This window comes from Mesoplodon densirostris, chromosome 16 (assembly GCF_025265405.1).
Source record: "Mesoplodon densirostris isolate mMesDen1 chromosome 16, mMesDen1 primary haplotype, whole genome shotgun sequence".
NCBI classification, from domain to species: domain Eukaryota; kingdom Metazoa; phylum Chordata; class Mammalia; order Artiodactyla; family Ziphiidae; genus Mesoplodon; species Mesoplodon densirostris.
The window spans coordinates 68,358,056-68,477,682 of record NC_082676.1 but is presented as its reverse complement, the minus strand read 5'-3'; the positions used below and the strand labels follow the sequence as shown (position 1 = coordinate 68,477,682).

The following is a 119,627-nucleotide window of genomic DNA, read 5'->3' as shown; positions in this document are numbered from 1 at the left end:
TAAGAACTAGTGTTTGAGTCCTAATTTTCTTTTTGTTTTTTGTTTTGTTTTTTGCCATGCCGCGCTGGTATTGACTGTTATTGGCTGATATTGACTATTCTATTAAGAACTATTTTGAAATCAGGAGTCCTCAACAAAGAAAACGGCTTGTGTTCTGCTTTGAAACTAAAACATACTTTTCTATACAAATATCAGTTAGTCTAGGTAAGAGATAACACATTCTGGGCATGTCACAGTCTGTCCCAAATAAGGGGGGGAAATGGAAGCGCCAGTAAGAGGCAAGTGAAAGGTGACTTACAGCTGCTGGAAACCCGCAAGGTTTGTCTGCGGCTGCCCTGTGCAGTAGGGAACCAGAAGCTCGGTGGGTGCGCTCTTGGCGCCCCGAAACTACAATTCCCAGAATGCCACGGGCAGGCTCCCCGGTCGCGCACGTGCTCTGAGCCCCTCAGGTCGGCAGCATTCATGGCGGCGCCCTGCAAAGCGGTGATCGTCCCCGGGAACGGGGGCGGGGATGTGACCACCCACGGCTGGTACGGCTGGGTGAAGAGGGGGCTGGAGCAGGTAGGAAACGCGCCTCGCTGCACTGGGAGGTCGGGCTGGCGCGGGAGAGACCGGAAGGACCGGAGAGACCGGCTCCCCGCTCCCACCCCCTTGTGCAGAGCCCTGCTGGGAACCCCGTCTTAGACTCTACAAGTAGTGGAGGAAGTTCGGCTGGTGAAACAGCCAGGAGGGCTCCTCTCAGGGCTCAGAGTACAAGCTCCACCTCTAGAAACTGGAGACCGAGCCCGCTCCCCGTATCTCCTGCGGGTTCAGATATGGGACTCCCAGATAATTCTACACCTGTCTTCTCTTCTCTGCTCTCTGTCTCGGATTTTTTTTTTTTTTTTTTTTTGCGGTACGCGGGCCTCTGACCGTTGCGGCCTCTCCTGTTGCGGAGCACAGGCTCCGGACGCGCAGGCTCAGCGGCCATGGCTCACGGGCCCAGCCGCTCCGCGGCATGCGGGATCCTCCCGGACTGGGGCATGAACCCGCGCCCTCTGCATAGGCAGGCGGACTCTCAACCACTGCGCCACCAGGGAAGCCCTGTCTCGGATTTTTAAACATTTTAATATGTAATATTGATATTAACAAAGGATGTATGTATAACACGTACGTACATTATGAAGCATAATGTAACCAGTACTTGAGGGTCCCTCACCAAACTAAAATCTAGAACATTATCAGTACCTTCAGAGCCACCTGTATGTCCCTCCACCCCGTTTCCCTGCCATATGAAATTTAAAAAATTTTGTTTCGCTTTTAAAAATTAATTTAAAAAGTAAATTAATGTACTTTTCAACCTATGTATGTATCCTTTAAGCAATATATTGTTAAATTTGGCCTCTTTGTGAACTTTATAAAAATGGCATCTAACTGCAGGCTGTCTTGTGCATCTTGATTTTTTTTTAAACCTTCTTCCATAACTAGGCAATAAGACTGTTTCCTGAGTTGCCAACCTCTAGAGCTCTAGAGTGGGTCTCTAGAATAAAATTCCAGGCTTGTGGCTGAGAGCCGTGGCTAGAGCTACAAACCAGAAGGTCACGGCTGCAGCTGTCCAAGAGGATTGGATCTCCAACTTTCTGTACCACGTTTATGTACCACATTTTACCTACTCCCTGGAGCATAGTCTCATTGGCTCCAGGTCAGTTTGTCTAGAATATATTATGCCCTCTCTATATGTATATGCCAGCGGTGATAAATGTACATGTGCAGTTGCACATATGAAGAGATCTGCAGAGCTGGCTAGATAGAGAACTACAGACAGGTGGAGTTTATGAGGAGGGATTGTATATTCACATGTAATCCTGTAGCACTTACCCTGCTTCATTTCATGATATAAACAACTGCTTATTGAATTGACAAAGCTCATATCAGGTGTCTCATTTCTTATTAGCAAAGTATTAGTTGTAATTAAGCTCTTTATTATAGCTTTTTTCTCCCCCTCATATCGTAGATACCTGGCTTCCAGTGCTTGGCTAAAAACATGCCTGACCCAAGTAAGTTTTTTAAATGTGTCTTTAAAAAGCCTCCTCTTGTTGGGTTTTGATCTTGTCATTTTCCGGTAGAGAAGAGGAATAGCCTAGCAGAGAAGCGTAAGGGAATACGTACCTCAGAGTGAATGATGGCAAGTATTTGGGGGAGGAGGGTGCAAACCAAAAAACATGATAGAAAATTCTAGTAAGGATCAAGAAGAGCACCTGGGCTCGGAAGAATTTAATTTTCAACTTTGTAAGCAACGGATCTTCCCTTCTATAAGTCAAAATATTTTCAGACAAAATTTATGGGTGTTTCATTTGAGGCAGAGGTATGACAAAACTTACAGCATCTCTATGAGATCCTAATATTAGAAAATGTAACGTGGCCACTTTTGTTCTGAGTGCCTATGACTTGTCTCAGGAATTTCCTTTTTGGAAAGAAAGAATATATATGGACATGAACTTGAGAGACAATATTGTCAAGAGGATTTTTGTTTTTAAGTTGGAAAGTTTACATTTAACTTCAGAGTTTTATTTCCTTAGTATTTCCTTTCAAGAAAATGCTAAAAATAAAAACAAAACTATTTACCAAAAGTACAGATTTGAGTCTTTCAGACAGCAACACATAAAACTTTGGCCCTGTTAAAATAGCCCCATCCCCCATTGTGGTCCTGTGGTTTGCTGAATGGTCCTCTGTTAGAAAGGTGGGCAGCGTTGGAATGTCCCTGTTGAGTGACGGGCTCTTTCTTTCCCCTGAACCTTAGTCACAGCTCGAGAGAGCATCTGGCTGCCCTTCATGGAGACGGAGCTGCACTGTGACGAGGAGACCATCATCATAGGCCACAGTTCTGGCGCCATTGCAGCCATGAGGTGTGGTCCTTATTGAATTGTCACCATCCCCCCTACCCCTGTGGGCTCCAGTCAAGCTTGCTTGGGAAATACTTCATGCACATCTTAAGTTTACACTGCAGAGGAGACAGTGAGTGGTAACAGGATCTGTCCTAATTCCTTCCTGTTTTGGTTAGTGGATTAAAAAGATACTTTGCTTTTACTGGGATACAGTGACCCTTTTAAAACACAAGTGCCTCCAAACCCCAGCAGCTCCCGTCACCCTCAGAAGAGCTTCTCGGCCTTCAAGCCCCTCGCCCGCCGTGTCGTCTCTGCCGTCTCCCCTTCGCTGCCCCCAGCCTGGTCTACAGACCTCAGCGCAGTTCCTTGAACACGCCGAGCATGTGCCTTCCTTAGGCCTGTGCCTCCCTCTGTTCCACCTGGACTCTCTGTCCCCAGACACCTGCATGGGCTTCTCCTCTCTAGGTCTCTGCTCCACGTCCCCTTTCAGCGAGGCCTTCTGTAATCACTCCACGTGAAACAGCAGCCTCACCCCACTGAATCCTACCCCCTTTATATCTTATGACCCCCTTATTATCTGTAGCACTTTTCACCACCTGACATCCTATTCGTTTCTTGTCTGTCTCCTGCCAGTCGAATGTAAGCTCCGTGAGGGTGGGGCTTTGTTGACTCTGACACGAAACCCTGGTGCCTGGCAGAGTGTCTGGTATATGGTAGGTGCTGATAACTCCCCGTTGGAGGGTGGAGGCTGTTACCTGCACCGCCCCCCACCACCCTCCCCCCCAGCCAGCCCCTGCCCCCAGAGGTCATGGGCGCCTCCCTGCTGCTCCCCATTAAAACGTCACCCTGCAGGCTTATAAGGCCTGGAGTGTAAGGATGGAGCTGGCTGAATAGCCTGTTAGGGTTGGGTTTCCTCTGTACTTGCGAGGCTAGATGACAAAGGATTATGGGTTTTTTTTAAAATTAATTTGTGGCTGCATTGGGTCTTCGTAGTGGTACACGGGCTTCTCATTTCAGTGACTTCTCGTTGCAGAGCACGGGCTCTGGGCACGCGGGCTCCAGTAGTTGTGGTGCGTGGGCTTCAGTAGTTGAGGCGCTTGGGCTCAGTAGTTGTGGCACACAGGCTTAGTTGCTCTGGGGCATGTGGGATCTTCCCGGACTAGGGCTCGAACCCGTGTCCCCTGCATTGGCAAGCGGATTCTTAACCACTGTGCCACCAGGGAAGTCCCAGGATTATGGTTTTTGTGTGGCTTCTTGTCCCCAGCAGCCCCTCAGGATGTCACGTGAATCGATTGTCAGAGAAATCTTGCCAAGTTCCATAACCTTTCAGCCACACCTGTGGAAGCTATGAGAATAATGCTTTCCAATGTGGACCTACAGAATTATGGTACATAGTGTTTATAAGCTGCCAGGGGTTGTCTGGAAAATGAAGAAAGCCCTTTATGCTGAAATCTGTGCTAACCCAAGGCCAACTGAATTTTTCTCAGGCCACTGGCTAATAACGATGTGGCTTCTTTTAAAGACTCCTGAAATTTATTGTAGGATTGTCAGGAACCTTCTAAAAATTAACTTCTAAAGTTAAGGTAGGCAAGGAGAAAACCAGATGCTAAAGCCATGGGGCCTAAGATCATAGGGGAACAGGATACAGAGGACTACCCCACAGTTACTTATTAATCACAAGGGGAAATTGTGTCTTTACAGTGAAGGGATCTGAGGGGTATCACCCTAGGGAATCTGACAGTCTCAGCAGTAATGGGACAAACTGGCATCGTGTGCCCATTGTTGTGGAGGAGTGGGAAAGACACAACATTGCCTACGTAATGGTCTTGCCAAAAATGTTTCACCTCAGCCTAATCATGAGGAAACAAGTTCAGTTTAGGGGGTAATGTACAAGAAAATGGGCCTAAAATTCTTAAAAGTCGTCAATCTCATTTAAAACAAATTTAAAAGTGATTGAAGAGTCATGAAACCAAATGCGTGATCTTTGACCAAATATAGGATTGAAAAGATGTTTTAAAGAACAGTTTGGTTCAACTAGGGAAAAATGAATACAGGTAATGTTACTGTCTTGGTGCTAAATTTATTAGGTGTAAGAATGATACTGTCCTTACATAAGAGCACAGCCGTGTTCTTAGGGGATACGTGCTAAAGTATTTAGGGGTGAACTGTAGCAAAATTAACGAATCTGGGTGCTTGTTGTTCTCACTTTTTGGTAAGTTTGACATTTTTCAAAGCAAAAGATTGGGGAAAAAGTTTAGGCACAAGAACAAAATACCAACCCTAAATCTTGCCTGGCACCAAGGCCTCCTAGAGCTCTTACCTTTCTAGGTCCTTCCTTAGCCTGGCCTTTGCTCAGTGAGGGAACTGTCTACAGTTAGCTGAGTGTCTGTTTGCCGGGCACTGTTCTAGGGAACAGGGTCACAAAAATCGAGAAGGCTCAGACCTGCCCTTGAGAGCTGCCCTTGGGGGACAGAGGTAAGACAACACAAACAAGCATGTGTGAGAGAGGCACAGTTCTGGGATGGTACAGTCACAGACCACTTGCATCTGTCACCTGGGTTGGGGAGGTGTCACGCCTTAGAATGAAGATTCCTGTGCCTCACTCACAATCCTCTGAATCAGATGCTCTGGGCTGAGCCTGGGAATCCACACGTTAACCAAGTAACGCTGACGAATGCACACATCAAAGGGAATGATTACCCTTTTTATGTTTATTCAGAAAGAATTACGGAAGAGGTTTGCACTACCTTGAAAACAGAGTAGAAACTCAGGTAGCCCAGGTGAGGTGATTAACCACTAGGCTCATATTTCTGCATTTTCCTTGCTCTTTTTCCTACTAACCTCAGCAGCCTATAGCACGTGCTTTCTGTCAGCTAAATCAAATGAGTTTTGGGTGGCTTACTGACTTTCTGGGACCAGATTTAACATTAAACATCAGCTACACCATTCCTCTCCCTCCAGGTACGCAGAGACCCACCGGGTGTGTGCTATCGTGTTAGTGTCTGCATACACGTCTGACCTGGGGGATGACAACGAACGGGCAAGCGGTAAGTCTGAAGGCAGAAACCAGAAGAGCCCTTCCTGTAGCCACAGGGCTGCACGCTCAGGTAGTAAAACAGGACTGTCTTCCGACAGGCTAACACAAAATCTAACAGCACGTAGGAATATTTACCACCCATCTTTAGGTATAAGGTAGGCACTTAGAGAGGGCAGTGAGCCACTATCTAACCCGTAGTCTAGAACCGAACCCCGGAGCCCTATCCTCCCCCTTCACCAGTAGCTATGGTACCAAGCCCTACGGATCTGAAAACTGAAGAAGGGCTTCTAACTCACACTTGGGCTCTGATTCCCTGCGTCTCTGCCGTGGTCCTCACTAGAGTGGCGAGGATGGAAAGTATCCACGACACTGAGAGGTTGTGTGTTCTTCTCATAGGATACTTCAGCCGCCCCTGGCAGTGGGAGAAGATCAAAGCCAACTGCCCTCACATTGTGCAGTTTGGCTCCACCGACGATCCTTTCCTTCCTTGGAAGGAACAACAAGAAGTGGCCAACAGGTTGGAAGCCAAATTGTACAGATTCACTGACCGTGGCCATTTCCAGAACACGGAGTTTCATGAACTGGTTAGTGTGGTCAAGTCCATGCTGGAAGTGCCAGGATAGCCAGGGTCGTTGCTGCTGTTCTGTGTAACAACATGGGAGTAGGGCCACCATCAGCTTATTAACAGATGACAATCATCTATTATCAGATGAATAGTGGGCATGCAAACCAGATCAAATTAAGGTCTAAAAAACACACATTTCAGTGTTCAAACGAAATTACAAACGGTATTTTCATTTTCCATAGAATCTACATCTCCTCAAATTGCTCTGACCTAAAACAGTATTTTTCCCATTTGATAAGGGACATGGGACAGCTTAACCACCCTTATGTATCCGAAGTGAATAAGACAGAAACGAAACCCAGGTTTCCTGATCCTTAGTCCAGATTAAAACTAAACAGGTTTCATGTTTTGCTGTAGGAGTTGCAGCATAACATGTCCTTAACATGTTGAGTGACACACAAGGAGGTTGAGGCAGGGGTCTGCAGGGTCAGGCAGGGATCCGTCTAAGACCAGACTGGCGAGGATTAGGGCGACGGGGAGAACTGCTGGGCCCTGTCTGGATTGTTGCCGTGTGGGAATTTGGCAAGGCATTGCCAGTTTTCTGATTTTCAAGGAAAGAAATTAATACACTTTTGTATTTAGGGACCATAAGTGTATGTATATATAATCCACATGTACATGAATTACGTTCAGTCCACAGACATGGGTTATGTTAGTTGGCAACTACAGCGTAAATAAAAAATTTGCAAACACGGCAAGACACAAAGTCCAAGCTTTCCATGTGTGACCTCTGCTGTAAGTATTCACTTAGCCAGTGCTTTAGAGCTTGAGAAAAGCCTGAGAAATAGACATGACGTCAAAGGATGAAATCATGGCAACAGTTGGGATTTTGTTACAAAGTCTTAAATATTTTTTAAAATGATCTTTCCATATCTCAAATTTTGTTCTGTAAAGTGTTCTACCTTTTAATTTCCATGGTCCTTTATATCTCTTTCAGCATCATTCCATGATTTTTCTTCTAATCATACTCCCTCAAAAAAACCCTTTTTCATTTTCCAACGTTTTTTTGGCTATTATTATCCCCAAGTAACATCTCAGAACAATTTCCAATAAATTCACACCTGATATTTGCTGCAATAATGTGAATTCCCACACTGTTCATACCTAACAAAAATTCAGAGCCATCATTTGAACCTGAAAAGGCTTTTGATTTCTAAATGTGCTCAAAAAATGTCAGGAGAGATTCTCAATTTTTAGCTGCAATTATCTTAGGGGATGGGAATTATGGTAGTTATGGTGTGGTGCATGTCTCCTTTTTACATTATACACCTGGGGATTATTTGAGTTTGTGCACTGTGTCTTTCATAATTAAAAATAAAGATTAAAAACGGCTTATTTGACAAGTTAGTGAAAAAGTAGATAAATCCGGGCTTCCCTGGTGGTGCAGCTGTTGAGAGTCCGCCTGCCGAGGCAGGGGACGCGGGTTCGTGCCCTGGTCCTGGGAGGATCCCACGTGCCGCGGAGCGGCTGGGCCCGTGAGCCATGGCCGCTGAGCCTGTGCGTCCGGAGCCTGTGCTCCGCAATGGGAGAGGCCACAACGGTGAGAGGCCCACGTACCGCAAAAAAGAAAAAAAAAAAAAAAGTAGATAAATCCATAGAATACTTTTCTTAGAGAAGCTGTTTAGCATTGATTTGACCAAGCCTGTAATCAAAGCTCCGGTTCTATTTGAATTATTTGGAAGTAGTCACTGTTCTACATATTCTCTGCCTTGTTTTCTGAAGTCCTTTCTTAAAAAAATTTACAAACTTATACAAATAACAGTTCATAATACTTTATTGTCCTCTTCCTCTGTAGAGAAAACCAAATATATACAATTGAGAAATAATTTGATACTCCTCATTCCTATAAAAATAACTTGAATATAGAGGCATACGATGGTTGAGTTGGGCTGATAGTACGGTAACCAGTAACCACAGGGCGCCAGCAAAGAAAACGTTCAGTTCTTCATAGAAGCCACGGTTCAGGTGCTCACCAGCCACGGCTGACTAGTGGCTTCCGTACTGGACACAGATATAGAGCATTTCCATCCTGATAGAAGGTTCTATCGGACAGCACTGCGCTAGAGCGCGTCTTACATGCTTCCCTCACCCACCACCAACGTAGAAGTGACTCAACTTGAAGTTACTTTTGTTTGACTAGTTTGCTTAGTTGATCACCATAAAAATTATGATCCTATAAAACTTACTCATCACCAAACTAAGAGATCAGAGGAGTTTCAGGGAAGAACCCCACATGGACTATTCATTTAAACCGTCAAATCGTGGCCTTTCATGATTCTCTGTTTGACTCTCTACAGATCTTTATAAAGCAGAGAGGGGCCTTGATAGACTCTAGGGAATATCTATTTTCAGGTGAGCAAAATACCTTACACTAAATGGAAATCAAGTGTAAGGTTAGGACTTAACTTACAATTTGATTTTTTGGTGTTGTCGTGAGTCTAGAGCACCACAATTTGTTTTGGTCAAAATTTACTCCTGTAGGGTAAATATCCATTTAATGATCAACAGAGGTGCTGTATTTTAAAATTATTGTCTCGGGGCTTCCCTAGTGGCTCAGCGGTTAAGAATCCGCCTGCCAATGCAGGGGACACGGGTTCGAGCCCTGGTCTGGGAAGATCCCACGTGCTGTGGAGCAGCTAAGCCCATGCCCCACAGCTACTGAGCCTGCGCTCTAGAGCCCATGAGCCACAACTACTGAGCACATGTGCCACAACTACTGAGCCTGCGCTCTATAGAGCCCACATGCCACAACTACTGAAGCCCACGCGCCTAGAGCCCATGCTCCGCAACAAGGAGAAGCCACCACAATGAAAAGCCTGTGCACCACAATGAAGAGTAGCCCCCGCTCGCTGCAACTATAGAAAGCCCAGGCGCAGCAATGAAGACTCAACGCAGCTAAAAAAAAATTTTTTTTAATTTAAAAAATAAATGAATTAAAAAAAATATTGTCTCTATTCTTCTTTAGTTAATATTCAGAATGAAAAACATGCTAAGGGATAAAAGTTTATAGGGGCTCTATTCTGGTAGGCAAGGAATACTTTTGTTTTAGCCACTGATTGTAAACTTTAAAAAATCTCTGGCTGTCAAGATATAGTACAAAGTCTGTATTTAAAACACAAACTGCTTCCTTCGTTCCACTTCTAAGTCTCCTCCAAGCTCGGTTTTGTCATTAAATAAGATGAGCGCCCCTGGGACAGGCCAGGTCCCAGGAAGGGCAGATATTGTTCTTAGCATTCCAGCTCTCACTGAGAGTGGATCGGAAACCCTTTGTAGTTTCAGGCTCCCAGATTCTTCTGGATCTTACACATCTAGTACTTGAAATGATCTTTGTTTCAAAGCACCAGTGTCATCAAATGCTAATTCTATACAGCTGGCCACAGAATTTACCTGGTTCTTAAAAACTGGATACTGAGCTGAATTTTATTTTACTGTTTATCTCAAAATAACCGTTGTGTTGGTTCTCCAAACCTGGTGTTTCAACTCAGACCCCAGCAGAGCTTTCCTTTCCCTCCGTCCCCCGCTTTTGGCCTGGACACAGAAACTTTTAAGTGGCGCTACAAAGTGAAAATATGACAGCTGAGATCCTAAAAAGACCTACAGCTAACTTCTGTGTAACAATACATCAAGTAACCTATTCTGTTTAGCTGAAGATTGGGACTGAAAGTGCTATTAGAACTGAGGACAATTATAATGGCTTCCTGCTTAGTTTAGACCTATTACGGCATGAATTTTAGAACAGAATATGGAAAAAAATCTAAAACAGAATAAGGAAAGAAGGATAATCCCCCCCCCCCCCCGCCCAATAAAGTGAATGGAGGGCAATGGATTCTTTTTAGTTTTAATTTTAGTTAAATAAGAATCTAGGGGAAAATTCTAGCAAATAACACAATTGAGTCACAGAGTGAAACTTGTAAGACTTTAACAAAGAAGAATCAGTGAAAATATTCCATTTAGGATGAGAGTAATTAATACTTGTGCACTAAAAAGATATCCTTGACAACAGCATTATTTGGGTTTGAGGTAAGTACAGAGGCATAATCCTCTGAAAGAATATTTCGGACATAAAAAGGCATCAATAGTGTGTAGAAAAGGGATGGTCCACTGTGTCCCCCACTCATGCCCCAAGTCTGTGTTCTCCCCTGCTATTCCTGCCTTCACCACTTTTCATTTCTTCTCAATGAAACCACTGAGAAAATGAAACAAATGGTGACACTGGGTCATATATAAAAAATTCCCAATGAAGACCTTAATAAGTAACTTTAAAACAGGCATTTTAAAGCTCTAGCCGTTATCACAGTACTTGGTGAAAATGAACATATTTGCTTCTTTTCCCGTGAATCATCAAAAGTCTTGAAAGCTTCAGAAGGTGGTCTTCCAGGAGTTCAAAGTATTTTACTTATGGAAGAATGGATTTCACTACTTACCTTACCTGTTTCATGTCCTGTTGCCTACTCTACCAATGTAATTTAGTCTTCATTGATTAAAAAAATTTTTTTCATAGCAGCAAGTTTGTATCTTGAAGTTTGCTTTCAAGGGAATTTGATGTTCCATTATGAATCAAATTATTTGTTCCCAAAGTAACTTCATTTGCAAAATGTCAGTAAAGTTCATAGATCTATATTAAAATTCGAGCCACTCTGTCATGTAAATACAGTTAGATGGTGAAATCTCACCACCTTCATGGCAGTCATCAAAAACCTTTAAAAAAGAAAAAAGGTTATATTCAAACTGAAGTTTTAAAATTATTACATTATAGGTAATGTCTTAAATATCAACTACAACAAAATTCTAACAAAATATCCAAGACCCAAGCATTTATCTAAAGCAATATTAAAAACAACACTTTCAAAGTGGAAGAGGTTAGGACTGTAAATAAGAACATACCCGGAATAGGACCTGCTCTGTGATCATAGAGTGAGTGAGAGACCTTTCACTGTAGCACTAAGCCGACCATATCCACCTACCCACTGGGCAAAAGGCAGGTAACAAGAGTCCAAGAAGGGAGAGAGATATACACAAATGACTTCATCTTAACCAAATGTTTCATGTTTAGCCACCTTCCTTTTTGTGAAGGGTGCTAAATAGAATTCCCAACAGGTTAGCCTTTTTTCTAGGAGTTGAAACCAGGGCATAGAGAGCTTAGGCATGTAGACAATAAAACACGGACTAACAGCCCAAGAATATAAATGCCACAAGGGCTGGCACGGTACCTGCAGCACACAGGTGGCTTTCAGAGACTATCTGGGAACAAAAGAATGAAGAGTGTGGGGCGGGCCTCGAGGGAAAGCACATCACCTCTGGCTGTGAGTCCTGGTTGTCACGTCTCAGCTGAATGCTTAGATTGCCCTCAGCCAGAGTTCCCTCACACTTAAAGGGAAGTAACACCACTAGATCCAAGGGACGTAAGGAGGATTAAATGAGACCACAGAAACCTTCAAGAACATGTCTGGCCCATAGTAGGTTCTCAACAAATCTCATTTCCCTCCCTACTGAGGTGAAATGATCAGCCCTCATCAAAAATCGTCCATATGGGGACTTCCCTGGCAGTCCAGTGGTCAAGACTCCTCGCTTCCCCTGCAGGGGGTGCAGGTTCGATGCCTGGTCGGGGAACTAAGATCCCACATGCCGTGCAGTGCAGCCAAAAAGAAAAAAAAAAATGTCCATTTTGGGGCCAAGAGCAGAAAACAAATTTCCTTAACATGGTTATTCTAAGAAAATACAAGGTGACGATTTGTTCATTAAAGCTCTGTCATCAAGGTTACATGGAGGTTTCAGCAGTTCTTGGTCAACCCGGAGTTTCAGAAAACTAGGGTGTGCTTTCTGGTATCAATACATTATGTGGCATCTGCACTTGGTGGCAGTAGAGTGTAAAGGGAAGCCATCGTAACTCACCGGGCAGAGTCCGCAGGGGGCCCGGACCAATCCCGTGGGCGGGATGATCGGATTGACTGCCCTGTACAGTTTCATGTGTCCGTCCACACTGCCTACGGTGCCTTCTTTCGCAGCGATGATAGTCATCTCCACTTTCCCGTCATAAATGAGTGTATTTAAGATGGTCTCGATGTCCTCCATGGACAACTCTACCTACAAAGGGGATACGTTAGAAAGGACCCAGAAAGGAAACGGAGACATCCTTTTGGAGGGTGTTGAAAAACGTAAAACGCCACAATTCCTTGGTGAAACGGGGAAGGATTATGCTGGAGAGTAAATGAAGGCACAGAGAGGCTGAACAATGGCCCAAGTGAGCGCAGACCCTCAAATGCCAGGGGCAGGGCTCTGAGCTCGCACTGAGCTTGACACTTGCTGATGTCTTCACCCACCCAAGGAAAATCTAAACATCTTGTAACATTTCTTTGGCAAGAATTTGATGGAGATCTATAAAATGCTTGAGCAGAAAGGTATTTTAGACATCCAATAGTCCAAATTCCTGTTTTTTATGAAAGAGAGATCTGGAGCCCAGGAAATGAAAATGACTTGTCCAAGCGGCCACTTCAGCTTCTTCTCTGATGATGAAAAGCATCAAGCACAGTGTGTCTGTACAGATCTTCAGAGAATGTGCTGACAGTGCCACTAACATCTCATAAGTAGGAAAATACCAATAAACGACAACTGCTATGATGATGGATGTTTGGCACATATATGGAAATGTCCCCAAGACAATCAAGAACTTGTCAGAACAGACTTTTGAATCTGGTAGTGAAATGCACTGCCAGGCCTCCACTCTGCTGCTCTATAGCCCAAGCTCAGGTACATACAGTTCAGAAAGTGCCCAACAGCAATGACCGCCGTTGCCTGACTGCCTTAGGACAGTACTTCCTCAAAGTGGGTTCTGCAGAATGTACATGGGTATCACCAGAAAAAAGGGTCTGGGTCAGCTGTGTTTGCAATACATTGTAAACTACATCCCTATGATGAAGAATAAGTTTTTAAAAATAAGATGAAAATTAGAAACCGAGTTCCAACCTTACTGATCCCCAATTCACAGATGTACTTCCACACTTCATGTGATGAAGCAAATGAACTATTTCTTTGTATCATTGGATTCTGTTTGCTTTCTCGTGCTGTTTCTGCCTATAAAGGTAGAAACGTAAATTTCAGGAAGAATACTGGTGCCTTCTGAATACAATTCATATAGAGTGAGAACAAGAACAGGACATATTTTGTTTAGTAAAAATGACCAATTCCAATGTTTTCAATTCCTGTAAGATATGATACATAAGATTAAACATTCCTTATGAAGAAACTTAAAAAAATTATACTTGGAGTGATGTTTCCTCAATTATGCCTCACCTTGGTTTGTAGGAATTTAAAACACTGTTGGTTAAGCACCTCTACAAATTCAGATTCAAAATCCTGGTCACTGTACCAGGCTCCACCGGTCACAGAGCGGTCTGGCTGCAGGTTATAGAGCATGTACACCTTCTTTTTTGAGGCCTAGGAAAAAACACGCACAGTAGATGGTTAAAAGGTAACAAAATAGTCTTCCAAAGCTAAGACTTAAAAAACCCCAAAACTTCATATTTCAGAGCAGTTTGGGATTTACAGAATTATTGTGAAGATGGTACCTTGTGCTCAGCTTCCTCTAGTACTAACACCTGACATTACCAGAGTACATCTGTTACAGCTAATGAAGCAATATTGATAGGTCAATATTAATTAAAAAGTCTATACTTTATTCAGATTCTCTTCGTTTTTCCCTGATGTCCTTTTAATAGTCCAGGATCCTATCCAGAATACCATACTATTACACATTTATTATACATGAGGCAAATTTTGGTTGTGACAGTTTCTCAGACTTTCCTTGTTATTGGTGAATTTGCCATTTTTTAGAATTACTGGCAAAAAATTCTGTAGGATGTCCCTTAATTGGGATTTGTCCGAGTAGACTGGAAAAAAGACCACAGAGGTAAAGTGCCCTTCTCATGTCATATCAAGGGTACTTGATCATCACTAAATGATTATTGATTGTCATCAATATAACTTATCAGCCTTGACATTATAAATCCATCACCTGGTTTGAGGTAGTGTTTCTCAGTTTTCTCCACTATAAAGTTACTTTTTTGTCCTGCCCTTTTCATATGTGGAAGGAAGCCACCATGCACAGTCCACACTTAAAGACTGGGATTTCACTCTACTTCCTTGAAGATGAAGAGTCTACACAAATTATTTGGAATTCTTCTGCATGAAGACTTGTCTACTCTCACCCATTGATTTATTTATTCAAACATTTATATTAGTATGTTCTCATGAATATTTATTTTATACTTTGGGTTACAATCTAATACTACTTTAGTTTGAAACTTTGAAAACATCATGCTAAATGAAAGAAGCCAGACACTAAAGACCACATATTGGTAGTTCCCTGGCAGTCCAGTGGTTAGGACTCGGTGCTGTCACTGTCTTGGCCCAAGTTCAATCTCTGGTCAGGGAACTAAGATCCCACAAGCCACATGGCATGGCCAAAAAAAACCAAAACAAAACAAAACACAGCAACTTTAAAAAGATATAATTTAAAAAATTAGAACAGTGTGGTGACTGCAGAACTCTGTGAATATACTAAAACCCACTGAATTAAATCTCAATAAAGCTGCTACTAAAAATAAAGATGTAAAGCATGATTGGCAAAATGAAGCCAGGCAAGGGTACATGGTGATTCATTTTGTTATTTTCTATACTTTTGTATACATTTGAAATTATCCAATAAAAATGTGGAAGAGAAATAATATTCTAAATGAGGGAGTGGTAGGACATAAATACCATTGATAAATAAATCCACTGATGACTATCAAATTCTTATTTGTTGAATTTTGTGTTCAAGCACACTTTAATCTAGGAGTACCCCAGCTCCTCTGATGCCTCAATCAATGAAGTCAGCAATGTGTCTGCTGGAGCCAGCTCTGGATCCTGGAGCCCCTAGAGGATGTGACGGGGTGGCTGGCAAGAGGAGGAGGAGAAATCCCATGCGCTGGAACAGATGCTCCACCAGGGCCAGGGCAGAGAACTTTCTGTGACTTGCTCACTAACGTATTCCAAGCCCCAGAACAGTGCCCAGCACATAGCAAATGCACGACGGGTATTTGTGGAATGGGTAATCTCATACCCTAGGTTGAAATAAATTATCTTACATACCACAAAATCCAGAAAAAATGTTCGTGATCCCCAAAATTCTTTACTGAAGAGAGTAAAGTAGTTTTAGATTTTTGAGTGGGTAAGACTCTAAGAGTTAACTGGCAGTGACATATCTAAAGCAGCATCTCGGGCTTCCCTGGTGGCACAGTGGTTGAGAGTCCGCCTGCCGATGCGGGGGACGCGGGTTCGTGCCCCGGTCTGGGAGGATCCCACATGCCGTGGAGTGGCTGGGCCCGTGAGCCCTGGATGCTGAGCCTGTGCGTCCGGAGCCTGTGCTCCGCAACAGAGAGAGGCCACAGCAGTGAGAGGCCCGCGTAACGCCAAAAAAAAAAAAAAAAAAAAAAAAAAAGGCAGTATCTCCAAACCATCCGATATGAGCTAAAATTCTAAAAATCTTTTTTGACCAGTTGTTTTAAATCATGACATAGCTTAAAGAATAAAAACCTGAAATATACTTGGAGCAATATATGTACAGAGAACATTCAGGGGAAGAAAAGAGATGGTTACTCACTGCCACAGACTTAACAGCTTTAATTAGCTTTTTACTTTCCAAATTCTTTAGAATTTTGTTAATTTCTGTTAATGGCAAGTTGCTTTTGTATCGGATATCTCTGCTCCATATTCCTATAAGAAAGTAAAGTAAAATAAGTTGAACAGTATAGGATGTGTGTTTCTTTTCCCATTGCTTATATCTCATTATAAATCTAGCAAAATATGTATATATTCCTAGAGCATAGCTATAGGAAAAATGAATTAGAGGTAAGAGTCTCAGATAAAGTAACAAAAATATGCAAAACAATACATAAGTTATATGTTTTATTTTCTAACTGGAAATTTCTTGGAATGCCAGTGTGGCACCTTTTAAAAATCATATGAAAAGGACATTTTTGTAATGGAAGAAAAATCTTGAATGTCACTGAATTAACATATATTGCCTTTTCCATGCCCCCCTACATCCCAACCTCTTTTTTTCTTTAAATATCACTTTAGATTGTATATGTGAAAAACAAACTTAAGTTTGGGTCTGGGTTGGCTGCCATCCTTGATGAGAGCAAAAAACACTTTATGAGAGCATCTGTGTGCATGTATGTCCATTATTTATACAGCACTATATTTGGAAAATAAAAAGATTACAGTTCCCATAGTCACTAAAAGCCTGTGCAGAAAGCTATGATTTTTCTTTCAAAGAAGGAAATATGTGGGCTTCCCTGGTGGCGCAGTGGTTGAGAGTCCGCCTGCCGATGCAGCAGACATGGGTTCATGCCCCAGTCTGGGAATATCCCACATGCCCCGGAGCGGCTAGGCCCGTGAGCCATGGCTGCTGAGCCTGCGTGTCTGGAGCCTGTGCTCCGCAACGGGAGAGGCCACAACAGTGAGAGGCCCGCGTACCACCAAAAAAAAAAAAAAAAAAAAAAAGAAGGAAATATGCGTTATATGTATAAAAGGAATTTATGTAAAAACATTTTGCTGTATTTTCTTCCCAGCATGAAGGCATAATAAGATAGGCAGATTTTTTTAAAATAGAGAATGACTTCTTCATATTTATTTTTAAAATGTTAATTTAACTTCCCAACACATATAAAAATTATATGACTTCAGATTACATAGTAATTGTTAAAGCTAATATCAATGACTCAAACAGATCTTAAATTGTAATAACAGCAATTTTGATAAAGTTCTTTAAGGGCAAGAGGAGAGGAACTAAATAGCTGTTGAGGGACTACACCAGATACTGCCACACCGCACTAGGCATCCCTCGGGTTTGTGCAAAAACCGGAGAGATGTTATTATCCACAATTTACAAATAAGAGGAAGAAACGAAGCCTTCCAAAATTTAGCAAGTAAGGATTAAAAAAAACAAGTAAGGATTTAAAAAAAAGTTTTAATTTATTTATTTTGAATAGATCATATATTCATATGGTCCAGATTCAGAAGTCTCTTTCCATCCCTGCCCACAGCCATCTAGTTCCTACCTCCCTGAGGGAACAACACTGTCACTCCTGGGTGTCCTTCAAATGTATGTAGAGTGTGTGTGTGTGTGTGTGTGTGTGTGTGTGAGCGCGCGTGCGTGTGTGTGTGTGTGTGTGTGTTATTTTCTTCTCCTTTTAACAAACGGCAGCGTACTGAACCGACTGATCTATACCCTGGGAAGCCAGGATCTCAGTCCCCACTATCTGGTCCTAAAGACAGTGTTGTTTCTGCTGTTCCTCTACATGCTTACCTTTATTTCCAGCATCCTCTATGATTTGATATACTAGTTTTTCCTGGTTATCTGATCCTTTCATTTTACTGCAGGGAAATAAAGTAGAATTAAAAAGGCAAAGAGGTACAGGATAATCTAATAATCTACAAGACTACTTAAACGAATGAGCAGACAAGGTCATCACATTGACTTATTTACCAAAAGAAGGGCTTACCTTAAAAAGAATGAGACAGGGCTGTATGTACCAAATGAAAAGATGTCCAAGATATAGTAAGTGAAAAAAAACAAGTTGCAAAACAGTATGGATATCATGATCCCATTTTTGTTAAAATAAGAAAAAAAAAAGAGAGAGAGAGATTATATATAAATATATGGTATATAAATATATAATCATCTATATGTATTTATATATACCTATAAGAAAGGATATATGCCAAAATATTAACAGCAGCTATCTCTGGGAAATGGAACGCATATGGGAGGTGAGATGATACATGGGCCAGGTTTACATGATGCTATTCTGTACTGGGTTTTTTTTCCCCAAACATATATTACTTTTATAATATTAAAATTTTCTTAAAATAAAAAATTAGGTGCTTACCCAGCATTCTGAGACTCCTTTATTCTATACAGAAGGCCTGTATTGCTCCTTAAGAGATCCAGCTGACCCTAAAGTTGTTTTTTTTTAAAAAGAAAATAACAGTGAATTATTTTGGAGATATATCAAATCCAGTGACAAACATTAATGCATTCTTCAATATTTTACACGGACTAAAATAGCCTACCTCCCACAGTTGCCAGTTCTTCACTTGAGTACTTAAGTTTTTTCCTACATGTCACATGTGATATACTTTTTAAAACTTAGCTCTTTATCTCGCCATTTCCCCAAATATTAATACCTAACAATTTTCTACATGTTAGATCCTGGCTTGGTTATATGATCAATGTGTAAAGAATTTTAAACAAGCAGCTTTAGAATAATAAATAAAAATCCATACTTAAGTCAAATAAATTCAATAAATATATATAATATAAATAAATATAGTAAAATGTAACTTGTCTAAAAAAGTTCAGATAAAGGCTATTCATGAAAAAATATTCTATGATACAATGATTAAATGAAATTTACAATGTTAATAATAACATTTACTGATATGTGTGATTTCTGTAGTGTTACATGAAAATTAGGCAGAAAGGTCAACCAATGAATAAAAGGCCTGTAGTAGTTCTGTTTTTTTACACAAGTCACAAGTAAAACAAAGCATGTGTGCCACGCTCCTGCATTTCCTTGGGTCTGAACTTAGGAGAACCCAGATGGCTGTACCACTGGGCTTCTGGCAGTTCAGGGAAGCATGGGTAGAGAGGCCCCATTCCCACGAGTTAAGGCTGGGCAGACCCATGACTTGGAATTAGGTTGATATATGGATGAATAGCAATACTTTCCCTCCCTCCCTCAAACCACAAAGCCCAATGTGGAGGCTCCATTCAGTTGTTCATCTCAGCCTATGAACATTTACTGAACACCTGTACTGTGATATATGTTTGGGGGAGACAAACATGGATTCTGGAAGAGAATTACACAGCTAACTTCAATACCATCGGGTTCATTAAGACAGAGCTAAGTAAAGGGTGGGACGGCCTCTCAGAGAAGCAGCTTTGGCCCAGCCTGGGGGGTCAGTGAGGATCCCTAGAGTCGACAGCAGAGATGAATCTTGAGAATGAGGAGTCAGTCTGTGAGGAAAGGGAAAAAGGGCCTGCTAAGCGGGAAGACAGCATGAGCAAAGGAACTGGGGCATGAAACAGCGTGATCTGCTAGGGAACCAAAAACCATGTGTTCCTTCTGAAAACTAACTTTTGAGTTGGAGGGGTAGAGGGAGATGAGGTGGGTGCAGAAGGGAGGGGCTCAGTGTGGTAAACCCAGGAATGTGGACTTGAATCTCTAGAGTTGAGAGAAGGGTTTTTTGTGGGAAAGTGACTTGGTCAGATCTGTATTTAAGACAGAGCAGGCTTGTTGCTCTGAGGCACATGGAGCCAGGAAAGCCCTGGCTTAAGTTAAGATGCACTGTAAGAGTCCAAGTAAAAGCCAAGAGCCTGAACATATGCAGGGGTAGTAGGAATGGAAACAGTGGAACCGATTTGAGAATTGTTTGAGTTAAAATCAGCAACACTCGTGATTTATTAATAATTACTCCCTTGCTTAAAATTCTTCAGTAGCTCTACCACTGCCTGCAGCCTGTCGCCGATAGAACTGGCAATAGGTGGGGTTGCAGAGGTGGTGGAAGAGAGTGAGGTGCTGAGCATAATTTTCAGACAGAAAGAAAAGGCTAAAAGGGAGGGTCCAAGAACAAAAACATTTTTAATTGCCACACTTCCCAGCATCCATTGCTCTATCCATCCTGGAGTTGAAGACCTTCACAATGGTGAATTGACTAGGAAAAAACAACACTCCTTTTTTCCTTTGGCTAGCACAGCGTTCAGCAATCTGGTGCACTGCTTTTTTCTTTTGTTTTTGAACTGAAGTATAGTTGAGTTACAATATTATATTAGTTTCAGGTGTACAACATAGTGATCTCATATTTATAGATTATACTCCATTTAAAGTTATTATAAAATATTGATTATATTCCCTGTGCTGTACAATATATCCTTGTAGCCAATTTATTTTATACATAGTAGGTTGTACCTCTTAATTCCATACCCTTATCTTGCCCCTCCCTCTCCCCACTGGTAACCACTGGTTTGTTCTCTATATCTGTGAGTCTGTTTTGTTATATTCATTCCTTTGTTTACTTTTTAGATCCCACATATAAGTGATATCATATGTGTATTTGTCTTTCTCTGTCTGACTTACTTCACTTAGTATGATAATCTTTAGGTCCAACCATGTTGCTGCAAAGGGCATCATTTTGTTCTTTTTTATGGCTGAGTAGTATTCCATTGTATATATGTACCACATCTTCTTTATCCATTTATCTGTTGATGGACACTTAGGTTGCTTCCACATCTTGGTTATTGTAAATAATGCTGCTATGAACATTTGGGTGCATATATCTTTTTGAATTAGTGTTTTCATTTTCTTTGGATATATACCCAGGAGTGGAACTGCTGGATCATATGATAGTTCTATTTTTAGTATTTTGAGGAACCTCCATACTGTTTTCCACAGTGGTGGCACCAATTTACCAACAGTGTACAAGGATTCCCTTTTCTCCACATCCTCACCAACATTTATTGTTTGTGGTCTTTTTTATGATAGTCACTTTGACAGATGTGAGGTGATATCTCATTGTTGTTTTGATTTGCATTTCTCTAAAAATGTTGCTACAATTTGCCAGTGTTCTGCCTGTGTTTTCTTCCAGGAGTTTTACGGTTTCCGCTCTTACAGTTAAGTCTTTAATCCTTTTTGAGTTTATTTTTATATATATGTGAGAAAAAGTCCTAATTTCATTTTTTACTTGTAGCTGTCCATTTTTCCTAGCACCACTTGTTGAAGAGACTCTTTTCCCCATTGTATACTGTTGATTCCTTTATCTTAGATTAATTGACCGTAAGTGGATGGGTTTATTTCTGGGCTCTCTATTCTGTTCCATTGATCTATGTATCACTTTTTGTGCCAGAACCATACCATTTTGATTACTGTGGCTTTGTAGTATAGTCTGAAGTCAGGAAGCATGACACCTCCAGCTTTGTTCTTTTTTTCTCAAGACTGCTTTGGCTATTCGGGCTCTTTTGTGGCTACACATACATTTTCGTATTATTTATTCTAGTTCTGTGAAAAATGTCCTGGGTATTTTGATAAGGATCACATTAGATCTGCAGATTGCTTTGGATAATATGGACATTTAAACAATATTAATATAGTCTTTATTTTTTATTTATTTATTTTATGGCCACACCACGCAGCATGTGGGATCTTAGATCCCCAACCAGGAATTGAACCCATGCCCCCTGAAGTGGAAGTGTGTATTCTTAACCACTGGACCACCAGGGAAGTCCCCATTTTAACAATATTAATTCTTCCAGTCCAAGAACATTGGATATCTTTCTATTTCTTTGTAGCACCTTCAATTTCCTTCATCAGTGTTTTATAATTTTCAAAGTTAGGTCTTTTACCTCCTTGGTTAAGTTTATTCCTAGGTATTTTATTCCTTTTATATGATTTTTAAACAAGATTGTTTTCTTGCTTCCTCTGATAGTTCATTATCAGTGTATAGAAAAGCAACAGATTTCTGTATATTAATCTTGACCCTGCAACTTTACTGAATTCATTTATTAGTTCTAATAGTTTTTTGATTGAGATTTTAGGGTTTTCTATATATAGTATCATGTCATCTGCAAATAAGGACAGTTTTACTTCTTCCCTTCCCATTTGTATGCCTGGGCTATGGCAATGAAAGCACCAAGTCCTAACCACTGGACTGCCAGGGAATTCCCTTCTTCCTGATTTTAGAGGAAAGGCTTTCAGCTTTTCACCACTGAACATGATGTTAGCTGTGGGTCTGTCATAAATGGCTTTTATTATGTTGAAATATGTTCCCTCTATACCAACTGTGCTAAGAGTTTTTATCATGAATGGATGTTGAATTTTGCCAAATGCTTTTTCTGCATCAATTGAGATGATCATGTGAATTTTATCCTTCCTTTTGTTACTGTGGTGTATTACACTGATTGATTTGTGCATATTGAACCATTTTTGCCTTCCTGTAATAAATCCCATTTGGTCATGGTGTATGGTCCTTTTTACATATTGTTGAATTTGGTTTGCTAATATTTTGTTGAGGATCTCTACATGTATATTCATCGGAGACACTGGCCTGTAATTTTCTTTTTTTGGTAGTATCTTTGTCTAGTTTTGGTATCAGAGTAATGGGAGCCTAACAGAACGAATTTGGGAGTGTTTCCTCCTCTTCAATTTTTTGGAAGTGTTTGAGAAGGACTGGTATTTGCTCTTCTTTATATGTTTGCTAGAACTCCCCTGTGAAGCCATCGAGTCCAGGACTTTTGTTGGTCAGGAGTTTTTTGATTACTAATTCAATTTTACTACTAGTGACTGGACGGTTCAGATTGTCTATTTCTTCCTGATCATCACATGTTTATCCCTTAACTGTTTATTGTAGTTATAGTTGATTTTTCCATTTTTGTCTTTTAATCTTCATACTAGCTTATTTAAGTGCTTGATCCAAAGCCTTTACTATGTATTTGCCTTTACTAGCAGTAAGAAGCAAACAGAAGGTGTGACTAGACTATGCCTATAGGTAGTTGTATGCCATTATGTAGCTTAGTGACAATTAAGTTACTAAATATAACAGTTAAAATACAAGTATTTCATTTGTCTTGTAAAATGCATATTACTTCTTCTTTCCTTAATTCAGGCAGTCTGAGCTGTTTCCTGGTTTGGAGTCTTATTAGTCACAACCTAACACACTTTTGAGAATGGTTTCGTGACTGCATAACAGGAAGTAATGACAATCACAACATTTAAGTAATTACATGAACTAGTTGGATTCACCTTACCATGGACAACAGTCTATTGATGGCCACTGCCCGCTGCTGGGCTTCTATATGCGGCATTTCATTCTGAATTACTTGGTCTGTGATTCCATGAGGAAACTGGTGACATAATTCTATAATCCTAGGAACAAAGGCATTAATGATATTCATGTTTCTACCTATTTCAAGAGGTGGTAGGGGAAAAAATACAAGAACAGTTTGGAATTGTGCCTTTTTTCACATCTGATAGATAATCTGGGTTTCTACAATGGTTCTGATTCAAAGCATGTTAAAAATGAGGACGATGCTTTTCAAATACACGTTTACATTTTTATTGTATTTAAGAGAAGCATTTCTTTTCCCTATTCATATGAACTTTAAATTAGAACAAAAGTCAAATGAAAACACAGAAAGACATATTAAAGCTGAGGCTTCAGTTTTCTCAGACGGAACAAGTATGACAAAGGGAAGATACAGTGCCTTGGATAGCCATAAGTCTGTGAGTGGGAGGTAAATCAAACACTTCTGGTGGGAAGTCAAAATTTGTTACAATTCACCACAACTGGGGCCTGCTTTTAGAATTATCCCTAAAAAACAAAAATAAACCCGAATATTCATCTTGTCCTAGGATCATCATATGTGTTATTCATAATAGTTTAAGAAAGTTGGGGTCCTTTAAAAACTATGTGGTAACCTAAAAATTGCAGTGCACGGTAGAGAATATAAAATCGGCAGAGGCTTTGGGCGCCCTAAAATCTTCACTTAAATACTGAACTAAAACCATCTGACTTGTGTTGCTTCATAACAGAAAACTGCACCCTAACTTCGGCTAAACGTTCTGCCATGGGAGTTCCCTTATTGACAAGGGCGATCCAGGATCAGAACGTGTATCTACAAGTACTACGGGGAAAACGCCGAGTCTTCACTCAGAGCGTGGATCACCTTAATGTGGGAAAGAAGTGCATCAGTAGAGCTTCCCGAACAGCACCAGGGAAAGGTCAGTTACACAATCTTGCTAACTGTCCGACTCGTTTGGAAATTAAGAGTTCTGTCTTCCGGGGATGGGAGGAGGGTTCCAACACCCGCGGTCCCCTCCCTGCGCGTCCACTGAACTTGCGAGGGTCCCGGAGACGGGGTCCAGAGCCTCGCGGGGGCTCCCGAGCCGGGAAGCAATTCTCACTCACTGATTTACCTGTTTTCGATTTCGACCGGATCCGCGTCGGGCGGCTGCACTTTCACCTTCACCTCGGCCATGAGGGCGCAGGCCCCGGTCCCTGGGGGAAGAGACGCTCCGGATAGCTGGACAGCAAGCGGGGGATCCCTGGAACCTATGAAGACAGCAGCTGGTACATGGGCCTTCTTCCTCGTGTCGCAAGCGGTCCTTCTTTGCCAGTCGCCTTGAGGTGGCCAAGCCGCGCCTGTGCCGCTACAGATTCTTATTCTGTTTTTTCCAGAATGTCAGTGCCTGTCGGACGAACGAGCCTGGTTCCCCTATTCTGAGTTGGGACGCCACCTTGTAGCACTTTCCAACCTCTGTGAGGGCAAGTTCTCGGTCGCCTACGGTGAAGCCTGACGAAAGGAGCTCGAGGCGGGTACCAGTCTCCGGGCCAAGCGCAGGGGCGGGGCTAGTTGCTAGGAAGCCGGGTTCCTGCCAATCACCTGCCCGACTCTCAGGTGGCGGGGCGCGGCTCGCAGCGTCTTTGGTAACCCGGACCGCTGTGAAGGAGAGGACGAAGGGCAGTGAGCGGTGGGCGTCCTGGGTGGGGGCTGCGGAGGTACTCCGGGGTTCCCAATAGGGTCCTGGTGGCCGGAGGAGGAGGAGGACGGCAGCCTTCACTCCAGCTGAGAGGTAGCAGACGTCCTTGGGTGCACCTGAAGGACGGGGACAAGGACCAGACGCGGTTCCGGATGCGGGCGGTGAGGGGGCAGTCTGGATGGAGGGGTTGGGGGGTAGGGGATGCTGTTGACGCCACACTGACATTTGGGCCTAGCGGATCGGTCTACTGATTGATCCTCTTCTCTCGGGGCCCACTGGCCTACCCACAGCCTTCCAAGGGCAGCTCCTAGTCGCCGCATGAATTATTTCCTCCCCAAATGTTTTTATTTTCAACTAGTTTTTAACTGTTTTTATTTTAACTGTCTCTCACTTAAATGAAAGTGTGACGATGGGCAAGCTCCAGAGTCCATCCCTTCTGTGGGGGCTGTTGCTCCACTATCTATATCTGTATCTGCAATTTAAATTCTTAGCCTCCGACCTGGAACTGTCCAACCAGGCATTAAGTTCACTGCTTAAATTTAGTTATCCCACCTTTGGGTTATATTCTGTGACAAACCTCAAACCACAGAGATGTTCAGGGCAACATTATTTATTTAAATTTTTTTTTTTTTTTTTTTTTTTTTTTTTTTTTTTGGTCGTGCCGCAGACTTGTGGGATCTTAGTTCCCCGACTGGGGATGGAACCTGGGCCCCCTGCAGTGAAAGCGCGGAGTCCTAACCACTAGACCGCCAGGGAATTCCCAGGGCAACGTTATTTAGAATAGCAAAACCCAAAACTAAAAAGAAACTAGTAAATGCCTAAATGCCCAATCACAAATTGGTAAATAAGATTATATAAGTACTTGGAAAATTGTAAATAATAGTGGAGGATGCAAGAAGTACACTATAAAATTCGAGTTTTAATATAGATTTTAATTGAGTAAAACCTATGCATCCATTATCATTGAAATTTGAACAGACCATCGGAGATGTAAATGGTTGCTGTATTAAGGTGTGTGTGGGGGTTTCCCCCTGAATCCTTTATGTATTAATAATTATGAGCCCCCCACCCCCAAGAAGAAGATCCCTAAGGCCTCCATACTTGTACTTAATTATTTATAAATACAGTAGATGGAGTGGGAGACTTTTGTGTTTTTTACTCACTTTATATCCATGCCAGCTTTCTTCCGGCTGAGGCGTGATCCTCTGCCATGCTTCTAAAGTTTCTTTTGCAGCTTTCACGTGCAAGAACCAATTGGTGACAACTGCAGGGCTTTGAACCTGGAGCTCTCCCAAAGGAGTTGGCTCTAAATTAACATTTCATGCTACATACAGAGTTACTTCTGTTCCTCTTGTGTGCTGACTTGCCTGAAACCAAGAGAGGTGGCATAAAAATGTGGTAATGATCCAGGGTTGGCTCAGGTCAGGTCATCAGTGATGGTCTCTGCTCTGATGAGTTCACTTCATTTGCCCATTTAAAATAATTTTGTTCCCCCATCCCATACATTCATGCTTTTTCCCCCAAAGTGAGGTAAATATTTAGATAATCAAAACCCCACACAAGATCTCAACAGCAAAAATACAGCTGAAACAATAATTATTTCAATTAAAAATGATATTTGTATTAACACAACATTGTAAATCAACTGTACTTCAATTAAAAAAAGACAAAAAAAAACAAAGAACTGAGATGAGTCTCCCAAAAATAAAAAATAAAAATGATATTTGTAGATGATGGATTAACAGTATTCTCTTTAGTTTTTACTGGTCTCACTGTATTTGAACGAGGTGCTTCTCTTCAGTGTTTGTGTTCAAATATAGGTGCCCATTGGAATTTATTTTCATCCACTGTTTTTTAATGTAAGGAGGGGAAATGACTGCTGGTTCAGTGTGTGTCCCTCAAATCATTCCCCTGCGGGTGCCTCAGCCTGGGAAAGCCAACCATGAAATCGATAACAATACGCTTTTGGAAATGAAATCAGGTAAGAATCAAATATACTTGAAATCATTTAAAATAACACTGCCATATTCTTTATATTCATCTGGTTGTTGATTTACCTCTTTACATGTTTTCTATAATCAGGATCTTGGGAAGTTTGTAAAACTTCCAAAATTTGAAACAATGGTGGTTTATAGAGTGGTATTTATATAGATTAAAACGGTTGGCTCTTGCCAACCTTCCATTTGTGTGGGTAATAGTTGTAGCAATGCCTTGACTCACCTTAGCCAGGGGAGGATTTCCTGATGCTTCCCCAGACTTTCCCAGGATCCTCATTATTTTTCTGGGATTTCAGTTTGACCTGCTAACACAGGCTTCCCAGTCAGACAGGTTGGAGAGTGAATCCTGGCTTTGAGAACTTCTAGTGACCTTCAATACATTGCTGTGCCTTTATAAGTCTCAGCTTCCTCACTGTAAGAGAGTGATAATATTATCTACTGTTTACAGCCATTGTGAGGTTTAATGAATCGATATGTGATGTGAGGGGCACAGGGTCTGTCACATGGCAATGCCAAAAGAAATCTTAGCTATTTCTGCAGAAATAAAGCAGTGAATGCATTTCCTATTAATGCCAGGAATATACACACACACACATACACATATACATATATAATTAACATAAGGAGAAGGAAAAGTTTTATAGATAGAACATATGAACAAATACTTGTTTAAAACAGACTCTGACTTGCAGCCACATGGATGGACCTAGAGGTTATCATATTACATGAAGTAAGTCAGACAGAGAAAGACAAATATCATATGATATCACTTATATGTGGAATCTAAAAAAAGTGATACAGATGAACTTATTTACAAAACAAATAGACACACAGACATAGAAAACAAACTTATGGTTACCAAAGGGGATAGCAGGAGCGAGGGAGATAAATTAGGAGTTTGGGATTAACGTATACATACTACTATATATAAAATAGATAAACAAGAAGGACCTACTATATAGCACAGGGAACTATACTCAATATCTTGTAATAGTCTATAATGGAAATGAATCTGAAAAAGAAAAATATAGTATACATATGTATAACTGAATCACTTTGCTATATATTTGAAACTAATACAATATCATAAATAAATTATACTTCGATTTAAAAAAACAGACTCTGAGACTCCAGTTATGTATTTTAATAACTAATGTGCATACAAACTATTTAACTGTATTGATGGTGTGACACCTGGGCTTCCTAGACTAAGAGTTCCAACTAAGAATATATTACTTTATACTGTGTCTCCCTTTATCTTAAAAGCCAATATTATTTTCAAAAATTCTTAAACCAAAATACAAATCTTAGTATATGTGCCCATAACCCTCAGGAGAAGTTGGGTGATTATTGACAAATGATGACAGGATATCCAAATTATCTAATATTTAAAATGTCTAATAAATAAAAGATTCTACAATTCAATGACAAAAATAATAATAACCCAATAGAAAAATGGACAAAGGATGTGAAAGAACATTTTATAGGAAAGGAAATACAAATACCTTTTAAACATATGAGAAAATGCTTCTACTCACCCCTTCACCAGCTTGCTGAGCAGACCTTGTCCCCTGCTTTGTTTTACTCCCTTGCATTTAATCACCACTTAACAGATTATATGTAATATTTTGTTTGTTTACTGCTTGTGTGTTTTTCCTAAAACGGAAGCTCTATGACAGCGGGGACTTTGGTCACTGGTGTATCCCCAGTGCCTGGAACAGTGTCTGGCATGTAATAGGTACTTGGTAAATATTTGTTGAATGAATGAGTGAATCTTACTCAAAATGTAAGAAATGTGAGTTAAAACTATGAGATACTTTTTTTTTAACCTAGGAAAATATAAAAGAAATATTGGCAAAAAGAAAAGAAAAAATGGTCACATACAATATGGCTGAGATTGTGGGTAAACACGCACTTCCGTGCCTTGCTGATAGCAGTGTGAATTGTTTCACTGTCTGTGCTGGGAAGTTTGGCACCGTTAACCAAAATTACAAGTGCCCATAGCTTTTGACTCAACAGTACTAGTTCTACACATTTTACAGATGTACTTATAAAAAGAACTCTTTATAGGGTTATTCATTACAGTGCTTGTAATAGCAAAAGAAAAAGAAAAAGAAAGGAAGAAAAGGAAAGAAGACAGTTTAGATGTTCATCTGTAGGGATTGGCTGTTTGCCAATGATTCATCCATAGAAAGACAGAATACAGTGCAGCCGTAATGAAGAATGGGGATGCTTTTATGTACCAATATAGGGCAATATCCAAGACAGATTGTTAAATGAAAAGAGAAATGTGTAGAACAGGGTATGATAAGCCACCATTTGTATATAAAGAGAGGGCGGAAAAGTATGTACATATATGCTTGTATGGATGTAAACTATTTTTGGAAGGATACTTGATATTATTGGTTGCCTTTGGGCAACTTATTTCAGGGGTGGGAGGGAGAGTTTTCATTGTATATCCCTTTTTGACCTTTTGAATCTTGGATCATATGAATTTTTTACCTTTACAAATGTTCTAAGAAGTGTAGGAATCATTTACCTAGTCCAAATAAAATATAAGAAAAGCATTTCTTAAGCAATGCTCCAAGAATGAAAAATTAGCTTCTGCTTTCTAAGTAGGCATTGTAGTTTTAAAATTCACCCCTGCTTGATTTGTATCATTGCTCTATTGGGGAGGCAAAATACCATAGTGGTTCAAGAGCATGGCCTATGGATCCAACCTCCCGTAAGTCAAACCACAACTCTGCTGTTATTTAACAAGTTTCTTAACCTCTCTGGGACTCAGTTTCCTCATCTATAATGTGGGTATAAAATAGGACCTATCTCATAAGGTTGTACTGATAAAGTTAGCTAATTCATGTAAAGCACAGTGCCTGGCACAAAGAACTCAATTATTGTTAGTTATTGTTATCCATTTCTGCAGTACATTAAAAAAAACTCATTAAATAGCTGACCCATAGGTGTTATTCAGGGACTTGCTACTTTAATGTTAATTCCAGATATCCTCTTTTGGGTTTTTCAGACACCCCAGATGTCAACATATATTATACCCTGGATGGCAGCAAACCTGAATTCCTAAAGAAAATTGGTTATGGTGAAAACACTACATTGAAGTATACAAAGCCTATTACTCTGCCTGATGGAAAAATACAAGTTAAAGCTATCGCAGTGTCTAAGTAAGTTAAGAGCATAATGATTAAGATAATTTGTATTTATTATGTTTTAATTTTATTAATTTCAATGAGAATCAGTTCTGGATTAGAAGTACACTAAAGAAAAAGTTATCTTAATTTCAGCACATATCTGTAACTTTTGTGTTTTGTTTGTCCTCTGTTGAGTTATGCTGTAAAGTACACAAATCATAAGGGTACAGCTCAGTGAAGTGCTATGTATATTAATACTGTTTTTAGTTTGAAATCCACATTGGGATTTTGGGAAGGAAGAGCCTTTTCAGGGTTTGGGACCTCCGAAGAGATTCACCTGGCTCTGAGGAGAATTCTGTTTTTAGTGAATGGTTCTTTTATTTCCCAGGACGTGGCCTACGACCACTGTGGTTCTCTCTCTGATTTTGTATTGACTTTATTGGCCTTCAAAGCTACTGTCATTTCAGTTTGTTAAACATTAGCTACTTCACTCTTTTCTTTGTCCTTTCTTTCCTAGTCAATGATTTTTTTTTTTCATTTTCAAATATAGAAACAGCACTTAATTTGGTAAACTTCACTGTGGGTTGTAGAGAAGAAAACCCTCAAATGCTTTGCAGATTTGTGTGTCTGTGATAGAAGAATTATTTTGTGCAGCAAGACAGGTTTGGCCACATTTTTGGAAGACTTTTAAGCCCCAAACCAATACCTGGCTGGCCCAGTTAATTTAAAGGAGACTCCAGGTTCCCCCTGCTGGCTAAACTACTGCGTGGCTTTTTGACAAGAGCTACAAGTTCTACACCAAAGATGATTGCTTAGGCATTAAAAAAATTTTTTTAATAATAAAATAAAAATAAAACAAAACAACCTCCTTACACATTATTATTCTTTACTAAAGATTGGAATCTGTGTCTTTTCCCACTTGCCAAACCATTTCTATTGAAACAAGTCATCTCAATTATTAAAAATTAATAAGCTAATTACTCTGGCGCCCAATGCTGCAAGGCAGGCCCCTTTATAAGCTGCAGGTGGTCATAAAGTGAAGTAGTAGTTAATGACTATGTAATTCAAAGGAGTTAATAAAGCTTCCAAAAGAGTCTGAAAAATAAGGGCATTGTTAATGCCTCTCACCATCTTGCCCTGTGCCCACTAAGTGTCTGCTCTGAAAAACTGTTAGTATTTCAGATGTGCTCAGCTTAGGGAAAGTATCTATGCAAAAAATTTTTGAGTGTTCGAGGCAGAAAATTAGTGCTTGTATCCATTTGTGATAAAATAGTTCTTGAAAGGAAATGAATAAGTGCTTTGCCATACATGTACTTTCATGTCCCCATATATATGTCTATGACTTTCACATCAGAGAATGGTCTGGTAAGGAACACAGGTGGACAGGAGGGGCCAGGGACTCGGGAACATCTCAGCAAAGGGAGAGGGTTTCAGGTTTGATGGTCTGCGTATTGATGGTCTAATCCAGGGTCTGCAAACTTTCTGACATCTGCCTTGATTCTTTAAAATCCTCCTTTGTGGTCAAGAGCTTCCTGTCTCTGATATCATCATTTTGTAGTGTTTTGGCAATGAACTTGCGTGGTTCTCCTTTTTCTGTCAATGACCTTATATGGTGGCCAAGAAAAATCAAGCCTGGCTGAGGTAAAAGCTGCTTCAACTGAAGGTAGGTAACTGAAGGTAGGTAGGGAGTCAGAGTCCCCTGAGAACAATCGTTTTCCTTCAGCAGAACCAAGAGGGACTTCCCCGTTTGGCAGTCATGATTAATAAAGTAAACGTATCCACAGGCTACCAGGGCATCTCACAGGCATCTATCTACCACCCCTGGACGTAAAACCTTGTGTTTGCGTGGATGACAGATCCAAATGCCACCTCCAGAGGCAGCGACAAAAGCAAGAAGACGCTGCTTGGAGTGTGGGAAAGAGGATAGAGTTTGTTGATCTGCAGAGCTGGATTTTAATCCCAGTTCTATTGCCTCCTCTTCGTGTGACCTTGGCTAAGTTATGTGGCCTTTGGCATCTCAGTTTCTTCCTTTGTCACATGAGGTTAACAGGACGCCCTTGGAAGCCATTGTGAAGGGCAGAGGTGATACACTTGGGATCAGGGAGGCGGCAGCTGTAGTTATTGTCTTTCAAATTCTTAATGAAGGGCTAACAGATTGCTGTCATGTGACCCACCTCAGAAGGTCAGCCTCCTATTTGAAAAGTTCATGCCTGGGTGAATAAGCGGTTTCTATTCAACCCCTTCATGTTCCTAAACCAGAGGTTCTCAGTTGGGCATAATTTTGCTCCAAAGGGGGCATTTATCAACGTGGGGAAACATTTTGGTCGTCCTGCTGGAAACGGGAGTGTGTTAGTGGCATCTGGTGCATCTGGTGGGTGGAGGCCAAAGATGCCGCTGAGCATTTTACAGTGCACAGGACAGCCCCACAGCAGCGATTACCCAGCCCCAAATATCAATAATTTCCAATAGGTTGAGAAAACCTGGCCTGGACAAGTTGCAGAATTCTTCCACATCCAGTTTTTTTTCACTCCCTTGCAATCATTCAAGTAATTATGGTGTTTTATGGAGAGGATAATAATCTTTACAGGAATAGAGCTAAGAGTAACTTTTTTTATGTCTAGTGTACCTTATGTTGGTATTCCTAAAGATACATATTTATGGCATCTGATTCCAATCCTAGCAAAAATTTATGTGTGTTCAAATGAGATTTGGGCTCTGAGTAGAATTCCTAGCTCCAACCCGAAAACCTAAGCCTTTTTCGGTTTACCATCAGAAAATCCTTCCACCTAGCGGGCAGTCTGAGCTGGTTTCTTGGTGACAAGGTCTATGGGTTGGAGCCCTGGCTGGGTCCCCAACGAAAGGGCTAGCTATGGTGGGGAGACAACCTAGACCTTAAAAGGGGTAGAGCAAGTGGGTGGGAACCAGGCTTCTGCTCAGAGTAATGGGGCTGGTATGTGCACATTCAGGAAGGCTGGCCATTCGCCAGGATTTGAATGGTCCCTGGATGGAGATGTTTGTGAGGTCCAGGAAGTGTCTAACTAGGAGGACAACTGTATCTTGGATGACAGACCATGGGCCAAAGATGAGCATTCAGATGAGATGGATGTTGAGGTGAATGAGTTAAGCAGGCAGTTCATCTAAAAGACTGTCTCTATCTGCATCCACATATCTGCATCTGTAAATTTGGTTTTGTTATTAAATACAAAACAAAACACATGCTTCCCCAAAGTTTAGCCACCCATAAGTCACTCCAACCAGTGAACATGCAAGTACCCACTGATCATGTTATTTCTTAAATATTGTCACTCACTGATAGGTAGTGACCATTTAGATCAATTGTGTATTTCTGAGAATTTTTTTCTCCTTCTAAAAATGTGGCTTACAACCTCTGCATTGCTTAGTGTTAAACATTTCTCAACTATTTTGGAACTGATGTATATTCATTTCTGAATGTTTACTTAAAGAATTTTAAGCATTTGGGGACACATATTTATTTGAAGCTTCAAGAATTTTAAGAAATATAAAAAACCAACATGGGGCTTCCCTGGTGGCGCAGTGGTTGAGAGTCCGCCTGCCGATGCAGGGGACACGGGTTCGTGCCCCGGTCTGGGAGGATCCCACATGCCGCGGAGCGGCTAGGCCCGTGAGCCATGGCTGCTGGGCCTGCATGTCCAGAGCTTGTGCTCCGCAACGGGAGAGGCCACAGCAGTGAGAAGCCCACGTAATGCAAAAAAAAAAAAAAAAAAAAAAAAAAAAAAACCAACATGTAAGAAATCTGAGAAATTGCAAAAGAAATGATAATGAAACAGATAAACTAAATCAAAGGCCAATATGAAAATCAATGAGCAAAGCAGACAAAGAAACACCAGAGAAAGAAGGCAGCTGGCGAAGTAAGCAGTATTAAGTTCCTGGGCCAATCAAACAGAATCACCTGTGTTCCAGCTGTGAGCTTTCAGTGCAAATTAGTGGGAGCCAGAGTTAAACATATCAAACAAATACACCAAAGTGTGGTCACCATGATGTGGCAGGGGCTGCTGACTCTTCCCAATGTCTATGTTTCTCTTCTTCAAGAATCATAGGGCCCATGATTTTTAGCCAGACATGTGTTTCCTAGAAGAAAGATATTTCCCAGTCCTCCTTGAAACTAGCTGGAGCCACGTCACCAGGTGTAGCCAGTGGATGCACGTGGAAGTGATATGGCAACTTCTGGATTGTACCCTAAAGGAAGAGGTGGCCTGTGGTTCCTGCTGGCTGGAATGTGGCTGTGGTGGGCAGCCACATTAGGTCAGAGGACACATGCAATGTCCTAGGTATGGTGGAGCAACACGGTGGAAACTTGATCCCAGACCCTGACACCGTGGCTCCTCTGCACAGCTCTGGGTGGATTACAGCCCGTTGCTGCCCTCTTGTTTAAGCCACTGTTGTTTTGGTTCTGTGTTACAACAGCCAAGCCTGCATCCTAATACATTAGGGACACAAATACCTACAGAGAACATATTCAAGAGTACAGGTGATCAAAAAAGGCCGACAATATCAAGTGTTGGCGAGTGTGTGGAGAAACCGGAACCCTCAGATGATGCCGGTGGGAATGTAAGATGGAACAACCAAAAAGTTAAACCCACTGACCATATGACCCAGAAATTCTGCTCATGTGTATCTATCCACACATGTGGCCGGACCGGGCCTTGTTCTTATTATGATTGCAAGAGGCCCTTAGCAATAATCATCAGGAAGATTTGAAAGAGATGAGGTTTATGACTTACAAGTCCTGGAAATTACGTGGCACATAGTGAGGTCACAGGCAGAGAGAGAGAGAGAGACAGAGGGAGAGATGGGGATGGAGGGAGGGAGTGAGGAAGGGAGAAATCACAAGCCAGAGGTTCTGCTTTTATTGGGGTTGAGGGAGGGGACTAGGGTTCCATGGGCTCACTATTGGTGAATTTTGAACGTAAGAGTGAGAATTTAAAGCAGGAAGAGAAAAAACAAGCAACCCAATTGGTCAGTCATTGAAACCAACCAAGATCTCTAAGATAAAGGAGCCTCTGTGGGGGGAGGTGGCCTGGATCTTTATCTAGTCCTATGGTCGGCAGTGTGTCTTCTCAAGATCGACGCCTTTGAAGTGGATGCCTCAGCAAGCAAAGCTTAAGTCAGGCACTTGTTTGTTACAAACAAGAGAAAATACAACCTCCAGGGCTTATACTACAAAGAATTATATGTGAATGCTCAGAGCAGCATTATTTATAATAATCCAAACATTGGAAAAAATCCAAATGACTGTCTACTTGGCAATGGATAAACAAACTATGGTACATCCATAAAATGGAATACTACTCAAGAATAAAGATGAATGAACTATTGATACATGCAACTACATGGGTGAACCTCAAAAAAAAAAAAAAAGGATGACTGAAAGCAGCCAGATATGTAAGACTATATTTGTATGATGACATTTATTTTAAATTTCTAGAAAAGGCAAAACTATGGAGACGGGAAGCAGATCAGTGGTTGCCTGGAGTAGGAGGTGGAAGCAAGGAATGACTACAAACAGGCACAAGGGAATTTTTTGGTGATGGAGCGTTCTAAAACTGGACTGCGGTGGGGGTTGCACAATTGTGTAAATTTATGAAATATCATCAAATTATATACTTAGAACAGGTGAATTTTATGTGATGTATATTATACCTCAATAAAACTTTTAAAAACTAAAAAGTATAGATGAGCTTCTGGTTCTGAGATGAAATCACTGCCAGAATTCAGTTCTGGGCCCTCTGCATTGCTTTCTCAGTGGACTCCTATTGCTTCCCAGAGGAACAAGATTCATTGTGAAATATTATGAATAAATTGAGAACTTGCTGGTATTTGAGGAATAACAGTTCAAATCTCCCAGGGCAGCCTATATAGTGCTACGCACAACTGGGGTACGGAAAATCCCCATGACTCATATGGAATGAATGATACATAGGTAACCCCATTCTTCATTTTGGAATAGTTTGAGACTTAACGTATGACATCTTTATGGTGAGTGCGATAGATGGTCCCCCAGAATGGCCCCCCCGTGAACCACGCCTCCCAGGGCAGCCCCTCCGCTTGGACCTGGGCTGGTCCTGTGACTTACTTTTGACCAAGATAACGCACCAGACATGACGCTAAGGCCAGACCACAAGAAGTGTCGCAGTGTCTGCTCTGGTCTCTCGGAACGTAAATGCTGGGGGAAGCCAGCCACCGTGTAGGGAGTCTGACCTCCCTGACACTTCCATACTGTGCGGAAGCCCAAGTTCACCACCTGCAGAGGGAGATGGACAGAGAGGGAAGGAGAGAGCTGAATGGCCAGCCCAGGCCAGGCTTGGAACATGAGGGGAGAGATCATTTTGGACCTCCGGCTGAGTTGGTCTTTGAATCGACTCCTGCTGACACCTGACTGCAGCCGCCACACGAGGGATGGCAACCGGGAGCACAAATGGCGAACCCACAGTTTTGTGTTTTAAGACATTATGTTTTGGGGTGGTTTGTTACATAGCAAGAGATATCCCGAATAAGAATAAGGGAGGGAAAGATTATAGAAGCTGTATTTTGGTTTCTCCAAATTTAAAATGCAATAAATTTAGTCTCTAGACTAAGGGACTTTATGGAGTCATCTTAATTGCCAGGCACCTTGTCTTTGAATCTTTGTGTAACACGCAGACCTTTTCTGTTCTGAATAATGTTCAGAGACTGCAGACAGAGTGCCATGGTAACAAAGGTGTTTCAGGTGGACTATGTACTGCCAGATACAGTCCCTTCAAAAGACGATGTGGAAAATGTTCTCAAAGACCCTCCAGAGCAGGTACGTAATGACGCTCTAAGGCATTCGGAGCCTCACTGCATTCTCAGCTCCCATTCTCAGTGGTCGCGTCTTCCCCTTCCTTTACCACCACAGTCATTCTGCCCATTTTCAGGTCCTTATCGTTGGAGTCAGTATCAACCATTGCAAAGTATCTTTGCTGATTTCCCACCCTTTGGCCAGTTCCTCCCCCACCCTGCCCATTGGAGATTCCTAGCAAGCATCCTGTGTCCTTACCTGTCAAAGAAAGCAGGACCCTTTAGCCTGGCATCCTAAGAAGCAGTTTCTGTCCTCAGTCATTCTTTGCCTTGTGACTCCCCTGTTTATATTCCAGCCAAACTAAACTGGGCGTCGGTGCTCCATCTCTGCTCCCCTAGCACCAGGTCTTCTCCTTTTATAAAATGCTTTGATGCTGTGAATACTTTGCTCCCTATCTGTCTCCCCCATGCACTGTAGGCTCCCAGGTGTAGAGAGCATGTCTGCCATACTCAGCATCTTGCACGGGGGCAGGCAGGAGAGGGCAGAGGGTGTATATTTGTTGACTAGATGCATCAGACTAGTAGAAGCCCTCAGTGGGCATGGCCTTCAGTTATGTTGAAACCTTCATTGCCAAATAGCTGCAAAGCCTCATCTCTTTGGAGAATGAACTAGACATGTCTTGAAAGGACGTTTGGGTTCTGGGCATCAGTGAGATAGATCCCAGGGTCAGAGGATGCGCCAGCCCATGGCAAGGCAACCAACCAAAAAGTCTCAGTCATGGAGGTCTCGCTGGGGGTGACGGGAAGCTTTTTGGGAGTCCCTTCAGTCTAATGATTGACCAGAAGCCAGAGAGGAGGCTGTGGAAGCAGAGCAGTGGGTACAGGTGTCGTGTGGGGCCCACGTGTAGTCAGGGGTCTACACTGGGCAGGGGCTGAACCCACGTGTAGCAGCAGGTGCTCAGGCTTCAACCAAGCACGAGGGACTGAGCCCAAGGAGAAGGAAGTCCAGAGAGAAGCGTGTTTATGTTTCAGGGCCGTGTGTGGGCAGGTAGTGGACAGAAGTACTGTCTTGGCCTGACCCCAACCTGTCTTTGCCCCCTGGGTCTGGTGGTCCCTCTGTTATTACTCTGACTCCCATGATGGTGACATCCTGCCTGTATATGCTGCCACCTGCTTCCGGTCTTGGCCACTCAAACTGGTGGGGCTTCCCAAGCAGACACGCTGCCCATGCTGCCCACCAAGCAGCCCAGGTTCAAAGCTGTGTGTTTCCAGGGAAAGGTGAGACAGAGGTCACTTTGTGAAAACGACTGTAAACCCTTTCCAGTGAGAAGTGCAGGCTATGTCACTGTCTCTACCATGGAACTTTTAATTTTCATATCTAAATGGGCAGGATCAAGGGATTGATATGCAATCTCTTCCCTCCTAGGAACTGAAAAATGGATTTGTTGAATCAAAAGGGAAGAAGAAATATAAGAATGTTGAAAATAAACTGGGTTGGAATGTTAACCTTGGAAAGTTTCCAGGTATGACGTGACAGGACGAAGATAAGATTTAATATTCTAAACCACCAAACAGGTTCAGTGCTTGTGTTCTTGTCTGCAGAAGGGTTGGATGAGAAACACTGGAACAATAAAGTAAGCTATAATTTGACTTTTAATGCTGTCCTAGCCAACAGCTTAAGACCATGAGGGATAGTCCAGCTGTCCAGCAGAGTCAGATTTATCGATTCATTGCAACGTGGGAGACCACACACCAGAGGAACCATGGGATCTCATCAACCAAAGCACAGATAACAGTTATAGGGGGAAGGGTGGAGTTTGGATGAAATTTAAATGAAAGAAGAGTTTTGATAGGCTCAAGCAAAGCAGGGCTCGGTGTGAAATGGTCACCATGAGGTATGAGGTATGGATCCGAGAAGGGGACCAGGGTTCTGTTACCTTGGAAACAACAAAGATAAATGTGGAATGTTGTGTTCAGAAACCTTTCTCTGAAGCTCTGTACCAGGGTTGGAAATTGAAGCTGCCTCTCTATGTCAAAGTGACTTGGGTCCTCCAGGCAAGAGTTGGATGTTTCATTCTTACTGATAAGATTTCAAACAGCAAAATTTCTGATAATCTGATTTTAGCGAACAAGGTTTCTTGGCAAGTAAGAAACAGTAGTCACTCAAAGTGGGGGCTGTTACGACATGTTACAGCTGCAGTGTGTCCTTGGGACACATGATGTTTCCTGCTAACCTTGCAACTGGATTTATCCATTTTCCCAGCCTGGTGTGGAATGTTGTGGAATGTTGCAGGGCAGATTTTAATTTTCTCAGTCTGGGTTAATTCTTTTCTTTATTGCTATTAATTTAACCGAGTGGGAGCTTCTTTGTATAATTCTACTTTAGAGAAAGAATGTGACAACAGTAGTCCCTTATTAAAAGGTTCCTAACTATGAAGACACAGTTGCATGAATGCATATATAATTATAGATATTCACAGAATGACGTTTTTGATATAATCGTAGACGTGGGTGAAAGAACTGACCCTAAAACTTTGAAAGATCTTCGGTTCTCAGAAAGCCCACGGGAACCCCCAGCTTTCCGTGAAGAATCAGGCTCTCGACCAGCCACCCAGCAGCCCCAGGTAACTTCTAAAGACAATCTTTAGGGTACTAAATGCCTATTGTGTTTTTGGGTTTTTTTTTTAATGAATGAATTAATTTATTTTTGGCTGCGTTGCGTCTTTGTTGCTGCGCGCGGGCTTTCTCTACTTGAGGCGAGCAGGGGCTACTCTTCGTTGCAGTGCCTGATTTTCTCATTGCGGTGACTTCTCTTGTTGTGGAGCATGGGCTCTTTGGCCCCAGGACACCTTGCTCTCTTCCTCCAATTCTGAGCGCCAGGTAGAGCCTTCCTGGAGTCACATTTTCTATCCAACCACAACTGCTTCTTGTGTGCCCATGATTCAAGGCTGCTCGCACTAATCATCAAGTATGAGGGAGGTCAGAAGCAGGAGTCCCAAACCTGGCTGCCCGTCACAGCCACCTGGGGGGAGTTTTAAGTATGTAGACAGATTGCCAGCTACCTGCTCTTGCAGTGCTCCTAGGGAGTCTAAGTCCATAAGCCTGCGTTGGAGGCTGTGGATGACCGATGTCAACCCAATCTGAGAATCACCAGATCACTGGCCTGGAAGACCAATTATCCTGATCCTGAGGTCCACCTCCTTCCTTCCTTTCCAGTCTCCAGTGCTGCGGTATAACTCAGCCTGACCTCCTGGGTTCTTTCATCTGCCCACCCACTGTATTTTCTGGAGGACCCCAAAGCCCAGGCCAGAGGACCACAGACCTCATAAGGCCCGCCTGTAAACCCCACTAAACAAAAAGATAGCCATGCCTGCAATAGAAGATTGCCCTTCCCAGTCTTCTGGGAAGAATGCTGACCTGGTTTCCAAATGGACTGCTGAGCACACACGACTCCTACGAACAGTGCTTGCCACTGTAGCCCAAAGAAGAATACCGCTTTTGAGATGAAACAACATCATTTTGAAGGATGAATGGTATATGACAAAACATATTCATAATTATTTTCAGAAAAAGTCTTATGTGTCCATAATTCTCTGTCATGTGTCTAGAAAGAATTACTTCCTTTGTGCATGAGTATTTGGATTTCCTTGCCCACCTAGTAATTTAAGAGTTGTTTCCAAGGAAAAGATAGAATAAAGATCCCAAGATTCAGATTTCCCAAAAAATAGGAACATGGGGACACATTTGGGGAATTTGACTAGAGTTCATAGGACAAAGGAGGCCAAAAAAGGACCACAAAACTTTTATCTTCCACTCTTTTTCTTCATACGGTAAGAGATTCTTCTCAATATTCTAGCTCAGTCCTAACTGAAGCTTACTTCAGCAAACATCAGCGTTAAGGATGCTGGCGGTTGTTACAACAGGTCAGTCACCAGGGAGACAGGTGTCTCTGAGCCGAGCCTCTGGCCGGGGGGGGGGGGGGGGGGGGGGCGCCAGGGGGCGCCATCAGGGGTGAGGTCACCATCGGGGCGAGGCAGCCAAGTAGCCGTGCGTTACAGCCTGGGCAGAAGGTAGGTGACAGCTGACGCCTGGCTTTAGTGTCAGGGCCCAGAGCTGTGGGTTCTCTGGAACCCATACGTGGAGTGAAAGCCCAGCTGGCCACTGGCGAGAAGGCCAGCAGGCTCAGCGCTGCTACATCTGAGGAATTTGCAAGAGAAACCCACACCTGTACCTTTCTGTGTTATAATAGAAGTTAACATTTTAACAATCAAATTAAATTTTTTTAAAGACACTTCTATTTCTTTTTTTTTAAATAAATTTATTTATTTATTTTTGGCTGCGTTGGATCTTCTTTGCTGCACGCGGGCTTTCTCTACTTGCGGCTAGTGGAGGCTACTCTTGGTTGCGGTGCGTGGGCTTCTCATTGCAGTGGCTTCTCTTGTTGCGGAGCACAGGCTCTAGGCGTGCTGGCTTCAGGAGAGAGTCCAGATTAAGGGAGACAGAAAAGACATGACCACTAAGAGCAAAGCGTGATACTGGACTGGACCCCAGTTCAGGAGGAAATTATAGCTGGGAAGGCCATTGCCGGCTCGACTAACGGAATGTGAACAAAGATATGTGGATTAGATGCTAGTATTGTATCCCCGCTGACTCTTCTGGTTTTGATGTTTGCACTGTTGTGTAGGAGGACGCCCCTGTTCTTGGGAAATGCTGTAGTGTTTGTGGGGGGGAGGAGGGGAGTCATGACTGCAGGTTATTCTCATGCTTCCGAGAGAGAATGGAGCACCTGGGGCAAGATGTCAACACGAACAAAGGAGTTAGTTGTACTATCCCTGCGCCTTTTCTCTATGTTGGAAATTATATCAGAAGAAAATGTTACAAAAATAAAATAAAATGGGGATAATGTTGCCGATTGACCTTAGGAGGTCACTGTGAAATGTGCCAGGCACGTTTTCCTACTCTCAGACCCTCCATAAGTGTTAGCTTCTCTCCCTCAGCCATCCTTTCTGTTCCCTTCGCCTGCCACTCTGACCCCTGGACCATATCCGACAAGCAGGATGGGCCATCACTGCCCTGCCTGTGTCTTCACACGTGCGTTTCCTCTACTTGGAATTCCCTTTGTCCTTCTGGCTGCTTAACAAACTGTTCTTTACTTCCCTAGGCCCAGCTCAGACATTACAGCCCTGGGGAGCCCTTCTCCCCGAACAGGTGAATGGGATCGTAACCTCCCCAGGTTCTCGTGGGACTCAACACAGATGTGTTATGACACTGAGCCCATGTGTTTCAGTACTTTGTATGCACACCAGTTCAGCTCCTTGAGGGCAGGGACTATGTAATGTTTATCTTTGTCCCCCAACCCTGCATCAAATACAGTGCCTGGTACAAAGAGGATGCTCACATTAAAATATATCTAAGTGAGTTAACTGGTTCTGGATAACAGCAGATGACTGTTCTCTCAGGTGAGTCCTTTTCCTAGGGATTTAATCTTTGAGAAATATGGATGCTTACTTGGGTTTCTAAATTCTGAAATCTGGTCTGTCTGATGGTAATTCAGATCTCTTTTCTTGTAAACTCTTGTTTTTAATGAAATATATGTGTCTGATGATGAACATCACTTTAATTTTTAAATTAAAATTATTACTTAACAATTCATCATTACTTAAGACTTTCTCCATCATGGTTTTTAAAAGATGGCTGCTGGATATGGTAGGACAAAGCACTGAAATGAACTCTTAATGTAATTTTACTGTACTGTAGCATGATTTTATACATATTCTTAATTTTAGTTCCCTGGCTTTGCACATATAACTGGCCAGAAGAGTTTGACAAGCACAGAGATCATGAGGATTCAAAGGGAGACAGACTTTCTCAAGTAAGTATTGCATTCTCTTTACTGTTTCTTAAGTCCTGCTAAGACACAGTATGGTCAAAAAGAATTTGAGGATGGGACATAACAGTGGTGTTTGCCCCAACTGTTTTTTATTAAATTTTTACAATATTTAAAGGTTCAAATGACATACAATAAGCTGCACTTAAAGAGTACAATTGACATATACATATAATCTTGAAACTGTCACCACAATCAAGAAAATGAACAAATCCGTCACCTTCAAAAATGTCCTACATCGCACCCTTTTGAAATCCTCATACGTGTCCCTCCCCATCTCCAGCAGCTTAGTTTGCATTTGATTCTGTATATAAATGGAATGATTCGGTATTTACTCCTTTGCCAGGCTTCTTTCACTCCACCTAATTACTTTGAGGTTCACCCATGTTGTTGCATGCATCAGATGTTTATTTCTTTTTAATGCTGAGTAGTATTCCATTGTACAGATACATCACAGTTTGTTTATCCTATTTCCTATTGATGTACATCTAGGTTGTTTTCAGTTTTGGGCCGTTACAGATAAAGCTGCTATGAACACATGTATACAAGTTGTCCTGTGCGTATATACTTTCATTTCCCTTAAGTAAATAGCTAGGAGTGGAATGGCTGGGTCATATGGTAGGCATATGTTTAACTTTTTTTTTTTTTTTTTTTTTTTGCGGTATGCGGGCCTCTCACTGTTGTGGCCTCCCCCGTCGCGGAGCACAGGCTCCGGACGCGCAGGCTCAGCGGCCATGGCTCACGGGCCCAGCCGCTCCGCGGCATATGGGATCCTCCCAGACCGGGGCACGAACCCGTATCCCCTGCATCGGCAGGCGGACTCTCAACCACTTGCGCCACCAGGGAGGCCCATGTTTAACTTTTTAAGAAAACTGTCCAACTGTTTTCCTAAGAGGTTGTACCATTCTACATTCCCACCAGTAGTGTATGATGTATGAGAGTTCCAGTCTCCCTACATTTTCACTAACACTTTTATTTTTATTTTTGGCCATTCTAATGAGGTGGTAGTTGTGGTTTTAATTTGCATCTCCCTGGGGGTTGGGAGGGTGGGTGAAATAGGTGAAGGTGGCCAAAAGGCACACACTTTCAGTTGTAAAATAAATAAGTCCTGGGGATGTAACGTACAGCATGGTGACGATAGTTAATGATACCGTGTTGCATATTTGAAAGCTGCTAAGAGAGTAAATCTAAGAAGTTCTCAACACAAGAAAAAACATTCTGTAACTATGTATGGTGATGGATGTTAACTAGCCATTGTGGCGATCATTTTGCAGTATATACAATTCCTGAATCACTATGTTGTACCCCTGAAACTAATACAATGTTGTGTTATTTAAGTCTTCTCTATCTTTGCTGATTTTGTCTATTGTTTTATCAATTATTGAGAAAATTATGCTGAATCTGTGACTATAATTATGAATTTGTCTACTTGTCCTTGTATTTCTATCGGCTCTTGCTTTATGTACTTTGAAGCTCTATTATTAAATATATAAACCTCTTGGAATCTTATGTCCTATTGCTGAATTGACCCCTTTATCGTTACAGAATAGCTTTTTTTAAAAAAATTAATTTTTATTGGAGTGGAGTTGATTTACAATGTTTTGTTAGTTTCTGCTGTACAGCAAAGTGAATCAGTGATACATATACATATATCCACTCGTTTTTGGATTCTATTCCCATACAGGTCATTACAGAGTATTGAGTAGAGTTCCCTGTGCTATACAGTAGGTTCTTATTAGGTATATATTTTAAATAATAGTAGTCCGTATATGTCAATCCCAATCTCCCAATTTATCCCTCCTCCCCCCCGAAATAACCTTTTTTAACCCTGATAATATTTTTTGCTCAGAAATCAAATTTGTCTGATATTAAAATAGCCATTACTGCTTTCTTTTGATTAGTATTTGCATGATGTATCTTTTTTCATCCTTTTATTTTTAATCTATTCGTGTTTCTCTATTTAAAGTTGGTTTCTTTTAGGCAGCATATATAATCAGGTCTTGCTTTTAAAAAATCTAACAATCTCTGCACTTTAATTGGGCTGTTGAGAGTATTTATATTTATTCTGATTATTGATATGTTTGAATTTGTCAGCTGTCATGCTATTTGTTTTCTGTTTGTCTTATCTATTCTTTGTTGCCCCCCCCTTTTTTTGGCTTCCCTTTGGATTAATTGGGTATGTTTTATGATTTTATTTTATTTTCTATCCTTTGTTGACTTATTAGCTACAAGTTTTCTTCTTAGTGCTTGCTTTAGGCTTTATAGCACACATTTTTAACTTATTACAGTCTGTCTTCAAGTAGTATCATGCCACTTCATTTATAGCCTAGGAACCTTATGACAGTATACTTCCAGTAACTGGATAACTATAGCCTTTGTGCTCTTGTGGTCATTTATTTTACTTCTACAAATATTATGAACCCCACAATACATTATTACTTTTATTTGACATAATCAGTTATTTTTTTACAGTCCTTTATACTTCTATTGTGGTAAAATATACATAAATAAAATTTACCATTTTAGCAATGTTTAAGTGTACAATTCAGTGCGTTAAGTACATTCACTGTGTTGGGCCACCATCACCACCCTCCATTTCCAGAACTTTTTCATCATCCCAAACAAAACTCAGCGCCCATTAAACAATGACTCCCCATCCCCCTATCCCTCCAGCACCTGGTAATCTCTGTTATATTTTCTGTTTCTATGAATTTGCCTGTTCTAGTAACCTCATGTAAGTGGAATCAGACAATATTTAACCTTTTGTGTCTTATTTCACTAGCATAATATTTTCAAGGTTCATCCATGTTGTAGCATGTATCAGAATTTCATTCCATATTAAAGGTAAAAAACATTCCATTGTATATATATATACTGCATTTCATTTATCCATTCATCTGTTGGTAGACATTTGAATTGTTTCCACCTTTTGACTATTATGAATAATGCTGCTATAAACATTGGTGTACAAGTATCTCTTTGAGTCCCTACTTTCAATTCTTTGAGGTATTTACCTAGAACTGAAATTTTTGGATTATGTGGTAATTTTAGGTGTAACTTTTTGAGGAACTGCTAAACTGTTTTCCACAGCAGCCGCATACTTTACTTTCTCACCAGAAATGTTCAAGGGTTTCAATTTCTCCACATCCTCACCAATACTTATTTTCTGTTTTTCTAATAGTCATCCTAACGGGTGTAAAGTAGTATTTCATTGTGGTTTCGATTTGCATTTCCCTAATGGCAAGTGATGTTGGGCATCTTCTTTGTAGTAATGTCTATTCAAGTCCTTTGCCCATTTTTGAATTGGGTTGTTTGTTTGTTTTTGTTTTGTTTTGTTTTTTTGCGGTACGTGGGCCTCTCACTGTTGTGGCTTCTCCCGTTGCGGAGCACAGGCTCCGGACGCGCAGGCCCAGCGGCCATGGCTCGGGTTGTTTGTTTTTTGTTGTTAGTTGCAAGAATATTTTATATACCTTGGATATTAATCCCTTATCAGATATATGATTGATAAATATTTTCTCCCATAGGTTGTCTTTTCAGTCTTGCTAGTATTTTTTGATATTCAAATTTTTATGAAGTTCAATTTATCTATTTTTTTTGTTGCCTGTGCTTTTGGGATCACATCCAAGAAATCATGGCCAAATCCAGTGTCATGAAGCTTTTTTCTTATGTGTCCTTCTGGGAGATTTATAAATTTACCTCCTACATTTAGGTCTTTGGTCCATTTTGTATTAGTTTTTGTATATGGCATAAGGTATCAATCAGTCCAACCTCATTCTTTTTCATGTCACTATCCGGTTTGCCCAGCACCATTGTTGAAAAGACTATCCTTTCCCCAAGTGGACTCAACTACAAAGGCTAGTGATTGTTGAGAGGCCATGGTAGAGACTGGTGCAGGCAACCAAGCCATCCAGTGCACAGTATGCAAACGTCATAGATGCTGAGCAGTTCAGATAGATCACAGGATCGGGGTCCCAACCTGCCTGGAAATGCCTGGCAGCAGCAGTGCTATTCACAGGGGAGCCCAGTTCCTGGAGTCCTTTCACTTTGGCTGATATCCAGAAGGAGGTAGGTGGGTGAGGGCGGAAGGATGGGACCCAGCTGCCTAGGAAATGGGGCCAGATGTTGCTGGGGCAGAGCCTTGGACTCCACCCAGGTGAGTGAAGACAAAGGCAGGGCCTGACTGACAGTGACTCCGGAGTGCCAGGTAAGAGGACCTCTCGCTGAGGCTGAGCTCAGTGCTCAGATGGGGAGTCAGCAAAGTGCAGCGTGGGCATTCCTGGAATTCCCACGTCTCACCCTCACACACGCCAGATCCAAGGTGATGGGACGACTGGGGCCCCACTTGGGAATTGGGGTCAAAGACGCTGATAGACTGCTGCCGCGGCCGGGAAGTGAGATGGGCCTGGCCTTCAGGTGAAGGGCACCATCAGTCCCAGCCGTACGGCCACTTTGTAATAAAATGACTAGACAAGCATCTCCCATCTTGAACTTGTTCCGTAGACTTTGAGTGTATTCTGCTTTCTGTTTTATTTTATTCAAAAAAAACGTGTGAATGCTTGTCAAGATTGACACTTGACTTCTCAGTGTGCACTCCTCAGAACATGGCCAGTCAGGACCCTCTTCTGTTGCAGGTGTGCCCACTGCCTTGTGCCCCGCCCGTCTGACCCCTTTGCCCGCTACTGTCTAGAGTGTGGCTCTTCTGTCCCACCCATATTTGGCTGTCGTCTCCCACCCCCAGAAGGAGCTCAGGTGAGCAGCAGAATCCTTAAAATCTTCTTCCATTGGTTTATCTGATCTTTGTTTGCAGCAGGAGCAGAGGTCCCGGCACACGTGAACCACAAACATAAATACTTGTTGAAAAAGTTACTGGCAAGTGACTCTTGTACTATCCACACTGCTACTTAGGAATGAAAAACTTGTTTGCAATGCCATTTCTTTTGTGTGGCCTTGAAGAAGCATAGGCTCAGAAAAAGACTGAAATCTTTTTATTTCAATGATTCACATATGGATAAATACATGTTTCCTACTTATATGATATTTCTGTTCATAACCTGGGGACAATAAGGAAATATATTCTAGAAATAAATGACCAGGAGTACTAACTACAAGTCTGTATATCCATAGGATACTTCATTCTGTCCAAAGAAGCTGTTTATGTAGGCTATAGATTGATCAGTATATCTAAATTTAAAAGTTTTAGCTAAGTGTAGATAATAATTGATATTATCCTACCATTAAGTTTGTAGTTAGTTTGAAAACATACTTGGCTTACTAAAAATCAAAACCTTCACCAAAATGTGTTCATCTTTTATACACGTGATACTTTGGGGCTTTTTTTTTTTTTTTTTTTTTTTTTTTTTTGTGGTACGCAGGCCTCTCACTGCTGTGGCCTCTCCCGTTGCGGAGCACAGTCTCCGGACGCGCAGGCTCAGCGGCCATGGTTCACGGGCCCAGCCGCTCCGCGGCATGTGGGATCTTCCCGGACCGAGGTACGAACCCGTGTCCCCTGCATCGGCAGGCAGACTCTCAACCACTGCGCCACCAGAGAAGCCCACTTTGGGGCTTTTTTGGACTAAGGTTTACAAAATGATATAAAAGGATCTGTGAAGTTGACTGAAAATGACCATTTTAAAAAGATAGTCACTGAGAAAAAGTCACTATTCAATAAATTCAAAGTCCAGAGTTTTAGGATTGAGTTATGCATTTAAGCAGGTGGCCAGATACTGAATGGATATGCTGTAGAAGTCAATTTACTTCCATGATATATTTTGAACTCCTCGTAAAAGATGGTGCAGCAAATAAAACATGAACAGGTCTCATTGGTTTGAATTTTCCCTGCTTATATTCATGGGTGTGATGTCAAAGTTATTTTTTACTGGCCTGCAAACAGATTTTCAAGACTTTCTTTGTTATTACAGGGAGAAAAGGTTATCAGGGATTATAAATATTCAAAATGATGACACTTGCAACATCTACACTGCCTGTAAATGATATTTATTAACGTGCTCTAATGTATAAACAGCTTTGTAATTTGACCTATTGAGTTCTTATTGTGTCCTGCTCTCAGCTGGGTTTCTGGTACTCAAAGGGGCGATCCTACTCCTAGGATCCCAGACCCAAGACACTCAGGGTCTCATTAGAGAGATGCAGAGGGGTGCCTCTTCATCCTGCCTTGTGGATTTCTCAATTGCCAGCTGGTTGATGTTAATTTTTGTCAGTAGAGGCCCGTTGCTGGGAGGGACGCTGCGGGAGAACGGTCTTGACTCCTCTTTCTGTTTCTGCTGGGCTTCCCTCTCCCTGTGCTCTGACGGTGCTCAGCTAACCTGCAGGACACCTGGTTGTGCTGAAACCCGGTGAACTGCATGGCATCTCATGAACAGCTTCTCAGTGGACCCCACGGGTACCCAGCCAGCTTCCAGAAAGCCTCTCAGGCATCCCAGGGGGCAGTTTCCCAGCACGTTTCATCAGCAGCCTGCACGTGGCTTCCCAGCATGTCCTGCCAGCTCTCCAGGGGGAGAGTCCTCATGAGTTCCATAGGATCCCGCCTGCTCTGGGGCCAGCTCTGGTCTGTGTCACCCCAGTGAACTTCTCTGCCATCCAGTGGGTGACAGCCACACCCGGTTCAGTAAGTGCCTCTTCCAGATTGGATCCTCTTCAGGTCCTCTGCCTCAGCCGGAGGAGCAGTGGCTCTCCCCATCCTGGGTAGTCCTGTATCCTTTAGAGTTCGCTTTACCCACTAGCAGTTAGCCCTCTGTTATTAGTTAATAACTATTTATATTAAACTTTCCCTGTTTAAATTACCCTGAGGTTTCTGTCTCCTGACTGGATTTTGACTGATACAGAGTTGGTACAGGAGCGGCCCCAGGAACTAGACCTGCAAAGAAGGGGTTTGGTCCTTCCCTTTGCTCGGGAGCAGTGCTGAGCTCCTTGCCCATGGGAAACAGGATGCTGGTAATTCATAGCATGAAGTGGCATCACAAGAAATCAAGCTATCACATGGGTCTGGTGGTGAGGATGCATCCCTAAAGCAAGCCTCTTGGGCGGCCAGGTGGCCGCTGCACTTGACGGTCGTGGCAGCAATGATGATACCAGGGCTGTGGTGTGGACGGTTCTCCTGAGCACCTGGGAGCATCACAGAAACCGACAAGCTCAGGACCTTTCACTCATAATCCAAGAACCAGAGTGCCCCCATGGCAGCCCCAAAAGAACCTGTTTCTTGTAGCTCCAGGGATTTGCTGCTGAAAGCAAACACAAACTTTAGTTGAATATGTTGGTGAGTTACAGCATAAGCTGAATTCACTTTATCACCACATTTCTTTTGTGAAAGTTCGGGTGTGTATTGGGACAGAACAGGATCCTGAAACTGGGAATGGAGATGTTGGCTTGGACCCAGATGAAACGCACATTCTTGATTCCCTAAATTACTCTGCCAGTGGGTGAGCTGGCCCTCCTGTCTGAGGATGCTAGCCTTCCTTTCCTTGAAATCTCTGTGATAACCTCGCCTGGGACAGTGGCCTTGAAAGGGGATGTGTCTTCTCATCAAGACTCACCATAGCCATCCTGTAGCATGACTACGGTCCAATCCCAGCTTCTCTAGAGGGACAGGTGTACTCTGTGATCCAGGACAAAAAGCTTACACATGAAAAGAAGAGCACAATTTTGCTAATGTATATTGGCAGAATCTTGGGGGACAAGTCTGGGAGTGGATTTTAAATGAGGGCAGAATATAACACTAAGTTGGGCCAAATTCACTGATATCATGCCTCTTTTATAGATTCTGGATTGATTTAATATGTTAGCTAATGAAGCTGGCGGCGACTCCAGCTGCTTTTTGGGTTGGCTGACTAAAACTTGGACTCAATAGTAGCCTATGGTTAGTGAGACTCGATGCTAAGTCTTTCCTGATATCATGTTGGAGTAGGTTGGTCAGGTGTGTCCTGTGTGCCCCCAACTCTCACCTGCATTTCACAGGAAGGCCCAGAGGACACGTCCTTCACTAAGGCATAGAGTTAGGAATACATATTAGTGAAAGGAGCACCTGCATCCTTGAAAAGTTCCATGGCTGCTTTCCTTGGAGGCCAGACATGATCATGGGGCGATGCCACTCTTGAGATGGGCTCCCTGATTTCAGGGAGCTAACGGGATTCCAGAGGTCAAGTGGCAGCACTTAACTGCCAAAGACAGGGTGGGCACATCTCCTGTACAAGGCCGCAGCAACATATCAGTAATCAGAATCTGATCGTGGTCTTCCTAAGAATGAAACAGATGGGCAGCCTACTAGTGTCTTGCTGGGTTTATATAATAGAAAAAAAAATCACCTGTTTTGTAGCCAGATACGTGACTTGAGCCACCACAGTGGAACATCCAAGGGTGTCACCCAGTTTCAAGACTTAAGTCGATTCGCAAACCCACAGCTCCCTAACTGAAGGGCAGCTGGGTGTCCTTGAGGATGGACCCTGCATCATTGCAAGTACATGTCATAGGTCATCCTTGAAGCCTTTTCCAGAGGGACCTGTGCCTTGAGGAAAAGGAAATGCCTAAACCTTTGGGGGATTACTAGATACTAGCTCTGAGTTGATGCTGATCCTTAGAGTTCCCAAACTCCACTGTGGTCCACCAGTAAAAGTTGGGGCTTAGAGTCATCAGGTGATAGATGGAGCCTTATCTTAAGGCTGACTCATAGTTTTTGCTTCATGTATTCTGGGGACTTCTTGTTATGTTCATGTACACTTATAATTGCTGTGTCTTCCTGATTTATTGACCCTTTCATCATCACAAAATGTCTCTCTTTGTCTCTAGGATTATTTCTTGTTTTTAAAGTCCTTTTTTCCTGACACTTATGCAGTCACTCTAGCTCCCTTACCCTTACTATTTCCATTATATACCTTTTTCTATACTTGTATTTTCAACCTATTTGTATCTTTGAATCTAGGGCATGTCTCTAGTCGGGCATACCTCTCATTTTTTTATCCCATCTGACAGTCTCTGCCTTTTGAATGTGGTGTTATTGTCTATTCACATTTAATGTCTTTAATGATATGGTTGGATTTACATATGCTGTTTTACTGTTTGTTTTCTATTTGTCTCACGCCTTTTCTGTTCCTCTGTTCCTCCTTTGCTTCCTTCTTTTGTGTTAAATAAATAATTTTTAGTATGCCATTTTCATTCCTATGTTTCCTACTTTTTTTCCACTATTTTAAAAAGTTCTTTTCTTTGTAAACGTTATTTTCTAAGAGAACGCTAGAGATTACAACATACTCCTTAATTTCTCACAGTCTATTTCAGAATAATTTAACTTAAATCCAGTAATACACAGAAGTTTTGCTCCAATATATCTTCTTTTCCTCCCCTCAGGGGCAATTTCTATTGACTATTTGTTTCCCCTAAGTACTGGTCACACTTTCTTGTTTTTTGCACATCTCACAATTTTTTCTTGAATTTTGGACATTTTAGATAGTATAATAAATCTGGATTCTGACTTTTTCTCCTTGTGTTGTTGTTTTGGTTTTTTTGTTTCTTTACTTGGATTAACTCTTTCAAGCCTGTCTTCCCTGCAGTTTTCAGCCACTAATATCAGAGTTTTCCCCTTGTTTTATTTTTAAGCCTGGGATCAGCCCTGGGTGTGCATAGCTTAGAGTTCAACTGAAGATTGGCCAGAAGTTGTGCTCAAACACCTTGGTCCTCCAAGGCTTCCAGTCTCTGCTGAGGGATCTGTTGTGGGCTGGGCGGAACATTCAAACTTCAGGCTGTTTTCAGTTCTTCCCCAGCTCTTACTTTATGCTGAGCTCTCTTGTACCTTCATGTGCAGCCAAGGATGTGTGGGTGGTTTGGACCCTCTTAGGTCTAACGCTGCACATGCAAACATCCTCCAGTCAACTGAGGGTGTGGGAGGAGTTTATCAAGCCCCCTAGAGATGACCTACCTTCTGGAACTCCCCGTCAAGTCCCTGGCTAGTTGCTGGTTCATCAGTTGCCCCAAACAGGACCGTGAGCTCAGGCTAGTGGATCCACTGTCCTCCCTGTTTGCTTGCCACTGAGATCATCACCTTAACCGTGCTCCAAATCACACGAGCCCTGCTCATCAGCAGCCGCAAACCTGCTGCTTTTCACAGCCCTCCCTGCTCTGTGGAGCTTCCACGCTGACGGAGCTGGAGGAGGATGGGGACAGCCCAAGCAAGATCCAACAGACGTGTGGTGTCCTTGCCCGAAGTTCATTACTTTTCAGTTTGTTGTCTGTCTTTGGTTGACTTTCAGAATTTTTAAAGTTTTATCCAACTTTATCATTGCTTTTTGGAGAGATGTGTCCATTTCCTCACTCCATCATGCTGTAAGCTATTTTTTCTTTTCTTTATACCTCTCTTTTCTACAATAAACATGTTTTTACTTTAATAGGAAAGAAATAAGAATAAAAGTGGTAATTATTTAAAAGGAATTTTTACGAAAGCAAATTCAACCTTACGTTTTAAGATCTACTTATACCTTCAGTTTTTGCCAACCTGACCTCATTCTTTGTGCAGATGGGCTTATGTGCAGAATGTGAAAACCTGGTGCCCATGAACACGCCCATCTGTGTGGTCTGTGAGGCTCCTCTCACTCCACAGCTGCAGCCACAGGCCAACCTCCGCTTGAAGGTAATGAAATGAGAATCTGTAAAAGTGTGAATAAAACACATAGAAATTAATGTTCGAACCATTAAACATCTTCTTCAGCTGATGGAATTGGCTAACAATTGATAAGCTAATACCTGTGAACAAAATCCATTCTCATTTTTGGAAAGGCATCTGCCCAAGAGTTTAACTTGCCAGTAGGATCTAAATATCAAGAGAGATACACAGAAATGTGTTCCCTGAACATGGATTTGGAGGACAAATTGCACTGCAGCTAACACAGACAATTGTTTACTTCATATATTTAAACTCGAACATTGTAATCAATATTGACTTTTCATCTTGTCCTTAAAGTCACTTCATGTTTTCGTTTTCTTTGTTTGATTATGGGTCTCTATTACATAGAAAAGAAGGATTACAACTAGTCACATGGATGAAAAAGTTAAGTATCATCATGAACATTAAAAAAATCTTGTTAGACAAATGACGTCATGCCATGAAAATTTTTTTGGTAGAATTATTGAGCAAAATTGAAAAGATACAACTGTATCTTTTCTCCATTTTTAAATTTATAGTCCCATTCACCTCCTTTTTTACTTGACCTCAAGTAAAGCTCACTAGAGGATGAAATCGATTTAATAAAGATAACTTTGGGGATTAAAAAAGCAAGAATTTTTAGCAGTAAGGGAAGTGCGTGGACTTAACGTACAATTAGAACTGTAACACTCCGAAAATGACCTTGTGGAGTCTATGCGGGCAAAGTTTATGAGAGAAAAGGTGAGTCCACTTTTTCTTACATGTCCCAGCTCCCTTTCACTGTGAAAAAAATGTTCAAAAGTATCCCAGGCTAAGTAAACCTTCAGAAGTGAGATTCTGAAGAACTGGCTGGGCCAAAGTCAGGTAGATGAAAATTTCCTCATCTTTTTGTGTGATGACTATGTTCAATCTTAAGAAACTTTAGAAGTCACTGCAGGAAGCCACCATACAGCCCTGGAGGCCTATCTCCAAACGTCCTATACTTGAGAGTGAGACACCAGCTTCTCTCTTGTTTAAGTCACTATGGTTTTGGCTGTTCTGTCAATCACAGCAGCACCTGTTCTCACTAATATTTACATTATCCGGGATATTTGAAGATAATATCATTTCGAACCCTTTGAACTATTCAAAACAGGGGGAATGGGGGTAAGTGTTGGCTGAGAGCCAAGTTCAGTATATATCATGTCACCTTCAGCATTTGAAATCCAGAGTTCTTCCCATGTTGTGGAGAGACAGGGGGTACAAAGGTATAAGTAAGTCCTCTGTTGAGGATAAACATAGGACTTCTATAGTGATTAGGAGGGTCAAATCCAGGAGTGACCCCTTTTTTGCCTTCTCTCTTTTTTTAAACATCTCTATTGGGGTATAATTGCTTTACAATGGTGTGTTAGTTTCTGCTTTATAACAAGATGAATCAGTTATACATATACATATGTTCCCGTATCTCTTCCCTCTTGTGTCTCCCTCCCTCCCTCCCTCCCTATCCCACCCCTCTAGGTGGTCACAAAGCACTGAGCTGATCTCCCTGTGCTATGCAGCTGCTTCCCACTAGCTATCTATTTTACATTTGGTAGTGTATATATGTCCATGCCACTCTCTCACTTCGTCCCAGCTTACCCTTCCCCCCTCCATGTCCTCAAGTCCATTCTCTACGTCTGCGTCTTTATTCCTGAGAGTGACCCCTTTTTAAAGTACAGTTTTGATGAGAGAGAGACAATCACTTGAAACTGATTTCTACTCTATTAATGGGCCAAAGGCAGAACATATACCTTATAATGAGGAAATCAATTGATAATTCAAAGATGAAATTTAGAAAATCAAGCCTGTTTGACTTCTGATGTTGAGTTTTCAAAGGGAATCATGAAATTACTGAGTACCCAAGCTTCACATTAGCTAAAAATGCCTCAAATAGGCACAGCTTCAATAAAGGGCTCTCTGAAACATTAACTTTCTCAAGATCTTAGGAAATAATGATTTAGGGTACATTTATCATTATCTCCAGAAGTGAGAATCTCATGACCATTTCTGTTGGCACGGTGTTTTTTTTCCCTGGTGTTTTGTCTGTTTTAACATTGGACTCAAATGATTTACTATTGTTTTTAATAAAGACATGGCTTCAACAGCTGTATGTCTTACACTGTTAGTTATACTGCTTTAGTTGTGCTGCTTTTACCAAAGCATTTGGGTCACTCTTGGCACTCCATCCTCTTCTTTTTTGTGTACTTTACCACGTACACAATGCATTCTGCACCCTAAGAATTTACTGGAATAAGTCTGAGCTCCCAGCAGTGCCAGGTGGCACAGGGAGTGGTGTGAGCCTGAGAAGCAGTCGCTGGACACCTGCTCTAGGGTCACTGAACAGGGAAGATTAGGGGAAGGAGCCTGAGGAAGGAGCGAGGTCCCCAGGCAGCTGGCATCCCTCACCAAGGCGCAGCCATGAACCTTCCTTCAGGTTCACCCAGTTTGGGTTCCACCTTGCCCCTCCCGTGCCAGCCCTCAGGTACTGAGGAGCTTTTTCAAAGGCACCTTTTGATGTGGCTTTACCAGCTGCTGCTTCCCGGACCACCCTCTAGGGCTCTGCTCACTGCATTCCCCGGGCTGTGACCCCTGCACCCACTGCCCCAGTGATCTGGGCCCCCGCTTGCCATGGTGGCAGGGGGCACAGAGGAGGATTCGTCAGCTCTTGTCGGGGGCCAGGGCCAGGGATAGCTTTGAAGAGGGGGTATCATCTGAGCAGAAGCTGTAGGAGGCACAGGCATTTGCCATATGGGAAGGGGTGGGACAAAGAGAAGTGATGCGTGGGTGTGTGTCCAGGTATGAGGTGGAGGAGCGGGGCGTGCCAGAAAGACGCACAGAGACCGGAAACTGCAGGATGTGCTCCAAAACTTTGCAAGCAGTTGGGTTTCGTGAGCTGCAGAAATGCTGGTGGGGCCCGTGGGCTGTGGGAAATGGCTCCTTCTCTACCCTTCTTTCCCAGTGGACCCTGGAGGGTTAAAAGCAAGGACGCTTTTAATCAGACTTGATTTTTAGAGAGACCTTTGTCACCGTAACATCTGATCTGGTGGGAAATGCCTGATTTTTACGACGGGACATTCAGTATTGCTGCTACCCACAGAAGGACCCTGGTTGGAAATCTTCATCCCAGTGGCTTTCCCAGATGTTACAAGGGCGACAGATTTTTAGATCACATTCTCACCCAGAGAGCCTCCTCTGAGGTCAGTGGGAGCATCTATGTAAGCTGCTCACGGAAGCCAGCGTGCCTTCCCTCCCCAAAGCGCCAGCAAGGCCAGTTGATGCCTCCCTCCCATTTCTAGGTTGGTCTCCATCTCACTCCACAAAGTGCACAAAGCACCATCGGTCCTCTTCCTGCTGTGATGCAGACAGACCCACCCGCTGTGGCAGGCTTCTCTTGTGTTGATGTAAAGCCCTTGTCAACGCTGAGGAATTTTGCTGCATCAGATACTTTTTTCTACTGCCAGGATTAGAAGATATAGTAGCAGGAGTTTCTTCTTTTATCCTCTGGCCTGTATTTCAGAATAGGAGAGGATTTTACGTTTTTAAAATTTTTCTAGTTTTCAGTAACACGTGAAATAGTCCAAAGATACACAATGAAGTGTGTAATTTCCCCAACCCACCTCTGTTTCTATCCCCTGAAATAACCAATGACAGCCGCTTAGTGAGTGTCCTTCTATGTATTTTTCTAGATGCACAGAAACATATTTATATATATTCACACATTTAAATTTGGTTTTGTTTGTTTGCCTCTTCCTGCCTCCCTCCCATTTCTCTCTTTTTCTTTCTTTTTTTTAAAAATAAATTTATTTATTTATTTATGGCTGTGTTGGGTCTTCATTGCTGCCCACGGGCTTTCTCTAGTTGCAGAGAGAGGGTGCCACTCCTCGTTGCGGTGCGCGGGCTTCCATTGTGGTGGCTTCTCCTTGTTGCGGAGCACAGGCTCTAGGCGCGCGGGCTTCAGTAGTTGTGGCTCACCGGCTTAGTTGCTCCGCGGCATGTGGGATCTTCCCAGACCAGGGCTCGAACCTGTGTCCCCTGCATTGGCAGGTGGATTCTTAACCACTGTGCCACCAGGGAAGTCCCTCTTTTGTTCTTTCTTTCTTTCACTCTTTTACAAAAAACAAAGGCATCCCTTTGGCCGTTTTCTACAGTTGAAAACTAATGTCAGCATCTCCCCTTTCACCAGAACACATGAACTCTTTTAGAAAGAGACCTTCAGCTTCCTTCTGGCTCTAACTAGGACCACATGTTTTACCTCCAGGACTCCCCTTGTGTCTGGGGTTCCTGGAATCTGTGAGGTTTAGGGCTGGGATCCTCGTGAAGTCATTACTCTGAAAGAGATCTGATGATTCACACAGCGAGGGCACAGGTACCTCCTATGAGACCCCAGCCCCTCGCCCAATGATTCAGGGCTAATGCCAGTGTAACCACAGCTCTGTGTCAAGTTGACCTTGGCATCTTACAAAATCCTCTTTGAGATTAAGTTTGCCACTACCTACTGGTTTGTGTCAATTAAACCTTATCATTTGGGAGATTAGAAAATTGTTCTCATCTTCCAGCTGCTTTGTAAGGAAAAGTGTTACCCCAGTGACTAAGCCGGGTCCACGAAATTGCTTGGAACTGTTCAACTGGTCAATGTGTTGCCAATGCTGTGGATGAGGCAGCAAATGAGGGTTTTGGCTTTTTATAAAGTGCTTGTTGTAAATGTTTAGGATCCTCAGTAAGGCTGTCTGGTGGTGGCCTGAGTCCCACATTGTCCCTACGGACATACATGAATCTATGATGTAGTGATTGTGATACAGGGTTTTTATCTGTGGGTCATGGTCACTGCTCTTCAAGAAATGAGCCACGTGGTGTCAAAAAGCCACCCCAGAAACCATGAGGAAAACCTGTCGACCAAGAAGGCTGTGCTTACTGGACCGAATACAGTGAGATAAACCAGCACTTTGACCATCTTAGCAGCATCTCAGAAGCGAGAAGGGGGGGAAAGGTATTTATAGGGTTTCAGTACTGTGGTTGGGCGATTTTAAAGAGAATTTGACAGGAATGCAGCCTAAGGTAAACTGTGAGCTTTGGGAGATGAGGATGTGCCAGTGCAGTTTCACTGGTTGTGACAAATGCACCATCTGGTGCGGGATGTTCATACTGGGGGGTTGTGTGTGTGGACAGGGGTGTATATGGGAACTCCCTGTAATGTCTGCTCAGTTTTGACATGGACCTTAAACTGCTCTAAAATACAAAGATTATTAAATTCAAAAACAATTTTTTTTGAATTTTATTTTATTTATTTTTTTATACAGCAGGTTCTTATTAGTTATCTATTTTATACATGTTAGTGTATATATGTCAATCCCAGTCTCCCAATTCATCCCACCACCACCCCCACCCCCACTGCTTTCCCCCCTTGGTGTCCCTATGTTTGTTCTCTATGTCTGTGTCTCTATTTCTGCCCTGCAGACTGGTTCATCTGTACCATTTTTCTAGGTTCCACATATATGCATTAATATACGATACTTATTTTTCTCTTTCTGACTTACTTCACTCTGTTTAAAGAGAGTTTTGCAAGGCAGTATTGGGATTGGGCAGAGTTATGTCATGCTAGTTGATTTTTCTTTTAATAAATTTATTTATTTTAGGCTGCATCGGGTCTTCGTTGCTATGTGCAGGCTTTCTCTAGTTGCGGTGAGCAAGGGCTACACTTTGTTGCAGTGCACAGGCTTCTCACTGTGGTGGCTTCTCTTGTTGCGGAGCACAGGCTCTAGGCATGAGGGCTCAGTAGTTGTGGCTCATGGGCTCTAGAGCGCAGGCTCAGCAGTTGTGGCACACAGGCTTAGATGCTCCGCGGCATGTGGGATCTTCCTGGACCAGGTCTCGAGCCCATATCCCCTGCATTGGCAGGAGGATTCTTAACCACTGAGCCACCAAGGAAGCCCCTGTCATGCTAGTTTTCATTATTTATTTATTTATTTATTTATTTATTTATTTATTTTCATAAAAATTTCATATCTTTAAAGTGGTGATGTTGTTTTGGGGTTTTTTTTGCGGTATGCGGGCCTATCACTGCTGTGGCCTCTCCCGTTGAGGAGCACAGGCTCCAGATGCGCAGGCTCAGTGGCCATGGCTCACAGGCCCAGCCACTCTGCGGCATGTGGGATCTTCCCGGACTGGGGCACGAGCCCGTGTCCGCTGCATTGGCAGGCGGACTCTCAACCACTGTGCCACCAGGGAGGCCCTCTTTTTTTTTTTTTTTGAATAGTACTTTGATTTATTGGACTTAAAGAATTTACATACTAAATACTGAATAAGAGAAAGAAATAAAAAGCATGATTAAATAAATACGAAACTTCTCAATTCTGGCTTTCATGGCCTTCAGAGTATCATGCCTTGAAATAAAACCTTAAACTTGAATCAACCTACAGATGCCACTTCAAATCAACACAGCTACATATGGTTTCCCTTTTTGCCTGGTGTGTGTGTGTGTGTGTGTGTGTGTATTCAAACTTTTGTTCCATGTAAGTTATTTTGAAAGATAAGTTTTAGATCATGAAATCATCAGAATTTCTGACTGCTAATCATCATGGTGGTAGATAATGTACCTCTTATATTATTCCACCTTTTTAACACCCTTTTGTCCTAGTATGCTATACTATGCAGATGAATTGGCAGGAAAAATGAATACATTTATCTGTGAAGAAATTAGAGAGCCTCCATGGAAACATGTATTTCTCATTCTCTGTTTTCAAGGAGAAAGTGATCTGCCGCACCTGCGGCACAGGGAACCCTGCTCACCTGAGATACTGTGTCACCTGTGAGGGGCCCCTGCCTTCATCACAAGAGGTAGGTTGACTGCATGTGCCAGCCCTGTATTTTAATGGCTGATAAATGTTCAGTGTTAGTGATATGAAATATAGTCTGCAGAGGGGAGAGGAAGTTTGTAGGGGAAGAGAGGGGAGAGACCAAAAGAAGCTGCTCATGGTAAAGTGAAAGCAACATTTCTATGTTCACCAGTACAAAACTGTTTTCAAAGTCTTCAGGGTGATTCAATCAAGTTGGCAATTTCTTGCAATTTCATTTAGTGACTGCATGGAAGGCTGGCGGCAGCCAGTGGGGTAGAGGCCGTTCACATTTCACTCACAGGCAGGCACGTCTGTGTGGACTGTGCCTGCTGTGTTTTTTGTTTTTGTTTTTGTTTTTAAGAAAAATTTAAGCTTTATTTTGGTAAAACATTTGATTCCCTCAGATCACAGCATATCAATAAGCAAAATGTACACATACTGATTGTATACTACATGTCAAGTCCCAAATTCCCGATCCTAGGAAAGCAAGTTGCAAAGTACAAGTGCTGGTAACAACTATAGGTAGTATTTTAAACAAAAATAAGTGAGTTTTCAGCACTTAAGTGAAGAGAGGCTTTAATCAAAAAGAGACTCAATTCCGCAGTGTGCCTGCTGTGTTTTGAAATTGAGAGCATGGTGGGCACCCATCGTTGGGTTTCTTGCCAGCCTAACTTGAGTGTTTAAAATGAAGAAATTTAAATATAGTGAATAGGTTCCGTGTAGCTGATCTGTTTTATGTTTATAAAATGTTCTGATGAAGTTTAAAATTACTTCCTGGTGGCTCTTGCCCTGGCCTAACAATCCCATGAAGAAGTCGGCATTTACTAGCCAATTTAGAAGAAAAATACTTGCTTCCTTGGGGCCGTTGTATAATATTTCTCTCTGTTTGGGGGGTTTGTTCTCATCTCGGAGCAATTACTTGGGAAGCTGGACAAGCATGTGATGATCGGTGTAGTCAGCACGTTAGTATCAGCAGGCAGGAGGTTGCGATCCCGGGGCCGCCAACACAAAGTACCGCAAACCGAGTGGCTGGAGACAGCAGAATTTCATTGTCTCACAGTTTTGGGCACCTGAAGTCCAGAATCAAGATGCTGCCAGAGCCCTGTTGTCCATGACGCTCTAGGGAAGGGACTCTCTCCAGCTCCCTGTGGAGTGCATCACTCCAGTCACCTGGCCACCTTCTCCCTGTATGACTTCACACCCTCTTCCCTCTGAGTGTGTGTCTCTCTGTCTCCCTTTTTTATAAGGACACCAGTCATACTGGATGAGGGCCCCCCCAATGACCTCATTTTATAATAACTTGATTACCTCTGTAAAGATCCTATTGCCAAATAAGGTCACATTTTTTTAAGAAAAAATTTAACCCCAGGTGCTGCGGTTAGGACTCCTCTTTGGAGGAGACACAATTTACCTTTAAAAAAATCTTTGTTTTTCATATACTTGTAACTTCTTTTCTCTGCTTTTTATTTAAATTTTTCTTTTTAATTGTTGATTTACAACAATTCACCCCTTAACAGGAAGGTTGGCCAAGATATCTTTTTTTTTTTTTTTTTGGCCACACCACGTGGCTTGTTGGGATCTTAGTTCCCGACCAGGGATCGGACCCGTGCACCCCTGCTGTGGAAGCGCAGAGTATTAACCACTAGATGGCCAGGGAATTCCCCAAGGTAACTGTTAATGCTGTGTCTAATTACTGACAGTCTAAGGCTAGCTGATTTGAAGGAACTCTTTTTGTTCCAAGTTTTATAGAGTTATTATTTATAAGCAATAAAACTCACCTATTTTAATTTTACAGGTTAATGACTGTTGGTAGTTATATACAGTCATTTAAACCACCACCACCATAAAGATACAGAACAGTCCCGTTACCGTAAAAAGTTTCCTCATGTTTCTTGGCAGCTGAGCCCCTCCCATAATCACCAGCCCCAGAAAATACTCATCCCTTTGGACACTGTGGCATTACCTTTTAAGGAAGTATGTAGCTCTTGTGTGTGTGTGTTTGATTTCCTTCACTTACCATAATGTTTTGAGGTTCATTCATGTTGTATGTATTAATTTTTATTTTGTTTTATGTTTTGGTTTTTTGGCCACGAGGCATGTAGGATCTTAGCTCCCCAACCAGGGATCAAACCCTCACTCTCAGCACTGGAAGGCAAAGTCTTAACCACTGGACCACCAGGGAAGTCCCAATTTTTAAAAAATGTTGATCATTGAGTACTATTCCACCGTATGGATATAATATAACGAATTCATCCATTCACCAGTTAACAGGCACTTGGGTTGTTTCCAGTTTCAGGCCATTATGAATAATGCTGCTGTGAACATTCCACATGCAAGTTTGTATGTGGATGTAGTTTTCATTTCTCTTGGGTAAATACATAGGACTGGGATTGCTGGTTCCATCTAAGTTCCTCTTTAATTTTATAAGATGTTGCCATACTTTTTTCCCGAAGTGTCTATACCGTTTTACATTCCTACCAGTGAGGTATGGAGGTTCCAGTTTCTCTGCATTGTCACCAACACTTGGTATTATCAGGTATTTTTTCATGACATCCCCTCTTTACCATTTTAATGTCTGTAGGATCTGTAGTGTGACTGCCTCTTACGTTCCAGATGTTTGTAATTTGTGTTCTCAGTTTCCTCTCTCTCTCATCCTCTCTCCTGCCTTTTCTCTCTTTTTCTCAGTCTCTCTCTCCAGCTAGAGACTTATAAATTTTTTTAAATTTATTTATTTATTTATTTTTGGCTGTGTTGCGTGTGGGCTTTCTCTAGTTGCGGCAAGGGGGGTTACTCTTCGTTGCGGTGTGTGGGCTTCTCGTTGTGGTGGCTTCTCTTGTTGTTGAGCACGGGCTCTATGTGCACAGGCTTCAGTAGTTGTGGCACACGGGCTCAGTAGTTCTGGCTCTCAGGCTCTAGAGCACAGGCTCAGTAGTTGTGGTGCATGGGCTTAGTTGCTCCTTGGCATGTGGGATCTTCCCAGACCAGGGCTCAAACCCGTGTCCCCTGCATTGGCAGGTGGATTCTTAACCACTGTGCCACCAGGGAAGTCCCGTAGAGACTTAAAACTTTTATTGATCTTTTCAGAGAACTAGCGTCTGGTTCATTGATTTTCTCTATTTTTTGGTTTCATTTTTTGGAATTTTGCTCTTTATTGTTTCCTTTCTTCTCTGTTTTAGATTTTATTTAATATTATTTTTCTGATTTCTTAAGGTGAGAATTCAAATCTTTGATTTTAAATTTTTCTTCTTTTTAAAAGAGACTACAAATGTATCTCTAAGAACTTCTTTAGCAATATTCCACAAATTTATGTAAGTTGTATTTTTATAATTCAGTTTAGTTTTATTAAAATTTTATTAAAGTATATTTTCTAACATCCCTTGTGACTTCTCCTTTGACCTATGATTTATTTATAGGTTGGTTGTTTAATTTCCAAATATATGGGGTTTCCCTTATCTTATTGTTACTCATTTATAATTTTATTCCGTTATAGTCAGAGAACATACCCTGTATGATTTGAGTTATTTTCAGTCAATGAAAATTGTTTTATGGCCCAGTATATAGTCTAACCTGGAAAACATACCAGCTGCACTTAAAAGTGTGTTCTGTCATTGTGGGTATTCTATGAATATCAATGAAGTCAAAGTGTAATGTTGCAGAGATCTTATATGTCTTTGCTGATCATATTCTAATTGTTCTGATAAATGCTGAGAAAGGGGTGTTAAAACCTCCAACAATGATTCTGGAATTGTTTACTTCTGTTTTTAATTCTGTCACTTTTTGCATCATGTATTTTGTTAAGCACATAAACATTTTTTATTGTTATGTCTTCCTGGTGAACCTAACCTTTATCTTTGTGAAATTTCCCTCTTTATCTCTTGTAATACATTTTTTCCCCTAAACTTGTTTCATCCTATATTGATACAGAACCACTCCAGCCTTCTTTTTTATTGTTTACATGGAATATTTTTATCTATGTATTTACTTTCAGCCTATATAGTTGAACCTTGTCTGTGGCTTCCATATAGTTGTTTTTCCTTTTTATTTTTAATATTTTTTAATTTTTTTTTCCTTTTTTAAAAAAAAATCCATTGTGATAATTTCTGCCTTTTAAGTGGAATGTTTTGTCCATCAAAGGTTAATATAATTATTGATATGTTTGGGTTTTGATCCACCATTTTATTATTGATTATTGATTTTTAGTTTTCCCATCTGTTTTGTTTCCTTTGTTCCTACTTTCTTGCCTTTTGTGGGTTTTTGAATACTTTTTAGAATTATATTTTAATTTTCTTGTTGGCTTTTCAGCTGTATTTCTTGGCATTATTTTTTAGTAGTTACCCTAGTGATTAAAATATACATTTTTAACTTTTTAGTCTAATTAGTTATTATTGTACCACATCTGGTTAAATACAGAAATCTTGCAACTGTATAGGTTCATATCCTTTCCCCCATCCTTTATGTTATACATATTACACCTTTATACATCATAAACCCTTCAAGAATGTTGTGGTTTATGTTTTAAACAGTTGTATGGCTTATAAAGAAATTAAGAGGAAAAAAGAATATATATATATATATACACATACACACACATATACGTATGAATGTATATAGGTATAACTGAATCACTGTGCATTTCAATGAAAGGTCTGAAGGCTTTGTATTTAGAAACCCAGATTAGCAAGTTTTGTATCAAAACCCTGCTTTAACAGCAGGATAAATTGAAATTTAAGTCTGAAGGAAAAGTTTCCAAAGGGTTTCTCCTTTGATTTTATCCCAAAGAGTCTTCCTTTAATTGCACATAAATGGGGTGAGCATAAGTATATATTCTAAAGGTGTCTTCTTTCTCAGAATCTGTGGATGTTGGGAGCTGGTGTAGCCTCTTTCTGGATAGATGTCTGTTTTAGGACAACAGAGCAGTCCCTGAAGTAAAACAGGATACACTGGGCGCATAGTTTTCTTTGAGGAAAAATTATCCTTAGTAAACACTTTCTATAATGTGTGCACACATTCCGTTATCAGTGGAGTCAGTTACTCATTGATTGATTGATTCATTCAGCAACTACTTGAATGGCTCCCAGGTGCCAGTGTCCCAGGTCCTGTGCTTGTGGGGAAAAGTGTGAAATGAGAGTCCTTTCCCTTCAGGAAATCAGGTCTAGTGGGAAGGAAGCTGACACAGGGAGCCTGACCCTGTGCTGAGCACTCCTGCGGACTGCGCTGCGCTTAACCAGGTGAAATCCCGCCGCAGGAGCGCCCCGTGAGGGAGCCACTGTGTTGAAGGGGCTGCATGGAGTCGTGGATGAAAGCCAGGCTATAGCGTAGAATCGGCTGGCCTGGGTTCAGATCGCGGGGCTCACCCGCTTGGTGCCTCGCTTTCCCTCATCTGTAAACAGAGCCGACCAGGGCGCCCGCGTGCCAGCTCTGCCGGGGGGGTTAGCAGCCGGAGCAAAGATTCTAGTCCAGGTCCGCCTGCCAGAGTCTCAGAAAGTCTCACGAGACAATCCCAACTCCCTCCCGCAAAGAAAATAATTCTTCTCCTGTGTCAGGGGTGGCAAGTAAGTTGACGTTGCCTGATGGAAACCAGAGTCCGAAGGAGGGAGGGTGAGCCTCAGCCGTGACCCCTCAGGCCGCCCCCTCTCCTCGGGCTTTTTCTCTAGTAACATCCTCACAGCGAGGGCGGTGGGCACGCTGTCTTTGGCGTCCCAGGTAACGGGAGCCTCAAGATAGGTGAGGCACCAGTTTCATCGACTTTCCATGAAGGAGCGCATGCTCTTTGTTCTAATTTATCCGCTGGTGAAGCTCATCATAGTTTTACTCTTTGGGCCAGAAGTACCACCGTATTTCCAGGTTTGCACTGGTCTGGGGCTTCCTTCTCTTCTGGATTGGGAGGGGGATTGGAGTATTGACCCGCCTGTACGTCCCTGTGTCCACCCGTCCACGTGAGACCAGGGGAAGCTTGCTTCGGAGCCTCCATGGGTTGTTTTTTTTTTTTTTTTTTTTTGCGATACGCGGGCTTCTCACTGTTGTGGCCTCCCCCGTTGCGGAGCACAGGCTCCGGACGCGCAGGCTCAGCGGCCATGGCTCACAGGCCCAGCCGCTCCGCGGCATGTGGGATCTTCCCGGACCGGGGCACGAACCCGTGTGCCCTGTATCGGCAGGCGGACTCTCAATCACTGCGCCACCAGGGAAGCCCTCCATGGGGGTTTTAACACAGCTTCTCTGTGCCTCAGGGCCCCGCCCCCCCCCCCCCCCCCCCCGAGCCAGGCTCCTCCCTTCCACAGGCTTGCTGAAATCGCTTCTTGGGATTTGGGTCCTAGCACCTATTTCCCTAAGAATCTGCAGACAGAGATCATTAGTTCTCTCAAATTGAGAAGGTCTCTCATTGCTGTTCTCATCTGCATTTTTTGAGGTTAAAACTTTTCACTCATCTATTGACTCCTGGTGTTTTCTTCTTTTATGAATTGTCTGCTTACCTTTTTAATGAAACACTCAGAATTATTTATTGGAGTAAGGGTCACATGTAAATAATGTAAGAGGTTTTGTGTGAAGGGTTAGTCTCCCTTCCCATCCTAGTCCCACGGCTCCTACCCCCAGAAGTAATCACTGTTACCCACTTTCTGAGGTCTTCTTTCAGCCATTTGATGCATTAATAAGTAACTGGTAGTTTAATATGAACACAGACCCAGTTCTTTGCTCCTAGCAGTGTATCTCGTTACTAACCTCCTCATTTTTTCTGCTGTCTTTATGTCCCGTGGTGCGTTTAGACCATCCCCTGGTGCTGGACGTTTAGGGCTGGCTCTTTCCAGTTATTTCCTCTAAAGCCACAGTCCTGCAGGGAATGGTCTTGAATATACGTCTTTGTGAATTTGTCCATCTGTAGGATAAATTCTAGAAGGTAGAATTACAGGGTGAGAGGGTATGGGCATGTGTTCTTTGGATGGCTGCAGATTGTATGGTATGGGCGTAATTTGTATGGGAAAATTGTGTCTCTGATATTCATGAAAATATAAAAGTATTTTCTATCCTCTAGCCTGGCGTTGCAACTTGCTACTCCGTTTGTTATAAATGTGGAGCCAGCAATCACCCAACTGCACGATTCTGTGGCTCCTGTGGTATTTGCGTGAAGTCCTTGGCAAGACCTAGTGTGGAGAGCAGCTTGGCTCCAGCTGCTGGAGAACCTGGCCCTTTTGCTGAGGTGAGGCCTCCGTGGTAGTAAGAACTGGACCCAGGAAGGGGTTGTGACTCTGAATTTGTGTTCTCGACCCTGTGAGCCAACCCAGGGGAAGATAGCCGAAACACCTAGACCTTTCTCATGGACTTTCAACTGGGTGTGTAAATAACTTCAATCACATTATGTTTTAAACACTCGAGTGACTTCTTCAGAATTCAAAGATGTAAATATGCATTTATCTGTAGAAAATCGAGGTCTAACTGCATGTGCAAGGTAATAGATGTAATGTCATTAGGGAGCTTTAAAATACGTGGGATAGAATGTACTCTCGTCTCATGAATTTCTTATGTAGCGCGCCAAGAACTTTCCCCCTGCTCTTTTATATTTTAGAAAACTTATATTGGGTTCGTAAAATTGCTTTCGCCACTTATAACAACTGGGCATATTGGAGGAAAATCTCACAAGGTTATTTTCAGAAGGACTTAATCTGTAACCAGCTTTGTGTTAGACTTTTATGAATTTGTCTAAGCTACAGAAAGACTTTTCGGGTTTCTTCTCCTCTTTAGATTCTTCAAATCTCCTCATTAGAAGAATTTGAAGATTGATGATTGTTAGAGAGAATGCACGTGCACTCAGCAACTTTGCATTCATTTTTAGGGAGTTCATGGTTTCTTAACCCAAATGAAAGCACTTGCAGATCCCAGGACTGCCAATAACCGAGGTGGCACCTTTGTGCAAATGAGACATGGTGTCTTTTTTCTCAAGACAATTGACTGCCATCTGTTAGAAATTGATTGTAATTTACTAATTTTGTTAGACATTTTCTTTTACCATAAAAATTGTCCTAATAAATATGCAAACATACAATGTCCACTATGTGAATATTACCCCTTTAGATGCAATGCTTTTGTGCAGTGTGCAACGTACATATCCTTGCATGGTGGTCCTCTCAGGTCCCCAGGCCCAGATGCAGGAGAGTGTCTCAGAGAAAATGTTGGTGCCCAGTAGTTGAGTGTGGATGGGTAGTAAAGTCTATGCTCCTCTGGATTGTAGAGCTGAAAGGATAGATTTCCAGACCTCAGGCGGCAGGACAGGGAGCATCAGTTGATTTGCCGAATTTGAGACAGTCAGTGGATAAGGAGTGGGGCTGGCTTCAGGGCTCAGGCTGGGAGTTGCTGGGAAAAACAAGCAAAGAAGGTGAGGCAAGGCCTGAAAACCCCTTTTAGTTCAAAGCACAGTGTTTTGGAGATACTTTTACTCCTGATTAGAATTGTTTTCTGTGATAAAATGGAGAATTAATTAATTTATATTATAGTTTTGGTGGGGTTTTTTTTAATGTTTTCTGCCTTGCTCATACAGCCTCGATCTGCCTGGCAGCCCCTAAATGTTCCTTTGCCCAAGCCTGATGCTGGGCCTAAGAAGGATGTGGGCACACAGACCACTGGCCTGTTCTACCCGTCTGGGACCCTCCTGGCAAAAAAAGAACTGGAAATGGCTTCTCAGAAGCAGAGGCAGGAGAAAATGAGTGACCATAAACCTCTCCTCACAGCCGTCAGCCCAGGGAGAGGTGAGACACATTCTCCTCTCAGAAGGGAACCCACTCTTTCCCTGAAAGAAAATTCCATTTTTTATCTTCCTTTCGATTCATTTTTATGTATAAGAAGTGCCTTTATTTTTCTTTTTTCAAGTAATTTTGCTTTGTATGAATAATAGCACTTCCTTAAACTTTTAGCATGTTTTGACTCTTAGCCCCGTTGTCGCGTTGGTAATTGAAGTCGCACATAAGAATGTATACTACTAACAAAGAAATGTGCTTAGTCTGCGTCGTTACTGCTGGCTGCCATAATCTCTTTTTCTATTGTGGCAAATTCACATGACATAAAATTCACCATCTTAACCATTTTAAAGGGTACAGTTCAGTGGCCTTTAGTACATGAGCAGTACAGCCATCACCACTGCATTTCTAGAACCTTTTCATCCCCCCAGAAGTAAACCCTGTACATCCCGCTCCCAAGGGTGTAACAATCACTCATCTACTTTCTGTCTTTATGGATTTGCTTATTCTGGACATATAAGTGGAAGCATATAATATGGTCTTTTGTGACTGGCTTCTTTCACTTAGTATGATGTTTTCAAGTTTTGTCCATGTAACATGTTTTCAATACTTCATTCTTTTTTAATAGCTCTTTTTTTAATAGCTCAGTGATATTCTATTGTGTGGATATATGACATTTATTTGTATGTTCATCAGTAATAGACATTTGAGTTGGGTCCAGCTTTGTGTGTGTGTGTGTGTGTGTGTGTGTGTGTGTGTGTGTGTGTGAACAGGTTTGACTGTTAAGAATAATGGTGCTCTGAACATTCACGTAGAAATTTTTCTGTGGCATATGTTTTCACTTCTCTTGGGTATGTACATAGGAGTGCAGTTGCTGGGTCAAATGGTAACATGTTTAACTTTCTGAGGAACTTCTGGACTGTTTTCCAACGTGGCTGCACTATTTTACATTCTGACTGGCAGTGGATGAGGGTACCGATTTTTCCACATCTTTATCAGCACTTGTTATTATCTGATATTTTCATTACAAGCATCCTAGTGGGTGTGGAGCAGCGTCTCGTTATGGTTTTGATCAGCGTTTCCCTGCTGACTAATGATGCTGAGCATCATTTTATCTGAGTTACCTGATTTATTAGCATCCAGTTGTCCATAGTATCCCTTTATAATCCTTTTTATTTCAATAAGATTGGTGGTAATATCCCCTATTTAATTTCTGATTCTAGCAATTTGAGTCACTTCTCTTTTTCTTGGTGAGTCTAGATAAAGATTTGCCAATTTTGCTGATCTCTTTTCAAGAACCAACTTTGGGTTTTGTTGATTTTTTTTTTTTTTTTTTTGCGGTACGCGGGCCTCTCACTGTTGCGGCCTCTCCTGTTGCGGAGCACAGGCTCTGGACGCGCAGGCCCAGCGGCCATGGCTCACGGGCCCAGCTGCTCGGCGGCATGTGGGATCTTCCCGGACCAGGGCACAAACCCGTGTCCCCTGCCTCGGCAGGCGGACTCTCAACTACTGCGCCACCAGGGAAGCCCTGTTGATTTTTTGTATTGCTTTTCTGTTCTTTTGTTAATTTCCATTCTAGTCTTAATTATTTCCTTATTTCTTCTTGCTTTAGATGGAGTTTGCTCTTTTTCTAGTTTCTCAAGGTCAAAGGTTCAGGTCTTTTTTTTTAGATGAAATTATGTATTTATTTATTTCGTGGGGTTCAGGTCTTGATTTGAGACCTTTCTTCTTTTTTAATGTAGGCATTTACAACTATAAATTTCCCTGTGAGTGCTGCTTTCACTGCATCCCATAAGTTTTGGTGTTGTATCTTCATTTTCTTTCAGCAATGAATTTTGTAATTTCCCCTGTGGTTTATTCTTTGACCCACTGGTTGTTTAAGAATTATTTTATTTCCAAATATTTGTGAGTTCCCCAAATTTCTGTCTGTTATTGATTTCTAGTTTCATTCTATTGTGATCAGAAACATACTTTGTATGATTTTAACCCTTTTAAATTTATTGAGACTTGACATGGCCTAACATATGGTCTGTCCTGGAGAATGTTCCATGTGCCCTTGAGAAGAATATTTATTCTTTTGGGGGTGGAATATTCCGTAGATGTCCATTAGGTCCTGCTAGTTTAGAGTGCCATTCAAATGTTCTATTTCTTGCTGACCTTCTGCCTAGTTGTTCTATCCATTTTGAAAATAGGGTATTAAAGTGTCCAACCATTATTGCTGAGTTGTCTGTTTCTCCCATCATTTCCCTCAGTTTTTGCTTCCTGTATTTTGGTTATCTGTTATTAGGTACATACTTTAAATTGTTTATAATAGTTATACCTTCATGATACCCTTTTTCATTATAAAATGTCCCTATTTTTATCTAGTAACATTTTATTTGGTCTTAAAATCTATTTTGTCTGGTATTAGTATAGCCAGTCCAGCTTTCTTGTGGTTGCTGTTTGCATGATATATATATTTCCATATTTTTTTACTTTTAATCTGTTTGTATCTTTGAATCTAAAGTGTCTAAAATCTCTGTAATTTGATTGGGTTGTTAAATTCATTCACATTTAATGTTATTGATAAAGTTGGATTTATGTCTTCCATTTTACTCATTCTTTTCTAAATGTTTGTGTCTTTTTGTTCCTGTATTCCTCCTTTACTGCTTGCTTTTGTGTTGCATATTTTTTAATGTAAGATTTGAATGTTTAATGGATTTTTTCCCCTATATATTGGGTTGGCCAAAAAGTTCGTTCAGGTTTTTCCATACCAGCTTATTCCCTTAGTTGTTGCTCTAGGGCTCACATTATATATCTTTTTTTAAAATTTTTTATTTATTTTATTTTTGGCTGCGTTGGGTCTTCGTTGCTGCATGGGCTTTCTCGAGTTGTGGCGAGCAGGGGCTACTCTTCATTGTGGTGTGTGGGCTTCTCATTGCAGTGGCTTCTCTTGTTGCAGAGCATGGGCTCTAGGTGCATGGGCTTCAGTAGTTGTGGCATGCAGCCTCAGTAGTTTTGGTTCACGGGCTCTAGAGCCCAGGCTCAGTAGTTGTGGCACACGGGCTTAGTTGCTCCTGGGCGTGTGGGATCTTCCCGGACCAGGGCTTGAACCTGTGTCCCCTGCATTAGCAGGCAGATTCTTAACCACTGCACCACCAGGGAAGCCCCTTACCTTACACATCTTATCAGAATATGTTTCAGATTTGTAGTAATTTAATTCCAGTGTGACACAGAAATGCTACTCGTATATAGTTCTGTTCTTTCTTCCTGGTTTTATAGGTATATATAACAACAATGCCTACGTATGTATTACATCTATATATGTTGCAAACCCAACAAAACACTGTTATATTTATTACTTTATATAACCTATGTCTTTTTAAAATGCTGAAAGAAGAAAAAACTACAGTTGACCCTTGAACAACATGGGTTTGAACTGTGTGGGTCTGTTTATATGTGGATGTTTTGTTTTCACTGTATGCTTACTTCAGTACTACATGATCCACAGTTGGTTGAGTGCACGGATGAGGGACCATGGATACGGAGGGCCAACTCTAAAGTTATATACAGATTTTCAACTGCATGGGGGGTTGGTGCCCATAACCCCTGTGTTGTTCAAGGGTCAACTGTATTATATATTTATGGCTTTTGTTATATTAGCCTCCTTTCTTCCCATTTCTAGTTGTCTTTGTTTACTCCTGTGGATTTTAGTTACCATCTGGAGCCATTTCCTTAGCCCAATCAAGCTTTGCTGCTGTCTGCCTCTTTTGTGCTGTTATTGGCCAAGATATTACATTTCTATATGTTATAGGACAAATACTACACCTATATACATATTATTTTATGCAATATATTATTATATTTGTTAGGAGAAGAAAAGAAATAGGCATTTATAATGTCTTTTATAGTTACATGGTTACTTCATCAGTGCTCTTTGTTTTTTTGTGTGTATGGATTCACATTACTGTCTGGAGTCATTTGCTTTGAGCCTGAAGAACTTTCTTTAGTGTTTCTTATAGGGTGGTCTGCTAGCAAAGACTTCCCTCAGTTTTTTAGTGTCTGGTGATGTCTTCATTTTGCCTTCATTTTTGAAAGATAACTTCTGGGAATAGGATTCTTGGTTGACAGGTTTTTTTTTTCTTTCGAGCACTTTGAATATGATATCCCACTATCTTCTGACCTCCATGATTTCTGGTGAGAAATCTGCTGTTAATCTCTTGCAGATCCCTTGTATGTGATGAGTCACTTCTCTCCTGCTGCTCTCAAGATTCTCTGTTTTTGTCTCTTAAAAGTGTGTCTTTTGGTGTGGACCCTACTTGGAATTTGTTGAGCTGCTTGGATGTGTAAATTCATGCCTTTCATCAAATTTGGGAAGTTTGGGGCCATTGTTTCTTCAAAATTTTTTCTGCATTTTGCTTTGTCCCCTCTTCTGGGGTTCTCATTATGCATATGTTGGTATGCTTGATAGTTTCCTGCAGGTTTCTTAGGCTCTGTTCATTTTTCTTCATTCTTTTTTCTCTCTGTTTTTTGCATTGCATAATATCTGTCGATCTGTTTCTGAATTTGCTAATTCTTTCTTTTGTCAGTTCAAATTAACTTCTGAGTCTCTCTAGCGAATTTTTAATTTCAATCATTATGCTTTCCTGCTACACAATATCTATTTGGTTCTCTTTATATATAATTTCCATGTATTTATTGATATTCTGTATTTCATGAGGCACCTTCTTTTACTTCTTCATGCATCATTTCTTTTAGTTCTTTGGATATATTTACAATGGCTGCTTTGAAATCTTTGTTAAATCTCCAACATGTGACCTCTCTCACAGTTTCTGTTGCCTGTTCTTTTTCCTGTGTATGAATCACAGTTTCTTGTTTCTTTGCATTCTTTTTTTGTGTCTTAATTTTTTTTTTTTTTTTTTGGAACCTGGACATTTAAAGTAACGTATTGTAGCAGCTCTGGGTACTGACCTCGCCTCCAGGCTTGTTACTGTTATTGCTTGTCTGTTTGTTTCGTGACCAGCTGGACCAGGTTCCTGGGCTCTGTCTCGCCCCCACAGTGGGACACCTCTGAAGTTGCTCCTTGGAGAGTGAGGCCTTGGCCATGCACCCTGTCACCCTAGGATGACCGCAATTTTGGCGAGGTTCTCTTTGACCATCTCTTTCCCTGACCATAACCAGCCTTTAAGTTCCACTTATTGCTGGCTGATTGCTTTATTACTTTCCACCACACTCTGGGGGTGTAAATTGCTCTACAGGCTGATCCAATTACTTTTTTTTTTTGGATGTGGGCAAATCTCACTTTAATTGCAAATGGCTTCATTTACAACACATTCAATAATGAACAAACAGGAAAGCTGTGACTTTTAAACATATGAATATATAAAAGTCCCTTGAAATTCAGGTAGTCAAGATAAGGGCATTTCACAAGGAAAGCACCCCTGCCACCTCCCATTTTTCTGAAGTCTGTTTTACACTCATTTTAAAAGATGACGAGGCATACTCAGAAATTCAAAGTAGTAGGATGTGCCTTGCAGGGAGAGAAGAAAACCTTTTTTCAGATTATTGGGTAAATACATATCAGCAATTCCACTTGACAGAAGCTGATGGATGTCCTCCCTGAGTCAGGCTAGGCTCTGAGTGGGGATGGGAAACTGTGAGAAAGGGAGAACCTGATACAACACAGTACCAACTGGTTCCCCTCTAACACACCGTGCCGTGACCCCAGACATGGGGGTACAAGAGCAGCCACCGGGGTGGTGACTGACTGTCCTCACTGCCAGGAATTGACAAAGAGTCTCAATTTAACCCGTGGACAAAATCCTTGACCAGCAAACTCAAATTGTCACTGAATTTAAATCATAAAGGATCTAAGGAAATTCATGTTTTATTTACGTGTATATATGGACTCCTTACACGATTAACATTCCTTTTCTCCTAAGGGTTTGTTCTATAAACTGGAGTGGCCTAAGAAAAGCATTGTATAATTTTGATTTTATTTTACGCTTTCAAAAGAGAAAGGAGGGAATGGAGAGAAAAGTGTCACAAATTCTTCAACTCTGGGGCTCAGCACGTCCAACAGACTCCTCCGACAAAAGGTTCATCTGGATTGTTGGGTAGTTTCAATGCTGAGGAAAGGCTAGGGGAGCCCACCCCAACCCCACAGAAAGAATTCTACAGTTACTCTATCACGGTGCTCTAGCTAAAGCATAGGTTTCTAACTACAGAGAGTTTCAACTTAACATCTAAAATTTTAAATTGTAGCCTTTCCGCAACAAATAAGCACAGAGAGCTCATCTCAGAAGTGAAATTAAAGAACTATTGCCCTGATGTATGAAAGTCAAGCCATTGCTCCCAGCTATGCCACACTTCCAGGCTTAGGCAGACACATAAGGTGGTGGCAGCTCCTTGGTGGCGCCATTCACAGAGGCATCATTGTATGGGGGTAACAGCACCGTAGTGTCATTGCTGGTAACATAAACCAGGACAGCGGAGGAGTTCCTGCCATTGATGTATCGGTAGCAGTTCCAAACACAGCTAATCAAGTAACCCTTAAAAGTCAAGATAATGCTGATAAACAGAAGAATAATAAGGACCAAACAGGTAGGATTCACTGACCTGATATCATCTTTGTAAGGAAAATCAGGAGGCAGCTGTCGTATGTATTCCTGGATGGAGTTTGGATAAACAAGCACAGTGACTGCACCCAAGGTGTTCAGGGCAAAATCAAAGATCTGGTAACAGAAGAATGGGATGATCCAGGCCACGTGTTGCTTGTATGCTCCATAAGTAGCCATTGCACAGATCAGGATCATGAGAGGAGAAATTGCGATAGCAATGCACATGTTGGCATCATCCATGAGCTCCAAGTACCTCCAAGTTCAGAACTTGAAAAGCGATACTGATCTGGATCAGCCAGGGCGGGCGCTCAATAGAATCAGCAGTGCCACGGCATTGATGATCAGGTACCAGATGCCAAGCAGGATGGTGCCGGTGTGGACATGGCAGCACAGGCAGCAGCTGTTGGAGTAGAACCGCGTCTAGGGGGCCACCATCTTCATCGCTCGGGCCGCCGGCGCAGTGGCGCGAGCGCGCGCCCAAGTTTGCATGAGCTTCGGCCGTGTGGGTCTGGGCCCGCCGCACGGCTGCTGCTGACTCCCTAATCCAATTAAATTTGAGATTCTTTATAGGGATAGTTTTTGAGATATTTTTCAGACTTCAGGAGAGCTCTTCTTAGCTGTTGACTTCTGTGGTTCTCTTTGGTAAACTGGCCAGCCTATGGTTTAACTCCTATCTCTAGGCTTCTTTTAATTGCTTTTTACCACATCATTCATTGTTATCCTTAGGCCTGAACTTCCTCACACTCTTGCCAAAGCAGTGGGTTCCTATGGAGATTCGGAGCTCTCTGTCTTGTCTTCCCTTGTGTAAAATATCTGAGCCAATGCTCTGGATGGGGTGTTTCTCTTCAGCGGCTGGGCACTCAGTGAAGGGCGTGCTGCTGTTCTCTGGTCTTCTTGACTTGTCTCTTCTGCTGTGAGACCTCTGCTTTACAAATAAGCCAGGACAAGGATGACCTGGACCACAGTATTCTCAGTGTACCAGACCCAAGGGAGAGCGTCCATCCCATAAATGGTGGCTGGACAGAGGAGGGGGGACCCCCACGCTTGACTGCATTTGCCCAGAATTTGGTCTCTGCAGCAGGTAATGGGGGCGGGATGAGAAACACTGAAATCCTGCTTCTTCTGGGAAGATTCCGTAGCTCTCCAGCTGGGAGGAGAGGGAGCCATGTGTTTATGGTTGAACCATGTGGAGTGAAGTTTTCATCGTGCTCAGCTGAGAGAGGGGAGGAGGGGGTGGGTCATGGTTCAAACACCACAGACTCTTGCTGTTCTGAGTTTTAGCACAGTTTCCTCTTCAAATGTTTCTGTATTTGCTCTATGTCCCTAGAACCATTTCCAGCCACTTTAAATGTTTATTTTATAGTTCCATGGGGATGAGGTCCCCTGAGTTCCTTGGGCTGCAGAGCTGGGAGTCAGTCATTCCCAGCTCTTCTCTTGCCTCGTGGATTTCCCAGCTGGGAGTCAGGACCCAGTCCACTGTCTTCCAGGCATGAGTGTCCTGCAGAGATCGTCTGCAGAGATGACCAGAATGACCCCTCCCACCCCCGTATGCTGTTTCCCTTCCTTTGGAATCTAGACTGGCCTTGCGAGTTGCTTTGATCAGCAGAAGTGGCAGAAGAGACACCACGACAGTTCCGGGCCTGGACCTAGGAGGGCTGGGAGCTTGCATTTACTCCCCAGGAAGTGAGTGCCGTGCAAAGAGGTCAGGACAGATCACTGAATGAGGACAGATGCCTCAGGGCCCCCAACAGCCACCGCACAGACTGCTGATGTTTGAGCGGGTGCAGGCGGCAGTCACTGGAAGAGAGAGGCCAGGAGGCCCCCAGCTCTGCGCTATCTTAGCCGAGGCCTCAGCCACAGGGATGAGACCATCTCGGACCCCCAGCCTCAGCTGATGGCTCGGCTGATACCATGTGGGGCAGAGATGAGCCGTCCCTGCTGGGCACTGACCACACTCCAGATCCACAGAAGTGGGAGGCCTCAGGTGGTGGACGTTTTAAACCACCAAGTTCTGGGGTGCTTTGCTTGGCACCAACAGAAAATAGACATGGGACCTCAGTTCCCTATAGCAGAAGGCAGCCCCTGGAACCCCCTCTTTCATCCCGAGCTGGGAGGGAGCAGACCTCACCCCCCAAAAGAGGACTTACGGTCTTGCCAGGACCTTTTCCAAAAGACCCCCCTCACCCCTCCCAGCCTTTCCATAAAGCCCTCCCTGGAGGCTTTTTTGAGAGTTGACATTTGATCTTGGAATTGTACATCTGTTGTAGATTCGCAGTAAGATCTTCGTGTTCAGCATACTCCTGCCTGCGTATTTATTTATTTACCTGTATTTTCTCTGGGTCCACCTGTGAACTCCTCAAGGGCAAGAACTTTGTTCACTGCTGTATCCCCAGCCTTCAGTGCATGGCACACAGGAGCTGCTCAGTGACTGCTTGTGGGATGAATGTGCCTACTTTGTGCCAAACCCTGTGCTGGGCTCAGTGCTCCCTCTGGTGTTATGTCAGCTACTGGCAGACGAGTCTCGTGATGCCCAGACCCCTCTGCCCACCTGATTCCAGCACAGCGTGGTGGTTGGTTCTGTGCATCTTTGCTCGCATCCCTCGTCAAAACGTGCCACAGGGCCTCCCTGGTGGCGCAGTGGTTGAGAGTCCGCCTGCCGATGCAGGGGATACGGGTTCGTGCCCCGGTCCGGGAGGATCCCATATGCCGTGGAGCGGCTGGGCCCGTGAGCCATGGCCGCTGAGCCTGCGCATCCGGAGCCTGTGCTCCACAACGGGAGAGGCCACAACAGTGAGAGGCCCGCGTACTGCAAAAAAAAAAAAAAAAACAAAACAAAAAAAAAAACGTGCCACAGCATCTCTTTACTTTGCTGCCTCAGAGCAGCAGAAGACCGCTGGTCCACAGGCGGGTGCAGTTCAGAAGAGCTGGAGCTCACACAAGGGGCCGGGGGCAGAGAGTGAATGCCTCGATCCCTCTGTCCAGTGCACAGACCTGGGGTGCGTTCTGCCTGGTTCCTCTTAGGTCCCAGTAGGACGGAGCCCCGCTGCCCACGGCGTTGACCAGCTTTTAACAGATTCTTAATTGACTTCCCTTCCTGCCCTGTCCTGCTGTTTCTGCTCCATCATTCGTGCTTCCCAGGGTCACCTTCCAAAGAAACTACCTGTCCTAAGTATTCGTCTCAGGCTCTGCTATCAGGGGAACCCAAACTAAGACACTGAGGTTCTCTTATTTGGTGTCACAATGACGTATGAGGTAAGAGGTATTAGTCCCATTTTATAGGTAAGGAAAGTAAGGCTGAGTAAGATTTAGATGTCTGGATGACCTTGCAAAAGCCACCCAATTGCTCTCAGCTTTAGTGTCCTCACTGGTAAAATGATGAGGTGGGATCCGATGCAGGTTTTCATACTCAAGTGGCCACAGAGCAGAGCCAAGAAGTAAAGGCAGGCAGCCAGGCCTGCAAGGGCTGTGGCCGGCTGGAGTGCCCTGCCCCATCCAAAGCAGGCAGCTGCCCCTCGGCCCCAGGCAGCCGGGCCCGGCAGAAGGGCAGGCCCAGTGCTGCTGCGTCGACCACCTGCGCACGAGAAACCAGACTCATGTGAAATCTCTCAAGCCTTAAATGGTGGCAATAAATTCGAATTATTTTAAACCCTGTGCAGACTGAAAGGGGCACAGGAAGCTTTCTGGAGTGATGGGAATGTTCTCCATATCGACGGGATGTATACACTTGCCAAAACTCAAAATAGGGGCACTTATCTTTAAAATAGGAGCACTTTATTAGTAAGTTGTTTCTCAATATGGTTAATTTTAAAAGAAAAAAAGAAAAAGACTCCAGATATGGCAATCAAAATACGTTCCTTTGGAATTCTATAATATTCATGGAACTTATTCTAGTACATAGTCGAGGTTCAGAAAGCAAAAACCATCACAGAGTTTGGCAAAGAGAAATGAGCTCTCTGAAAATCCATGTTGCATGCTGACACTTTTCCTCCTTCACCTCAGAAGAATCATCCATGTGTTTGGGTTCCTCTCCTTCTTTAGGATACTGGAGAAAACAGGTGGACCATATCTCTGCTCACCTCCGGTCTTATGCTCAGAACAATCCTGAATTCCGGGCCTTGATTGCAGAGCCCAGGATGGGAAAGGTGGGTGGCCTCTGAGCAGGACTTCCTCTCTGGAGCATCCCGTAGGATCAGGCTGAGGTTGCCCCCAAGGACTGTCCTGAAATTGCACTTTGCTTGCCCTTTCTCTTTTTCCTGCCCCGCTTTCCATGCCTCTTCGCCTTATTTGACATCCAGGAAAACTGGCTCAGAGAGATTTGGTGACCTGCCCAAGACTACACTCTGGGTCCAGGGGATTCAGGATTTGAAGCAGGTGTGTCAGACCCCAGGGATACTGCTGTTATAAAGACACACATCTGTGAGAAGTCCTCTTCCTCTGTCATGAGACTAAAAGAACCTTTCAAAGTTAGCCCATCCACTCCTCTGCCACCAAGTTAGGCCAACATCGGAACTGTGTCATTGTCAAGTATTGCTCAATTTCCTTTGATAATCTATTTTGGTGGTTTATTAATTCCTTGGCCTAATCTAGGGGTCTCCAAACTGTGGCCTGTGGGGCAAATCTGGCCTGCCACCAGTTTTGTAAATCAAGTTTTATTGGATCACAGCTACACTCATTCATTTACTTATTGTCTGTAGCTGCTTTTGTACTGTAATGGCAAGGACCATATGGCCCACAAAACCTAAAATATTTACTATCTGATCCTTAAAGCATTTGCTGAGCCCCATTGATCTAAATTCCTCCCGCTACTTACAGAGACAGCTGCTCACCTGAATACTTGGCCCTTGATTGCCAAGGCCTGGCCCCCCCAGGTCACTTTTTGCCAGGTGATGACTTGCAGCCATGTGGCTTCATTAAAGTGTGTCTCTTATAGAGAGTATCAATCTGGGTCTTACTTTCTTAACCAATCTGGCAGTCTCTGCTCTTTGATTGGAGTATTTAGTTCATTTATAACTAATGGAATTATAGAGAAGGCTGGATTTGTGTCTGCCATTTTGCCATTTGTGTCCTATTTCATCTAGTTTTTGTTTCTCTTTTCCTGCCTTCTTTTGTGTTAATTAAATGTTTGATTAAATGTACAGCTTAGCCTCTCAGAATTTCTTGGCTGTGGCTCCGGGCTTTGAGTCCCACACTCATGGTTGTGAATTCTTTCTAATACTTTTTTATAAGCTCATCTCTGCTACCGTCCATGAGGATGGATATGAAGTTAGCATCAGGCTGAATTATATTCAAGTCTCAAACAAGGTGAGTAAAACTGCTGGAAGTTATTCATTTCAAAATTGAGTGGCCTAGTAAATGGTAGCTTATGATTTATTGAAATGCTTCTGCATAATCCATAGAAAGGAAGAGTTTAGAATATTATGAAACTTAACTGGAGGCCAGCAATTTCATAGAATTAGAAAAACAACTGAGCTAAACCTCAGAGAAGCCAGCTTTCAGGCACATAAAGATGTCATAAGAACAGAAAGAAATTATCACCCACCCTATTGGTCCTGTAGTTCTCAGGTTTATTTATACCCACTGAAGTCTGAGTATAGGCGAAAGACTGACAGAAATGTTTGCTGATATGTACTCTGACCTATTTGCCTATAAAAATAAGCCATACTTTGTGGCCACGTCTCCCTTGATCTTCCCTCTTATTTGGTAACTGGAACATTGCCATGGAGCCCATAAGTGTGTGACAAACATTAACTGATACAGGCAGCTTTAGTTTCATTGGACAAGAAGTCACAACATACAAAAGGATAATTAATGGATTGAGAAGAGAGTGAAGAAGGCAAGGAAAAGGAGGGGAACTCGGGCCTGGCCCCGACCTGGCAGGGTGCTAACGATGTCTCTAAAACTGGGACAGATACCTGGGCCCTGCCTGACCCACAGGGAGGCTGGGAGTGTCCAGTGGGAAGATACACGTGAATGTGCTTTGTAACCAAGGAAAGCACTAAATGCTGTGTTTTCGGTTGTGTGGCTGCAGCAGAGCTTGGGCGGGGAGGTGCTTCAGGAGAATGGGACTGAGGGACGCAGAACACGGCGAGTCACACCAAACAGTTGTCCCCACTTGAGGCTGTGGGGGAGGGGCATAACCGCTAGGGCAGGTCAGCACCCACCTACTGAGGGCAGCTGGAGACGGGGGTCAGCTGTGAGCTGTTAGCAGCCAACGTGGCAGCTGGGATGGTACCTGACTGGTTAAGGGGAACTGGACAGACACAAGAGTATCTGCAATGTGCTGTCCATCACGTAGAAGTCGGGGATGTGCCCCAGGTTCTGTGTGTGTTTTTTCTTAGCCTGCGTGTTCTGTGCTCAGGAAGTAGCAGGTGGCTCCCGATGGCAGGAGCAGGGTGCCACACTGTGGAACCGGTCCAGGTGGATACAGAATCCTGGGTCTGGCCTGTGTATCACCCATCCTCATTTTATAGACATCCATGTAACCTCATTTTACTTTAACAGCATCTCTTTGAGGCTGGTCATAATATTTCCACTTTACGGGTGAGGAAACTGAGGCTCAGAGAAGTTAAGCCACTTGCTTCTTCCAAGACCCCTAAGCTACTAAGTGACCAAACCAGGATACAGACTCTGCAGCCTGAGCCTCCCCGTCAGGCCACCCTAATCCCAAGGCACGGAAGGGTTGTAAGCACAGGGGGACACAGTTACGTATACATTCATTGTATAAAGGGGCTGGGGCAGCCACAGGGAAGGTGGGCTGGCAGGAACCTGTTTGAAGGCTGTTGCAGTGATCTCGCCGTGAGAAGAGGGGCCAGAATGAGGAGCTGCGTAAGAGGCAGGATGGACAGAACCTCACGGTGAGGTGGGGGAGGTGTCTGGAAGCATGGTCACGCTGCAGGCTTGACTGTCTGGGTAGACGGGGCTGTCGTGAACAGAAAGAGGAGCAGGTGAACAGGGAGATCATTCTGCTGGGACGTGGCAGCCTCCTCTTTCATGGTGCTGGAATCTTTTCATTGGCCAGAACCTTTACCTGAACAAGGAGGTGAATTTCAGCGACCACTTTCTGAGCAGTGTCACCGAGGGAGGGAACGGGCAGTTCGGCAGCGGGTCCAACCTGGGTGAGTTGTCCCCTTCCGGGGACTTTAAAACAGTCGACCAGTTATATATGGATGTTGTTACAGGAAAGTGAATCCTACACGTTCTCATCACGAGGCAACAATTTTTTTTCTATTTCTTTCATTTTGTTTCTATATGAGATGATGGATGTTCACTAAACTTCTTGCGGTCCTCATTTCATGGTGTATGTAAGTCAGATCCTTCTGCTGTGCCCCTGAAACTCACACAGCGCTGTATGTCAGTTACATCTCGATAAACCTGGAAGAAAAAAATAATAATTAAAAAAGAGAAGCCTAAAGAACCGTTGACCAAAAACAACACAGTGACTTGGCAAGGCTGGAGAGAGCTGCTTAAAATTTGCCGGCCCAGCCAGGCCTCTTACTTTCACGTTCCACCCATGTTATTCCTCTGGCCACCGCAAAGTCAGGCCTGAGACCTTTGCAGTCTTTCACAGGAACTGGGGAGATAAATTGGGGCAGGGGTTGCTCTTTGGGGCCTGAGAACTGTAGCCCCTTTGATTCCCCTCCCTTCTCCCATCCTCTGGTTCTGGACCAAGAAGGACAGCCCCGGGAGTCCTTCGGGCCAGGTTTCATCAAATAGAAATTTCTATAAAAGCCTTTTCCTCCTTCCGACCTGTAGAGGGGGGCATGGCAGGAGAGTGGCTCTTTACATGATGGGAGTGGTGGGGTGCTTCACTTTGGTCCTCGACTCCTGTCATTCCAGTGAGTGACTACAGCCAGAGCACCCCGGACACCACGGAGAAAGTCACAAGGACCAAGAATTTCAAGACCAAAACGTTTCAAGGGAAGAAGCAGCAGCTTACGGTATGTGTTCCCCTTGATCCTTAGAGCTGTCTTCTTCAGCCTGTGCATCTAATGTTTTATTTTGAGATTGATTAAATGGAAGAATACTTTTTCATTTTCTGTTCCCTCTTTTATAGCAGTGTGTTTTTATTTTATGGAGGCAAAACCTTTACAATCTCTCGAGATTATTCACTGGAGTTATTTTAAAGTTCTCCTCAGTCTCCTGAATCACCTGTTTCCTCTGGGGTCCGTTCTATCTGCTCATCTTTCTCTTTCTTGCTTTTGGTTTGTCTCGAACATGTGATGATCCTTGGTTGCTAGGTCATGTTGATAAACGAAGGGCTAGTTTGATTAGCACGGGTGCCCAGCTGGGTCTGTGGGCCTGAGGTCTCTGTGGGTGGAGGGTCCTTGAAGTTGCCAGGGTGGGAAGGCCTTCCCTCTGCTGGTGAGCGCGGTAGTGGAAGTGCTGTGGTGGTTTCCACTCCTTCCTGGTTCTCCAAACCCGTGCCGTGTCTGGTCTCTGCGCTTCGCCCTTCTCAGGCCCAGTGCTCCCAGGAGAAACCTCTGTTAGGCAAATTGTGAACTGTATGGAAAATAGTATCAGGGTTTAAGCAGGGAGCAAAAGCTTCCCGCCCTTCTACACGGGAGAGCGGGGCGGATGCCGGCCATCCCGTGATTCATGGTAAAGCCCTTTAATAACACGCTGTGGATTCAGCCACACCCAACGCCCGCCCTCCTGCTGGGCCCCCTGGAGAGAATACACTCACATGTCTGGGGTCTACAGCTGGTTTTCCTCTTGGCTTTGATTTCCCTGTCAGTCTGATTCCATCTGCTTTCAATCTATGGGATTCTTCACCATTTCTGATCCATGCATGGTACTCTTTCCCGGTTTCCCTCAGCTGTTAGAGTTTTGTTTTTCACAATTATGGACCATGAATAGTTTTAACGGGAGCTTTGGAGAGACAGTGGGTGCCCTTGCTCACCCACCACCTTGCCCTCTAGTTGGCCTTCTTTGGCTGTGGCAGCGAGCTGGAGGTGGACACAGGGTCAGTTCCCCCCTCCAGCCCCACCACTTCAGTCCCACGGGGCCCCGGGGCCTCTCCGCACACACACGGGCACCCAGCCTGGTCGAGGGTGGGGGGGTTCTCCGCAGGCAGGTGGTCACACTCAGGCTGATTTTGAACACCTTATAAAGCATGCAGCGTAAACTTTAGGATTCACCTGGTTGCTTTTCCTCGAAATATTCATAATAAAACTAGTGTGTGGTTTCTGGGGTTTTATGAGGTTTCTCATTGCATCCCTGCCCTTAATAACACGAAAAAATGTCAGTGTGGTGTCCTTCCCCCAGGCAAGGCCTCAGAGACTGGCTAGATTTACATTAGATGTGTTTATCTGTGCTGCTGGCCGTTGAAGACCACACACACACACACACACACACACACACACGCTTGTACTCACACTCACCTGTCCCTGGGACTCAGAACTTACCCAGGAGAGGAAACATTTGCCCTGAGGGTTGAGCCTGGACAAGTGGGGCGTGACAGTAAAAAGATTTTGCTGCCGTGGAAACGACCACCTTCTGTGATCCTGCAGCCTGAAAACAAGCTTCTACTGAAGGAAGTCAGACCAGCAGGGGAAGGAAGAGTGTCTGTGATGGAACAGCTACCTGATGAAGTAAGCGCAGCCCAAGAACACACTTCCCTGAGGCTCTCAGCCAGGCCTGTCACCCCGTCTCTTTCAGATGGAAGTTTGGTTCAATATTGTGATAATCACAGTGCCGCTTAATTTAAAACCATCTGGAAGTAGGCTAAATGGCTAGTCAAAAACTTTACATTAATTGTTACCTGTTGCTAATTTTTATAGCAAAGAAAATAGGCAGAAAAGTGCACAGGAGCCCAAATAAAGTGCAGGAAGGTGGACAGAATCCCTGGTCTGTGACCCTGTGTGACCATGATGTTTCCTAAAGAAGCAAGGTTGTCCATCCAGGTGCCTGGCCTCCTGCTGGGGGAGCAGAAACACAAGTTTTATCGCCCACATGACTTGGCAGCTCTGTCTTTATAGGTTAGGTCTTGGGGTTCCTGCTTCTTTTGAGTTAAAGCAGTTTAGTTCCATCAAGCGTTTGTTATACTTACTAGGATGGCGAGCGGGCGCCATTGAGCTTAGGCTTTGTGCAAGTTTGTCCTTTTCTACACGCTGCAGGGAGCAGATCCCACCTGCAGTGACAACGAAAACCAGCCTGTTCAGAGCCTGGCGGTCACGAACAAGCACCATGAAGCGATCCCGGTTCTCGTGCAGAGGGGAGCGGACGTGGACCAGCAGTGGGGCCCGTGAGTGGAACACAAGGAAGGGAGAGTTGTGGGTGAGGTCGTAGCCAGCTGGTGCTCGGTGGGGCTCCTCCGAGCAGTCAGTTTGCAGGCCCTGTTCAACTGGAACCACTTAGGAACCACTTCGACCCATTTCGGCCTTAATGAGAGACGTAACTGCTTCTGTTTTCCAAATCTGGGTAAAACAAAGGTTTTTAAACAGACTACTGGATTGTCTAACTTTTAGTAGCTTTGATAAATGATGATCCATTTTGTTAACTCATGAATTTATATTTGTGGGCCCGCAAATCCTTAGCCATTGGGTGTTAAGCGGTGTTTTCATCATGATTTTCATCATGATGGGAAATGTACCCATGAAGTTACTGCAGAAAGAAAACCTTATCCGGTCGTCCGTGGATGCGAACAGCCCCGGGGGGAGGCGGTGCATGGGGGTTCACCACATCATCTCCTGTTTCCACAGCTTGGAAGCGGGATGATGAGATCCCCAGTCACATGGGATGGTTTTGTTCCTTTCCCACCCTTGACCCCACCCAGCCTTGTGAGTCCACTGTTCTCTTGCAAATTACTTTGGGGACCTGGGGTGGACAGTGTTTTGAGTCCAGGTCCTCGCCGTTAACTGCTTACATCCCGCTGACCATCTATTGAACTGGAAGTCATCTGGGGGAATCGCAGGTCAACCACTCTGCCGCCTGCACTGTTACTGAGGTAGCTGGGGGCCCCAGTCTGTGAACCATGCTGCCGAGGATGGCAAGGAGCACAGGGGACAAAAGTTAAATAGCTTTGCTTCTATTCTCCTCTTTCAAAATTTCCTCTAGCGTTTTTATTGAAAATATCTCTCTCAATTTTTCTATGTGCGGTTTTTAAAGTTTCTGCCCAATAGGACTCCTGTGTCAGTAGACACGACCCCCTTTTTATCAGTAGTTTAATTTTATAGCAGAGTGTTTGGCCTGTGGGTGTACACACTCGAAGGCTGGAATTTACTTTCTCAAGTTCTCTTGGGGTTCACAGGCGTCATACCTTGTCAGCTTCGTCATTTACATTCCTACACTTACATTATCATTGTTAATAGAAATAATGACACCTTGTTTTGTGTGAAGGTATACTTTATATTTGGATAATTCAGATAAGCATTTTTTAATAGCATTTACATATAATGCTTGTGGTTGATACAAAAATCGCTTGAGGGGCTTCCCTGGTGGCGCAGTGGTTGAGAGTCCGCCTGCCGATGCAGGGGACACGGGTTTGTGCCCCGGTCCGGGAAGATCCCACATGCCGCGGAGCAGCTGGGCCCATGAGCCGTGGCTGCTGAGCCTGTGCGTCCGGAGCCTGTGCTCCACAACGGGAGAGGCCACAGCAGTGAGAGGCCCGTGTACCAAAAAAAAAAAAGAAAAAAAAATCGCTTGAGCACATTTTGAATTGTAGCTTAAGTGGATGAGTCCTGGCTTTATGAAGAGTCCGGCTAACAGGATGAACCTAACTCTGGACGTGGAACAGGTGACCTGTCTCTCTTTGGTGTTCCTCAGTTTCCACTGTTGCTTCATTACCATTCTGTAAACTGACATCTATCCACATGTGATCTCCTTGCATTTCTACTAAGTCTAACGCTGTGGTTATATGGTCTAGCTGAATGGTGTGTAATAGCCCTTTGTCACTCCCCCTGCATTGTCATGGTTACTGTTAGCAGAATATAGCTCACGTCGGGTCAGGGAGGGGCGGGTTCAGAAAGCAGATTTTTCCACTGAGAGCCAATGCTGCTGAGCGTGGCTTATATGTGTTAGTTCACAGTGTTTGGGCCTGGGTCCACCTGGCCTCTGCCCCACAGCTGGACCTCTGTAGACCCAGGAACATGACCTCAAGGCTCCACTGTCTACAGCTCTTCAGGCACAAGCCATCTGGCGATCTGACTTTCCTGTAAAAGAGGCTCCGTGACTTGTCCTTTGCAAGCAAGGATTAACATCCTCTTCTCACCCTGAGCCTGTTTAGCTAATGGCGAGAGGCAGCCCAGGTGGTCTCCATACAGGTAACTTCTGTCCAGCAGCTTGGCCGGTAGCAGAAAGCCCCTCCCTAGGGTTTCTGGTTCCCATGTTTGTGTCTTTCTTACCAGAATAAACTCATACTCAGCAGAAAGGGGATGGCTGAGGAGAAATACACATCTTCCACCAAAGCTGACACCTCTTACCAGCAGACTTCAGAAACACGGATTCAGAAAGTCTTGCGAGGAGAGGGACACAGAGATGCTGTTTGCTTTTGGACAGTAGCTGCCCATCTTCACTGGCAGTTTCAAATATCCAGCCTCTGAGCTCTGCCCTAGCAGGCTAGTGAGGAAAATGCAACCATCAGTTTTCTTAGAGGTTCACCTGTGGAGATTTATTCTATTAGGTAATTCAGGATTTACAAAGAGAGAGTGTACCTTAATTCACCGTGATACTTAGATTGGAGTAAACAGTTTGAGTTGCTTGTGCATTAGTAGAAAAGTGTCTTTTTGATACAAATTCACAGAGCACCACAGTGTACTTGCTGTGCCAATCACGTTCTGGAAGGTCTGCCGTGACAATGACAAGCTCCTCGGAGGAGGAGACTCACAGCATGGAGTTCTGATGGCAGGACGCACTCTGTTTCGTGCCCTTGCCATGTTGCAGTTAACTTGTTTGGGGAGCTAGGTACACCGCTAAGAGTTGGCAGAGTCATGATTCATCATCTTCCAAAACCAAACTGTGGTTACGCAGGAAACCACTAACCCAGAAAATCTAGCCATCAGAGATCCCCGCCCCCAGCCCCATTATTGAGTAAATAAAACACGCACTCTGCTCTCAGCCTGGGGAGAGTTGTGAAGACAGAAGGTCTTGAGTCCACCTAGGAGATGCCGCAACCCTGTGAATATATCTGAGTTCAAGTGGTAAATGTGTGATGAAGCCCCAGGAACTTGAGGGGGTGAAGTGACAGTGAAGCCTTATTTATGCCACTGGGGAGGCAGGAAAGATGAAAGATGAGGAGGAGATTGGTGTCTGGTGTGACTGAGACCTCCGTGGTCAGACCCCCGTAGCACACTGTGTACCCCTCCACCCTGAATTTACAGCCAGGTCCTCTGAGCTCCCCAAGAGAGGAACAAGCACCATGTCACAGGTGACCGGGTGGCCCTGGCACATCTGGGGGCACCAGGCTGGCACTCACACATGTGCTGAGTAGATGAACAAATAATTCAAGTGACTTAGAGCCCAGGAGAGGTCATCTGAAAGACCTCGTGAGAAAGGTACACTTTGAATATGACCACTTTGAATGTGCTAAAGGAGGGGAAAGTAGAGTCTTCTGTGGTGACAGGGGACAGTTTGGAGGCAGGAGAGAGCAAAATGTGGAGAAAATGAACGTATTCCTCTTGCTAGGTCTTCTCGTCTATAAAATGGGGATAATCGAACTCGGGTCATAGAGTTAGTGGAGGATGAGGTGAGATCATTTGTAGTGCCCGGAGCCTAATGATTGGACTTCAGTGGTGGCAGTCGTGAAGCTGTGATTATGAAAACAGAGGATCATCAGGATTTGAGTGGGAAGTATCAGCTGCACGATGATTGACATAGGATACGGGGATGGGTGAGTTGGCTCTGGGAGAAGAACCACGTGGGGCTTAAATAACAGAAGCCCTGGGTGAAAGGTGTTACAACTGGATTTAAGTTCTAAGTTCTATTTCTGTTAACAGATGTCACCGAGCCTTCCCAAGTCCAAGTTTTCACATTAAGGAAAGGGCATGTGTATTTTTTTAATGCACCAAACTCTAAGAAGATGAACTTGATCAATGCTTCTCATACTTTAATGTGTATGTAAATCAGCCAAGGACCTTGTGAAAATGCACATTTGGTGGGTCTGGGTGGGGCCGGGCCTGAGATCCAGCATCTCTAGCAAGCTCTCAGGAGATGCCAACGGTCCAGGTGCCACAGTCTGAGTAGCGAGGGTCCAGAGGCTGTTCTTACAAACACTGAGACGTTAAGAACCCGCCCAGCGTGGTCCGTGGTAAGGAGTGACCTCACAGAGCTGTTGGACACGGGACTCTCCCTGTGCCTGACTGCTCAGTTATGTTGATCTGATCAAACTAATAACAGTAATGTCACCACCACCAACAACAATATGAAGGGTGATCCCCAAATCTTAGTTGCTTGCAGGAACTGTTTGTATCAAACCAAAGGCAGATCTTTGGAAAGTCATGGAAATTCTGTCATAAGGCACATGGCCTTGCCACTTTCACTTACTGCCTCTGGAGAAATATAAGGAGAAGCTAACCAATCATACCACTCAGACTTAGTTGGCACCAGCAGCCTTGGCCAGATAAGTTTGCTGAAATTACATGAATGATAAGATCTAAACTTAGACAAGGTCTAAGAACATTAGGGTGGTTGGACACTTAGAGTTCTGCCGCAACACAAAACCGGTGAAAGCGCTAAGTTTCTCATTTACTTTGGAAAATGGAAAGCCTTCTCATTACCTGGTCAGTTCGGATTCTGGAGCCCGAATCAGGCAGAGGATTACCCTCCCACAGGTGGATGCAGAGTTCATAGTTATGTTTTCCTGCAATTCATATGGGTTTCAATCTTGGAGGCAATACTCCTTCCCTTAATTTGTTTGTCTATTCATTCTTTTCATTGATGTATTCATTTTACTAGTGGTTTCTGAGCACCTACTGTGTGCTGGTCAGCATTCTAGGTGATGGAGATACAGCAGTGATGAAGACATCACTTCCCTTCCCTCATGGAGCTTACAGTTTAGTGGAGGAGACAGGCAAAAAACAAGTAAGCAAATGAATGAGTAATTTCAGAGCATGATAAGTGCTACAAAGAAAATAAAGCCAGGTAAGAGAATCGAGCGTGATGTGGTCAGGAAAGGCCCCCACCTCCACCCTCCAGGACCAGAGACTCCCAGAATTAGTCTGGGACAGACTTGATTTAGGTACAAAGCAGTATGGGGATGTTTAGTCACCAATTTCATCATTCATTTCTGGCCTAGTCGTACTGACGTTGCCTTATTTATGACTAGTCTGGCAGAAAGATTTCTTAAATTGTGTATGTTTATTGAAAACTATTCATACGCACCAAATCACTTTTTAATTGTATCGAAGTGAGACGTGGACATGATTGAAAAATCAAATCCTGTGGAAGGGCATGGCGGTCCTCTGCTGCCCTCACCTCTTCACCCCCAGTCCTTGTCTCCAAGGACGACTACATGTCAATGTCTTAAAGTTCTCCCGAGAGTCACCTATATCTCTGTCACTAAACAATACACTTCAACCCATCACTCCTGATTTAGCATGCTTAGACAGTATCTGCTGATTCTTGCTGTCATAGGTGATGATTTTGCTTGCTGACCGGACCTTCATGTTTTGATCATTCTGTTCCTGTTCTTGTTCTTTAGTAATTACTGCTGAACTATCAATGAAATGCCTGAACTGCTGTATTTCAGTCATCATCTTTCAATGATGTCACCGGTGTCTCTTGACTCACCTGGATGTAAGTGCACATAAGTGTATGTCACTGCTCTCTACCTTTCCTTCCCCTTCCATCTCACAACTTCTCTTAGTATATGCTTACTTTTTACAACACTACTCACAGCTATATTTACTTGTGTTAACATAATGAAGACATCCATTCTTCATCCATAGGTTGATTGCAATAGTTGAAAAGCACGAAGAGCAATTGCATTATAATAGCTACATAAATATTGTTCATTGGTGTACTCTGATTACATTTTCTTGTTTGTAGGTTCAAGAAAACAACACTTAGGCCACTCAAAGTAAAATTTTCTTACCAGGAATGTCAAGTAGATCCTCCTTACACACCATAAATTATTCAAAATCAGGTCACATTTCATTTTCTTTCATAAACCATGAACAACTTATGTATTTTTGTATGTGACTTTGATTTTCCTGGACTTTCGGATTGCCTTGTTTTTTTCTAGTTTGAAAAAGAACATGCCTTCACCACATCCATAATCTTACCTGGTTTCTTACTTTTTCAGTGCTTTTTTTCTTAGAGACTTTCCTCTTGGAGTATACTTCCTACTCGGATTTTGCCTGACAGCCCTCTGGCCCTGCTGCACAGTGGTCATCATGGGATTTCTTTTCACTGGAATCCACCTATAGTTATTGTTCACATTTTTCTCTTTCTTGGTTTTGACCCTTGTCAGGCTAGAGTGTGGCCTTAGGTAACTTCTTCAGAGAGGGTATGTAGAAAAAAACTTTTGAGTCCTTGAATATCAAAAATGACTTTCGGGGGCTTCCCTGGTGGCGCAGTGGTTGAGAGTCCGCCTGCCGATGCAGGAGACATGGGTTCATGCCCCGGTCCAGGAAGATCCCACATGCCATGGAGCGGCTGGGCCCGTGAGCCATGGCCGCTGAGCCTGCGCATCCGGAGCCTGTGCTCCGCAACGGGAGAGGCCACGATAGTGAGAGGCCCGCGTACGGCAAAAAAAAAAAAAAAAAAAAAAAAGATGACTTTCTTTTCTCTTCACTCTTGACTACTAATACCTTGATATTAATTTCTGTGTTCAAAATAATCAAGCCTTGCTCTCATGATTTCTAGCACCCAGCATAGCCCATGAAAATGCTACAGCAAATTCTTATTCATTTCTGACCTCTTTGTTCCTTCTGGAACCATTTATCCCTGAGGTTCTGAAATTTCATGGGGGTATTTTTTTGATGTGCTGTTGTTCATTCATCCACTTGGCCCTTTCAGTCTGAAAAGTCATGTGTTTCTTCAGCTCAGGGAAATTTTATCTCTTTGGTATTTTCTCCCCTCCGTTATTTCTGATTCTTTCTTTCTAGAATTCCTATTAGTTAGGTGGTGGACCACTTGCATTGACCCTCTCTGTCTGTCTTTTTAATTTTTTCCCCCATATTTTTCATTTCCCTTTTTCTCTCTGTTTTAAGAGATTTTCTTGACCTTCCTGCTGAATACTTTTTCTTTCAACAGTCATATTTTTACTTTCTAAGAGCTCCTTTTTGTTCTGATTGTTTCTTCTTCAAAGCCTTCTGTTTTTGTCTACTATTGTCTTCAGTCATTTTTAAGTTCTTACATTTGTGTTTGATTTTTCTTTGATGCTACAGATTTTTCTCAGATGTGTGTGATCCTTTGTCATCCATCCATGTTTGAGAATGCGGAATGGGCTAGATGAGTGGGAATTCTGTGTGTATGGCAGGAGCTTATCATCTGGGGTGGGGGTGGGGTGGGTTGTGGGTGTATGAAGCTGCTCTCAGGCTGGGACAAGTGGAAGGCTTCCCTCTGGGCATGGAAGTTGCCAGAGGCTCCGTTTATCTCCTTCAGAAAAGAGGCCGCCATCCTTTTTCTCTATTGGGATAAATGTATGGCTGCAGGTGCATCTGCAGGTACAGGGGACAGGGTGGGGGTGTCAAGGAAAAGATCAGGGCCAGGAGAAGGCAGACCTCCAGTTGCTCATCTCATCTCTGTCTTCAGCCACAACTCCCACCTTCCATCACTTCTGCCACCTCTGGGCAGGAGCCTTTCATGAACTCTAGAATGCAGGTAGCAACCCATCCTCCACTGCAGCATCCACTGCTCACTCACTGGGCCAAAGCTGACCAGGCAAGGTAGAGACAGTCTGGCAGATCGCGAAATATGCTGTCTGACCTCTCGGGCCTGCCCTCTGGGTTCTAAGATTGGTGTTTATTTTCATATCACACAAGCCAAACTCACTAAAGCCAAGGTCATTGTCCCTATACAAGAATAAGAGCCACAGCCCTGAAAGGTTATTATCATACAGACAGTGCCCAAAGGGTCAAGCCAAGGGTGAGACCGTGTCCAACGCGTTCCATGAACTCTTGCAGGAAATACACTAACATAGTATTTATTAGCATTTGCTAAATTGACTACAAACCATATCCTTGTGGGGTTTCTCACTTTAAAACATGAATATGTGTATAGATTTTCACTTTCTCTCTGATATCAGAGCTTACCCTCCAAATCCTCCAAGGAAAGGAGCAGAGAGGGCAGAGTCAAGAGATTCTCCTGGGTTAGTTAAATAGGTCGTGGGTGAAACCAAGGCCCCTTTGGTCACCTGCTCCTTCTCCACTTTCTCGAGGATGCAAACCAAGGATTTAGCCAGGGATTTTTTCCCATCCAAACAGGCTCCAAAATGCAGCTCTTCATGAAGCAGCTCTGCTTGGCCTGGCAGGAAGGGAGTGCATCACTACCTTACTGGGGTATGTTCCTTGGCCTCTGAGGGACACTGATGGCCACAGTGATCCCCCTGTTGGCCTGTGAGGATTTCAGAGGGTCCTGGTTCCTGAACAGCTGACCCAGTAATGGGGCCACCATCCCCCCATGGCTCCCAGGGCACTAAGGGCTTTTAAAAGCACAATGAAAACGTTGCCCCCCTAAACCCACTTGGTTGTGGGTCGTTGATGCAGTGGGAACCCACGGCCGGGATTGGCACTGGACGTGTGAGATCACAGTGCCCCTCAGGTCTCAGGGTAGAGCCGCCCTTGAGGGCTGGTCACGGTGGCCTCTTGGGGGAAGTTTGGGACAGGGGCCAGGAGCTCCCAGACTGGCCTCCAAGGCAGGGAAGGTTCGGAGACCTGAGTCCGTCCGCTCACCCCCATTTCCTTCGCAGATGCAATGCAAGCGTTCAGAAGAAGAACGCAAGAGACCAGACAGCGTATGACCTGGCCCTGGAAACTGGGGATGACCCCGGCGTCTCGCTCTTTGCTGCTAAGCTCAGCCTGGATGACCGTTAGCCCTGAGGGCCCCGCAGGCTTCCTTTAAAGAAACCATCCAGCTCTGGCTGTGCTTTGTTCTCTTCCTTCTGAAATGCGTATTTGAGGTTTGAAAACTGAGCTCGAGAGGCACTCATAAGCTTTTAAAAGTTATGTGACAGTATAAGCCCCCAACACCCCGTGAATATTTCCCCAAATGCCCTGGAGAGTGATGAATTTAGTGTATGCTTTCAGTGGTGTATTGCTGCTTGTCTTAGAATTTGCTCTTTAATTTTATTTCTCAGTAGATAAAATTACACACGGTTCTAAGCCAAAAGGTATAAAATGTTGTGAAGTCTCCCTCTCGTCCCTGCCCCACAACCACCCACGTCCCCTCCACAGAGGCCGCCAGTGACATCCGTGTCTGTTGTGTCTTTCCAGAAGTAGTGTAGGATTATATAAGCAAATGTGCCTAGTATGTGTATGTGTTCATACAGAGTACACGTAAAATATAAGTAGAGGTAGCACATATATTATGTCCCCTTGTCTAAGACAAATGGTGGGAAACCACGTACTGTTCTGCATGTTGTTTGCTTAATATATCTAGTTAGTGGTTTCAAATTAGTTAGTGCATAAAGATTGAGCTTATTAGAATTTTTCCTTATTAAGCTAAACTCATCAATATTCCTGTGGTTATGGCTTGTTCTTTGATTGACAAGTAAGCTTCGAATAAACCAATTGCAGGAATGTGTAATTTTGATTCATTTCTTTTTTTCAGATCGTCATTTCAATCTTTGGGTGCTAATGCTGCAGTAGGAGTCCCTAAATTGTTTCTGTTAACATTTGTAAACAGGATATTTGTTACTTTAGAATAAGTAACTCATGACAATAAGTAATAGACTCTGCTGGCACCACTGCCTACCCTTTATTTCCCCAGGGTGGATGACTGTCTGCAGGGGGACAGGTGCAGAGTGGGACCCAAGCCCCAGTGGGGTTGGGCGGTGCCGACCCTGGCTTCCCAGGTAGACGCCTGGCCTGGCAGCCTGCAGAAGGGGAGGGAGTGGCTGCCAGGGTAACCAGTGTCCGGAGAGCCCCGCCGAGGACAGTCATCTGGTTTGGTGTCTGGGTGGTTTGCACAGTGTCTGCTTCATGTAGCCAGGACAACCTTTCCAGAATTCTCTTCCTTTAAGGTTGGGCTCAGGGTTGGCTGCAAGAGAAACTGCACAAGTTTCAAGATTCAGAAGATGGAAGGGATACGGCGGCCACCACCCCAGGAAGGTGGGTTAGGGTACCCGACACTGTGGCTCGCACCCCATGGGCTCTGGAATTGACAGTGGGGGAGTAGGGTGTGCAGTTCTAGGCCATTTCCCCGGACCTCAGGGAGCAGGGAGGGCCCCAGGGACCTGCAGGTTCCACCACAATCCCCTCGGGGCTCTTGGGCGAAGCTTTCATACCCTGAGTGCAGGAAACATTGCTCCCTGGGTTTTCTGCGCTTCTGGTGGAGGGTCCCACCCTCCCTACCCAGAGGCCCTCCCAGCACCGGCTGCCTGACATCTCACGCTGGGGCTCTGTTCTCTCACACAAACTGCCCTTGAATTTCACTCCTTCAGAATCAAACCTCATTTAAAAAGGGAACAGGTAGTTTAATAGTTAAGATGCAGGAACACAGTTTCAAATCCAGAAACTTTCTTGATGAAATCCTACAAGGTTACATAAAACATTATATAAACATTGAACTACATGTTTGGAAGAAAATTAACATCAAACCCACGTTTTTAAGGCAGGACCTTTCTGGTTTCAAAAGTCATGTTTTTTCTTATCCTTTATAGACCTTTCTTTTTCTTTGCCTAATGACGGTGTATCAGGGCTTGACAAGGGAGCAGAACTGCTATAGTGATCAAAAGTCAGGGCTTTAATAAAGGAACCGGATGGTAGGCAGCCGGGGAGTGAGTGGGTCTGACTGTGGCCGACTCGCTGCAGCTCAGCAGGGCCGCAGTGGGGAACAAAGGGCGGGGGTGATGTGGGGAGGGGTGGAGCCACGTGAGCCCTGGACGCGTCTCCCTCCCCCTTCCTCACCGTGGAGCCTGCTCTGGGCCGGGCTCTCCAGAAGCAGGTGCCGTGATGGTTTGGGACTGAGGGCATGAGTGTTTACTGGTGACTGACACCCGTGAGAGGAGGAGAAGGGGACTGGGCAGGGGGAGTGGCTGGTGGCCCCACAGCCCCGACAGAGCCTCCCAGGCTGTTTGAGTGGCCTCACAACATGGCGGCCGCTTGCCCTCGAGTGGGGGTCCCAGAGAGTAAGGCCGGGTCCTGTTGTTCTTTATCACCTGCCTCAGGACCACCCACCATCATTTCCACGGCATCCTGCTGTGCTCAGCTCCACGTGGCACAAATACCAGGAGGTAAGGATCATGAGAGGCCATCTTGGAAGCTACTTTGGTGAGTAAATAAACAGAATGAATAAATGAGAGTGGGTTAGAGCGTTGTCTAGAGAATAAGGCTCTGCGCTCGTCAATAAGCTTCAGAAAACACTTTCCTTACTTTTCCATATGCGGCCACCTGAAACAGAAGTTTACTCTGTAGATAAATATAAAAAGCACACGTATAAAATATGAAGAGTTAGATGTTAGCTCTTTTATTCGCTATTTTTATTAGCTAGTTTAAGCGGACATCTTTACAACAAATATATCTGGATTTGACTCCTCACGTTAAAATAAATTAAATTTAGTTTACCCGGCTCCCTGCTGCTGCTTCCATCTTTCTACAATCAGCGTTATCCTAGGATGGTAATGGGAAAACAATCACAGTGCCCACTGGGCTCCCCGGTGCCCTCAGGCTTTGGACGATTTCCTCCTCACCAGACAGGCGACCCCAGGCTTTTCTTCCATCCAAGCCCCACCACCCGCTATGTGCGCCGGCCCATGCCAGCTCCCACTTTGGTGGCATCACACGAGGGGATGGGAGTTAACAAGGCGGGGGAAGGGAGAATTCACTCTCTCTGCCTGGCTCTTGAGCTGGGACCGCCATCTCCTCCTGCCCTCAGACTGGGCCCAAACCAGTGCCCCTGGTTCTCCGGCCTTTGGACTCAAACCAGAACTACATCACCAGCTTTCCTGAGTCTCGGCTGCAGATGGCAGGCGGTGAGAATTCTCAGCCTTCGTGAGAGCACGAGCCAGTTCCGATAATAAATCTCTCTGTGTTTATCTGACTGGCTGTTTCTCTGGAGAACGCTGACCAATACACTTCTGTACTTTACTGTCCTTTTTTTCTTTGATATTCATCCCCGTATTCACTCTCTTTTTTCCCTTCAAACTGGGGGTACAAAGTGCTGAGGACCAGGCATGACAGGCAGCTCTATGATGACGCCCAGTGAGTCCCTCTCGTGGACACCGTGGGGTGCCCCTCCTGTCATTGGATGTTATATGGCAAAGGTGATGTGAGTCTGTAATGTAATTAAAGCCATAATCAATTGATTTAAAGTTAATCAAACAGGAGGTGATCCTGGGTGGGCCTGACCTTATCAGTGGAGCCCTTTAAAACAGTGGCTCAAGGTCAGAGACTCAAAACAGCCAAATCCTTCTTTTGGTTCTGAAAGGCACCCTGCAGGCTGTGGGGACCCACGGGCGGCTGCCTGGAGCTCAAGGCCTCCCTGCTGGGAGCTGAACTGGCAGCGAGCCTGCTGGGGTGGGAGCTGCAGGGGGCCTGTCTCCCCTCGGCCCTCCTGCCCACAACACCTCTCCCCACAGTGTCTCCGCCCGCCCAGGGAGGGGGGTTGGTGGCAGCATTCGCTCCTCTGCACGGTCCACCTTCTGTCTTTTCCCTTTTCTGTGGCCTTTGGCTTTGGCGCTTCTGGGCTTTCAGGTCATTTTGCTCTGTTCTGACACTGCCCACCTAGGGCCACCCCAGTGCATCCCCCGTGGGTCCCCCCCGCGGCCGCTGTGTCCAGGATGCTCATACCCGCGGGCTGGGATGATGCTCTCTCTGGGCTCCCGACCCTGTCTGCCCACCTCCAGACCCTGCCCTTGCTCAGGCCTGGCCTCCCCTCCTCCCCTGGGCCCTCCATCCTCCCCCTTCCCATCCTGCCCACGTCCTGCCTTTCACCAGGCAGCCTCATCTGTCCTCGTGAGAAAACCAAACCCCCTTCCCGAGCTGACCAGGGACTCCTGGACCAGAGGCTGAGGCCATCATGCAAGCTCTTCTCTGGTTCTGCTCCTGAGGTCCTACCTGGGCTCCAAAAAGTTACCTGGCCCCTCAGCTCCGGGCCGGGCAGGACTGGCTGCCCTCCTGCCCCCCCCCCCACTGGCCCCAGCCGCATGTGCCTCTCCCACCAGCAGAGATGACGCGTCCAGCTGGTACCTCCCGGGTCACAGGCCCGTCTCCCCGGAGACTAAACACCTGCGGGCGCAGAATCTTGGTGCCTCCTCCCAGTTCCTGGCACATGGCTGATGAGTCTGATCCACTTCACCTGCCGGCACTAATCAAGGTCGTTTTCAGATTCGCACGTCCTGCAAGCCGCATGGAGCCTGAACGGTAAGATGTTTGCCCGAGCTGTTTCCAGGAGCTTGGAATCAGCTGCGTCTGTGTGAGGTCAGCCAGTTAAGATGTGCCAGCGTCGTGGAGTGACCTTTAGAAGGTGCGGAGCCTGAAGCCTAGGGATACCTGCGCAGAATGATGATTATCACACCTTTTCCCAATCACCTCTCCCCACGCTCCCCACGCTTCAGACCGCCTTGCTGCTTGATTGGTTATGCCATAAAGACTCCAGCCCCGCGCCTTCGGGGAGGTGGATTTGAGATTTGTTCTCCCCTTTCCTCGCTTGGCTGCTTTGTGAATAAATCCTTTCTTTGCTGCAAACCCCGGCGTCTCGGCTTCTGCGTGTCTGGCAAACTGAACATGGTGAGGTAGGTTCTCAGCAAAGAGCTGTGGAGAAAATTCACTGTGGCCTTTGGGTTTGGGCAAAAGAATTTTGTAGCCAAACTGCAGGTTTTTCAGCAGGGGTATTCTGGCTGTGAGGTTTGAAAAACATGTTATTTTTTTTATCAGATAGTTCTGATATAACGTTGTAGATAAAAATAAAAGTACGTGTGTCAGTAGACTAGAAAATGTTTGGGTATCAACTGTTTTATAACCTAAAAAAAACCTTCAAACTATTTTAAATTTCAGATAATATCCTGGTTACGTGGGTTTATGTGTTGTTATAAAACGGGTAACGTTGCAGTATGTTTTGTCTCTTAGACACATTTATAATCAAGGTAGATATTTAGGCTTCATCAAATTCTGACTAAATGATTTACTAATTCTCTTACTGAGATAATTTATTGTTTTTGCAAACCATTACATGCTTATTGTAAGAAATTAAAACAATGCAGAAAATTCAAATGAAGAGGGAAAAATTGTACCATCCAGAGAGTTTTCTAAACGTCTCTGTGGATAGACTATTTTATGTAAATTTTTTTTTTTTTTTTTTTTTTTTGCGGTACACGGGCCTCTCACTGTTATGGCCTCTCCCGTTGCGGAGCACAGGCTCCGGACGCACTGGCTCAGCAGCCATGGCTCACGGGCCCAGCTGCTCCGCGGCATGTGGGATCTTCCCGGACCGGGGCATGAACCTGCGTCCCCTACATCAGTAGGCGGACTCCCAACCACTGTGCCACCAGGGAAGCCCATGTAAATATTTTTGCACACTAATAATATTGAAATCGATTTCCTTGTTTAAAAAAATAATATCCTGACTTTTTGCTCCATATACCAAGAAATATGTTACTTGTTGGGAAAGAATACCTGCTTCTCCTACTCTCCTTTTTTCTTAAATTCCTTAAGATCAGGAACAGCTTTTACAAGGGAAGTGAAATTATCCAATCAAAAGGTGTTTAAAGAGCATTTAGCGTGTGCCTGCCCTTTGGTGACTGTGACAGTGACAGCTTAGTCCGTGGGTCCCTCCACTTGTCAGGAAGGCAAGTTCCTCAAAGGGCACCAGCTTTGCTCTGTCTTCCTGTCTTCCCTCTGCTCCAGGATCCGTCCCCAGCCAATCCCTGTAGACTTGTAGCTCTGTATAAACAGCAAGCAGAACCTGCAGGTGTGCAGGATGTGGGTCTACCCACCTCTGATCACAGTTGTGATCAAATGCAGCTGGTCACAACCAGCGAGAAGAGGAGAAGGCAGGTCCAAATCTCTCTTGTGATTTGAGAGAAATCAGAGGCTTCATTCCTTAGCTCTCTTATAATTTGTACTGATTCTCTGGTTTCCAGAAGCTGGGGAGCCACTATGTCTGTGGAGCCGTTTGCTTACTTATCCAAGCCCTGGAGGAGGAGGCTGAGGCTGGGCAGGCTGGTGATAGTGTAGCTGCAGCAAAACCAACATGCCACCAAGTGTCATTGAAATGAGGTTGGGGGTGGCTGGAGGAGGAGGCCTGTATGTGTCAGATTTACTAGAAATGGAAAAAGGAAATCTCTAACAAAGCATTAAATTATTACATGTTCCAAAACTATTTGTGCTAAGCCTCAGGGGTTTTTTGGTTTTGTTTTTTGTGGAATGACTATTGGAATTCCAGCTTTTCTCAGTGGTTGGCACAATTTTAATTATAGCAGGACAGATGCTAGCCTGGTCTGCCTTTCTGTGCCCCTCCTTTTGATTTATACATTCACTCACACATTCATTAACTTTTTTAAAATTAATTAATTTATTTATTTTTGGCTGCATTGGGTCTTCGTTGCTGCACTTGGGCCCTCTCCAGTTGCTGTGAGCGGGGGGTTGCAGAGCACGGACTCTAGGCGCGCGGGCCTCAGCAGTTGTAGCACGCGGGCTCTAGAGCACAGGCTCAGTAGTCATGGCGCACGGGCTTAGTTGCTCCGCGGCATGTGGGATCTTCCCGGACCAGGGCTTGAACCCGCATCCCCTGCATTGGCAGGTGGATTCTTAACCACTCTGCCACCAGGGAAGCCCTCATTAAGTTTTCAAAGTAAATTTTTATAGAGCACATACCAAATGCAATGTGCCATATTAAGTTTTTTCAAACAGTTTTCTTGAGGATTTAGAGGTGTTCTGTGATAAAGAATGGAAAAAATCTTGATATTATTCTACAATGATGGGGGGTTGGTGGAGAAGCTGCCTGGATCAAGTTAGATGATCATTCTTTTTTTTTTTTTTTTTTTTTTTTTGGTACGCGGGCCTCTCACTGCTGTGGCCTCTCCCGTTGCGGAGCACAGGCTCCGGACGCACAGGCTCAGCGGCCATGGCTCACGGGCCCAGCCGCTCCGCGGCATGTGGGATCTTCCCGGACCTGGGCACGAACCCATGTCCCCTGCATCGGCAGATGGACTCTCAACCACTGCGCCACCAGGGAAGCCCCTAGGTGATCATTCTGATAAGCTTTTTCTCTGAAAACTGTTCATCTGAGGTGCCCAAAGTTACATAAGGATATTGGGTAGAAAACATGTTTAAGGTTTTCACAATTGAGATCCTTAAACCGTCTGTAACTTAGAATGTTTTTACTTAAAACAGTGTTTAAGTAACCAGTCCCCTGGTTTCCAGGGGACTGTGCCCGTGGTGTTCCAGAACCTCCTGTCTGCTGTAACAATACACCAAGAAGTTGCTGCATCCTGAGTCCACATGGCAGGGACACCAGGACCACAAACTCACCAGTCATGGCTTCTGTGGATGGTGGGACTCTCTCTGGCCTGATCCAGTGACAGTGAAGTCCCTGCCTGGAGCTGGGACCCCAGCTTCAGGCATCCTGGCCTTGGGCCATGGAGGTACATCTCTGGTTGGAGTGTGTCCCAAACACCATTTTTCATTTTTCTTTGATTTACTTCTGCAGGGGGCCCCAAGAACTCACTCCAGTTGCTTTTTTCCCCTTGTCTGTTTACAAAAGTGCTCCAGTCCCAGGTTCCTGCTCGTCCTTGACCAACTACAAAATTGAAAAGACTTAGTTTCTCCCAGCACTCCAGTCAGTCAGCTGCATTCCCAGCAACTTCAGGGGCTTCCTTTACATCAAAGACACGGACCGGGGGCTTCCCTGGTGGCGCAGTGGTTGAGGGTCTGCCTGCCGATGCAGGGGACACGGGTTCGTGCCCCGGTCCGGGAAGATCCTACATGCCGCGGAGCGGCTGGGCCCGTGAGCCATGGCCGCTGAGCCTACACGTCCGGAGCCTGTGCTCTGCAACGGGAGAGGCCACAACAGTGAGAGGCCCGCGTACCGCAAAAAAAAAAAAGACACAGACCGGAAGACTCCGTACTTTGCTCCTCCCTCCTCCATTTGATCCTGAAGTGACAGAAGGGCACAGATGCTTTCAGGCTCGAATTGTACAGAGAGCTGGACCGTCTCCTGCCTTTCCAGGGAAGAACTGGACGCCACAAACTGCTGGTGGTTTTGTCCCAGGAAGTGGGTAGGGGGCTCAGGAGAACAGAGCTGGGCCCGGGGAGCAGCTGTGGGCTCCCCGCAAAGGCAGCCCTGTCACCCTCTTGCTGCCCGCCTTCTGTAGAGGACCCTTTCCTGGGTGAGTCGGGAGCGGGCACTGCATGTGGTGGGGATCCAAGCCTGGGGGCGGCGCAGGGCTCTTGTTGCCCTTTGGTTGGCCAGACCGGCATGTATCTGTAGCGAAAGCTCTTAAATACGTGGATCATCTGATGACAGAGGAACTTATACATTTCTTAAAACAGGCTTTTTCTGGGTTTTGGCCAAGTTTTTTATTAGAATGCAAATCCAGTCTAACATGGTTCCGTTCGGATAGGACCTAAGAAACATCTTCATGGAATTTGCTGAATATTTTGGACCTGCTTTGCCGCCTTCTCCCCTAAAATTCCCTCCTCATCTCTTACATCAACTCTTCCCCCGCCGGTACCTTCATCTCTCTGTTCACCCTTCCTGTCTCCTCCCTCCCCGCCCCCCTTAACCTTCTCCCCTCCCCTCTCACTCCCCTCCCCCATCCTCCTACCCACCCCCTCCTTCCCCTCCTCACCTGTATTTCTAAGTGTTACCCACCCCACCATCTCTTCCTCGCCCTCTTGTTTCCCAGAGGCAGTATTTGGTATTTACCTTAATAGACTCATTGCTTTAATTTGTTCATTTCTCCTCAGTGAAGACTCATGTCAGTGTTTCACGGGGAGACACCCTTTTTTATTTAGGGAATATGAATTTGAACTGGGACACTCACCTCACGTGAATATAAACTCTGTAAGTTTTCACATATGCAAAACATATGTAAATTTTCACACAATACAGGAATCTAGCTACTGAAAACTGTCAATGTGTACAGTGTCTAGAAGTTCATTCCTGGAATTCTCATGAATCTCCCATTCTTTCCCCAAAGGAACAACTGGAAAGTTTTTAATTCTCTTAAACCACATGGACATAATCAAATATGTGTGTATACCTGGCTGCCACACGTGATGTCATGCTCACTTACATGTACTATTGTTGATGCTCTTCAGTGGCTGGTGGGCCTTTGTGGGTGGTCAGTATTAGTAAGTGACTGACTGGCAGGATTGGTACATACAGGTTCATAGTGATGCTGGGCCTGTGTCAGGGGCTTGTCAGCTCCCAGGCTTTGCTCTAAGGAGCACAGATATGGAGCAGGCAGGGAGGTGGTTCTTCCCCATTCCAGACTGCTGAGTAGGTGAAGGAATTTAACTCACTTCCTCCAGGGCAAAGCTGACTTCCTTACTCTCATCCTACCCACGTGGTTGGAGATGGCCCAGAGTGCCCTGTGCTTGAGCTCTATGCCTCTGACATCCTTACATCCATACTAGACTTTGTTTTTTAAAGTATTCTATGTCTTTACTTGTTTAGATTTTCTGTTTCTTCTTGAATCAATTTCTGTAGTTCATCATTTTCTAGGAATTTGAACATTGAGTCTAGGTTATCTAATTAGTTGAAGAGTGTACAGTTGTTCATAGTATTTCCTTGTATTCCCTATGATTTTTGTAAGGTCAGTAACAATGTCCTCACTTCAATTTCTGATATTAGTTATTTGCATCTTTCTCTTTTTTTCTTTTGTTGATCTTTTTCAAAGAACAGACTTTGGGGTTCACTGATTCTATTGTTTTCTATTCTCTCATTTTTCTCCACTCTAATCCTTATTTCCTTCCTTCTGCTAACTTTGAGTGTACTTTTAACTTTCCTTTTCTAGTTTCTTAAGGTGGAAGTTTGTTACTGATGAGATCTTTTTAAACGTAGGCATTTATAGCTGTAAATTTTCCCTGAGCGCTACTTTGTTTCCCATATCTCTCGATATGTTGTGTTTTCATTTTCATTCATCTCAAAGTACTTTCTAATTTCCTTTGTGATTTCTTCTTTGAACCATTGATTATATAAGAGGGTGTTATTTAAATCTCCACAGGTTTGTGAACATGGATTCTGCTGCTGCTGTGTGGTGTGCTCTGTAGGTCTGGTTGGATTAGAGTGGTATTCAGTTAGGTCTGGTTGGATTAGAGTGGTATTGTTAGGTCTGGTTGGATTAGAGTGGTATTCAGTTCCTGTTTCTTTGCTGAGCTGATAATTGTTTTGGCCACTCTTGAAAGTAGAGTATTGAAATCTCCAATGACTGTTGTTGAGTTTATTTCTCCCTTCTGTCCTGTCAGTTTTGCTTCGTGTATTTTGAGGCTCTGTGGTTAGGTGCAAATTATGCTTACAGAAAGAGCTGTTTGGGGCAAGTTAGTCAATCCCTTAATTTTCTCTAAACTCTTTATTGAAAATGGCAACAATGATATAAATTTAAAAACTCAGGTATATTGGGTAGAAACAAATCCTCAATGGTGGCACACCCAACTTGAATTACTCCTGGATCCTTTGTGAGATGGTCTTGTCTTGGAAATTGCATTGGTGGTGGTTAGTTGCCACAGAAACCCAGAGATGCCACCTTGCTGACTTATTAATGGTCCAAAATGTCCTTCCATGAGGTCCATGCGTTCTGTGTTTCAGACAACTTGAATATAAGAAGCACACACAGCTCAAAGTGAGGGCTGCCTCTGGGGAGGGCAGTGCGAGTTTTTCCAGCTGTAATTCTGTAACGTTGATCCCCTCAACTTGCAACAAGTGTCCAGAGTCGAATGTCCTGTCTCCCCTCCTAGAGTAAATTGCCAGAAGCATTACTTTGTTCCCCCCGAGACATCTCTTTAGTAGGTACTACTTAGTACCTTTATTAGTACTAAGAACTTGCTTCCCAGAATTTACGTTGGGGAGGGCTAGAAAATAGGCAACCTAACTTACATTTTCCAAAAGAGAGGTATAGCTTATAACAATACTTTAAAAATGCTTCCTTTTAAACTAGAAAACTCACAAGTATGTGGAGACATGCTACTGAACATGCTACTTAAACAACCAATGGGTCAATGAAGAAATCAAAAGCAAAATAAAATACCTTGAGACAAACTAAAGTGGACATACAAGGTACAAAAACTTAAGGGATCAGCAAAAACAATTCTAAGAGAGAAGTTCATAGCAATAAATGCCTACCTCAAGAAACAAGAAAAATCTCAACCTTTATACCTCAAGGAACTAGAAAAATAACAAACTAAGCCCAAAGTTAGTAGAAGAAAGAGAATAACAAAGATAATAGAGAAGCTCAATGAAACTAAGAACTGGTTCATTGAAAAGATAAACAAGACTGACAAACCTTTAGCTAGACTTAACCAACAAAGAAGATAGAGGGCTCAAATCAGAAATAAAAGGTGTTAAACTGAAACTACAGAAATACAAAGGCTAATAAGAGACTACTGTGAACAATTATACACCAACAAATTGGACAACCTAGAAGAAACAAATTCCTAGAAACAGGCAGCCTTCCAAGACTAAATCATGAAGACATAGAAAATCTGAACAGATTAGTAGTAAAGAATGAATCAGTAGTCAAAAACATCCCAAGAAGAGTTCAGCACCAGATGGCATCACTGAATTCTCTCAAATATTCAAAGATGATTTAATACCTATGCTCTCAAACTCTTCCAAAAATTGAAGAGGAATAAATGCTTCCAAAATCATTTTGAGACCAATACTACCCTGATATCAAAACCAGACAAAGACATTACAAAGAAAGAAAATTACAGGCCAATATTCCTGAAGGACATGGATGCAAAAATCCTTGAAATTTAACAAACCAAACAAAACAGTACATTGAAAGGGTCATACACCATGATCAAGTGGGATTTTTTTTCCAGGGACTCAAGGATGGTTCAACATGTGCAAATTAGTCAGTGTGATACACCATGTTAGCAAAATGAAGGATAAAAATCATATGAGCATCTCAATAGTTGCAGAAAAAGCATTTGACAAATTCATCTTTTTTGATTAAAAACTCCACTAAGTGGGTAGAGAGGAAACATACCTCAACATAATAAAGGTCATATATAAGAAGCCCACAGCTAATATCATACTTGATGGTGAAAAGCTGAAAGATTTTCCTCGAAGATCAGAAACAAGACAAGAATGCCCACTCCTGCCACTTTTATTCAACATAGTATTGGAAGTCCTAGCCAGAGCAATTAGGCAAGAAAAAAATAAGAGGCATCCAAATTTGAAAATAAGTAAAACTCACTATTTGCAGGTGACAAGATATTATATGTAGAAAACCCTAAAGATGCCACCAAAAACTGTTAGAATAAATGAATTCAGTAAAGTTACAGAGTACCAAGCAATATATAGAAATCTGTCGCATTTCTGTATACTAGTAATTTCTATCAAAGAAATTAAAAATCCTATTTACAATTGTGTAAAAAAGTATTAAATACCTAGGAATAAATTTAACCAAGATAGTGAAAAAACTGTATACTGAAAACTATAAGATACTGATGAAAGAAGTTGAAGACACAAATAGAAAAATATTCCATACTCATGGACTGGAAGAATTAATATTCTTAAAATGGCCATACTACCCAAAGCAATCTACAGATTAAATGCAATTTCTATCAAAATTCCAATGGCCTTTTTCCCAGAAATAGAACAAACAATCATAAAATCTATGTGGAACCACAAAAGACCCCAAATAGCCAAAGCAATATTGAGAAAAAAGAACAAAGCCAGAGGTATCACATTCTGTGATTTCAGACTATGTTACAAAGCCACAGTAATCAAAACAGTATGGTACTGGCATAAAGCCAGACACAGATCAATGGAACAGAATAGAGTTCAGAAATAAACCCATGCATATATGGTTAATTAATTTACAACAAAGGAGCCAAGAATATACAATGGGAAAAGACAGTCTCTTTGATAAATGGTATTGGGAAAACTGAACAGCCACATGTAAAATAAACTGGACCACTGTCTTACACCATACACAAAAAGTAACTCAGAACGGATTAAAGACTTGAATGTAAGACCTGAAACCATAAAGCTCCTAGAAGAAAACATAGGCAGTAAGCTCTGTGACATTGGTCTTGGCAGTGAGTTTTTGGATTTGACACTGAAAGCATAGTCAACAAAAGCAAAAATAAATGAGTCTCCATCAAACTGAAATGTTTCCTTTGCTGTGCACAGAAGCTATCAACAAAACGAAAAGGCAACCAACTGAATAGGATAAAATATTTGCAAATCATATCTAATAAGGGGTTAATATCCAAAATACATAAAGAACTCACATAACTCAATAACAAAACACAAAACCATCTGATTAAAAAATGGGCAAAGGATCTGAAGAGACATTTTTCCAAAGAAGACATACAGGTACATGAAGAGATAATGGCTCAACATCACTAATCATCAAGGAAATGCAAATCAAAACCACAATGAGATATCAATTCACAGCCGTTACAATGGTTATTATCAAAATGACAAGAAATAACAAGTGTTGGTGAGGTTGTGGAAAAAAGGGAACCCTTGTGCACTGTTGGTGGGAATGTAAATTGGTGCAGCCACTATGGAAAAATAGTATGGAGGTTCCTCAAAAAATTAAAAATAGAACTATATATGATCCAGCAATTCCACTTCTGGGTATTTATCCAAAAAAAAACTGAAAGTACTAACTTGAAAAGATATATGCAACACCTCATAGTCATTGCAGCATTGTTTACATTAGCCAAGATATGGAATCAACCTAAGTGTATATCAACTAATGAATAAAGAAGATTTATATATATATACACATGCAATGGAATATTTTTCAGTTGGAAAAAGAAGGAAAGCTTGCCATTTGTTACAACATGGATGGGCCTCAAGTGCATTATGCTAAATGAAGTATCAGAAAAAGAAAAATTGGGTGTTATCTCACATATATGTGGAATCTAAAAGAAAAAAAAAAACAAAAACATTTTAGATATAGAGAACAAATTGGTGGTTGCCAGAGGCCGGGTGGTGGGCAAAATGGGTGAAGGTGGTCAAAAGGTACAAACTTCCAGTTATAAAATAAGTCCTGGGGATGTGATGTACAGCATGGTGAATATAGTTAGTAACACTGTATTGTAGATTTAAAGTTGCTAAGAGGGTAAATCTTAAAAGTTATCATAATAAAAAATTTTGTAACTATGGTGACAAATGTTAACTAGACTTATTGTGGTGATCATTTCACAATATATACAAATATCAAATCATGTTTTACACCCAAAACTAATATAATGTTGTATGTCAATTATACTTCAAAAACAATCTTTCCTTTTTGCTCCTGCTTTGAAATGCAGTATTTCTCATAAACCCAATGCCTGCATGTATAGGAATCTGTCTTAATTATTACAGGTCCGTAGTATGTTTTTGAAATGTCTTAGAGGAAGTCTCCCACCATTTATCAAAATTCTTTGCTTTTCTCCAAAATTTGCTCTTCTAGATGAAACTTGGAATCTATGATGGTCCACTAAATATTTTATTTATTTATTTATTTATTGCAGTACGTGGGCCTCTCACTGTTGTGGCCTCTCCCGTTGTGGAGCACAGGCTCTGGACGCGCAGGCTCAGTGGCCATGGCTCACGGGCCCAGCCGCTCCATGGCATGTGGGATCTTCCCAGACCGGGGCACGAACCCATGTCCCCTGCATTGGCAAGCAGACTCTCAACCACTGAGCCACCAGGGAAGCCCTATTAAATTATTTTTACTTTATTGTATTTATAGATCAAGGGAGGAATATACACCTCTAAAGTATTGTCTTTTCCAGAATTCATGTTTGTGTCTTTTCAATTATATGTGCCTTTTAAAATATCCTCAGTAAAATCTTACAGTGTTCTTCTTTTAAACCTTAGATATTTCTTCATAGGTTAATGGTAGATAAAGTGTTTCTTGAAGTCAAAATGATGTAATCTTTAATTATATTTTCTCATTGGATTTTGCAGATATATAAGAATTTTTATGTGTTTCTCATGGTTTTACTAAAAACCTCTTTTTAAAAATTTAAGACTTTTTTTTAGAGCAGTTTTAGGTTTGCAGAAAGTTGTGGCAGAGAGTTCTCGTAGATAGTTTCCCCTAGTTTAATGTCTATTAATGTGGCACATTTGTTGCACTGGAACCACTATTGATAAGTCATTACTAACTGAAGTCCGTAGTTTACATTAGGGTTCACTTTGTGTTGTACGTTCTATAGGTTTTGACAAATGCATATCGTCACATATCCATCCCAGAACCAGATAGGGTAGTTTCACTGCCCTGAAAATCCCATGTGCTCCATCTCCTCATCCTTCCCTTTTTCCTCCTGAATGCCTGGCAACCACTGATCTTTTTATGGTTTCCATAGTTTTGCCTTTTCCAGAATGTCATACAGTTGGAATCATACATTATATACCCTTTTCAGACTGGCTTCTTTTAAAAAAATTTTTAATTGAAGTAAATGTACAATATTATGCTACAGGTACAATATAGTGATTCACAATTTTTAAAAGTTATACTCCATTTATTGTTAATAAAACATCTGCTATATTCCCTGCATTGTATAGTATATCCCTGTAGCTTATTTTATACATAATTGTTTGTACTTCCTAATCCCCTACCCCTGTCTAACCCCTCCCCACTTCCCTCTCCCCACTGGTAACTGCTAGTTTGTTCTCTATATCTGAGTCTGCTGCTGCTTTTTAAATTTTTTTTAATTAATAATTTTTATTTATTTTATTTTTGGCTGCATTGGGTCTTTGTTGCTGCACGCAGGCTTTCTCTAGTTGTGGCAAGCAGGGGCTACTCTTCGTTGCAGTGCATGGGCTTCTCATAGTGGTGGCTTCTCTTTGTTGCAGAGCATGGGCTCTAGGCACGCGGGCTTCAGTAGTTGTGGCACGCGGGCTCAGTATTTGTGGCACACAGGCTTAGTTGCTCTGTGGCATGTGGGATCTTCCCAGACCAGGGATCGAACTCATGTCCCCTGCATTGGCAGGCGGATTCTTAACCACTGCACCACCAGGGAAGTCCCTGCTTTTTAAAAATATGACTAGTTTGTTGTATTTTTTAGAATCCACATATAAGTGATATCATACAGTATTTGTCTTTCTCTGACTTATTTCACTTAGCATAATGCCCTCCAAGTCCATCCATGTTGCTGCAAATGGCAAAATTTCATTTTTTATGGCTTAAGTATTCCATTGTGTGTGTGTGGGTGTACACCATATCTTCTTTATCCATTTTTCTGTTGTTGGACACTTACGTTACTTCCATATCTTGGCAATTGTAAATAATACTGCTATGAACATTGGGGTGCAAGTATCTTTTTGAATGAGTGTTTTTGCTTTTTGCAGATATATACCTAGGAGTGGAATTACTGGGTCGTATGGTAGTTCTGTTTCTAGATTTTTGAGGAATCTCCATACTGTTCTCCACAGCGGCTGTACCAATTTACATTCCCACCAACAGTGTATGAAGGTTCCCTTTTCTCCACATCCTTGCCCATATTTGTTACTTGTGTTCTTTTTGATGATGGCCATTCTGACAGGTGTGAGGTGACATCTCATTGTGGTTTTGATTTACATTTCCCCTATGATTAGCAATGTTGAGCATATTTTCATGTGCCTGTTAGCCATCTGCATTTCCTCTTTGGAAAAATGTCTATTCAGTTCTTCTGCCCACTTTTTAAGTGGGTTGTTTATTTTTTGATATTGAGTTTTATGAGCTGTTTATATATATATATATATATTTTTTTTAAGAGCCCAGTTTTTTTTTATTTGATCATTTCTTGCATTTGAAGTACTCCTCAATGACATCCTTGGCCTGAGACTCTGCCATAGTCCTTAACCACCACACAGCTGCAGCCAACCACTTTATGGGGTTTTCCCTCTCTGTCAATTTTACAGAGGCCTACCCATTCCCCTAGTTTCTTGTTGTTATCAACCTTAATCAGGTTGATTTGGTGCTCAGCACAAAGGGCCTCCACCAACTTGACATACATAGGCTCATCACAGTTGGATGCAAGCACACAGAGATGGGCTTGGCGCTTGTCTAAGGCTTTGGCAGCTTTGCGAATTCCACGTGCTAGGCCATCGTGGATGAGGACGGTCTTCACCACCTCTTGCAGAGCAGTATTAACGTCCATTACACCTCCAGCAGCAATGCCTTCCTCGGCCATGGCGGTGGGTTACGGGTGGAGCCGAACCTTGAGTGCACCCACGCCTCTGCCTCCGCGCTGCTCCGTGGCAGCAGGGAAAGAGCTGTTTATATATTTTGGATATTAACCCCTTATTGATCATATCATTTGCAAATATTTTCTCTCATTCAGTAGGTTGTCTTTTTGTCAGTGGTTTCCTTTGCTATGCAGAAGCTTTTAAATTTAATTAGGTTCCATTTGTTTTTGCTTTTATTTCCTTTGCTTTAGGAGATCTGAAAAAATATTGCTACGATTTATGTCGAAGAACATTCTGCCTATGTTTTCCTCCAGGAGTTTTATGGTTTCTGGTCTTACATTTAGGTCTTTAATCCATTTTGAGTTTATTTTGGTATATGGTTTTAGAGAATGGTCTAATTTCATTCTTTTACATGTAGCTGTCCAGTTTTCCTGCCACCACTTATTGAAGAGACTGTCTTTTCGCCATTGTATATTTTTGCCTCATTTGTCATAGACTAATTGACCATAAGTGTATGGGTTTATTTCTGAGCTTTCTATCCTGTTCCATTGATCTATGTGTCCTTTTTTTGTGCCAGTACCATACTCTTTTGATGACTGTAGCTTTTTTTTCGAATTGATTTCTCTTGTTCCTTTTTACTTTTTTAAAAATATTTATTTATTTATTTTTCTGCGCCAGGTCTTAGTTGCTGCGTGCGGGATCTTCGTTGCGGCATGAGGGCTCTTTTAGTTACGGCATGCAGGTTCTTAGTTGCAGCATGCAGGATCTAGTTCCCTGACCAGGGATTGAACCTGGGCCCGCTGCACTGGGAGCATGGAACCTTAACGACTGGACCACCAGGGAAGTTCTTCTTTCTCAAGATGGTTTTGGCTATTTGGGGTCTTTTGTGTTTCCATACAAATTTTAAAACAATTTGTTCTATTTCTGTGAAAAATGCTATTGGTATTTTTTTAAGAGATAAACTTTATTTATTTATTTGGTTGCACCGTGTCTTAGTTGTAGCGTGTGGACTCCTTAGTTGTGGCATGTAAACTCTTAGTTGCAGCATGCATGTGGGATCTAGTTCCTTGAGGAGGGATCGAAGCCAGGCCCCCTGCATTAGGAGTGCGGAGTATTAACCACTGAGCCACCAAGGAAGTCCTGCTATTGGTATTTTGATAGGGATTGCATTTAATCTATAAATTGCCTTGGGTAGTATGGTCATTTTAATGTTATTGATTCTTCAATCCAAGAACACAGTATATCTTTCCATCTGTTTTTGTCATCTTAAATTTCTTTCATCAGCATCTTATAGTTTTCAGAGTACAAGTCTTTGGCCTCCTTAGGTAGGTTTATTCCTACATATTTTAGTCTTTTTGATGTGATGGAACTGGCTTCATTTTTTTATTGAAGTATACTTGATTTACAGTGTTAGTTTCAGGTGTATAGCATAGTGATTCAGTATTTTTACAGGTTATACTCCATTAAAAGTTATTACAAGATAATGGCTATAATTCCCTGTGTACAATATATCCTTGTTGCTTATCTATCTTATACACAGTAGTTTGTATCTCTTAATCCTCACCCCTAACTTGCCCCTCACCTTCCCTCTCCCCTCTGGTAACCATTAGTTTGTTTTCTGTACCTTTGAGTCTGTTTCTATTTTGCTATGTACATTCATTTGTATTTTTTATATTCCACATATGCAGTATTTGTCTTTCTCTGTCTGACTTATTTCAGTAGGCATAATATTCTGTAGGTCCAACCATGTTGCTGCAAATGGCAGAAGTTCATTCTTTTTTATTGCTGAGTAATATTTCATTGTGTATATATACCACATTTTCTTTATCTATTTTTCTGTTGATGGCCTCTTGGGTTGCTTTCATATCTTGGCTATTATACTGGCTTCTTTCACTTAGCAATATGCATTTAAGCCTCAAAGTGTTCTTCAAAAAATAATTCTTAGCTTTAAACAGAAAGACTAGAAATTAACACGGTATGTGTGCAAATCAAGAACCTAGGAGGGCTTCCCTGGTGGCGCAGTGGTTGAGAGTCTGCCTGCCGATGCAGGGGACATGGGTTCGTGCCCCGGTCCGGGAAGATCCCACATGCCATAGAGCGGCTGGGCCCGTGAGCCATGGCCGCTGAGCCTGTGCATCTGGAGCCTGTGCTCTGCAACGGGAGAGGCCACAACAGTGAGAGGCCTGCATACCGCAAAAAAAAAAAAAAAAAAAAAAAAAGAACCTAGGAAAAAATTCAGCCAAAGAAACCCAAGAAAAAAGATGAAAGAAATAAAACTATTATTCAAATTAATGCAATAAAAAAGGCCTAATTAGTAGTGACTAGTAGGGCAACCACAGTACTTGGCTAAGTGTGGATTTTCAGTTATAAGCTTACCAATATTCATATTCTTTATTCTTTAACATATAATTCTCAGATGCGATTTATTAACCAATAGGCCATGAGAAATTGCCATTAAATTTGTGTTTAGATAGATTTTTTCTTAAACTGATAGTGATTTCGAATTTGTTGCCGTTTTCTCAGGGAATATGGCTGAAACAGGTTCTGTTTCAGAGAACTGGAAGCAGAGACACAGATTATAAATTCTCTTCTTGGGTACAGAGGGGAGGCAGGGGAGCCTTGGTATTTATATTGACTCAAACCCAGGCAGCTTCACCACTTATTGTTATACTCTCTAGACTCAAATCATGAGGAATAAAAGAACGTCGTCGATCAGGACCTCAGACTCTGGGCCAGTCAGCAAGTGTCTCCCTTCAAGTAAAGAACACAGTATACATATTTGGGGTTGTATTAATTTAACGCGAAGGAACTATCTGAAAAGGCTCATCAACACTAAACAGCACTAAAATTTTACAAATCAGGACCTAATCGTCTCTTGGTTCCCACATTCTCCTATCGAAGCTCAGGGCAGTGGAGCAGCAGAGCACACGCTTTTCAGGATGGAAAACACCCTTGTTTACTCAGCAGTCTGAGCCCTGGTAGAAATCTCTGCAGTTAGACACATGAAGGAGAGTGGAGATGTGTTTAAAAAAAAAAGCTACAGATGCAGTTGGAAGCATAGGGTATCCTCTGGATTTGAGATAAACTAAAATAGCAAAAGTAGAAGAGTATACTAGCACTGAAAGATATTTAATGGTTGACTTGGAAAAGGCCAGGCATCTTACCTTTTCTCTCCTATCTCTATATCCAGACTTGAGTACCATTTATTGTCAGGCTGTTGGTGGTGTTTTTTTCCGCCTTTCACTGAATTTCTCCCACGGTTTAAGTGCCTCAGCATTTTGTTTATTTTGTCCCTTTCCTCCATAATTCCAATTCTAGACTCCTCAAACTGGCTTCTGAAGCCTCTAGAATTTGACCATTAGTAACAATTTATCTTATTTCCCTAATAACGTTCCCTAAAATCCAGGCAAAGCAGTCTCTTTGTGGAAACTATAGCTGTTATTTCCATGCCTAAAAATTCTACTTCCAGTTTTTCCTGGGTTATTCTTTCTCTCCTCTGACTTTCCAAGTCCTTGTCGTCATTCCCTGATCTCTCCCTAAAGTTCCACACCTTTAAGGAAAACTTTCTTGGCTAATCCTCTCCTCGATGAGGGCGTCCCCTTTGGCTCACCAGTAGCACTGAGAGACTGGGGTACAGAAATGAGCCTTTCGCCGTGGACTGTCTCAATATTCTGTAAGGACTGCGTTGTTCTTCTCTATAATCCTGTATGGAGCTTGAGAACAGGGATTAGAACACAAACTTTTGCTTCTCCCGAGAAAGACTCCCTGCAAATTGACATCACAAAACCAAGCACGCATTCTGGCGGGCCAGCAGGATGGTACACCTGCTTCTGAGATGTTTGTTTTCACACTTTATAGATCGATAAACAGGTACTTAGAGGATTTAACAATCCCAAACAGTCAGCTGTGCTCCATACACAGAGCAAAGGCTCTGGTTTCTCAGAACCGTTTCTCTCAATTTGTTTTGGAAAAACTTAAGAAAACAATTGAAATGCTGTTGCTGCCAGTTTAGGATTTTACCAAGTGTGTGTGAGCTTTATTTTATTTTATTTTTTAAAAAATATGTCTTTGGCCGCACCGGGTCTTAACTGCAACATGCGGGATCTAGTTCCCTGACCAGGGATCGAACCCGGGCCCCTGCATGGGGAGCACGGAGTCTTAACCACTGGACCACCAGGGAAGTCCCGTAAGCTTTATTTTACATTGGCAATTTTAGGCCTCAAATATTTTTGTGGCACCAGATTTGTCCCTAGACTTTTATTCTTCTACCTATTACAGGATTTGGGTAGGTAAGATTTTTTTAAATTTTTAACTGAGATAAGATTCAGATAATATAAAATGTATCATTTTACCATTTTTAAAGTATACAATTCAATGGCTTTTGACACATTCACAATGTTCTGCAGCCATCATCACTGTCTAGTTCCAGAACATTTTTATTACCCCAAAAGGCAGCCCTTTATCACTAATAGGGAAGTTACTCCCTATTTCCCCCTTCTCCTTAGCCCCTGGCAACCACTAATTTGCCTTCTGTCTCTTTGGATTGGCTTATTCTGGATATTTCATATAAATGGAATGTGTGTGTGTTTGTGTGTGTGTTTTAACCGTCATTCTATGAACGTGGTGTATTGTATTGATGGATTTTCCTGTGCTGAACCAGGAAACCATTCCGTCATAGTGTAAAATCCTTTTAACACGCTGCTGGATTTGGTTGCTAGCATTTTGTTGGGGGTTTTTCCATCTGTGTCCATAAAGGATATTGGTCTGTAGTTTTCTTGTGTTGTTTCTGTCAGGCTTTGCTATCAGGGTAGTACTGGCCTCACAGAATGAATTAGGAAGAGGTTTTGTAAGATTTTGAGAAGAATTGGTGTAAAATCTTTAAATGGTAGAAGTCCCCAGCGAAGCCATCTGATTTCCAGGCTTTACTTTGTTGGAAGGTTTTTGATTACTGACTCAATCGCCTTATTCGTATTGGTCTGTTCAGATTTCCTATTTATACAGGATTAAGGGTTTGTATGTTTCAAGCTATCTGTTCATCTAGGTTAACTAATTTGTTGACATAATAATTCATGGCATGCTCTATTTTTTTTTTTTTTTTTTTTTTTTGCGGTACGCGGGCCTCTCACCGCTGTGGCCTCCCCCGTTGAGGAGCACAGGCTCTGGACGTGCAGGCTTAGCGGCCATGGCTCACAGGCCCAGCCGCTCCACGGCACATGGGATCCTCCCAGACCGGGGCACGAACCCGTGTCCCCTGCATTGGCAGGCAGACTCTCAACCACTGCGCCACCAGGGAAGCCCGACGGCATGCTCTATTAATCCTTTTCGGTTCTGTAAAGTCATTAGTAACGGCCCACTTTAATTTCTAATTTTAGTCATTTGAGGCTCCTCTCTTTTTGTCTTGGTCAGTCTCGCTAAAAGTTTGTCGGTGTTGTTGCTCTTTTCAAAGAAACTTTTGGTTTCACTGATTTGTCTCTATTAATTTCTATTGTCTATGTTAATTTCCACTCTAATCTTAGTTCTTTTGTCCTTGCTTCAAGTTTGAGTTTGCCCTTTTTCTAGTTTCCTAAGATCAAAGCTTAGGTTCATGATTTGAGATCTTCCTTGATTTGAGATCTTCTTTTAATTTTTTTTTTTTTTAATTTTATTTATTTATTTATTTATGGCTGTGTTGGCTCTTCGTTTCTATGCGAGGGCTTTCTCTAGTTGCGGCAAGTGGGGGCCACTCCTCATCGCGGTGCGTGGGCCTCTCACTATCACGGCCTCTCGTTGCAGAGCACAGGCTCCAGATGCGCAGGCTCAGTAATTGTGGCTCACGGGACTAGTTGCTCCGCAGCATGTGGGATCTTCCCAGACCAGGGCTCGAACCCGTGTCCCCTGCATTGGCAGGCAGATTCTCAACCACTGCGCCACCAGGGAAGCCCTTCTTTTAATTTTTTAATTTTTAAAAATCTATTTATTTTTGGCTGCGTTGTGTCTTCATTGCTGCATGCAGGCTTTCCCTAGTTGTGGCGAGCGGGGGCTACTCTTTGTTGTGGCGCACGGGCTCAGCAGTTGTGGCTCGTAGTCTCAGTAGCTGCAGTGAGAGGGCTTAGTTGCTCCGCAGCATGTGGGATCTTCCCTGACCAGGGCTCAAACCGTGTCCCCTGCATTGGCAGGCAGATTCTTAACCACTGCGCCACCAGGGAAGCCCCTAGATCTTCCTTCTTTTTAAACGTAGGCCTTGATAGCTATAAATTTCCTGAGCACTACTTTTGCTGTACACCATAAGTTTCGGTGTGTTTTCATTTCATTCATCTCAAAGCAATTTTAAATTGAATAGTCATTGGTTCCCTTTTAATCTAAATTAATTTTGACAAAAAATAAAAAAATTAATTTTGATCTTTTAGTTTTTAAAGTGGAATCAACCAGAAGGCAAGGGTGTATGGGAAATAATTTTCCAGCATTGCTAATATAAACTCAAATTTTAGATTCCTTTTTTTCACGTTTTACATTTTTTGGAGTGTAACAGGCTCTGTTGTTTACAAGGTTGAGTTGAAAAATTATCTGCCCCCTCTGTGTTTTAAAATTCCCATGTTCCCCATTTGATTTTAGCTGTCATAATGAGACAGAAAGCATCAGAAAACTTCCTTGCACCTGTGGTGGAAACCTTAGCAGCAGGCATTCATTGCTCCATTCAAAGCATTTTCTAGTTTCCCTTGCAATTTCTTCTTTGACCCATTGGTTGTTTGCAAGTGTGTTGTTTCCACACATCTGTGGAATTTCCAGTTTTCCTTGTTACTGATTTCTAGTTTCATTTTATTGTGGTCAGACAGAGAAGATACCTGGTATGATTTCAATCTTTTAATATTTATTGATAACTTTTCTATGGCCCTACATATCTTGGAGAATATTCCACATGCACTGGAGAAGCATGTGTATTCCAGTTGTTGGGTGGAGTGTTCTGTGCATGTCTGTTGGGTCTAGTTGGTTTATAGTAATGCTCAAGTCCTGTTTCCTTATTGATCTTGTGTCTAGTTTCTCCATCCATTATTTAAGGTGGGGCATTGAAATCTTCAATTATTATTGTAGAACTATTCCTCCCTTCAATTCTGTTAATTTTCTACTTCATATGTTGTGGGGCACTGTTAGGTGTGTATGTAATTGTTACATCTTCTTGATGGATTAACCCTTTTATCAACATAGAATGTCATTGTCTCTTGAAACAATTTTTGACTTGAAGTCCAATAATGTGATATTAGTATAGCTGCCTCACCTGTTTTGGTTATTTGCATGGAATATCCTTTTTTCCATTCGTTCACTTTCAACCTGTTTGTGCCTTTGGCTCTAAAGTGAGTATCTCTGAGATAGCATATAGTTGGATCATGTGTTTTGTAATCTATTCTGCTGGTGTCCCTCTTAATTGGAGAGCTTAATCCATCTGTATTCGAAGTAATTACTGATAAGAAAGGACATACTTTTCCAACTGTGGTATTTTCTGTATAGCTTATGTAAGTTTTGTTCCC

General features: G+C 43.0%; 4 protein-coding genes and 1 pseudogene across 4 annotated transcripts; 2 read left to right on the top strand and 3 right to left on the bottom strand.

The window, feature by feature from the left end:
* Positions 1 to 414: 414 nt before the first annotated feature.
* On the top strand, positions 415 to 7,854 carry RBBP9 (RB binding protein 9, serine hydrolase). Its single transcript, XM_060078921.1, has 5 exons — positions 415 to 561; positions 1,994 to 2,036; positions 2,780 to 2,885; positions 5,826 to 5,911; positions 6,298 to 7,854. The coding sequence occupies exons 1-5, from the start codon at positions 463 to 465 to the stop codon at positions 6,522 to 6,524; spliced, it is 561 nt and encodes a 186-aa protein (XP_059934904.1). The 5' UTR covers positions 415 to 462; the 3' UTR covers positions 6,525 to 7,854.
* A 2,540-nt stretch (positions 7,855 to 10,394) lies between these two features.
* On the bottom strand, positions 10,395 to 24,855 carry POLR3F (RNA polymerase III subunit F). The gene is made up of 9 exons (XM_060120580.1): positions 24,541 to 24,855; positions 23,373 to 23,490; positions 18,460 to 18,527; positions 17,877 to 17,944; positions 16,167 to 16,279; positions 13,817 to 13,960; positions 13,490 to 13,597; positions 12,419 to 12,610; positions 10,395 to 11,224 (listed from the first exon to the last, which is right to left on the bottom strand). Exons 1-9 carry the CDS (start codon positions 24,600 to 24,602, stop codon positions 11,147 to 11,149), a joined length of 951 nt encoding a protein of 316 aa, XP_059976563.1. The 5' UTR covers positions 24,603 to 24,855; the 3' UTR covers positions 10,395 to 11,146.
* Positions 24,856 to 24,987: 132 nt separating this feature from the next.
* Positions 24,988 to 94,715, top strand: DZANK1 (double zinc ribbon and ankyrin repeat domains 1). The gene is made up of 19 exons (XM_060120270.1): positions 24,988 to 25,265; positions 26,969 to 27,085; positions 30,124 to 30,277; positions 36,953 to 37,067; positions 38,469 to 38,565; positions 39,548 to 39,666; positions 42,829 to 42,914; positions 47,561 to 47,678; positions 53,446 to 53,559; positions 60,331 to 60,423; positions 67,450 to 67,614; positions 68,950 to 69,157; positions 79,783 to 79,886; positions 80,971 to 81,045; positions 82,763 to 82,859; positions 83,581 to 83,681; positions 85,254 to 85,334; positions 85,860 to 85,987; positions 94,592 to 94,715. Exons 2-19 carry the CDS (start codon positions 26,977 to 26,979, stop codon positions 94,713 to 94,715), a joined length of 2,088 nt encoding a protein of 695 aa, XP_059976253.1. The 5' UTR covers positions 24,988 to 25,265; positions 26,969 to 26,976.
* On the bottom strand, positions 75,502 to 76,200 carry LOC132476536 (lysosomal-associated transmembrane protein 4B-like; annotated as a pseudogene).
* A 17,030-nt stretch (positions 94,716 to 111,745) lies between the features above and the next one.
* LOC132476344 (small ribosomal subunit protein eS12-like) lies at positions 111,746 to 112,193 on the bottom strand. The gene has a single exon (XM_060078232.1). The coding sequence runs from the start codon at positions 112,128 to 112,130 to the stop codon at positions 111,759 to 111,761; it is 372 nt and encodes a 123-aa protein (XP_059934215.1). The 5' UTR covers positions 112,131 to 112,193; the 3' UTR covers positions 111,746 to 111,758.
* Between the last annotated feature and the right edge of the window lie 7,434 nt (positions 112,194 to 119,627).

Bases quoted from the DNA above. Each gene is read 5' to 3' on its own strand.
- RBBP9 (XM_060078921.1), top strand. From the start codon at position 463: ATGGCGGCGCCCTGCAAAGCGGTGATCGTCCCCGGGAACGGGGGCGGG. The intron at 562-1,993 runs GTAGGAAACGCG...CTCATATCGTAG, and splicing joins TGAAGAGGGGGCTGGAGCAG to ATACCTGGCTTCCAGTGCTT. The intron at 5,912-6,297 runs GTAAGTCTGAAG...TTCTTCTCATAG, and splicing joins TGACAACGAACGGGCAAGCG to GATACTTCAGCCGCCCCTGG.
- POLR3F (XM_060120580.1), bottom strand. From the start codon at position 24,602: ATGGCCGAGGTGAAGGTGAAAGTGCAGCCGCCCGACGCGGATCCGGTC. The intron at 18,528-23,372 runs GTAAGGTGAATC...AAACAACTTTAG, and splicing joins TCAATAGACTGTTGTCCATG to GGTCAGCTGGATCTCTTAAG. The intron at 13,598-13,816 runs GTGAGGCATAAT...CTACCTTTATAG, and splicing joins TTAAATTCCTACAAACCAAG to GCAGAAACAGCACGAGAAAG.
- DZANK1 (XM_060120270.1), top strand. From the start codon at position 26,977: ATGACTGCTGGTTCAGTGTGTGTCCCTCAAATCATTCCCCTGCGGGTG. The intron at 39,667-42,828 runs GTAACTTCTAAA...TCTTAATTTTAG, and splicing joins CAGCCACCCAGCAGCCCCAG to TTCCCTGGCTTTGCACATAT. The intron at 69,158-79,782 runs GTGAGACACATT...CTCCTTCTTTAG, and splicing joins AGCCGTCAGCCCAGGGAGAG to GATACTGGAGAAAACAGGTG.
- LOC132476344 (XM_060078232.1), bottom strand. From the start codon at position 112,130: ATGGCCGAGGAAGGCATTGCTGCTGGAGGTGTAATGGACGTTAATACT.